The sequence below is a fragment of the Fundulus heteroclitus genome, chromosome 17 (assembly GCF_011125445.2).
Source record: "Fundulus heteroclitus isolate FHET01 chromosome 17, MU-UCD_Fhet_4.1, whole genome shotgun sequence".
NCBI lineage: Eukaryota > Metazoa > Chordata > Actinopteri > Cyprinodontiformes > Fundulidae > Fundulus > Fundulus heteroclitus.
Window position 1 is genome coordinate 20,516,292 of NC_046377.1, and position 144,179 is coordinate 20,660,470.

Consider the following 144,179-nt stretch of genomic DNA (forward strand, 5'->3'; position numbering starts at 1 on the left):
TTATAAACTTTTTGTTTATAACATTATCGTTCACGTTAAGTTCAGAAACTGTTTGCCGACCAGTTAGCATCCACTTTATTGGGTTCTGATACCTGTAAGCACGATACCAACGTTCAAGACATTCATCCGTCATTTACGTCACTGTCCTGGCTCTGTCCTGGGTGTCGCTCTAAATTCGCTTTAATCCCCAAAATGGCACGTTATGCGTCGCTAGAATTGCCTCTGTGGCTTTGTGTAGTGTCGCTTTGTGTCACGTCGCTCCTGTGTGGCACCTGTGCATAGGGGTATCATGTAAATCTGTTGCTTGGCCTGCCACATTCGCGTTCAACGTGAATGCACCTTTACACTTCAAATAGTGTTGTAACCAATTTTTCTGGGTTTTTTACCGGCACTCAATGATGTGGAAGAAGACTGGACTTGAAGATGAGATTTTGGGTAGCTGTGTGGCTCTGCGGGACTCTTTAATTTTTCCACTACTTCTGTACAAAGCACTGGTCAGCTACCCTATTGCAACATTTAACCAGTATGTCAAAGAAAGGAAAACCTCTTTCCGCAGAGCAATGATGAAACAGATTTTTAGTTATGCTTTTCAATTGAAAAATAGTGCACATTAAATATAAAAAGATTGATATTATTAATGTTACAACAATAAGTAACCCAAAAAGTAAAAAAAAAAAATAAAAGAAAAAGGAGCCTGATGACAGAGGGGAAAAGAGACCTCCGGAAATGAGCAGTGCTGCACTGTGTTCCAGGGTTCCAGCAGTGTTGTCATATCTGCCTATTATAAGCGACTTTGGGCTTATTTGTTTTCATACAGCTAGGTACTTGTTTCTCTCACAAGAACTGGCAACACTGGCAGCCCACGCTTACAAACTGGCAGCCCATGCTTACATGCTTTTTTAAGATGCAGCTACCTGGGCACAGAGTGATTGAATATACTTCTCGAAAGCTTTTCACTTTCACATGAGCGTGCGTCCAGCATCTTCTATCTATACATGTGTGACACAGACTGACAGCTGTTGTTCATTGGTTAGCGGCTACTGGTAGCTTCCTTAAATTAGCTTTTTTATCAAGCTAACCTTTTGGTTAGCTCTTCCCACCACTGGTAAACAGACGAGAAATGAAAATGCCAATGCTCTGTTAGTGCCACCAAGTGGTCAGATAGCTAGTAGTCAAAGTAACTAGAAGGTAAGTCATGCCATAAGTTTTACTTTTATTTTCAAGCATCTAGTATGCTGAGGTGAATGGAGGGTACCTTGAGATAAAGTAATGTGTCTATTCATTGCTGCAATATTTCAGTAGTAGTTCAGTCCATTCTCCAGCAGGGGAGAACAATGAACACCGTCTTTTGTTTCTGGCTTTCTTGGAAGGGGTTGGGTAGTATCTTGTTTGGGAAAACCAAACTCCTTATCCAAATGTCAAGCATGGTGGTGATTTGGTCTTATTTTGCAGCTACGTGACTTGGGCACCTCTCTCTTTTTTAATCTTTTTTTACAACCTTCCTTAGGATGTTTTTTTTTCTCTTTTATTACTTTCTCCAATGCACAAGCAAGTCCTGACTAATGAATTGAGTAAATGCAACTAATGTTTGAAGTTTCAGATCAGTTTTGATTGGGAAACAAAAGTTTTAAGCATTTTATTAATAAAATGGCTAGAAGAAGAGAATGCCCTGAGAAGAATAGAAATAAGAATGTGCTTGTGTGTACTTGATGAGCGCTGAACTGGAAAATAACAGGAAGAACCGCTGGCCAGTCATCAGTCCATGCTGGACATGAAACGCACCTCCAGCTTCTACATCCAGCCGTCCCTTCCTTCGTCAGCCATCCTCCCACCCTGACCTCACCCCTGTCTTACCCACACAGCAGTCAAGCTGGGCCTCCTGCTTCTCCTCCTCCTCCTCCTCATTCTCCTCCTCCGACCTCAAAGCGTCTGCATGTGTTCAAAAGCCCTCAGGATCCCAGATCACCAGATACACAAAGAAAATCTCTGCTTGTTCACAGCAGCCTACACAGGATATTAACAACACTGGTGCACACGCACGCATGCATACATGCACGTGCATGACAACTACAATAACTCAACAAGAGCTGCAAGAGTGGGGGAGGGAGAGGGAGGGATTACAGCCTGGGAGAAATAACAACAGCAGCTTCAGCTTGCACTCTGCAGACACGTGCACACACGTTGATGCATGTCAGATGGAGAGAGGGGAGGAAGGAGTCTCTGGTGTGTCAGTAGTGCCATTGAGCAGAGGGATGTATGGAAAGATTTTTAATAGATAACACTCTAAATCCTCCCCGCTTCACTCACTCACGCTCCGAGGTCACCCCCCCCACCTCCACCACACACACACACTCACACACCCCACCCCCTACCCAGTCTAGGGTATTAAGAGTGAAAGGCATTAGAAAGAGTGAGGATTTAAGAGTCTTCTTCTCTGAACGAAAGCCGACACAAAACTCGCATTTAACATCAACTTATCGCTGGGGCATCTATTTACGTTTATAATTTCTCAAACATATTGAGCAGAAGGACTCAGAAAAAGGTGAATTACACATTTAAGGTGATTTTGAATAATTTGGGGAAAATCCATAAATGTTTATTGCTTCCAATAAAAATCTGGACAAGGGCAGAAAACAGGACTTGCACAGGTGCTGGAGATCTTTGAACATTGACTAACCCACAAAACAAATAAAAAAGTTAAGCTCCCAGATGGAGTGGAAAGGAAATGAAATTGTACATGTTGTGACGAGGTCATGTGACGGTACACCAGTGATCAGAATATGAGATCACAAGGAGAACAATGAATGACCACAGAAGGACCTCACCATGATGCAGAACATCTACATCCACAGACAGCTGCATCTCAGTAAATCTGATTATCACTGAATAGTAATTCAAAACTCATTGATTCATTACACACACTGATGTATCTCAAGTGTTTTGTTACTGTTAGTTTTGATAATTACAAATTAGAGTTAATGAAAACATAGCATTTTGTCTTTCAATACTGATAAAATTAGATCTTTTTTCATATACAGAAATATCAGAGTATGCTAAAAAGTGTTATTTTGTATGATACTGCATCAATGCAGCCTGGCATGATGGCAATCAACCCGTGGTTCTGCTGAGGGGTTCAGGAAGCCCAGGTTGCTTTGGTAGCTGCCTTCAGGTCATCTGCATTGTTGGTTTTCTGGTTCTCATCTTAAACTTGACACTCCATAGATTCTCTAGGGGGTTCTGGTCAGGCCAGTTTGCTGGCCGATCAAGCACAGTACCACCATGGTAATTGGACCTGCTTTTGGTACCTTTGGCAGTGTCGGCCAATACCAAGTGCTGCTGGAAAATCTCTATAAAGCTTATCAGCAGTGGGAAGCATGAAGTGTTCTAAAACGTCCTAGTAGACAGCTGTGTTGACAGTGAAGTTTAAAAAAACCCAGTGGACCAGAACCACCAGATGACATGGCACCCCAATCAACTTCGCACTAGACTTCAGGCGATGTGGATTCTTGGCCTCGCCACGTTTCCGCCAGACTCTGGGGCTCTAATGTCCAAATGAAATGCAAACTTTACTTTCGTCTAAGAAGAGGACTTTGGACCGAGCAACAGTCTGGTTAAGTTTCTCCTTTGGTAAGATGCTTCTGACGTTGTCTCTGGTTCAGGAGTGACTCGACACGAGGAATGCAACAGTTGTAGCATGGTTGAAATAGTGACTACAGCTGCAATCCACACCTGATTCCCCATGTGCAAAGAGTGCGTATGCACAACATCCTGTGAATGCCATTTTCCATGCAAACCCCTGGATATGCCAATAATGACTGTGGAGCTGCGGATGTTTCCACGGCAGCTCCACGACTTCCATTCAAAGGACTTGTGCCATGATCATAGCCGAGGAGGTGGCGATGTAGATCGACCCTGGCTTCATCTTTCAGCTCAATGGGCCCTGCAAGGGCCCGTGATTTTGCAATGCATTGTGGGCTCAGGTCGCGGTCCTCAGGAGGTGTTCCTCTCTTCCAGGCATTTCTAAGCCAGTCGAAACACAAACCACATGGAGTAAACCGAGCGGGGATGCGCCAAACTGGACAGGCCAAGTCGATTAGTTGGAAATGAAGCTATAGCGACGCAAAGTGCTTGAAAAATGGGACGTACAGATGACAAAGACGATGGACTGTACCGAGGCAAGCTAGTCCCCGTTCCAACGGTTCGCTATCAGTGGGATTGATCCATATGAGGGTGAAACTGGACCAAGGATTTACATGGACTGCTGCCATTCTCAGAAGCTGAACTTACTTTCTATTTCGTCAATGGAGTTCATTTATAAACTGCTGAAGAATCAAGAAATGTTACGTCGTTCAGGGCTCATGCAAAAAGCAACTTTTTTGGTGGGACCGGGATGGCCTATATTTTTGTTTTAAATAGAAAACAGTCGTCATTTCAGAGGTACATAAACAACAGTGCTCCTCCTCAGCTCCGGAGTCGGCAGGATAATTTTGTTTTAGATCATTTTAGGCTTGGCATCCACCCTGCATTTATGTTGGAAATATTTAGTGACTTTTACTTTATGTACCAACTGCTATCTCGGGATATAAAACGAGGTTTGGTCGTCTCATGGCTGCTATCCAGGGTACTTTCTCTTTGTTAGTTCAGGGATCCCTGCACTGGAAAACTGAATATTCTCCACCCATCATTGTGACAGCTATTGACACAGCACGTTTGCAGCATGTTTTTAACTTCTAAACAAAAGAACAGAAAAGAAAAACAGCATTGTGGAGCCAGGCGGTGTAAACAAACAGAAGCTTGTTTCCAGATGCCCAAGTATCCCACAATGCAGTGTGGTTGTTATGTCATCCTTTGAAGCCCCATCTCTACTTTAACAAGTTGGATTCCAGCAATACCCTCATCACTGGACATGAAACCCTGATGCATCCATCACTCAAGAAACCTGACCTCATCCCACCAACACTCACTTAGCATCTTAGGTCAAACCCATTTTGTAATTTTCATTGTTATCATGTTACTTAAAAAGATCTCTAGATGATTTGGTGCTTTCAACGTCAGAGTCCAATGAAATCGAAAGAAACAGCTCAACCTGATTACTTATGGAGAGGAAACCAAAATGTAGAATGTGTTTGATTTCCTAATGCAGGTAAACTAAAACTTCCCTAGTTATTAACTCAAACCTGCCCTCGGTGCAGCGACTGGCTCTCTGTGTGTTGCTCAGTCAGCTGTTGGTTTTTTTCTGCCGACACGAGGCCTGCAGAGTCTCTCCTGCTCCTCCATTTGGTCGTGTTTTAACTCCGCTGTGGGAGAGAGCTGAATTTGTTTGAGAAGTGCCCAGCAGGAAGAGGCTGTCCTACTTTATCTCCAATTAAACAGGTCACACATCAGGGACGTGACTCAAAAAAGGAGAAATAAAACAACAAGAAAGAGAGGAAAACTGTAATTTAAGTAAAACCGATGAGGTCAGAATCTACCCAGTAGGCTTTTATTGGTTCAGAGATTTATTTGTGTTTAGCGGCAAACACATCCCGAGGGGGAGTTTCATTCTTGCGTCATGTCATATCAGCTATTTGTTACTTTGCGTCTCTTCTCCCTCCATTTTCCACCCTCAGTTTTTGACATCTCCTCCTCTCCTCACAGGTTGCCATGGCGACTACAGGGTAGTACTCACCAGTTGCCAAGGCGAGTCTCTACCCGAGCGCAGCCTCCCTCCCACTGCGATGTGATGGATTGTGTGCTGGAAGTGGGGATTTGTGTTCTGTTTTGTTGCGTTTTAACAGCTAAAAACTAAAGTGCGGTGTTGCTCGGGTGCCACTAGGTGGAGCTGGAGTCCTTCTGGAGGACAAAGAAGGCAATCTGCTGCTGAATGCAAAAGATCTACCTTCTAAAATAAAGCATTTACACACCTTGCAGTATAGCTGTAGTGCTATAACGAGATTTTATTTAAAGTAATGTGCAACATTAATTACAAAGTTGTATATTTCAACCATTTTGTCGAATCCGATGGCCGATAAATAAAACCCAAAATTCAGTTTCTCACTAAATTGTGAATATTACTCCAGATGCATAAAAATATATTATTTGCATGAAGTGCAAAAGAAACCAAGGTTACTATAGGCGTAGCCCTCAGTTTGTCTTCGTGGTGTGTTTTTTTTTTTTATCTTCCATCCTGAAAACAGCCCGACCAATCAGGTACATGGATCTCATAGTCGATTAAAAGATGTATTGGTAGTTTTGGCAGTATTTGTTGTTCCCAAAGGTAGGCTTTTCCCATTGTACTTTTTTGCTACCACACTTTTTCCTTCCACTAAACTTTCCATTAATGTAAACAGCCCTCTGTCAACAGGTAGGTTCTCCAGCCAAGACTTTTAGTGGCTAAACCTTCTATTAGAGGTTATTGACTGATGTCTGAGAAGCAACTGAAAGCAGTTTTTTCCTGGTATAGGCCAATACATTTTTCTTAGAAACTATATTTGAGGCTTTAAATCACTTTGTGTATTCAACAAAAATGTGTTTCTTTTTCTAATCACTGTAATAGCTAACTTTTTGATAATGTAATTTGTTTGGATAAGACTTTATTGGATCAACAGACAGATGTGCTTGGGTTATGGCTTCAGAAAAAACGCTAACGTTGCAGCGATTCACCAAATTTTTATCAGCTTGAGATGAATTTGGAAGCCCTAAACAGACAAAACTTCTGTCTGACGAAGCAAAACGAGAGACTGAAAAAGATAAAGGCTAATGAGCAACAAACATTTCCTGTATGTAAGAATGCCAAACAGGAGGTGGAGAGGACAAACAAAATCTACCTGCCCATGAAGGGAAAAGAAAGACAACTTGAAAACCAGATTCATTGTTTGAATGAGTACAAACAAAGAGCTGATGAGAAATATCTTCCAGAGGCTAACAGAGATATGACAGCTTTAGCCACGCCGAATGATCTGGGGTCTGCTAAAATAGATTTCAAAGAGAGGAAAATAACATTTGACTGAGAGCTAGAAAAAGTGATGGTAATACAATGATAATTTCAGAGGAAAATGTCAGCTATTAAAGAGGAACGTTTAGATCTGGAAAATGAAAGGAAGTTTTTTGAAAGGACTCAAGAAATTTGGATCAGAAGAGGGAGAAAATAGAAAAAGGCAAGATGAAGGAATGCAAAAAAGTTTTAGCCTGGGAAAGGAAGGAACTGGAAGAAACGAAGCAACAGTTGAAGAATGAAATAACTGAATTTGCTGAAGCAAAAAAGGAACTGCAAGAGGAGAGAAAAACACTTCAAAAATAATATTTCTTTCGTAGGAAATTTAGGGAAAAACAAAATAAGACGGAGGAAAATATCAACAAAATGCAGCGTGACATAGAGTAGCTGGTGGCATGTTCTAGTAAAGACAGAAATGTTGCTTATGCATGTGAAAGTAGTATCTAGAGAATAGGAACACTTGAAGAATTGGGAATAAAACTGTTGGCTGCAGAAACTGATCTGAAAAAGTCAAAAGATGGAAGTGGAGAAGGAGAAAAAAGACAATGCGTGAAAAAAATAGCAATCCTTTGGAATACATCCAAAAACCTGAGTTGCAGAAATTGAACAAGAGCGAGGGAAGCAATAATACAACAAATGCAGATTAGGATCCTGAAAGAGAAGAAGAAGATGCAGAGAGACAGACAAAGTGTCCGACTGAAGCACCAATCTGCATCATAGGAGTGGAAGACTGTCCAGGAAAGGAAAAAGAAGTTGGCGATTGAAAAATCAGAGCTGATTGACTCAAAAAAATGGCGTGGAGAGGCAAAATTGGAAGAAAAATCAGTACTCGCTGAGTACTGATACACTGAGAAACAGTTTCAGAGGGAAGCAGAAGTAGACGAAGCAAGAAATAAAGTGTAAAGAGACAACAAATCTACAGCAAGAGTGTAGGTTTGTAGATTTTGAAAGAAAACATTTAGAGGAGTGAAAAGAAAGCACGAAAGTCTTCCAGGAGATAACACACGCATGCCAGAACTAAATGATTGATCTAGAGATGGAAAGGAACCATCTAGGAGAACTGGATCAGAAAAAACTCGACCTCAACGAAGACTTAAACAGGCACATCGAAAAGCTCCCTAAGGTCACAGGTGTGCTGGAAAGGGAGAGAAAACATCTAGAAGATCTGCAGGATGAAGAAAAGATGAAAAAGCTGAACTCAATAAAACCATGACTCAAGTGGTGACATAATGAGGATGTGGAAAGCGCAGAGAGCGAATATGCAGCAGACACTCAGACTTGTGGATTTCAGAATGAATCAACTGGACGAAAAGGAAAAATGCCTCTTGATCTGGTTTGAAAAGGAAAGAGAAAAGGTAGAAGATCTGCTGAAGAAGAACAAGTTAGATCCCAAAAGACACATTGAAGCTACAACTGGACTGGAAAGGGAAACGAAACCTAGAAAAGCAGCAGAAGGAAGACATGCTGAAAAAACTAAATGTAACTAGCAAATAACATGGAAGAGAAGGGGAATCCAAGGCAAAACATGTCAAATGTGAACAAAGAAACCAGCCGGGAACATTCACACTAAGCTACAAAGTCGTGTCTCTGAAGAATGACCTGAATCGAGAGAGAGAGATCCCAGTAGTCAAAGAAAAAGGGTTGTTCCAGATTTATTTAAAAAAATATCTATTTTCTAAGCTTCTCCTCTTTCTTTGGGAATACATGGAGTAAAATAAAAGGTTTGTTTAAAAGAAAAACAGGACAGACAAAAAAGACCCAAAAAAGAGAAGAAGACAAAGCAGAAAGGCTTGTAAGGCTCTGTAATTTGCTTACCAGTGAAAAATCACTTGGAAAAAGGCCACGGTGGAAGCTGAGACGGAGTCTGAGAAAACATCTGCAGAGTTCTTATTGGGAACATCTCTGGAGAAACAAATATAGCTCCAATAGAGGACAAATTGTACAGGAACATCTGAGGAGGTCACAAGAAAAAGGGTTGACCAGACCTCCAGAGCAGCAGACAGATGATGTTTAAACTGACTAGGAAGATACCAGGAGGTGGTGTAATTCATATCTAAATTTTAAAAAGTGCAATTCAGTCCAATTTGAATTGATGCAACTGATTATAAACAATTGGTCTTTAAATTCCAATCATGTGTTGTACTTCAATGCTAAGCCAGTTGGCCCTCTTGTTCTGGATGAGGGATTGCAGCAGACTTGAGATCCGATGCGGTCGTCTGGGTTCTACCATTTTAGAATTGGCTGTATTGTATTAGAGAAGGATTAAATTTCTCTATGTAATGACATTTGAGTAGGACTTTTGTCATCCCAGTTTGTCTTGCAAACTTTATTATGATTGTTGTGATTTTTGTTAGTGAAAAAATATTGCAATTACTCAGGAGAAGAGATTGCACTGCAGTCAAAATGTGATCCAGCTGATGGTTCTTTATTTAGAGGTGTAACTGGAACATTTTTGACTATTTCTCCTGTCTCAGAGCATTTTCCGGGTGCAGACTCGTTGCGGCCACACAGTTTCACCGTTTCTTGCTCATTGTCACATGTGATCTGAACCCTTTTCAATATGTTCATGACACTTTGGAAAACACCCAGATGACCATCCACTAAATGTACAACGTAAACCTTAAGGGGCATCTGTTTTTTTTAGTAGCAAATGTTTCCCTTAATTTCATTAAACTTCTGAGGGTTTTTTTTCAAGCACATTCCTGACTTATAAGTTCAGACACTATCCAGTTTTAATATTCTAAATGTATGCCTTTAATTATAGAAAATGATTTATTTAACTGAGCATTTATTATTACAAAACATACAATAAAAAATTAACAGCAACAATTATAACCATAACAAGGTATGCCCCTTTCAATGTTTTCCACACCTAAAGTCTGTCCCTTTCTGTAATGTACAACTATTTACACATTAGATCATAAAAGACAAAACTAAATTTTTATACTCAATGTCAGTTAATTAACAGCGCTGATCACAATCAAAACCAGAAAACATAAATTCACTCCTAGGGCACCCGCTTTTGTTTTTTATTGTTTTAACTCACTTACTCCTGCTGAAATTCTCTGCCGTGGCTTGCAATTAATTTTTTTAGAGAAAGATCACAGAAATTGCAACCCCCTTTTGAGAATATTAATTTGAAAAAAGTTATATTTTTGCCTAGAATGTAAATAGTGCAGTTTTGAACTTTATTTAATCCCAAACTTTTAAAGGTGCTTCCCGTAAATTCCAGGATTTTTGCAGACGTCTGCCCCCTCTGGTGATTAGTTGAAATGACACCGGTGTTGTGCATGAGCATGAGAGAAGAAGAAAAGCATCTGCCACTGCGACTCCACATGTCTTTTGTTTAGAGGCGTGATGTCTTCTGAGGTAAGAAAGTTATTAATATTGAAGTTAGCCTGTGGTCTCTTGCTAATGCGTCAATGTTGGCGGAGAATCAATAAAGCAGCCAGGTGAATGAGAGCATGCAGTGTGTAACAGCCACTTACACACCCAGAGAATACGACCCAAATCAATCTCTCATGAACTGACTAATGGAGCCTATAGAGACCACTGGGGTACATGGAGGGAAAACTCATTTTACAATTGGGAAACTGTAAGGGCAAGTATGGGAAAGACAAAAAAATAAACCTTTAAACTTGCGCAATGCTCCTTTAATAGAAGTAATTTTAAAAACAGAGAGTTTTTATATTCCCTAGATGCCACATCGTTTATTATTCTAAATGCTTTCTTCTGTAGATACTACAGTAGTTATAAATCGCTTTTGTGGCGTTCTGGGCCGGATTTTAGCAGGGGCTTACCGGGGCTGCAGCCCAGGGCCCCGGCATTTCGGGGGCCCCGAAGGATGTTTTCTATTTTTGTGAATGGATAGTCGGTACGCGCACCCCCGGCCGGCGGGCGGGGTTTGTGCACTGCCGGCCGGCACCGCCGGCCGGCACCGCAGCGGCTCTTGGCTGCGCAAACCCCGCCCGCCGGCCGGCCGGCAGTGCGCGATCCTCGCCGGCCGGCCGGCGGTGCGCAGACCCCGCCCGCCGGCCGGCACCGCAGCGGCGCTTGGCTGCGAGGGCCAATCAACACCGCTTGCGGCTTTAACATCCTTCATATGCGGCCTATCAGTGTACCTCGAGTCGCTGTTGCACGTTCCATAACAACAATGTTTAAAAACCATGGTTAGGAGACATCTTAGACTTACAAAAAGCGGTAGTTTTACTGAGTAAAACCAAGGGTAACATACAGCGAAAGAGTGGAGGAAAACGCATATTTGCCCAACTTGTACCACGTGATATGACGTCACGTTCTAAAAATAACTCGCTCACGGAACGCCATTTGTTCTGGCAAACGTCCATCTTGAATGCTTGCTTGTTATTGGTCCACTTTTGACGCATCTTACGCACTGGGGAGGAGGAGCGTCAAGGGAAACCTCCAGCAAAAAAATCCAGAAAAGTGGGCAACTTTTCAAATTTCATATTAGACTAAGGCTTAAATTTCTGATAACCCTTTCACTCATTACTGAAAGGGCTTGGTGTTACTGGTTAGGGCAGTGGTGTCCAAACCTTTTGACATGAGGGTTAATATTATGTTAAAACAACTTTGGGGCTGTAAAATAATTTTGAAAACAAACTTGGTCTTTTTTAATGTTTATTTGCTAAATGAAAGTAAAAATTTAAATGAGTGTAGATACAAAACAAAGATTGTGCATGTCTGCATTATAAGACAGGCTCAAAGTTTCAAACTTTTTAGGGTTGAGTATTGTTTTCTTATTTGGTTTGCGCTTGAGTAAATGTAGGTCGTGTTTGTGGTTCGAGTTCCTACAAAGAAGTCGAATGCAAAAGTGTCATTAATAAATGGAAATCTGTATTTTGTTCTTCATATTTTTCAAGATGTTCTCTGTAAAAACATTGGTCTAGAAGATGAAAATTGTTCATTGCACCCACCTCTGCTTTTATTGAGAACCGAGGGCTGTAAAAAAATCCTTCAGAGGGCATATTATATATATATATATATATATATATATATATATATATATATATATATATATATATATATATATATATATATATATATATATACTAGCCCAGGGCCCCCCATCCTGACTCCAGCCCAGGGGCCCCCATCCTCCTAAATCCGGCCCTGGTGGCGTTGCTCCCACACAGTAACCAAGATATGCTAACGGCAGTGATGAATACAAACCAAACAGTGATTTATGACCGGCATGTGTCTTGCTTTTTCCACAACTGTGACACTCTTTGATAATTTTGTTTTCATTTGGTTAATTTCTTGTTTCCAGCAGATTTTATGCTCTTAGGTCACATCTAGAAAATTTACCTCACAAGCTCTTTGCTGATCAACTCTGTCACTAGCGATTTTTCATTTCTGTTTCATCTGTCTCTCCAGAGGACAACAGCTAGCTCTAAGTCAACCTGGAGCGGCTTCTGCTCTCCACCCTGGAAACATGAGGCCAACGTTAATCCTCATTTTGCCTCTTTCCTTATCTGACAACTTCTTTGCCAAAGACGACTCTTTTTTGCTGTGGTAATAATGGGTCCTCGTCATCTGTGGGTGAACGCAAGAAAACTGGAAAACAACACAGAGATGTTGTGTGACATCCCATATAACATCTAAAAATATACCTTAAGTTCTTCTTGAAACCAATTTTTTTGTTAATTCTATCTAAAATAAAGAATGCTCCTTTAACTTTTAAAATGTTCTTTTTCATATTATTTCATCTTGTCTTCAGTCTACTTGTTTTTACCAATGTCACACCCAAACTTTCCTGCTGTGGACAATAAAGGTATTTCTCTCATATTTCATTCTCTCATTATTTATCATTTATATGCTAAATTGGGGTAGGACTTGGAAGATGATTAAACAGAGCGGTTGGTAGCACTGCTGACTTGCAGCAATGAGACAAGTTTATTTATAAAGCACTTTTCAGTTACAAGACAATTCAAAGTGCTGTATATGAGCAAAACAAAAAACGGAGGAAAGAAAAAAGCCTTACCGAGACAAAGGGAAAACATTACAGAGGTAAGCACATTGCATTGGAACAGTAGCAGCAGGTCAGATATTTAAGACAATTTGGACTACAAACTTCTACATTAACATTTAAAGGCAGCTCTAAACAAATAGGTTTTTAATATTGATTTAAAAGAACTCAGGCTTTCAGCACATTTACAGTTTTCTGGGTTTGTTCCAGATCAGTGGAGCATAGGAACTAAATGCTGCTTCTCCATGTCTGGTTCTGGTTCTGCAGAGCAGGCTGGAGCCAGAAGACCTTAATGGTCTGGAGGGTTGATACACTGATAACAAGTCTGTGATGTATTTAGGTGCTAAGCCATTCAGTGATTTATAGACTAACAGAAGGATTTTAAAGTCTATTCTCAGATATACAGGGAGCCAGTGGAAGGACTTCAGAACCGGGTCCATGTTCTCTACGTTCTTAGTCTTAGTGAGGACTTCAGAACCGGGTCCATGTTCTCTACGTTCTTAGTCTTAGTGAGGACTTCAGAACCGGGTCCATGTTCTCTACGTTCTTAGTCTTAGTGAGGACTTCAGAACCGGGTCCATGTTCTCTATGTTCTTAGTCTTAGTGAGGACGCGGGAAGCAGCGTTCTGGATCAGCTGCAGCTTTCTGATCCACTTTTTAGGCAGACCTGTGAAAACACCGTTGCAGTGATCAGTTCTACTAAATATAAACGCATGGATTAGTTTTTCCAGATCCTTTTGAGACATCAGTCCTTTAATCCTGGAAATGTTCTCCTGGTTCTAGAAGGTCCACTGTGTAATTGTCTTTAGATGGAGGTTCAGGTCTGAGTCCATCACTACACCCAGGTTTCAGGCCTGATCAGTGGTTTTTAGCTGAAGCAGCTGAAGCTGTGTGCTAACTTTTGATCTCTCCTCTATTGGTCTAAAAATTATTACTTCAGTTTTGTTTTTATTCAGTTGAAGAAAATTTTGGCACATCCATGCATTGACTTCTTCTACGCATTTACTCTGAGCTTGAATGGGTTCTGGGATGGAATCCTGGCCTGAAGTTTTTTTTTTACATGGAGGTTGCACATTCTCCCTGTGCATGCATGTGTTCTCTCCAGGTACTCCGGCTTTCTGCACGACTGGTAGGTCAAGTGGTCTCTCTAAACTGCCCCTAGCTGTTCATGTGTGGGTGCATTGTTGTCTGTCTTGTGCTGCCCTACGATGGACGGATGGCCTTGGATTCCTTCTCTAGCCCAAATGATGGCTTAAAATACTCCATATACACACAGAGGGATCAGTGTTCATACACGATGCATGGACATACTGTATATGTGTGTATACAAGTTAAAGTTTCATGAGCCTGGCCCTGTGAGTCAGGCTTGTGAATTTGATTCTCAAAATTAGGCCTTTCAAAGTCACAAACAAGTTGTAACGTTGACTTTGAGTTTCATTTGAATCGACACCCTAACTTTAATTTTTAGGGAAATTTAGCAGACGACAAATGATAAAGAGGAATTACAATTTCCTGAACCATCTGGAAACATCAGCGGAAAACCTTCTTAACAAAAGACGCAGCATGTTTTCGGAGGAACAAAAGAGGAACTGCCCTCTCCTGGAACTGCATTGGACTTCTGTTCATGCAGGTCCCATAGGATTATTTCAGAACGGATTTGGTCATGAAAGAGGAAAAAGATGCTCCTAAAAAAGTTCATCAGGGTTTAAAGGAAAACAAATGATCTCTATGCTAGTCAGCTGCTCAGCTATCTAGAGTCGGAGTCGCTGCGAGCCTCATCAGCCTCATTTGGATCTCTTTCATCACCTGTTTTTAGGATTCTGCGATAAAAAGCAATTATGAGTTACCCAAAACAATTCTGTCAAGGATATTTTGAATTCTTCAGGGTGAAATGCCAGAACGGAGTTTGTTTAATTTTTTGTTTCTCTTCATGATGACCTTCGAGCAAAGTCTGTATACATCCTCTTAGACCGCCTTTGATCTGACATGAGCCCAATCAGCTCTTTTGTCCTCCAAAGACATGTCTACAAAACGTCCCTTTGTCCTGAAGACGATTGTTTTGACGTATTATTCACAGCTCCTATTTTTAGGGTTTGGTCTCTGGCCTTAAAAGGCAGCCGAGTCCTTACAGTATGTGCACTCACACAAGCAGAGAGCCAGTATCCACTGTCAGTGTGCATTAAAGACACGCCGTCCCGTCCTGTGGTCGGCCTCGCCGTGGGGCAATGAGCCTGAGTGTGACGAAAGCACCAAAAAAAAAAAAAAAAAAAAAAACAGACACAAGGAAAAAAAACAACAAAGGGCAGGCTTATGTAAATGATGTAGAGGCCCAGAGCACGAGATGCACGTTCATCCATTTGAGCACGCTTTAAATACACAATTTTACAACGTGGTCTTTACCAGAGTCACTGCTGCAGCTTCAGGCATCAACAGCACCAGTCTGCTCCTGAATTCCTCTCACAGCGACTTCACCTTTTCTTCATGCCAGTTTGACAGAAATAACTTTTATTAGCAGGGTGTTGAATCACTGTGAGCGTCATCCGAAATGACGCTCCTACATCTCATCACATTATCTGAGGGTCTTTATGGTCACATGTTTGACACAAGTAGTTTTTTTTTTTTTGTCCGTTTTGATTAATTACCTTGTTTATTTTTAGCTAAACTGAGAAATAGTTTTTAATGCCTAATGTTCTTGTGCTGTACAGCACATGTATACGTATTTCTGTTTTCCATCTCTCATAACTGCATAGATCTTTGATGGGCTTATATTGATTAACAACTTTAATCATTAGATATTGCCATTTTTGGGATGGAAAGAGCATTGACATGCAGTTAGGTGACACTGGCAGGCAGGTAAGGGTCTAAACTCTAATTACTAAGGAAACTCTAATTACTATTGAAAAAAACAGCCAAAACTAAAATACTAATGGGGAAAAAGGCCTGGAAAAATATTAACTGGATGACTAGATTAAAACAATGCATGTAGATTTACATATATATATATATATATATATATATATATATATATATATATATATATATATATATATATATATATATATATATATACAATAAATGTAAATATATATATATATATATATATATATATATATATATCTATATATATATCTATATATATATATATATATATATATGTATATATATATATATATATATATATGTATATGTACATTTATTGCGTTAATTTTACGTTTTTAAGCACTTTTGTGGTTTTGCGCGTTTGTTCATATAGCGCTATTCCACATATCAACCACTGGAGGGCGCATGTCGCGCCGGTGGACTACAGTAGGCTCGGGGGAGTTAACCTTCAAGCTAAGATGCTAACGCAAGCTCCACGCGTGTCACCTATTCTGGTCAGTAAAAACATAAAAAGTTTGTGAAATGATGATTTTTCTAAAGATTAAGGTGGTATGTAGTCCGTTGTTGAACAGTGTACGAAATGAAACGGTTTGTGAAGAGAATTGTGCAGGACTGCTCTGTGCTTCCATGCTAATACTCATGCTAATGCTAACACACAGTAGATATTGCATATTAACCCAAACGAGTTTGAGTGAGTAAATTCAATTTGTAACTTTATATAAATTTAATAAAATAGGTTTCACACTATTTAACATTTTTTGGTAATTTATTTTTTTGGCATATGGGCATTTTTTGTGACGTAATGCTAAAATCTTGTCAGTTGGTTAGATGTGGTTCTATTTACTATGAAATTAAAGACAAAGCAAAAAGCCTGTGCCCATTTTTACAAAGAATTTTAAGACTAAAAGTAACTCTTAGTCACCTTTTAATATTTTCCTTAGCATTTTACCTCAATAAGATAAAAGTTGTTTATAAAATATCCTAGGCCTCAAAGATGCATAGTGATGTTGTTTGACTTTTTTTTATTTATACATCAGTAAACTCTGGTTTCATACAAAGTTTTTAGGTAAGATTATCACGTATTAGTTGTTATTTCAGTGTTTTAATGCTTTGTTTCTGCTAAATTTGTTAGTAAATAAAGCCTTTTGTGTTTGTTTACGATTCTAACAGAAGCACGTACTACCCATGTGCAGCACGGGTTAAAACAAGAAAGCAGCTAACAGCTATTAGCATCTCCCAGCAAAACAATGAAAAAAGGTCCAAGATCCAGTGAAAAAAAAATTCCAAGAGGGAAAAGACTGGAATGTCGCTGGGAATCCAGTCTGAACGTTGGTGTTCACTGAAGCGGACGCTAAATCTGCCGAGGCTCAGATGTGACTCAGAGATGACTGATGTGAGTAAATGTTCTGATGTGAGGCTCTTAAAGTTGCTGTAGATTGGTTTATTTAATTGATAACGTTTGGTCTTAGATCATGCCGAGCTGCTGCTTTGCTGCGGGGGGGGTCTGCAGAGGGTCAGGCTCCGTCCGACATTACTTAATTTGGGTTTATTAATTAAGCAATCTGGCATTAAGATAGTTATGCGATACTGTCACTAGATGGCGCCACGTCTGTTTCTATCTGGTCATGGCGTCTGGCAGCTGGGGCTGTTTTTATCCCCAAAAAGGATCATCAAAACATTATCAGGATGGAGGCTTGGTGTATATAACCTTATTTTATCATGATCAAACACTTTTTGGTCTCATTTTAGTATATAATGTGGCTATATACCTTTATGAGAGATCCTAAAGTGAAAAATGGTAGGAGTAGTAAGGACTTTTAGTGAGCCTTAGAGTTTCTGAAGCAGAAAGATGGTGAAAACAGAGAGCTGTTTCGCTGATCCACCACCTAAACACTGATAAAAAAATGAGTATATAAACGTTTTTAATAATCTTACAGTTATTAATGCGTAGATAAGATCAACTTTATCATCCCCATAGAGGGAAATTAACTAGTTTCAGCAGCCTGATGAGTTAAAGTTGCGGCTCTTGTAAGGTTATTTTATTGTGGATTAATAAATAATTGGGGAAAAAAATAATAATCATGAATAAAAATGGAAGGAATGTACAAAAAATAGAGTACAGAGGAATTTTTTATTATCATTTTCTAGCTGCTCTGAGCACCTCTCACTTTCAAGGCTGTTGCGTAAAAGAGAGAAAGATGCATTGATCTGCGGAAATGTGCTTCAAAGTGTTCCAGGGACCAGTTTACCTTTTAACAAGCCTCTATTCTCCCCCCAGACCTGTGCGGACAGAGTCGCTGCTCCTCGTGGTTTTTCAGTTTTCTTCTCCATTGGATGTCAGTCGTTTTGCCAGATGCAACTGCTTTACAGAAGAAGGCAATCCCAGTAAAATGCTGACAGGTGAGTGTGCATTAATATCAAATCTATGAAGTAGCAAATTGACCCGTATGCCGAGTAAACATAAGCAAATCATAACAATGAAGATTCATCATCATGTCGCATTTCCTAATTCTTAAGTCTAATCGCTAAGAGCACATTTTGTGTTTTGCTTTTTGTACCATCAACCAATCAGAGCTCTTGAAAGACAGCTCTCCTACCTAGGAACGGGGTCACCTCCTCACTAGTGTAGACATTTCCATCATCAACTCTAAAGATGAGTCTCTTTTGCAGGAATTTTTATGTTAAGATAGGAGTTCTCTGAGAATCTTTGTGAATACGGGTTATTGCACCAAATGTTTTCCATTGTAAGTCAAGCTAAGTTTATGTGTGCAGCACATTTCAGCAGCAAGGCGGTTCAAAGTGCTTTGCTTCATAAAAACATAAAATACATCAAAACGGTCCCCGGTTGTAAAACCAGTAGCAAACATTTAATTGTATCAAGGGAAAATTGTACAAATCTTTTAAGTTGTCTGTAATAATTTTGCCCTAATTGAAAATAAAATGTCTCCTTCTGCATCAACCACCTGTACTGGGAGGCCACATCTTCATTATTTTTGGCTTTGTAGTGGCAGATCTGCACAGAATCAGTTCAGGGACCCCCGACTTTACACTCCCTTGGTTTCAGCCAAACGTCATTCCATCATTCATCATCACATTGATGCTGCTCTAATGTTACGGCATATAAAATCAGATATAAAACAGAACATTAAAGTTCAGATGACAAACTTGATTGTAAAGGTTGAAACGTTGGACTGAACTGAGACCAAACTGTGTCTTCAGACTAAACTCTGAAGAGACATTCATCTCCCCCAACAAGACGGCTTATATAAAACAGCATTTTCTAGTGGACAGTTTGCACTAACCGCCCCCTGCTGGCCGTTATAATCAAAGCAGAATGTGGTTATTCTGGGATTTGCTTCCTTTTTACCTTTTTCTGATAATGTTTTCCATTTTTGTTATTTCAAGCTCACCTAAAGGTGTATTTTCTCCATATGTGTTAACATGAGATACCTTAGGAAACAGCTAAAAAGAATGAAAATAGGACGTTCCACCTATTGTGAGGTAATTTCAAGGGTAGCGGGTTGTTTTTTTATTTTTTTTATCCGAATCCACTGGAAATCTGGAATGCCGCTGACAGCCGTGCCGCTTCTCCATTCCTGCCTGATGAGCACGCTGCAGACGATGCCAGACAAATGGCCCACCTGTCTCCTTGAGTTTCATTTTCCACTGGAGCCTTCCAGCTCCTACCTGAGCCGGCGTCAGCGCATTCATGCGGAGAGAGGATGAACCGGGCCGAGCCAGACGGCTTCCTCCAACACAAAACACCAGACAGCCGGCTTGGATTTCAGGTCTTCCTGAATCTGCTGACACAGCGCTCCCAGAGCCAAGACGTGCATCCGTATGGACTCCCAGCATGACATCCAGGTGGATCCCGGAAAGACAGGAAGCTTTATTTCTCCTGTTTCTGCTTCATCATCCCTCACGATAACCAAACATTAGTTCATCATCAGCATTGGGTCAAAAAAAAATAACGACATTAAGGCTGCAGCAGGACACAAAGAAGCTCTAAGTATTTAATGCGAAGTCAGGAGCTCCTCCAGACTGACGCTTTGTTCTCCTTACATATCACATGATCTTATGCATTTTTAACATCCTCACTTTCCTGAGCAGACAGTCGGCTGTATAAAGAGTCTGTAAACGGAGACGGAGCACTGTTATCAAAATATCAGCCACCAAAGAGCCTCGGGTAGCTGACGGAGACCAAAGCAGAAACAAGGAGGAGGAATCTCTCCGCCTGGGCGCAGTCCTTTCTCTGACGTGTGATTAGATCGTTAAAACTTTAGGACTACCAAACTGTTGTGCAAGCCGTTTAAACCAGATCAGGTTTTTTTTTTTTTTAATCTGTCTGCCGAGTGGGCGGACCAAAATCACAGCAGCTTAAAAGCTAAATTAAACTTACAAATATGGATAGTATGAAATATGGACCAATCTGTATTGTTTCCTAATCTAAATAAGTGACAAAAAAGTCCTAAAAACAGAAAGTACCACGCAGTGCCCTGAAAACATGTTCCTATTAAAGATTCCTAAAAATAAATCTGTTATTATTAATCTTTCATTACTTGTTTTATTTTTTTACTTTAAATTTGTATTGAAACAGAATCTTAGAAACTAGAGTTTCAAATTTAAACACAACTGTTAAGTAAAGAAACACCATTTTGTGAAAATTATTTTCTTTATTTAAAAAAAAACACACATTATAAAACTTTTGTTTGATTCATGTGTTTATGCTTATTGGCGACAGAAAAAGGACAATGTGGGCACTGTAGCTACAGAGGTCATCTTTGCAAGAAATGCTAGAAGTAGACCAAAAACAGTATTTTTCTTGTGGGGGGGAAACCCTTTTGCTTTAGAATTATGAAATAATTGTAACTTTATTTTGGATTTAAAGGACGCAACAACGGAAAACAAGGACGCTAAACAGTTCCTACCACAGCTACAACAGATCACATAAGCAGGGAGTAAACAACCAGATCACCGTGGCCACAGCACCTTTTTTTCTGTCAGGTAAGAAAACATGTTTTAATCTTTCCCGTGTCCTCCGTCGGTACAAGACCGCTGCTGATGTCCGCAGATCGCAGTCAATCAATATTTTATCTAGGGATGCAAACAAATCAACTTATGATTAATTATTGATTAATGGTTAATTAAATTAACTGATTGGACGGCCGCCTTCCAGAAGAGGGCGGCCGTCCAATGTGAAGCCGTCCCCAGTCCGGTGTGGGATTATTTTACACCGACGATAGAAAAGCGGAGGGCATTTCCCAACATTTGTAGAAAAAGGCATGATGCCAAAAGCACGGTTGATGGCTTTAATGAGGATTACTGGTGTTTTATGTATTTTATTCTGTTCAACTTATTTGTTTCTGTTCAGTAACCCAATAGGTTTCTGTTTAATAATGTGTGAGAAAACCAACATTTTTGGTTATTCAGTCAGTATGTAACACATGTGGCACAATAAACATAAAATATAGTGATGTGCCTATTTTAAAATTCAGCACATTGTAAAAGAACAAAACAAAACTCCATGTAATGGAAAGGCCCTCTTGATACAAGAGAAAACTAGAGCTTTGATCATTACAAATGCTGCCGAACTCTGTTTCTAAAATGCATTCTTGCACAAATCATTTCTGCACATTCATTTAAAATAGTTTTTAAACATATTCACCTGTACACTGTGATCGCACACTGTCTCTTTGTCCTGCATTGTTTACATTTCAATTGTTTACTGTTAAATCACTGCTGCACTTTATCCTGTAATTTACTATAATTTTCAAGCTGTATGCAACCAAATTTCGTTCTGTCGTTTTGTGCATACAAAATGACAAATAAAGTTGTCTAAGTCTGAGTCTAATTAGTCAACTTTAGGCAAGGCAAGGCAAGGCAAGGCAAATTTATTTATATAGCACAATTCAGTACAAAGACAATGCAAAGTGCATACATGATTAAAATATAGCAAAATAAAACAGAATAGGAGCAAGTAGGAATAAAATATAGAAATAAAATAGAACAAAAAAAGTGGTGATTCAGTTAACTAGGACAGTTGAAGGCATGTGTTTTTAATCTTGATTTAAAAGAACTCAGGCTTTCCGCACTTTTACAGTTTTCTGGAAGTTTGTTCCAGATAATTGGAGCATAGGAACTAAATGCTGCTTCTCCGTGTTTAGTTCTGGTTCTAGGTATGCAGAGTAGGCTGGAGCCAGAAGACCTTAATGGTCTGGATGGTTTATACACTGATAACAAGTCTGTGATGTATTTAGGAGCTAAGCCATTTAAGGATTTATAGACTAACAGAAGTATTTTAAAGTCTATTCTCTGAGATATAGGGAGCCAGTGTAAGGACTTTAGAACTGGTGTTATGTGCTCTACTTTCTTAGTCTTAGTGAGGACGCGGGCAGCAGCGTTCTGGATCAGCAGCAGCGTTCTGACCCACTTTTTAGGCAGACCTGTGAAAACACCGTTGCAGTAATCAATTCTACTAAAAATAAACGCATGGATTAGTTTTTCTAGATCCTGCTGAGACATCAGTCCTTTAATCCTAGAAATGTTCTTCAAGTGATAGAAAGCCGACCTTGTAACTGTCTTTAGATGCTTTTGAAGGTTCAGGTCTGAGTCCATCACTACACCCAGGTTGCGGGCCTGATTGGTGGTTTTTAGCTGAAGCGACGGAAGCTGTGTGCTAACTTTTGATCTCTCCTCTATTGGTCCAAATATTATTACTTCAGTTTTGTTTTTATTCAATTGGAGAAAATTTTGGCACATCCACGTATTGATTTCTTCTAGGCATTTACTCAATGCTTGAACTGGTTCATAGTCACCTGGTGACATGGTGATGTAGAGCTGTGTGTCGTCTGCATAGTTATGGTAGCTGATGTTGTTATTTTTTATTATCTGGGCTAGAGGGAGCATGTAGATATTGAAGAGGAGGGGACCCAGAATGGACCCTTGGGGAACCCCAAATGGGATTTTTGTCATCTCTGATGTAAAGTTACCTACTGATACAAAAAAGTCCCTGTCCTTTAAGTAGGATTTAAACCAGTTGAGTGCTGTACCAGAGAGGCCGACCCAGTTCTCCAGGCGTTTAGATTGACTCTTTAATTGGTAATTTGCATCCCTAGTCTTATCCAAATAAAATTAATAATTAGCTTTAACTGTGACCAAGTTTTTTTTTTTTTTCATGCTAATCCAGCACGTAGCCCCATTCAACATTTCATATTTCGTGTCAGTCTGCCTGGGAAAGCTTTTGTGTTCACCTTGTCTATAAAGAGAGTTGCATGTTCTCCACATGTTAGCAGACTTTAAAACTTCCAGCAGCGGCTCATTATTTGGGTCAGGTCAACGGCTGCAGGGAGGAGATGGGCTGAGTGTCTCTGTGCTGCTGGAAGAAACGCGACAATTTAGGCAGATGGGAAATGAGTCTAGTCCTGGCGGTATAGGCTAATAATACGCTGGGGGATCCCTGAGTTTATATCAATATTGATGTGAATCTTATCCTTATAATTCAGTCTTTTGTATTAACTATATCAAGACATCAAATATTTTAACCACCCTACTCTATTTTATGCTCTAATATATATTTGGTCTTATTTAATATAAATGAGCAACGATTAGCCTTTCGGCCCGCCAGGCTTATCATACAGTTGTGGAAACCCTGATTTTGGCACCTTTCATGAATCCTTTCATCACTGAAAACGAATAAAAACGACAACAATAAAACCAGTCGCGGATGACCTTGAATGTAAACCTAAATATTATATTTGGTACATATCCAGCTGTAAATTTAGTTCACAATACTAGTTATATATATATTATACTCGTAGGACAAATCTATCAGTAAAATTCTGTTTATAATAGTATCCATCTCTATATTTATTCAGTAAAAATCCATGTCCTGTACATATGGAACCATTGTTTGTCCTGCACTTGCTGCTATTGCACTTCTGGTTAGACCTAAACTGCATTTCGTTGCCTTGTACCTGTGTAATGACAATAAAATCTAATCTAATCTAAAATAATTGTGAATTTCCTCCTGAATTTGACTGGGAGCCAGTGGAGCTGCTGTCGTTTCCCACAGTAGTGAGTTGCAGGCAGACCGGCTTCCCCACTCAGCACTTATAAATCTTGTAGTATGCTAGTTTGCTAGGTCTCAAAGCTGCTTGCGTCTCTTCCTCGCTGGATAAATCACCAAATAAATCTTCAGTTGATGAAACCAAATTAAAACAGGACACTTTGGATCGCTACTTTCTTCTCAGGGATCTCTAGATCCAAATTAATCTTACAGTTAATGGACGAGTAAAACTGATGTAAGGAGAGCACGGCTCATGTTTGATATCCACCCTCATTAAAGTGTAACACAGAGCTGTTTGTTGGTGGTTTAATCTGTCTATAATTAGCATGTCTGCCAGCAGCCGCTTTTCACTGTCCCTGCATGTGATGTTCACATGTCTGCTGCTCGCACCACGCCTCTCTCTGCATGCACCTGTCCACAGATGGCCATGTTAGGACCGAGCCTCCTCCTCCTCCGCTAAAAAAACATCTTCATCTCAAACGTTTTTAGGCTTTAGCCTCACAGTTTTGAATTTTGCATCCTTTGTATGTGCAACCCAAAGTTTTTTGGTCATGTCTTCACGGATTTTACAAAGTTATCCCTTCAGACTTTTCTGAATCTGCTCCTTGGGTGCTTCTTTATAGCTGAAGTCAGGCTTTAGATGATAAGGGGCTTCCTGTGGTTCTTGGTGATCCATGTTTTCCAGCAAACACGTTCGTAGATGGAAATTAACAGCTAAAACGTGTCCCCGTTTGCTCCATCCTCCTTCGTGATGTTACGTAAGCGGAGTCACCTCCGCTGTCAGTCTTTTGGTTAACAGCCCCCTCCCTCCCCCTCCCTCTTCTCGCAGTAGATTAAGTGCAGCAGAGAGGGGATTTGGGAGGCTACATTTCGTTAAGGCGACCCATCGACAGCCCATCATGCTTATCACCAGCAGTAATGTAAAAATATGTCATGCAGATTTCTATTTTAAGGCCAGAAAATAAACGCATTTATCCCGAAGCAAGAGACGGGCAGAGAGAAAAAGCTGCTTCAAACCCCGAGGTGGGAGAAAGAAAGTGGCTGAAGAGACAAGAGAGAGATGTCAGGAGGAAATATAAAAGTCAAGTGGGACAGAAGAAGAGAGAGATGTGACTCAGATTAAATTAGGGGGATTTTTAGACGAGAATTATAAATCAGTTTAAACAATATTCCGCTCATTAATAACCTGTTTCATTAATGTAGCCAGCCTAACCTCAATGGGGTATTCCCTCCATACAAGAGTCCGTCTGATTTTACCAACAGGTTTTATATAAGTCGGAGTGATATTGGTATTTTGGAGCGACCCAGCCAGAATCCTGACTTCATTCTGATAGAGAATCTATGGAGGGAGCTAAAGATTAGGGTGATGACAAAAAGCTACGTTCACACTGCATCCTGAAGTGACCCAATTCCGATTTTTCTGCCAATGTGCGACCTGTATCTGATCTTTTCATGACAGTCTGAACAACACAGATCGGATTTTTTCAAATGTGACCCAGGCCACTTGGATACGTGGTCCTGAATCCGATACTTATCTGATCTTTTCAAATGCGACCTGTGTCTGTACGGCCGGGTCGCATTTATCCGACCTGTACGTCACTGATACTCGACAAACGTCACTATTCTGCGTCCTGCTATGCAGAAGCGGGAATAAAGACGACATCCATAGCGGACAACAATGAGGAGAGCAGTCAATGGAGGGAAAGCTCCGGTTAGAAAATAAATTAATGGCCGCAAAATGCACGCCACATTATAATCCATGTTTACTTCCGCAAACACTGAGGACGCTTGCTACGTGTGACATCATCGCATCCTCGAGTGCGCATGCGGGACACTTAGGTTGAACGCATTCACACAGGAGATCACATACAAGTCGCATATATTTGGAAATGTGAACGGACACGCAAAAAAATCCGATTTCACAAAAAAAATCGGAATTGAGCATTAAGGCCTGCAGTGTGAACGTAGCCTAAGAGTCTTTCCATCAAAAGACTGTAATTATCAAAAGATCGTGTGGAAACATGTAAAAAGCTGCCCAGAAATCGTAAGAAGGGTTTGAGAGATGCCGGTCTCGTTTTCTATCAGATTGCCGGGGGTCAGAAAAATGTTGGGCTTCATTTATCAATGAATTCAATAATCTGCATTAACATTGTGACCAAATGTCTGGATTTTGCTGCCAAAGAGCCCAAACTTGTCCAAGTGTGGACTCTGCTAGACCGCTGCAGGTGTGTATCTGGCGCCAAGATGTCAGCAGGAGCTCCTCTAAGGTGCTGTAATTTGCTAGGTGGGGACCTCCATGGATGGGACCTGTTTGTCCAGAAGACCACAGATGTTTGCTCAGATGAAGATCAAGCTTGTCATTTTGTCCCTCAGACCATCTCTGAAGCATTTCTACTCTGTAGCAAGCCACATAATCCTGTTGAAGGAGGCTGCAGCCATCAGGGAATACCAATAAAGTAATGCAGATTTGTACATTAATCAGATTTCAGTCACATTTTTCAGATTTAGTGCACACACATAAAATTATCCAGATGAATTTAACTATCTAGTGTCAAAGGAAACTACCTAATCAATCCAGTTGTACCTTTTGGACTTAGTCACACCCTGTTTTACTTAGAACTGCATATTTTAAAGTTGTTTAAAGGTCTTCCAGTCCCGCAGAGAACCTCTCGGCCACTCTTGCCTGCCCAGTTGGCACGAGGACAGCACAGCTAAATGATTGATACCAAACAAAGCTCTCTAAAGCAGACCTTTAAATGATGGATGATCGTGAGCCGCAGCCAGCACAGACAGAAGGATCGGTCCGAACTCTTCGGTTACAAGGTGCAAAGTGCAGAACCAGACAGCTGAATCAGACACCCGACACGCTGCCCGTGAGGATGTCAGGAGCTGAAGGTGGCAGGAATACTACCACAGATATATAATGTCTAGGAAGGACAACAGCTTGGAGTTAAAAGGGCAGTTAGAGCTGAATGGGTTTCTGTGGGCATGATAAGATTATTTGGCACTTTAATGCAGAGCAATTTGATCAGTCTTGGGTCTGGACCCGGCCATTACAACACCTTGATTCTTTGATAGCCTTTCTGTTGTAGATTGTCTGCTCTGCTTACGGTTACTGTTTGGTTTATTATCCAGTTGGCCTTACATTTGACTTGAATACCTTGATATACCAGGGATTGATGGTTGACTGCAAGGTGACACCCTCCTACCAGTTGGTACGAGGTGCTTATGTCATTACTCTACATTTGTTAGTCTCCCAACATGGTGCCGTGCGTCGCGGCCAAATATCTCCTCCCAAATTAAAGAGCAGCAACAGTTGCTTCTCCAAGGTCATTGCTGATGTCTTTCCTTCTTGGTAGGCCTGAACAATTAATCACATTTTCAATATAATCGCGATTTAAAAAAACGCAATTTCCAAATCGCAGAGGTCTGCAATTTTTGGCTATGTAACAATTAGGGAATTAGACACGTCTATTAGGTGTTGGTAAAATGTTTGAAGGGGGTTTGCCTCCACATGGAAGGGAAGACAGTTGCAGCAGTGAGATAATCTAATTTTATTACTTGTTTTAGAGTTTATATAATCATACATAGCATCAAGTTTTGGTCAATCAGTTTAATACATAGACTTGCTTGTTGGTTGCACTTTATGTTCAACAAGGATTGATGTCCAAATCAACTAAAAGCTGTTCTCTTGAACAATATTCTGATTAATAGAAACATTAAAAGTTCATATTTAAAATAGTCCTTGTTTACAAACATCTTTATTTAGAGGCCATTTTTGTTTGTGGTTAATGCGGAGAAAAGTCAAAATTGCAATTTTGGTTGAAATATATTGTAGGCAGAACGCAATCATTACTGCTCTGAGTTTAGATGCTGTGGGTCTTTTAGCAACTAATTTGCACAGCAAGGAAACAAATTGATTTGTTGTTTGTATATGTTTAAAAAGACATGATAAATAAAACTGGAAAAAAAAATCGTATTAAATCGCAATTTTAAGAAAAAAAATCGCAATTAGATTATTTTCCAAAATCGTTCAGCCCTACTTCTTGGCATTGTGTTCTCACACACCTGTACGCTGCAGATTGGCAAGCTGCGAAAACTCGAAATGCTGAAATATTCCAATTTTACTTTCACCACAACTTTTACAAGTAAATCTTCCACAAGCCACCCTCTTTTCCTCCTGTGCTGTATCTCTCTCCTCTTTGCCCATATAGAAAGCCTTCATATGTTTGGTTGTCTACGTCCTCCTCCTCTGCCCTGTGTGCTTCTGTTGTTGTTTTTGTTTTTTTTATCCTCCTGTGGGTCTCCCTGTGCATCCACCCACACTAACCTGGCTTACACTCTGCTCCAGGCTGCCTTTTGTCTCCGCATATACAGGAGCAGGCTCTTCTCGTTTACAGAACACACTCCAACATTTTACTGTATGCTGCAGTGGCCGCAATATGATTCATGCAAAGCAAAACAAGGAACAAACTGCGCCTTCAAAAAGGGCGGTGGTATTAGGGTAAAAGAAATCTGGACTGTCCATCCGTTCTTTCTGCACGTATGACAGTCTGCTTAAAGATTAGATATTTAGAGTTGTGTACTTTTTTTTTTTTTTTAGGTTGCATGTAGTGCAGAACCAGAATATGATGGATTAAAATAAAACCCTTTAAACGGCAAGATTAAACAGTATTTTGTTTTTAAGTCTCTTAAAAATACACTCTTATGTTCACTGGGTTTTGACACAGTGTCAGTTGGTTTGTTATTATTTCTCCCTTATTTTACCATACCAGACCATATTTATTTATGAATCGCTTAAAAACAGCCAACAGCTGAAACAAAGTGCTGTACATTGCTATAAGCTAAAACACATCCATAAAAAAAGAGATAAAAAGATAATGCATGAAAACGCTTAAAAGAAACAATGAAACCAATTTAAAATGAAAAGTCTAAGTAGTACCACTGTGTTTATAGTATATTTTATTCTGCCTTTATTGTTTGTTCGTTTTAACCGTTATATTTCATTAGTATTTTTGTCTTGGTTTGATTTGTTTTAGTTACTATACAGCCCTTAATTTTTTTTATTCTTTTTGAACTAAAATAGATTTGGGTTTTGTATGATATTAAAACAGTGTGATGCTGGAGTCCAAATTTGTCTTAAAAAGAAAGCACACCCACATCAGACTCTTAGACCTTAATATAATTAAATCATGATAGTATCTCTTGCCACAGTGTGATGTAAGGTTAAATATATGCTGATCTATATGATTTCCTCCACATCCTCCACAATCTAATATTTTCTTATGATTTCCCCAGAGATGGATGATTTACAGTATAGGTACGTTAAGTAAAACTGGGACAACGATTGCTAATTTCCATCTTATTGCCATTTCTCTATCTGTTTCTGGAGTGGAAATGCAGGGGGGGGGGGGGGGGGTTGGCCATATGGTAGCAGGGAAGCAATGTTAGTGGTATGGTTGTTTTTCAATGATGTCGAAAGGATAGGGAAATATATATAACATTTGTATTTATCAGGTATCAGCCAAAACAGCAATATTAAAATATTGACTTTGGTTGAAATTTTTGCCTCTGTGCATCCTTAATATTTTTTTTTTATATATATATACGATAAAAGTTTATTTTTTTGTCTACAGTGGCTGTGAATCCCACAGGATAAACCACAACTGTAGAGACATGTAGAGAATAACTGTGCTTGGACCATTTTCTATAACTCTGAAAACCATGATAATTGGCTGCATACACTCGCTAAATTAGCATGCTAATGTTAGCATACACTGTCTGCTCCGGACACAGGGCAAAGATCAGCTTTATTAGACGAACAATCTCTACACGTTTATTGTGTCGTGGGGGTTCCTAGAGAACATTTTAGAGGATATAAAGGTAGAGTGGACGATTTTTCTGGAAATATAGGTAATAAATGCAGCATTTCCCCTAAAAATTCTGTCTTTATGTGCATTAACTGTAAGATTGATCTCCTTTCTTCCACTTAGCTTCCCATTAATATCACATAATACATACATTATTATACGGGCAGCCACCTTTCTGTTGTTAATTCATCTTTCTGTCTCTCATTTTATGTTTCTGTCTCTATCGTGTAAATTTATACATTGTTATATTTTGAAGTCTACCTACCATTCTTCCTTCTTATTTGAAGGAAAATCTCTTTAAAATCTAGATCTGCCAGAGTTTATAATATTTTGGAGCCTAACTTTATTAAATTTTAATTTTATTACATTTGGGATCTGCTTCTTATCTATTCGTGGGGTGTATCTAGCAACAAAAATGCGTTTTCCAAGAATAAAGCAGCCATTTGTTTTCAGGAATGGGCTAAGGAAGGTGGATTTTTGTTTCCAACAGACAGACTTTGGATGATTTGCAACAATCAAAGCAAACAGTATTTTTGTAAACATCTGAAAATGATCTTAAAGCCGTTTACTTGTTGAGAGCGTGCTGCATTGAGCTTTAATGCTTATAATAATCGAGTTTAAACAGACGTGATCATCCTCATATTTGTGTCAGGCAAACAATCTCAGTGTATTGAAGTAATCAGGGCACCAGATGAAACAAACAATGAATACTTTTTCAGTTGTAGCCCAACAGAAAAACACGGACAAAGGACCCATTTATCCCTTTGAATCCTGCGCTCCCAATGTAGCGATACTGTTTCTGTTGGGGATAATTCTTGGTAATTAAAAAAATTATCTGTAATGTTAGCCCCTTGTTCCCCAATCAGAACAGACTCCACTGATGTCTTCAGATGCTCAGACGTATAATAATTTACTGCATATCCTGACCTTCTTGGGGGGCGGGCAATTTTGTTGGCGGGGTGCCCCCCTTGTTGAATGGTAGGGGAAACACTGGAATGGTAAGAAAGTAACACTGAAGCTAACTGGATACATAAACACTAGAAGTGTGCATCCACAGCCAGCAAGTGGAAACTAACAAGGAGCGTGTGCACGCACATTGGTGTTACCTGAGCGCGTCACAATGATTGGCATGTGGGACAACCAATAGATGAGGTGATCCCCCCAGAACTCAAAGCCAAGAACGATAATCCACTGTACCTTTAAATAAAAAGAATACCAAACCTCTGGATGACTTACAATGTGATGCTGCATTTCATCTCTAGTTACAACTTCTGGGTTTCAAATGGGAAAAATAAACCCTTAAAGGCGGTATTTCAAGTCAGAGGTTCTGTATGAACTCTTATACCTGTATAAAACTGCGATAGCTGCAATTGTTTTGACAGTTGTCTCTTAAATCCATTACCTCTTCCACAGTTTCCGAACTGTTTCTTAAAAGTGTTTCTTTAGTGAGTAAATGAATGAAAGTCAGCCCCTAAAGTCTGATTTGCAAAGACTGGGGTTCTCATTAACCTCTAAACGCAATATGACTGCTAGGTGCAAAACGTGTCATTCTCGCAGTTGTCTACTATTAATCTGTATTCCACAACCATATAAGTAAGTGTGTTTAACTTAATAAATAAATAAATATTTCCCCTTATAGTACCACAGGGGAAATTTGTCTCTGCGTTTAACCCATCCCTCAGGGAGCAGTGTGCTCCCCCACTGAGTGGCGCAAAGGGAGCAATCAGGGACCCTGAGTGACAAACTGAGTTTCGAACCTCTCTAAAACGTAAACGCATGGGTCCCTAACTACTCCCAATAGAATACTGTGAAAGTTAAACACTGTCAGCTTGTGAAGTTCGTAAAAATAACCAAAAATATGAAGTACAGTTATTTAGGGCTGGATGATAGAGGACAAAAAATATCGATAAAATAAAAATCATATTGGATCGATATCAATAATTATAAACTAATTCAAAACATATATTTTAAGTGCAGCCCTGACCATTTTATGCTGTTGCTTAGCAACCCTTTTTTAGATACAGAACTCACAAACACTGAATTCAAACTTTTTTTTATCAAAACTGCAAGTTTTTAAAAGAGAAAAGAACGTGCGCTTTCTGGACCCTTTGAAGGGGGCGGAGCTTGGTGACGGCGTCTGCGTTGTGATTGGTTGGGAGGATTTAACTGAGTGTAATATTAACCTACATGGCTAGACCGCATAATGAAGGAAAACTTTTATTACATTTAACTTTTTATTGACCCTTTTTTCTATCATCAATTTACGTGTATTGATCGTCCAACCCTACAGTTATTAGCAAATCCTGTTTTTCCCGACTTACCTCGAGACAGTTAAGTTGATTGTGACATTTTTCCAATATTTCTTCTTCCCAGAATATTTCAGACTCGTCAAACGCATCATATCTTTGTTCGATCATTTCCCCAGAGTCCCAAAACCATCTTAATTGTTTATACGTAGATGTAAGTATGCTAATAGTAGCACGTGTATGCTAACCATAGCATGTGCATGCAAAGTTGCTTCAAGACGTTGTGGATTGTTTTTTTTTATTTTTTCTTGACAGTTTTCATTGCATTTCTGTGGCTAGAATGGTGATAATTGGTCTTCGGCTTACAAAATAGTTAACTGAACACCAATGATGGATATCTGGTGTTAGCGGTTAGCTTGGATTATTTCCTGTTTCTCCAAACTGAAATCATCCCAGCTACATTTATCACCCAACAGCATCATAAAATAATCCAAACTGTGTGTTTTAAGAGGGAAAATTTAAAGGCAGGATACTGAGTTTATCCGGCCTGAGGACAAAGTGTGTGAGTCACTGCGTTTTGCTGCTGCTGGTGACCTTAATGTGAAATTCCTCTCTGGTTCAAGACGCCAGCTGATGTGGAAACCCCATCCTGTCCCCATGATTCCCTCGACTGATCCAACTAACCTCCGACCTGAGAACAACATTTTATCCTATTAACTGCAATATTTGTGCCTGTCTTGCATCTTGTGGCATTTTTTTTTGTATTCCTTTCAGTATTTTGTCTATTTCTAAATTCACTTAATTTGCTCCTTCTATTTTCCCATTTTCCATAATAATCCCTGGTTATTTTTCCACTACATTTATTATCTTTTGATTAGTTTTACTTCTGTTATGTTTTTTTTTAAATTAATTTTAATAAATCTTTTGAAATCTGTATGATCCCACATATTTTTGGAAATGTTTCCCATTTCCTGTGATTTTTTTATTTTGATTGTTTTCTCGTTTTCTTCATTTGCCTCCATCTTGCTTTTCCTATTTCCTATTTATTTTAGTTCTTCCAAGGTTTCTGTATTAATTTCCATCTACCTTTCTCCTTTTCTGTTAAACATCCCAACACTTACCTCTCCTCGTTTTTTTTTGTTTCCGTTTTCCTCCATTATAAAATTCCATTTTATTCCACTGCATTTATTTTCTTCTGGGCATAACACTGAGAATTATGCAGAATAATTCCTGTTCCCAGTGACGGTTTTCTCTGACCTTTTAACCCTGCTTTTCTGGGGGACGTTAGAGTCCAGCAGGATCAACGTGTTCGGACTCTCTGAGCTGCTTCGCATGCCGGATTATTTTAGCCTCGTCACATCAACATGTGCTGCTGCTGTAGCTGTTGTTGTTCTTCACCGTTTGTTCCTGTACTTTGACTTTGCACATGTTGATCCTGTCTAATCACATCATAAAAATCAGTGGCTGATATAGTTAGTTGAGTGCCGTAAGCCAAACACTGGCATGTGCTCCCCCCTTTCTATTGTCCTCATTAGTTTTTAACCTTTTAAACAGTCTTGGGGAAAAAGTAATTTCCCCACATGGTTCAGCAGCTTTTAGTAATTCCACCATCAGCAGAAATAGCTCTCAGCAGTTTTTTTTTTATTTTTTTGTGACACTTTTACTTTCCAACATCACTTGAGTTGATCAAGGTTTGCACAGATTATTTGCGTTTCAATCAAATTGAGGGCTGGACTTTGACTAGACCACTGAAACAGCTTGATTCTTTTGTTTTCCACACAGTCCCTTGTAGATTTGCTGCCATGTTTGTAATCACTGTTCCGCTAATTCAGCTTCAGATCCTGGATCCTCACATTTTGCTCCGGACACTCTGAGATGGAGCTCTAGGTTTTCTGCTATTTCTCTGAGCTTTGCACAGTTGGGCCTTAACTTATTCTTCCTCTTAACAATTGTTTGTGATGTGCGTTGTAGACAGAGTTCTTTGGTTGAGAGCAGACTTTATGGCTCCATCTGTTACTGACTACCCAGATCATCACACGTCCACTGCAGTGTTTGACAGAAGTTTTAATGCTTTTCTAAAAGGCTTCTCAGTTCATAAAAAGACTTTCCTGGTGGAACATAAAATCTTTTTCGGGTAAATATCAGCTGGAACTTTGTGTTCGTTTTGGTCAGCAGTGATTTTTGCCTTTAAACTCCCCTATGAGGGCATTTCTGCCCAGTCTTTCTTATTATTGAATGAACATGACCTTGACTGAGGCAAGTGAGTTCTGCTGGGCTTTAGCTGTTGTTCTGTTTTTTTTTTTTTCTTGGACCTCCTGAAGAATTCCCTGATGAGATCTTGGAGATTAAATGGGACGGAAACTCTTGCTTGCTTCAGAATTGCAAACCACAAGAACCTCCTGCTTTTACAGACGCTAACGCCAATAGGGACCGTTCTATCGATGATTTGATCAGCAACTTCTGGCTCTTACTTTCAATCTTCAGTTCTTTGGCAGCAGCAAGGGTGTAATTAGTTTCACACCCTTTTGGTTTTATCTTTTTTTGATAACCGTGGAAACTGTTGTGTGATTTTGAACAATCGAGGTTAGATATTTGAACAGTGAAGTTTCTCTGTGCTGATAGAAAATCAGGCAGACACTGAAGTTGCTGTTTATTTTCCAGGGTTTATTGAAGATGCTGATATATGGTGAGATCTGAATGGACAGAAATTGCTGACTAACCTTGCATAGGTTACAGACTCTGCCTCAGCGGCCAATGAAAAGCTCTGCAGACGGAAGCAGCAGCCAATCGGAGAGAAACGGTAAAAACAAACTAAAACAACCAACAAGACCAGAATAAAACCCCCACAGACCATCAGAAATAAACAAATATAGCTCTTAGTTTCTTTTACACAAAGCATCCAACTCTGAGACTTTCAGTTTGGACGACATTTTGGTTTCTGGCTGACAGGAAACATAAAATCTAACCAGCTGAAGGCAGCTGTCACCCTGGCAGTAAAACTCATGTTTAGACTGTGAATCCTGCAGCCATCCCTGCATGTTGGGATATTTTAATCGTCTTCACATCTCTCAGAAACTCTGCTAAGGTCTCACCATCATCATCTGAGAAATAAACCTTATTTATCAGTAGTTCAGCATTAAGCTGAAAAACAAATGAAGTCAGATAAATTAATGTCAAACACGTTTACAATAAATAAAGACTTAAAAAAATACATTTTCACAGAATAAAAAAAAAATGATTGGACTTGTTCCGCCTGAGACTTTAGCATTTGAGCAGAAATGACAAAAATGTGTCGTTTTGAAAGGATTCAGAAAAAACTGAACCCCCATACTACCTAAAGTTTTAATAATTAAAATATCTGAGATCAATTCCCTGCAATTTGCTTTATTTTTGCATGTACTTAATCTTCATTTATTTTCCTTTGTTGCTTTTTACATTTTTTTTTAGCTAGAAATGCATGTAAAGATGAGCAGAGCAGCTTCCTTATTTCTGCTTGTTTAAGAACAAAGTTTCCAGCAGCTTAATGATGCAAAGCAACTTAAAGTTGGCAGCAAATCCTGATTCCCTTCGTTTTAACGACTGATATATTGAAGACAGCGTGAAAGATGTGAGGATGAGACACTTCGGAGCTGATTTTAGTTCATTGGTGAGACCAAACAACTTTTCAGGCCGTTCGGAGGCCTCAAAGCAGCAACAAATCAAATTATTTCGATCAATAAATCCTAAAAATCTTTGAATACGTCGGCAGTTGCAGAGTGTTTCAGTTAGAAACTAATTTTACGGCTTATATAATCGACTGGAAATCAATCCTGTTCTGGCAGTTGGAAGCTTGTATTTAAATTTACTAAAGAGATAAAAACTGGACATTAATTTGGAAAAGTGACAAAGTTTTCATGTGTTTACTGCAGATCGAGCAGTAAAAATGTGGAGAGGAAACTCCTGCAAAACACGATTTGGTCCCTTCAGTGGCGTCTGCTGCAGAAAACTCCAACTCTGGCCTCCGAATATGAACATAAACCAGTTTAAAGACAATCAACTACCCTGACGGTGCTTTTAATCAATAATCTTAAATAAACTACCATTAATGTGATTCTGTCTTATATAACTAAAAAAAAAAAACAAAACAAGTAACATATCTGAATTTTCTCTCAATCCTTCGGCATTTTTACCACATAGCACCTTCGTAGCTTTTACGTAGTTTTTCCAGACTAATTAAAGGGATTTAAACCTGGCAGTTAGGAAACTTGTCGATGACACAAAGCTGCAGCACAGCTTACTTAGAGAAAGCATGGTTGTTATTCTGGCACCTAGTGGAGATATTGTGATGTTTGTGAGAAACATAGGGACATCTAAATTAATCTCAATCCTATTGTAAAGTAAATTTTCAAAATGTGAAACCTGTATATAGCGTCATCAAACACAGAGTGATATATTTTCAGTGTTTCCTCTTTGTATCAATCCTCTCAGCTGATAAAAACCCAGAATAAAGTTAATCAGAAAATTATAATTTTACATCAGGGGTGGAAAAGGTATTGCCCCCATATGCACTCGATAATGATATATATTTCAATTTGTGCACCTTTCCTCCACATTTTTTCCATCCACTAAACTTTCTGTTCATATGCTTGGATGCAGCACTATGTAAACAGCTAGTTTCTTTGGCAGTGAGCTTTTTATGTGGTGGCTGCGCATAACTATAAATAGATAATAAATGTGAGGTCTGCAGTCATACCCAACTTTGTGCATTATAGCCATAACATTTCATTTCTGTAACAATTGTCAATATTTAATGTTTTCACCTGATAGTGTAATCTTCTGAATAACTGAACTTTAGGTTTTTAATTATGTGTGAGTCGTAATCAACAATACCAGCAGAAATAATTCCCGAAATATAACACTGTTTGTATAATTAATCAATACGAGTTTAACTTTTTTAATTGAATTTCTGAACTTATTAAAAATTAACAAGATACCGCTGTAATTACAGACGTGACATAAAATGGTTTGGGTCTGACTCAACCGACTGATTAGGATGCTGAATATTTTATTTACTAGGACCCGGAATGTCTGGAGTGTCTAGAATGGCCACCAGAGGGCAGTAGGTGGTTGACGGCTGAGGTGTACAGATGCCTCTGAGGTACATGTGACCACCCAGGCGTCATAACCATCTGGTTTTTAAAACTTCGACTGATGGTCAGAAGAGCTGATAGCAATGTCTCTCCAGACGATGATGCAACTAGACTTGAAAGGTTGTTCAAGCAATGGAGCACTTTTTTCTGGATTAGTCTGGGAAATACAAAACAAATGTATGTTTTTTTTCTTCCTGTTCCTGTTTATGTAAAATTTTTGCCTTATTTTCATATACCTGTCCTGGCTGCACAGGTGTATAAAAATGAGATTCATATCATTTAAACTCTAGAGTCGAGAAAATTACCTTCTTAAGGGGTCTTACGTTTACGGTTTAAATGTAAATTGGATGTTTGTATAAAAATACAGACTGAAAATCTCAAAGTTTGATTATGGTAAAGTAATTGTTTAAACTTAATGCAGTTTTTTTCCCTTTAAACATGAAATTCTCCATCTTTGATTAAATAAAAACTCTTCCGTTTTCCTGTTTTCACAGTTTATGCAATACTTTTAAATCAATTTGTTAAATAAAGTTTAATTTGTTGGTTTTCTTGATGCTGCATCACATCTGAAGCGATACTTAAGTGTGACTAGATTCACGTTACAACCACAAGCTTCAGTCTATTTTATTGGTATTTAATGTGATAGATCAACACTAAGCAGCACATTATTTTAAAGTGGAAGGAAAATTATTGCTTTAACATTTTTTGCTGAAAAAAATCCAGACAATGTAGCACACATTTGTATTCAGCCCCTCTCTTTTTGACACCCCTAAAAAAAATCCAATTCAGCCAATTAAATTATGACCTCATTAGTAAATAGGGTCCACATTAATATAATTTAGTCTCAATGTAAATCCACCTGTTCTGTTTCTGGCTTCAGAGGTTTGTTGGAGAACATTAGAGAACAAAACTTGAAGACCAATGCACCCAGTAGACATGTCAGAGAGAAAGTTGTGATCCGGTTTAAAGCAGGGTCGGGTCCTACAACAACATCCCACCCTTTAAACATCTACCATATGTTTCTGTTAGATGCATGTTTCTGCATCTGTTCAATCCTGCATCTGGACGTCCACCTAGATGACAAGCTGGACAAGGAGAGCATTAAGAAGCAGCCAAGAGGACCCTGGTAACTCTGGAGGAGTTGCAGAGAGCCACAGCTCAGGTGGAAGAATATGAACGGTAAACTTCAGATTCACAAATCTGGTCTTTATGGATGAGCGGCAAAAATAACGCCACTCTAACCATATGGGAGACATAGCGATCAAGTGGAAGAAGTTGCTCTGGTCAGATTAGACAGATATTAAACTTTTTGGCCTACAGGAAAAAAAAAAAATTCTGTGTGACAGAAAAGTGACATCCCACATCGTCGTAAACACACCATCCCTATAATGAAGCAAGGTGGTGGCAGCATCATTCTGTGGGAAAGCCGCTCCTTAGCAGGCTAAAGAAGATGAAATACTAGAGAGTAGGATCCCCTTCCAACAGGACAACCAGCCTGAACATAGAGCCAGAGCTACAATGGGATGGCTGAGATCAAATCAATGACGCGTTAGAATGGTCTAGTCAAAGTCCACATTTAATTCCAGTTGACCATTGATGCTATTTTGTAAAGATGTGTATAAGATTTCAGTCTGTAGTAGTGAAAAACTGTTGGAGACATACCCTAAAAGACTTCCAGCTGTAATTTAGTAAAAGATGGTTCTGCAAATTGTTCACTCAGGGGGGCTGAAAACTTATGCATGCCACACACTTTCCAGATTTTTATCTGTTACAACTTAAAAAAATATATGATTTTCCTTACACTTCATAAAAATCCCATTAGAACCTATAAAATACATAGAATGTTTTGAGCTGTACATTACAAGATGTTGACAAGTTCAAGGTTGTACTGCAAAGCCGCAGAGATATACTGGAGCATTTGCTCGTCCAAACATCAGGTGGCGCTGTAGCAAACCCACCTGATCCTGTCTTGTAAGTTTGGACTTAAAAAAAAAAACGCGTCTTTAGAACATAATGTCGGCCCATTAGGAGCAGTCACGTCCATCGGTTCTTTCTGTCCTGCAGAAAAACCCGTCGCTCTCACAGCTCTGCTTCCCTGTCCTGATGCAGCAGCAGCAGCAGCAGCGCCATTTTACTGGCATGCAGAATGACTAATGCTGCTCTGCAGAGGAAACACTGAGTGCCTCTGCAGATCCATCAGCCCTCCCTGAACCGAAACGTCCCACAGCTCCAAGGCACATGAAGCAGGATCCTCTCCCTGCTCCTTCCTCTTCACTGAAAACATCAGAGCGAGCAAACGAAGGGGCCTGATGAGGGACGGATAGCCAAAATAAAACAGGCTCGCTTTCATTTCTCTCTGGTTTTAGTCTGGAAAGAATCTATTTTTGGTCCTGGCGGAAAGTGGCAGTGTTTGTGCTTTCATTAGATTTTTTTTTTTTACTCAATTTGTAAGCCTTTAATTAGAATTCATATAACATCTATATGATAATAACTCAGATGCTGATAAAAACTGATTTAAGTTTATCAGCCTGAAAACCGACTTGTTTTGAAGTGTAATTCCTGATTTATCTGGAAATGGGTCACTTGTCTAAGTAACCAATAAGCCCACAGAAGAAAAGCAGATAAATTCAAGCGACGCCTGTTGGTCTTCAGTAATCTGGACTCCTGTTGTTGTCCTGCACATAAAGTTAAACTCAGATGTTTCCCAGATGAAAACCAGCCTTACCATATTTTTACTAACATTAAATTGGATAAACTTGTCCTGCTTTAGCTCTGTGAGGATTACCAACATCATTTTTTTTTTTTAGCTCAGAAGTTTTCATTCATTTACTTGGTATTTGGTAGAATCGCCTTTTAAACTCTATGATTTTTGGTCAAATGTTTTGGATTTCCTTCTTCAAGCGTCTCTTGGTGCTTTTGCTTAAATTCTGGCCCAATTCGGACATAACTGCTGGAACTGGGTGAGAACTCTTAGCACATTTTCAGCTCTGCCCATAAATCGTCCATTTGAAGGAAAGCAGAGCTTTGTGATGGGCGCTCCAAAAACATTGACCTGAAGCCACTTTGTATCTAATGTGGTGGTGGAGACCCATGTCTGCCCAAGCATGCAGTCGAAAAGGAAAGCTGTCGATGTACCGCTCCGTCTGCACTCCGACCCTCACCTAAGAGCTCTGGATCATGAGCAAATGAGCAAGATCCTGGATATAAGTGGCTGAATGAGCTCACCCCGGAGACTAGCTCAGCCTTAGAGTAGGAGGAGGAGCTCTGCTATGCAGGGAGGTAGAGACACTGCTTCTTTTCATCAACAAGAGCCAGTTGAGGTGGTTTGGACATCTGATCAGGATTCTCCCTGGGCGCCTCCCTTTGGGGGTTTTCGGGGTGCGTCCCACTGGGAGGAGACCCTCGGGAAGACCCAGAACTTGATAGAAAGAGATGTCCGAGTTTCTCTCCCTGACCTGTTTGTCTCTTATTGCATTTGCAAACTGTAATCTGGATTTTTGTTGCCTTTTCTTCCCCATTAAGCGGCCTTTTGGCCTCTATAAGGTGAAAGACTCAGTTCTCTGTAGAGACATGGTTGCTAAAGTCAGTCAGGATCTTCACAAGAACATCTGCTTTTGCTGTTGGGTTGATGCTCTTATTTAGCACATGTCTGGGACACAGACTGTCCGTCCTGAGCAATATGACAGCTGGCCATTTTCATGGTGTTCATACTGGCATATGATTGAATAAATGAAAGAGGTACCTTCAGACATTTAAAAATCAGACACAAGGATGAACCGCACTTTTTGAAGGTACACTGTTCACCTCCCGGCATCTTGGTTGGTTCATTTTCATCTTTCTATGATGTCTTACAAGAAAGCAGCGTGTTTGAGGCGTTGCCTTTAAATACATCCCCAATTATACCTCTTTTAAGATTAGAAAGTCTTGATACCATCATCTGGGCTTTCCCTTTAAAGGCATAGTAATCCCAGTTTATGTAAACATCTGAATTTGAGGAGGGAAATAAAATCAATCCCCCAAAAAATACTTTTTTATCACTGCTTTAGCATAAAGAAATAATGTTGGTAATCCTCACTGACCTAAAATAAGTCAAGTTTAGTCAAATGCACTGTCAGACAGGGTTTCCTTTTATACAGTGTATATAAACATTTAGTATCAGCTGGATTTGACCAAATGAAAATTTGATTATTTGCTAGCAATTCTGATTATAGGCTGCAGCTTTGTGTCATCGATTAAGTTAGGTGAAGGGTTTTTTTTTAACCCGAAAATATGCAGTAAACTGTTCCCTCAGTGGCAGAAATGTGGGATCAGTGCATCATTATAACAGGAGAGGTTAAGCTGCACGACGTAAGCTCTTATAACAGGAGGCACTTTAGTCAATTTCATAACGAGACGGGCTTCAAGGCACTGGAAACTGATTTTTAGATATATGCTCTACGAACTTTGTTCAATATTATACTCCTTTTCTGTTTCAAACTAACAGAAAAAAAATGGGCTCACAAATCAAATTAAATGTTCCCATGCACTCAGTTGCCAAAGCTTTAAGGAAATACAAACAGGAGGAAAAAAAATCTTCAGAAAGTAATTATTTTTTAAGATTTCTTCTGTTTTAAGCACATTAGTTCCTTCTAACAGTTTCCTCCGTCATGCATTTTTTTCATGGAATAACGTCATCGCTCCTCCGTTTTCCCGCGCTCCGTCGAAAACTGCAAGCAATTTAATACTGACGTCATGCATTGAGTATACGTAGCTATATCATAGCTGTTTAGGCCATAATGCTGAAGTATTTTGACATGCCGTGATCTCCGAAGAAATAAATGTTGCTGTTCTCCTTAAACATTCAAGACGGAAATGCTCTGAAACAACTTTGACGATAAACAGCCAGAGCACTTCTGGTGAAAACAAAACGTAATCCGAGAGAGGAGGATGAGGGCCGAAGAAGACGACAACAAAAAGAAAAAAAGAAAATGAGGTAACGTTGTGTGCATGCTGATATAAAAGAGAAGAGTCTCCACATGCGTTTATATAAAGGAGCGTTGCATGGCATCAAACCTTCAGCTGACCTGCAGCGGCATTGGTGCAGATCGTCCCTCCACAAGTCTTCACGAGTTTCCTGTTTGCTTCTCATAAAGTGCCTGAAATTTTGCCATGTAATTTTTTTTTTTTTCCACAATTTTCTTGCATGTGCTGCAGAAAGCACATACGTTTGTGACTGTAATCCATCCGCAGCGTGGTTGTTCAAGGAGAAAGTTGTTCTCGTGAATCTTCGATGGGCTTTCGTCCACATGGTTGAGTCTATTGCTCCAAACCAGGCAACTGTCCTTTTCATCAAAAATGTATCGTCCAGTTTTATCATCTGTCCTCCAATTTAGTCCTCAACTTTTAAATTGAATACATAGAATAGGAAGCTAAAACACTTTTTATTGTTAATATTTATTATGATTTTCCTAAATGATTAATGTGTTTTCAAGTCAATATAAAGTGCTTCAATAATCTAAATAAACCAGATTTCTTTTCACAAATGTTGGATTTGTGCTACTCAGCTCTTAAAAGCTGGAGCATTTAAAACATTATAAACCAATAAATGTCTTAATAAAAAAGAGATGGCAGTGAATTGTTGCAGTAAATAGGTTTAAAGTTATGGTCCAAATACAGCAGATCTTTGCATGTTTTAAAAGAGGCACTCCATCAATTTAGTATTGCACGATCAGGGATAAAAAGTGATTGATTAGCAATCAATCACTTATAATACCACTAAGTCAACATAGACTGAAATACCCCTGTTTTTCATTAATGGGAATGTCACAAGAACGTTATATTTCCCAGCGAGCAACTGAATCATGCTCCTCTATCTTTAAAACATGCACCTATTTGTAATATATATATTTTTTTTATCATATTAAAACATGTTTTTAAGCCATGGCAGAGAGCAGTATGGCTTTTGATTGGCAGATGGGCTCTCAGGATGTGGATTATAAGTAATGCCTGCAAAGTGGTGGGTATTTGTTCATAATTTTGTTCATAATGTTTCCATTTTGCATTTCCCAAGTTTGAGATATGTTTTTATATTTCTAAAGCAAATTTGAAGCTCTTCAGATGGGGTTTTAACATCATTGGGGTCTTTTCTACAATTCTCCTTGTACTTTAAACATGCCTCTGCACCAAAACTAAATAGCTGGATGTCTAAGACTGATAGTGTAAAAACATTTGACATATTAAAGGTAAAATGTAAATCAATAAGTAACAACATTTTCAGACTGCTGTCTGACAATGCATGGGTTACACTTAGAAAACTCAGTAAATGTCAAACACTCCTGGAACTGGGTTATAAAGTTGTTGGCAGTTTGTTCGGTATACAAAAATAGGACCTCTAGGATGTGAAACATGCCTTGAGACAAAAAGGAATAAAGCTTGATGTCAAACATTGACATTGCAAACTTGCTTAATTGTATGAAGTGCATGTGATGTTTAAATTCAATATTAAATACATTTTTTTACAGTATTGAGGTCAGCTTAAAATTATTTGGGCCTTGTCCACCGTTCAAATTCAAAGCCTTTTTAAACCTAATGCACATCTCTGAGGTTGTTAAAAATTTTAACCAACCTCTTTAAGAAAATCAATCTGTCAGTTCATGACTATACTGCAGTGCCTTGTAAATGATTGAGGCTCGTCAAGGATACAAAATGACGACAAAGTAAGACATTTAGCAATTACAAGATGTCCTAATGGCTAAAAGGAATACAATTTGGAGTCTGAAGTAAGCAGTGGCACCTCCTTAATTGTATAAGATATACCAGAGTTCATATGGTAGAATATTAAAACAATAACTTTCCAAAATATTGACATTATAGTATCTATTTGTAGTTTTCTCCAAGATGCCAAATCTTGTCTCTGTCTTATTTTATCCTGGAATAACCCCTGTAATTCTGACAATTCATTATAACAATGTGTTGGAATATGAAAACTACAGTAGGGTTTTGTAGAGGGCCCAGGACATGACATCATTAGGGGCTGGTTTGAAGGGGAGAAAAATACAACAACATTCCTCTGGACCAGGATAGTTGAGCTTAACATCTAAAATGAGTAGTGTAACCCCTTTTATTTTATGGTGCTGATTGGAGAACATTAATTATTGATTTTCAAAAACATGATTGGGTATTGTCTGGTATACTTAACAATAATGAGTCAAACAGATCAAAAATGTTAAATTGATGGAGTAACCCCTTATATTTTGTAACATACATCTGACATTTGTTTAAAGTAGAAAACTGAGTTTTAAACTCTTGAAGCCAGGTAATACTATTGGGGGCTTGTCCGGGATAAAGACACCTGGTCCAAAGTGATTAAATATGATAAGTAAAACTGGCAGTGAAACTTATAAAAAAATTTTTGGAATGGATACAAATATTTAACCTAACTTTGTGCCACGATCTGCTTGGTATCGCTTCACTATGAGTGTATTAAAGTCTGTTTTGAAAGAATAATGTTTAAAAAAAGAGAGTAAAATGCACCTATAGAGTTAAAGCATCCAGATATTTCTACAATATGTACAGCAGTGTGTCAGGTGCTGCCTCACACATCGGTGAGCAGCTTCCCCCTGTTCACACAGTTCTGGCTGGGGGCAGTGCAGTTGGCAGTTCTAAGGTTTGCTTCCCTAAAGTTATCAATGCTGTTGTTCAAGTCCTCATCTATCTCCATGTACTCTGACTTGCTGACCACAGAAGAAGTGCGGCGGCTTGAGTTGGTTTCTGATGCCAAGTTCTGGTTGCTGATGTTGAGCAGCTGAGCTTGCTCCTCACCCTCTGTCTCCCGGTGGTAGAAGTAGTTGAAGTTGGACACGATGACTGGTACGGGCAGTGCGATGGTCAACACCCCAGCTATGGCGCAAAGCGATCCAACAATTTTCCCTCCGATGGTCACAGGATACATGTCCCCATAGCCAACGGTGGTCATAGACACCACAGCCCACCAGAAAGCATCCGGGATGCTGGTGAAGAATGACTCCTTTTCCTCAGCTTCAGCAAAGTAAACAGCACTGGAAAATAAAATCACACCAATGAAGAGGAAGAAAATGAGCAACCCCAGCTCCCTCATGCTTGCCTTGAGAGTTTGCCCCAGAATCTGGAGCCCTTTGGAGTGTCGGGATAGTTTAAATATCCTGAATACCCTCACCAGACGGATCACCCTGAGAATGGCTAAAGATGTGGCCTGTTCACCTCCTCCCCTTCCCTCCCTGTTGCCTTGGTCGTCAGCTAGCTCTGTGCCAAGAGTGATGAAGTACGGGATTATAGCCACAATATCAATAGTGTTCATCATGTTCTTAAAGAATGCTGCTTTGCTTGGGCAAGCAAAGAAGCGGACTATTAGTTCAAAGGAAAACCAGATGATGCAGAGTGTCTCCACCAAAAAGAAGGGATCTGTCAGGATGTTTGCTTTGTAAAACATGGTGGTGTTGCCCACCTGGTGTATGCGGTCATTGGGGTCCTCCTTTAGCTCCGGTAAAGTCTCCAAACAAAATATGACTATTGAAATAAGAATGACCATCACTGAGACAATGGCAATCCCCCGGGCTGGCCCCGAGCTCTCTGGATGCTCAAAGAGGAGCCAAATCTGCCGCTGGAACTCCTTCTCTGGCAAAGGCCGCTCCTCTTCTCGAATAAATCCCTCGTCCTCCCTAAACTTCTCCATAGCCTCTGCACCAAGTTCGTAAAACTTTATCTCCTCTGAGAACATGTCCAGTGGGACATTTACTGGCCTCCGCAACCGTCCTCCGGACTGGTAATAATACAAGATGGCATCAAAACTTGGGCGGTTCCGATCAAAGAAATACTCGTTTCTTAAAGGGTCAAAGTAGCGCATCCTCTTCTTCGGGTTCCCGAGCAGCGTGTCAGGGAACTGGGCGAGGGTCTTCAGCTGGGTCTCAAAGCGCAGCCCAGAGATGTTGATGACCACCCGCTCACAGCAGTCGTGATCATTGTGGTCGTCGTCGAGCGGGTAGGGGTCCTGTGGGTGGCCCGGCAGGGTGGAGGTATCGTCCATGTTTTCTGTGGACACCACAGTCATCCTTCCTGGTGGGTGGTGGGCAGGAAGGGGAAGCGGTGCGTAGGTGGTGGGAGCAGGTTGGAGTGGAGAGGCTCCTACAGATGCCAGGAGATGTGCAGAGCCTCCCTCCCTATCACCATCATCATCTTCACTGTCTCCATCGTCTCTGAACTGAACGTTCCCTCAGCAGTGCCTCTCCTGACACCTGGAACAGAGTGGAAAATAACACCCAGTGTCCTCAGAAAAGGCAAAAACTCGCTCACAGATATTTCTCAACATGAGCCTCTCTCCAGAAGGAAGCAGCACCTCCACAAGCGTGTGTATCATCTTCTGGATTTTACCGCATACACCAGTGTTGAAGTTTGCAGCCCTGCTGCACTGCCTCTCTCTGCACCTACAGTTCTCACTCATCCAACAGCTTCCCACTCAAGCAAGCGTTTACACATACATCAAACGGAGCAATAAAATCTCCTCTGAGTGATGGACATCAGAGATGAAACGTACCTGAGTTGGAGAGCAGCAGATGGAACTGGTCGTCCTCTCCAGCCGCCCACCTCAACTCTGGCTTTAATACCAGCAGATATCTCTTTACAGTGTCTCTGAAATATTAATAGACTATGTTGTCTTGGTCAACATCCGTATCCTCTTGGTGTTGGTTTTCAGCGTCAGTCGGTAAAGCCCGCAGGAGGAGGAGGAGGAGGAGGAAGAGGAGGAGGTTTCTGATGGCTCTGAATGCAGCAGCAAAAATCTCGACTGGCTATTTCTTAAAATCATACTGGAAAACAAGGAGGAGGAGGAGGGAGAGGAGGAATAATGAGCTGGATGAAGCTCACATTCTGACGGGAAGGACCGGACTTTGCTGCATCAAGAGAAAAGGGCTTAAAAAAAATCAGATGAAGGAAAGGAGGAGAGGAGGGAAAACGAGGCAGAGGATCCCGCTGCAGAGACTCGATATGTGTCCGTTAATTTGGGAGCATATTGCAGGATTTCATGAGGAGAGGAAAGAGAAGTGAGTGGAGCAGGGAAGGAGGGAGCGAGAGAAAACAGGAGGAGGAGGGGGTGAGGATTCGACGCAATGCAGACACACTGTACAGCACACAGAGAGAGAGCTACAGTAGCGGCTAGATGTCAGCAGAAACAGCCGCACGACTCCTGTCGGGGAAAGTTCTCCTGCTGGGAGCCCGGTGAGGAAAACACCGAGGGGCGCTCGGTGCACAACGTGACTCTCCTGCAGCTGTCAAACAGTCCAGATCTGACATGGAGAACCTGCCAACTGGGCTTCAGTTCTGACCCAGGAGTGTGTCAGAACAAGCTCTGCAGGTCTGCCAGAAATCATATATATATATATATATATATATATATATATATATATATATATATATATATATATATATATATATATATATATATATATATATATATATATATATATATATAATATGCAACCCTCTGTGTGTGTGTTATTACGATTAAATCATTAAGATCAGGTATGGAGTCTGCTGCAGTGGTCTGAAACAGAGGGGTTGTTATGCCGGGGGCTCAGTCCGGCCAAGAGATAAACAATTTAAATTTTTCTTTAACTTATATATTAAAATAATATATACCAGGTCTCTGCCTAGGCAGATTTTTTTCCTGTTCTGAGAATTAAAGAAAATAAATGAAATCTCTTCATTTACTTAGATTAAATTTTTCATTGTTTAAAAAACATCTGTGAAAAAATAAGCATTGAAATATTGAAAGTGTGACTATAAAGATTGATATACAGTGGTGTAAAAAAGTGTTGGCCTCTCTTCCTGATTTACTTATTTTTTGGCATATTTGTCACACTTAAGTTTTTCAGAACATTAAACAATTTTACATATTAGTCAAAGATAACACAAGTAAACACAAAATCCAGTTTATAAATGAAGATGTTTATTATTAACAGAGAGAAAATCCAAACATACACGGACCTGTGTGACAAAGTGATCACCCACTAAACCTAATAACTGGTTGGGCCTTCCTTAGCAGCAACAACTGCATTCAAGCGTCTGCGACAACTTGTAGTGAGTTGTTTCCAGCACTGTGGAGGAACTTTAGCCTGACTCATCTTTGCAGAATTGTTGTAATTCAGCCACATTGGAAGGATTTTAAGCACGAACAACCTTTTTAAGGTCACCTCATAGCACCGCGATAGGATTCAGTTCAGGACTTTGACTAGGCCACTCCAAAGTCTTAATTTTGTTTTTCTTCAGCCATTCAGATGTGGACTTGCTGTTGTGTTTTGGATCATTGTCCTGCTACAGAACCCAACTTGGTTTTAGCTTGAGGTCACAAACAGATGACCGAACTTTCTCCTTTTTCTTTTTTTCGTTTGGTACAGAGTAAAATTAATGGTTTCAGCAAGTCTTCCAGGTCCTGGGGCAGCAAAACAAACCCTGACTATCACACTACCACCACTAGGGGGGTCGTGATACAACTTTTTTCACCTTCGATACGATACCGATATTGTAGCTTTCAGTATTGGCTGATACCGATATTGACCCTATAACGATATCAGCAGGAATTATATATACTTTTATTACTTATTTTGTAGCGTTTAATGTTAGAAAAAGGCTTGATCAAGTGAATTATTCAAACAGAAAACAATGTTCAATATGAGAACAACTGACCTATTTATTATTAACCAATGGGTTACATAAACTACAAACTTAAATATAAGAATATTCTACAATTGAATTGTGTGTGTGTGTGTGTGTGTGTGTGTGTGTGTGTGTGTGTGTGTGTGTGTGTGTGTGTGTGTGTGTGTGTGTGTGTGTGTGTGTGTGTGTGTGTGTGTTACAACTTCTTTCTGGTAGGCACTACAGAGCACAGTATGCCAAACCAACATCTAGTGAGAAAAGCTTCTTCAATTCAATTCAATTCAATTTTATTTATATAGCGCCAAATCATGAAACATGTCATCTCAAGGCACTTTACAAAGTCAAGTTCAATCATATTATACAGATTGGGTCAGATTATCTTCCCACAAGCAATTTCTCTACTAAACAGCTGACTGACTCAGTGTAAAAAAATAAAATAAAAAATACTCCTTTGCAATAACCCAGTAATTGTGCCTCTAATCAATGGACTGTACATACATGTACATAACACCGCATGTTGTACTCATTTATTCCAGCATTCCCATTTTCTGCACTCATCACACTGTGGACATGTATGTTTGTATGTGTATGCTCCCCTGTACATTGCTCCCATCTTCGACATGTACATAATAACAATGGAAATAATATTTACTCCTGCATCGTTTGTATCGTTGCGCTCATTGTACCATTGCAATATTGTCTTAGGCTGTCTGCCTTGTTCATAGGGTGTCGATATATGTTCTCTTTACTGCAGACTGTTGATTTTTATGCTGTTTGATTTTTTTTTTTTTAACTGCATTATTGTGCTACTGTGTTATTGTATAAGTAAGCACATCGTGAGCATTGTACAATCCAGAGTAAAATTCCTTGTATGTGTACACATACCTGGTAAATAAAGCTAATTCTGAATCTGTTCACCATCTCAAATCTGCTAAGTTAATTAATTAGTTAATTAATATAAATCTGAAATTTGAAGATGTATAATTTTTAATTGAACAACTGTCTGATAAAGGGTGCACTCGCTGACTAGATGAGGATCAGTTAGGACTTGTAAGTAGCCAGGAGAGCTCAGGACTATAAAACATTAATTTTGTTATTTTTCATATTTAATAAGTAATGTGTTGATTGTTTAAAAGTAAAATCCATTTTTAAGCAGGTTCTTGGAAACTGTTTTTTCAATGTGAACATGTAAAATAATACTACTAATGCATCAAAACTATGGTTGTTGTCAATCATCAGAGCCTGATGATAATCAAACACTCCTTTTAATGTAATTATGGAAATTATTTAAGTAGTTTTATGCAGCTTATTAAATATACTAGCCTTTAAAGTGTTACGACGACCAGGATACAATGTTTGATTTAAATATTTCAGGCAGAAGGGGTGTTTAAAAGACTGACATGTCTAAAGTGATAAAAATAATAATATATAATTTTAATAAGATTTCAGAAAATTGACATCTTAGGATTTTAAAATCCCCTTTAATGGACATAATTTCCTTCCTGATTGTTCTTTACTGCCGAGTCATAATTTAGTGTCATTTGTAATATAATTGAACACTCGTGTATGGACATATCTGCGAGCTTTGGGGTCTGATGATGAACCTGTGCTGATAAATGGGAGATAAAGCATTCGGAAGAAGAGGTGGCTGCAGGATGGGGCAAGAATGGGGATGTTACTCTGGTCTGTTGTGATGAAGAAAGGACTAAGTTTGAAGTTAAAGCTTTGGATTTACTGCTCCATCTACATACCAACCCTCAGCTATGGTTAGGACATACGGATCATGGTTAAATGAGCTTCTTGCGTTGGATGGATGGATTCACTTTAGGGGCTCCATCATTTCGGGAGAGCTCCCAGTAAAGCTGCTGCTCCTCCTCACCGAAACCTGAGGTGGTTGATCTTATCTGGATGGATCCTCCTCCATTTGGAAGTTTGTCTCATTTCTAGGAGGACACTCTGGGGCAGACCCAGAACGCTCTACTAGAGGGAGGTGTATACCTTGTTGCTTGGGAACACCTCCTCCAGGGGGTGCTGGAGAGTGTCACTCCACAAATGCCCCTCGGATATAATGAACTAAGACAGACGGAATGGATGGCGGGGAAAACTTTTTATCAAAAATAGGTTAAAAAAAAAGCAAAGAAATGACCAGTAAGCTTAAATCCATTTTAAAAATAGCACTGTTGTTGTCAGATGTAGGGATAAAACAAGAATTTTATGATGTGATTATAAACAAAGTTGATACTGTTTCCAGAGATCTTGTTATTTTTGGTCTAATTTCCTTTTTACATTTTTAGTATACATTCTTGTGCTCTTTACAGTGAAATTAAAGCAATAAGCAAAATAAACGTGGAAAACTATTTTGTTATCAGGGCTGTGCCAGAGCTCCACCTCTCCATTGACCAAAGGTTTTAAAAGGACTTTTGTGATGCAGACTGGTTGATTTTATTCACGTTTATCAGTGAAACTAAAAAGGTTTTGCCCTGAGAGAACAGAGTGTAATAAAATATCAGCTGTGCGGCTGATCGAGGGGAATGTTCAGCATGTCCTTGTCCAAGGATAAAAGGTGACCGCTCTATATTCAGACTTCCAGCGTTCGTCACTCCCGAGTGTCCGACAGCTGGCTGAGCTTCTGCCGCGCGGCTGCTCCCACAGCATTCCTGAAAACTAAATTTGCAGAGTGCCGGTGGGACAAACGTCTGCCCAGGAGAAATTACAGCATCCTGGAAGACTATTCAAGCAGGGGCAGCATGAGGAGGGATATGTTGCGCTCAGACGTCCAACTGTTCCTACTTCTGTGTCAGTGTGGAGTGATATGTAGAATATGTGACAAAGTTATTGTCCCACTCTTGGCGACAACAGCAGCCACCGATTGTTTCCAGGAACTGGAAACAAGTCTTTTACATGCCTCTAAAGAAATGTTGGCCCACTCCACTTCGCAGAATTGTTGAATTCAGCCACGCTGAAGGATTTACAGGCGTGAATTACGTATTTAGGGTCACATCACAATGTTTAAATTGGAATTAAGTCAGTTTAAACATTTATTTAGACTTTATTTTTCAATCAATAATTGAAAAATAACTGAGGCCTGCAGAGCTTCAGGGTTCATCTGTGACCTCCTTAATGAGTTACAGATGGGCTCCTTCAGTACTTTAGTTTGGTTGGTCATGCCTGGAAAAAGTGTGTTTTGCCTTAGAAATGGCTCAATAATCCTTTTTTGGCTTCTTGAATTTTTTGAGCACTTAATGCTTCCTTCTGTTGTGACAAGCTTAATGAATTGAGATGCTGACTTGGCAAATGTCCACACTGCCAAAAGTACCAATATGGGGTTTAATCTTGACCTCAACCACACAGATATTTATGGAGGATCGTCAAGAGAACAACGAGAGACACCATAGTAGGTCTGCACAAAATATCGCCGATATGTTATTTTATTACATGCATTATGCATATCGCAAAGGACTGTTTAGACTTGGAATGTAAACGTGCACAAAAATAACAGTTTGGCAGGTATTCAGGTTTTAAGGTCCTGGTTTGGGATTTTTTCCGGGATGCTTCAATCTATCAAAGCAAAAATAATGATGATGATGATTAGCCATTTGGACAGAGACGTGCAGCCGTAGATGTTCACACCTGAGACTAATGACATCTTCCAAAATGTTCTCAGAGTGATAAAAGCACAAATGAGAAAGGGAGGAAAGAAGAAAATGGGGAGATATTACCGCTGATATCATCATCCCAATATTTACCAATATTGTCACCATTGCAAAACGTTCTGATATTGTGCAGCCCTATACCAGAACCAACAATGCAGACAAACTGAACGGCGCTATCAAAGCAAAATAGAAAGCAAGTTTTGGTTAGAATTACTGAAATAATAATTCATGTGGGGGTTGGATGGCCTAGTGGTTAGAGCAGGGTGCAAGTTTGCTGGTTCACATCCCACAGACTGCCACTCTGGGTCCCAGAGCAAGACCCTGAGCCCCAGAATGCTCCCCGGGCGCCACACAGTGGCAGCCTGCTGCTCCCTCAGAGTGGGTTAAATGCAGATGACACATTTCTTTGGAATGTATGTTGCATTGACAAATAAAGATCATTAATATTATTATTGGATAAATTAACTTCAGTCATTTTCTAATTAATTGAGGTACATTTTTACTTGTTCATTGGGTCTTGGTTCCTGCTTTGCATCCTTATTATGTATGCATTCATTTGAATTATTTTTGCATGATTTTGTTTTCCTCCAAGTGTCTGTCTGTGTCATAATTGGTGTTTTTGCTGAGGTGTTTATCTCGTTTATGTCCTGGTTTTCTCAACAAGACGTACTAAAATGTATGAAGTCTACGCCGAGCTTGTAGTTGGAGGGGAGTCACAGCTGATGCCGATAATTTCTCAACACCAGGGATTAGAGCAGCTGTACAGCACCTGCCCACACGCAGCTGTGAAGGGAAGCATGAAAACGTGAAAACTCGACAAGGTGGTGGAGGAGAACCTGACAAATTGTTGGACACACATGTTCACGGGTCGCACAGATGAACACCATGACTTCATCCGGACCGTTTCATCTCCTGTCAGATGATCCGGTCAGGTCGCTGCTCTACAAAAGAGAGGCTTCTGCTGCTTTAACCCGCCAAGTGTCGGGTTACAGCTGCTTCTTTACCAGCGCTGAAACGTAAGATGGATGCCTAAAATCCCTCCTCAAAGCAAACGGAAACTTTAATGTAAGCACTGGAGAGCATCGTCTCCTGACTGCCCCGGCAAAGGTTCAGCTAACCTTTGAGCTCCTCCAGGCCACAGATTGCTCTCCTGGAAGGCACTGATTGGAAGATATCAAAAATAGCACATTAGCCATTTACATTTACACAAGCTATACTTTCAAGGTAACCTTTTTAGTGAACCAGCAAGTGAGTAGAAAGAAGATCATTTGATTTGGGTGTACAGAAGCTGTAATTACAGTGCCCTTTATTCATACACCCTTAAACATTTTCACATTTTGTCATGTTTCAGCCATGATCTATATAGATCTATATATTTAGTTGGGATTTTATGATAGACCAACACAAAGTAGTGTGTAATTAGAAAGTAGTGAGAAAATATTTTTTTTACCTCCAAAAGTGTGGTGTGCATGTGTATTCAGCTCTCCTGGGGTAATACATTGTATAAACACCTGTTGCTGCAGCTGCAGCTCCAGGTCTTTTCTGGTCTATCTCTACCAGCTTTGCAGACGTAGACACCGAAGCTTTTTGCTCGTTCTTCTATGCATTATACCGGCGCTTCCTTCAGCTGGAGATCATCTGTGGGCATTAACTTTCAAGCCCTACCCTTTAAATATAGTTGGATTTTTCTATCAGATGAATATGCTTTGGATTAAATCCATCCATTATAGCTCTGGTTGTATGTTTGGGGCTATTGCCCTGCTTGAGGTTTATCCTCAATTTAGATCCATGCATGTTTCCATCAAGTCTGCCCAGTTTCTCTGTTCCAGCTGAAGAAGACCATCCCCACATCATGATGTCGCAATCACCATGTTCCAACATAAGGGATTGTATTCTCAGGTTGATGTGAAGTGCCACACACAGTCATATGCCCCCTTTTGCAGCAACAACTTCCATCAAGCGTTTTGGATAACTGTCACTGAGTTTCGCCGTGGATGAATTTTGGCAGGATTGAGCTGCTTAAGGTCATGCCGCTCCAAAACGTTTTGTTTTATGAGTGCTCTTGGTTTGAAGGTAACAAACTGCCAGATTTTGTTGGGGACTTTCTGGTAAAGAGCAGTATTCATTTCTCCATCAATTTGGCAATCCAGGTCCTGAAGCAGCAAAGCAATTACCATGTTTGTCATTTTGTAATTTTTATAGGATGTTGTCTTTGTTTTACAGCAGATTTAGTCCTTAGAAAATGCTTTGGAACCCTTTACAGACTGATAGATGATATTGATTTTGCTTCCACAGTTTTCCAAAATTTTGGAGAAATTATTTGGGTAGATTAGATACATTGTTTAATAAACATAAAGTGCTTTCTGAAAGTCAATATGGATTCAGATCACAAAGATCGACAGCAATGGCAGTCATTGAATTGATAGAGGAAGTCACCAGCGCCTTAGATAATAAGAAATCTGCAGTTGATGTATTTATTGATCTCAAAAAAGCTTTTGACACAATAAATCATGAAATATCAATTAAGAGATTGAAGCGCTATGGCATCTGGGGAGTAGTCCTGCACTGGATGAAAAGTTATCTAAGTAACAGGCAACAATTTGTGCAAATGGGTGACTTCAGTCATCGTGCTTGGCCATGATCTCTACTACACATGGTAATAATAGCTACGCCAATATAGACTCTCGTTTTCTCCCAATTATTTTTTTTTTCTTGGTTGCTCTCTCTTCCCTCTCGCTGGGCAGAGGTATGGGTGGTCCTCAGATAGAGAAAACACGTATGGCTGACAGTTTGTCCCCTTTCGGCCTCAGAAAACCCACCTCCTAGTGGGTGCACCATCACCTATGTATTTATAAACTACTAATTCTAAGTTATGGGAACGCTTTCCTTTTTTTTATGTGATGTTATTAAACTTTGCCAGAATATGTATTTATAAATGCAATACTTGATTTTTGCTAATTTAAAGGCAAATTAGTTACACACTGTCCCTTTAAGCTCAGTCGTAAATGTATCGCTTGATACAATTTGATGAACTATAGAACTTTTTAATGTAAATAAAACATAAAACTTTAGGACATTTAATAATTAGGGGTATCCATTCATAATAGGCGACATTGGCAAAGCGGCTAGGGTGTTTCTCCTGTAACAGGCGGGTTGCCTGCTGGCAGTGGTCAGAGGGCCCAGTGGCGCTTATTGTCTGGCAGCTTCTTTTCTGTCAGTCTGCCCAAGGGCACCCTTGGTTACAATGTAACTCACCACCATCAGTCATTGAGTGAGTCGGTGAATGACTGAATATAGTGTGAAGCGCCTTGGGGTCCTCAACAATTGATTAGGCCATTTACCATAAATGTTTAAATGTGTCAAAATATTCACAAGAATCCTTGGTTGAATAATTATACTGGTGCCATTGGACTGGAGTGCAGGCTAGGGTAGAAAAAAGATGGGTCGCAGGTTTCTCTGACAAATAGTTGCCATAATCAAAAACCCTCGAAAGCTTCCATATCTAAATCTTTTTCTGATACCTCTGCCTCTTATAGCCCCAGTAAGAGGTATGAAAGGCCACACAAGGTTTTAAAACCTTGTGTGGCTTTGGTTGACCATTTTGAGCCAGTTTTCCTTTCCTATGGAGGAAAGCTTGTATCTATCATGAAGCTATCAGGCTCTTCTTTTGTTGTTCCTCCTCAGTTCCTCAAAAAACATCTCCCTTTACATGGTCCTTACATTTTGAACTCATAAATAGTAGTTTACCTTCTGATATTGTTCAAGGCGGTTTCGAACATGCAGCTGTGCAACCATGGCTATAAAAATCTGGCTTTGATTACTCTGTCCTGACACATTTCAGGCTGTTTTCTAGGGTACATTTTATCGGAGCAGTTTTGGAAATACATAACTTTAGCTCCTTTCTTGTGGAAAATTATATCTTTAAATTTTTCAAACAGGGTTTAAATTTTGCCAAAGCACAGCATCAAGTTTTTTTTTTAATTTGTGTTAAAGTTGTAAGTCTTCTTCTGCTGATCTTCCTTGGGGGTGGCGGGGTACCCAAAGGCTTTATTCTTGGACCTCTTCTATTCTCTTTGTACCTGCTTCCACTTGGTGCCATTTTAACATTAAGTTAGTTGGCTTGTCCGGAAATGTATTTTGTGGGTTATTATACGTGACTAAATAATTTTATTTAATACTCTTCAGATTTCAGGGTAAAACTTGTCACCTGTCATTTAATAAAAGCCAAATGAATTATAGAATTACAGGCTGATTTCAGAATAAACAATATATGTTGACTTGAAATGTTATTGCTAACAAATTAGTATATTTATTATTTTTGGTTTGGATTTATTATGTAATAGTTGCTTTTTGATTTCTTGCTTTGCTGTATTAAACGTTCAGTCTGAGTAATTACTCTGATAAGCCCCAGACTAATTAACAGAAAACTACATGATTGTTAGGTCTTTGATTCCAGTGTTTCCAGTGTTGTCTTGTGATGGTTTGGGCTGTTCTCCTTCACATGAGCAGAGGAGTGGAGGAGGAGGAGGAGGAGGAGGAGGAGGAGGTGGGGGCTGCTTCTGCTACATGCAAACCGGCGAGGCATCCCTCGTGGCAACACGCAGCCCTGTCATCTCCTGCCTCGTGCCTGAATCATTGAATCAGGGGGAACACAGTCATTAAGCTGTTATTTTTTTCCTCTTCCTCACCCCCCTCCTCCTCGTCTCCGCTGCCATCATCTTGTCCTCCTCACTCCGTCATCTCCTCGCTCTTTGGCTCTACTCAGGAAAGCCCCAGGAGGCCGAGCGGGAAAGCGTGCAGAAGGTGATGGGAGAAAAATCTGATGGTGGGATGTGAAATATTAACCTGATAAAAGATGCGGAAGGAGAACAAGGAGCCGATGTTGCTTCAGGAGAGAGAAAACGGCTCACAGTCGAAGGTCGGCGGCGGATATTTAAACACCATACAGGTGTCACTAAAGACAGGTGACAATAAACCAGATCATCTGGATACTATGGCCTTTGGCAGGGGTCGGTTGGTTGCTTTGGGACCTGGATGATTTGCCGTAATCCATTGAAACAAGTTGTGCTCTTCACCAAAAAACCCTGAAGGACAGAGCCTGGCCATTATTTTGTTACCTTGAGCTCAAGGTTATTCAGAAAGAAAATTAGCTCAAGCACACCTGGAAGTTCAGCTGTGAGTGGCTGAGAGTAGCCTAGTCAAAGTTTGGACTTTGACTATGTAAGTTTTGACCCAAGTTTTAGCATAATTGGAGCTATAATAAATTATTTTTCAGGTCACTATACAGCACTTGCCACATACCAATGCTCAGTGCAGGCTGCGTTTTTTCAAAAACTTGGGTCGTATTAGGCTCTGAATGAGTCATGTGACCTAGAGCGTCACTTCACAGCAGTCTTAGCTCCCTTTAAAAATTAGTGCTAACTTTACGTGCTTCTACTGCTCTCATCCTCGATTCAAAGTTTGTTCTTGGTCATGGTTATCATTACAAAATACAGTAAATAAAGTTCACAAAGCTGCCTGTCAGCTCTTCTTCTCTGTTAAAGTTCCTGCAGCCTTTCATAATCAGATGATTGAGCCTGTTGTCTGCCCCGTCTCCCACAGGGCTCCTCCTCCCTCTTCCCCTGGCTCTGCCTCATCCTCTCCCTTTCAATGGGAGACTCTGAGGGTAGTCTAGAGGGGTAAATGTGGCCTCGTCTTTACGAGTAATGTAATGACTTCTCAATCTATTGGTCCACAGTGGTCTGCTATCAGATTCCTAAACAAGGAGGGAGACTGTTTAATCTTTTGACAGAGCAGTGTTGCTGGTGGCCTTTAGAGGCGCTAAACCTGGAAGTCACCAGTCTAGCACCCCTAGTGGCTAAAGGTTACATGGTGCTGCTTTAAATTAGGCCTGCACGTCGCTTTATGTAAAATCTTCATCCCAAGGAACGGTTTCTGCATTCTTCAGGCTTTCTATCACCGCAGTATGTAGATGACCTCAAAATGCTATAGAAGGTAAAGAGTTGGTAAGTCTGTTTCAAAGATAAACATCAGCCAGAAGCAACCTTGTCATTATTACCTGGTTGTTGAGATGCAAATAATCAATTTTACTCATATTTCCCCGAGCTGAACAGAAGACTGTCTCTGTGAGGAATGTCTGAAATTATCTCAAAGCAAAAAAACACAACTATGCTCAAAAATCATGTCTTTATTGGGGCATTCACTAGCATTATGGCATATCTCACAGTTTATTTCTAATATATGCTCTCCTAACCTGAATCTGATTGGTCATTAGTGCTTGAAAATCCTTCAATGTGGCTGAATTTAAGCAATTTGTTAAAGAAGAGTGGATTGTGTAAAAGATTCAGGAAAAATGTACAATGAAACAAAAGATAAACATCTTTTTAATCTAGAATTTTCTTTTAGTTTCACCTGCATATAACTTCTGAAGTTGTAAGAAATAGAAAATGGATGTTTATAAATAAAATGTTTCACTAGCCTTGTAGGGTTTCTTTAGGCAATATGTGACCTTTAAATAAAACCTGACAATTGGTCAAACTCTTATTCATGCAAAGTTTTATTCGCTTCACACACGGGTGAGTGAATAAAGCAGCAGCTGCAGCAAAGACTTATGAATGTACCAAGCAACCTCCTGTCCTCATTCATAAACACACAGGATGCTTATATAATACCTATGCAGAGTCGCCGTCTCTGCACTATTTATAGGCCCCATAGCATTCAGCGGGAAAAGAGCGATGCCAATTCGCGCAGTGCCCTTCAAGACCAACACACGGCCCTTGGAGGGACTGCCGGGGCCCGACTTCAGGGAGCTATAATTAGAGTCACGTCATGGAAGAGCCAGCGAAGAGGGAGAGACAAGCGAAGTGACAGATGGGGGGGATGGGAACATTAACGGACAGAGCTGAACTGCTGATGATGGAGGTTTGTCTCTCTGAGGTTTTACTTCAGATGTATCTGCAGGGGTCAGGATGTTTCATTATAAATGCAACATATTTCAGAGTTCTTAAAACTCCTGAACCTGTGGGACCCCACAGACAGTAAATACTTTTAACCTGTCATTATATGTCAAACGTCGTTTCCCCAGAGAGCCACCATGGTTGTTAGCTTAAAAATAATGTACAATCAGTCAGCAGGACATAAATTAACACCCTCACAGCTTGGAGTAAATAAAGAAACCATAAAATGGCCACATCGATGGCCAAATGACTCATTCATCGCCATAACATTGACCTGAATGGAGCTCAGTGTCAGCGAGTGGATCGATGCAGGCAGTTTAGATGTCAGGGTGACATAACGATGCCCCAGGAGACTGTGCAGGAGCCGAGCAGGATGAAGGAGAAACGTCCTGGCAGGTTTGACAGTTGATCAGTGCTTTTAAAATAAAAATAAAATTAAAAAATAAATGCCAAAGCCATCCATGGGGAAGACAGGCTGTGAAATGGTACATCCATAACAGCAGATGATTGCCAGATCCTTGATTAGCTTTTTTCAGTGTCCTTAATGAGCAGCGACCAAATAAGCATGACTTTTTATTTAGACGCAGACAACTGCTGTAATGTACGCCATTAATTTGAATGATCTCAAGATCATTTGTTTTGTTGAGACACTCAAACTGATTTTTTTCTCAGCAAACCTGGTTATTTTCACAAGATAATTACAGTAAGTAAACAAAATTACAGGGTCTTCCAAATGGTCATTGTCCATTTGGAAGACCCTGTTGCTCCCAAGCTTTTCACTACCTTGCGGGTGTCTTGAGATGTTGCTTAAATATTTTCTCATGTTTTTTTCTTCTGATGCAATCTATTTTGTGAAGTGCACCATAACACCCACACAAGTTGATGCTGCCGCTCCCTTGCTTTGCATTTGGGGTGGCGTTTTCAGGTTTCCCCCTTTTCCTCCAAACGTAACAATGGTCACACAGCCGAAACATTTACTTCATCTAACCACAGGACATTTCTCCAAAGATTTTTGTACTGGTACTTTTGCACCCAAGGCGGAACAAGACTTGTGGAGACTTGCTAACTTTTCTGGATTTTCCCCAAAAAATTACACAAGAAATCAATGTGTTGGCTTGACCCTCCGAGGATCCCGAGACTTAGCTCTGTCCTTTTATCCACTTCTTAAATCTTATTAGTGAATATTTTGTTCCAATTGTTAATGCTGATTGCATGTGATGTCCCCAATGTTAATTCCCTGTGTCAAAATTTAAACCTGCTACATCACTTCTCTTCACCGTTTCACAATTTAAATGTGACATCTTCACGGCATACCCCAAAGACTCACCATTTTATTTTATTTGTAAATATTCACATATTTATCCTACACAGTGCTACAGGCTGGTCGCCTCTTTGCCACGGTGCATGAATGCAGAAATCAAAGCTATGGTTGGTAGTGTTACCGATACCCGATACCTGGCTGTGCAGTATTGGCCGATACCTATACCATTTGTTTGAAATTGATGTGTGTGTGTATATATGAAGAACTGCATACTACTTAGGGTGGTAGAACTTTTTATTGCCTACCTGGAATGGGTGACAATAGTTGAATAAACCTTTGGCTCTCAAAGGCCAAAATAGTACAACATTTGTTAAATTATAACATGTATAATTGTAGTGCAACAGTAAGACAGTAAAATTACATTGATAATTGAATAATTTCTTTTAAACCCTGAGTTTTGGCTCTCAAATGCCAATATAGTGCAACTTTCATGAACTTATATAACATGTATAATACTAGTCGGGAGAGAGAAGGCTGTGACATACAAACCCCGTCCTATACCAGTACCGGACAGGGATCGGGGCCCCGTCTGATACTGGTATCAGTGCAACACTAATAGTTGGTAATCCTGTTCCGAGACACTTTTTGTAATACTGGGTAAAGTCGTCCTTCCATCCTGAAAGTAGTTATTACATTATGTATTCAAAAAAGGAGGCTTAAAAAGTTGTTTTCTGTGGGAGCTGCAGGCTTGTAAAAACTCTAACCAATTCATGCCCCTCAGCAGAGTTTTGTTCCTGCTTTCGTTCCCCTCTTCATGAAGTTCCGGAGTATCGTTTTATCTATTGGTTGTCCAATCCTTCTGACACGCTCATGTAACGCCAGTGTCTGTCTACGTTTTGAGCCAGCAATTGAACACTCTTTTGAGTGTTCAATTGCTGGCTGCGCATGCGAATGTCTAGTGTTTATATATCCGGTTAGGTTAGCGGCTAGCCATTCATTGCAGCTTCACTGCTCTCACCGTAGACTTTGAACATGGCCAAGAATCGCAAGAAGCAAACCACGTTCATGTTTATGAAAACAAGAAGAAGGCCTCAGTAGAAAGAAATAAGACCAGAGTGGATTTGGGAGATTTTTTTTTTTCACACAATCCTCCTGAGGAGAGGAAGAGCAAGGCGAGACACTGACCTTTTATACCTCTAAGCCATGATCATCAATTTTACCAGAAACAAAAGCTTGAAATCTTTTATTCTATGTGTAATGAATCTCTATAAAATAACCAATTCACGTTATGAAATGACTGTCAAAAAATACTACACTTTAACACAATATATATATATATATATATTTAGATGTATCTGTATAGCAAACAGCCTGACATGTTTGAAGAGTAAGTATACATATGTTTTAGTGTCAGTATTTTTATTTGGTACAGCCCGGTTGTATATTTTCTGCAGAAACGTGCAGAGAGACAGAAGAGCAGCAGGAGTGCAGATTGTGATGTTGTTGCATGAATAAAACATGTGAGGTACACAAAGTCGTGCAGCAGGGGATGAAGCTTTTTCCGGTTTAACAAAGTCAGCCTCTGTTTTCTTAAGCATGGGGAGACTAACAGTCAGCTCTGATCATAGCCACAGAAAGACCAGAAGGAAAGAAAAGTAATGAATTAAACAGGAGGGTAGGAGAGAGAATGAAATCCTCCTGCGGGCTTATACACAGCAAAAACTGCTTATTAAAACGTCATTAAGAACTCAGAAATTAAATTAAACGTTTCTGAATGTAATTTTAAAACATAAAGTCACACGTTTCCGTTTGCCTCCTATTAAAAAGCAGAAAAATATCAGTACAGATCCTGGTAATTGATTAAGATTTATTATTTTTTGCTGTAATTATTACATTTTTGGCTTTTAGAGGAAAATACTCTTTTACATCTGGCAAATAGTTATCTTAAGAAATTCTCTTAGGAAAAAAATAGTTTCATTGTTTTTGTTATTATAATGGAAGAATTGTGGAAAAGGTGCATGCAACTAAATGGAAAACCTGAACATCCAACTGAAAGCATTTTTATTACAAGTACTAGTTTAGAATATGGGCTGTATATGTTTGGTGGGGACACCTCAGTATTTAAAGACATCAATCTGTATTTGGTCAGCAGTCTCGGTTCTGTTTCAGCCTCAGCTGTGCAGCTTTTTTTCCTTTCACTTGCCATCTTCGCAGAGTCCCTTGGCGGCCGTTTATTGCGTAATGGATCTGTTTCCCTGCAGCGAATTCATTATTTTTGAATGAGGACAGGGATGACAGCGGTTTCAGGAAAGCAGGTTACCAGCTCAATCTGCTTGACTCTGAAAACAGGAGTCAAGCAGTTAGAATACAAGACAACTTCATTGATCTCATGGCTCACAAGGCTGCAGAGCTGTCAAAAAACCCTCACCACAGTTAATAAACAGATACATTTAGGTAGATTTATGCAGCTAGTTTTGGCTGCTCTCTTATTCATGGGTCACCACACCAAACATTACGACTTGCACAAAGACTTGGCAGAGGTTTTACGCTGGATGTCTTTTCTGATGCAACTTCAAGTCCATATAAAAGACACTTAGCCCACTACCCCTCAGAGGAAGTCCTATTTAGGCAGGTTTATAAATAAAATATGGTCTTGTAGGGTATTTATAGATGTGGCGATATAATTCCACAAATTTACATATTTCCCAACTCTTTTGTTCAAAACGCATCCTCAGGAAATATTTAGAATATTTTTTTTTCCATTTTAGAGATTTTTTGTTCCCTTCAGACCAATGAGATAGTTGAGGACCACTGAAAACTAAAAATGTCTTATCATTCTTAAAGTTATCGTTGGGATTATGGACTTGAATGAGATTAAATTTTTTATTTTAATGATGCCAGGACATCACTGTATAAACCATTTCAAGTAGTTGATATTGCTGCAACCCCGCCTCTCGCCCAGTGAACGCTGGAGATAGGCACCAGCAACCCCCACAACCCCATGAGGGATTAAGCGGGTCAGAAAATGGATGGATGGATGGATGGATGGATATTGCTGCATGTAAATTTGTCAGGCCAAATGTCCCTCCTCAATAAAAGGGTTGTGTACGGTGATCATATGCAGCTCTACCTAATTGACTTCACTCTGATTGGCTAAAACCATATTTGGAAAACCGGCCATACCAGATGCCAGAGTGCAAATGTAGACCAAATTATGAGTGCTTAGGCTATTGAACATTTCATACTTCATTGATGTATCCTAGCTACATGGTATTGCCATTGAAGCACACATCTAGTTAGGTTAGAAATGTGTCAGTAGCTTACATAAAGCTGTCATTACCAACAAGATAAGAATTTCTTATTTTCCAATTAATAAGCACAGCGGGTTACTAGCTTTTAATTTGAAAACCTATTGCTTGTCTGTAAGCTTGACTGTAGTAGTACGTTCAGCTTGTTCCCAGCCTGTTTAAAACAATAAAACTGATTACAGTGTTATTGTTAGACTTAGAACTCCTTGCTTCAAGATATACGAAAGTAACAGAGACTAATCTGATAATGTAGTATTTATGACAACCAGAACTTCTTTTTCTTAGAAATTCTTCTGTTTGCTTGTCCTGATTGGTGATTGTGACCACTAAATGGTAAAAATGTTTTATTGCATCTCTAAAGGTACATTCACAGCAAACGCAAACAAGATGTATTTTTGGCATTGGTCGCCTGCCGTTGGTTGCTAGACACTTTCTCTCTCTCTCAGCGAGAATCTGGACTGACAATGCGGCCAATTCTCCTCCCGCTTGCTTCACCGTGACATCAAATAGGAAGAACGTCTATCCACTTACCGGTTTCTTGTGTGTGTTTAACTCACCATGCCAGAGATTGATTTTATTGAGCATGTCACGGTAAAGTGGAAAGCCAAACAATGGTGTCAACGCCCCTGGGTCCACCAGATCCTCCAGAGACGCACCCGGTTCAGTGAGTACCACCGCCTGTAGCTGCATCTGGATGATGGTCGCTTTCAGCGATACTTTGGTCTTTTTAGGACCCACTATGAGGAGCTGCTGCCATGTGTTGGGGGATGGATCTCCCTCTAGAACATGAACTGCAGTAGCCTTGTGAGACCATCCTGATCTCGCGAGCTTTCAAGGTTTCACTCGCAGATCAGTCTGGCTACTTTCCGTTAAAGAAAATTTGGAGCCGTTCACCAAACGAACGTCCAATCAGCGTTGGCTTTGAGGCGGGTTGAGGTGTGACGCAACTAGAAGCGCCACAGTTCAGTCTAAAAAACATGGCGGCTTCAGCCGATGAAACTAGCGTTAGCCTGGCTATCGAGCAAGTTTTATCGGAATTACAGAGTATTTCTTTGCTGAGCTAACAAGCCTTTACCTGCAGCAGCAAGAGTAGCTTGGCTTGTGGTTGTGTTTTCGTCGTCGCTCGTAACAGAGCGACGACGAAGCATGTTGACGAGTACGTCATATGCTTCGTTGATCTGATTGGTTTATTTGGCCCGTCTATCACCAACATAGGCCAATCAGCTAACCAGTATTTTCGCCCCTTCCCAAAATTACTTCAACGGAAGGTTTCCAGATGGATATGCGGAGCAAATCCATCTGGCGGCGTCAGGTAAGAACTGCAGGCCCTCTTTGTTCAGTAAATCCATTATGGCTCAATAGAAATGTAGCCTAATTGTACTGTTTACCTATTTAACACATACATTTTTTTCCCTAAATAAATGGCTGAGGAACACCGTTAAGGGTAGAGTAGGCGATTTTTTCCGGAAATGTAAATAAGAAATGGCCAAGTCCCTTTTTGAATAACTGCACATGTGCAAGACCATCTTACCTGCTTCTCCGCTCCTCAGGTGGATTGTGTGAAAAAATCTGCAGAATACAATCTGGTGTTATCTATTTCTCTTGAGGTCTTCCTCTTATAAACTTGTACGTGTTTTGCTTGATGTGTACTCTCACCATTTTCAAAGTATACGGTGAGAGCAGTGGAGCTACAATGCACAGCTAACGCCTAAGAGAAACTAAAAAGATAAACACTAAAAGTGTGCATGAGCAACCAGCACACGGAAACTAGCTAGGCACATGCACACAGATTGGCGTTAAGTGAGCTTGTCACAATGATTGCCATGTAGGACAGCCATTAGATAAGGTGATAACCTTATCTATTGAACTAGAGGTACAGAGGGGGACGTGGGCAGGACCCTCTGACCAACCACTTTCATTTGGATTGGTCAGTTTTTACAGTCCTGCAGTTCTAACAGAAAAGGTTTTTGTTTATTCCTATCTCTGAATACATAATGTGTTGACTACTCACAGGATGGAAGGAACATTTCACCTAGTATAACAAAAAGTGTTTCTCAACAGGGTTATCAACTACCGTGTTAGGTACACGTCCAACTCCTCGTTAACTCACATTTCTAATCAGCCAATCACATGGCAGCAACTCAATGCATTTAGGCAATACATGCTAATTGGCTATAATTGATAAAATGACAATGGATGCTAACCTGTCTTGCATGGCATCAATAGCTAATAATCTGTATGTTTATAGGTGTGACGTGGCACTAAAAGCTAACCATCTAGCAGATACTAACAGTTGCTAAGTAGAACCTAAAGCTAATAAGCTAATGAGTGGTAACAGCTGCAATGTTACTCTTTATAGTTATTTAGGTAGAATATGCTAACAGGTGCTAAGTGGAATCAGTAGCTAATGAGCTAATAAGTGTTACCGGGTGCAATATGGTACTTATAGCTAACAAGCTAGTAGATGCTAACAAGTTTTAATTGGCCCCTATAGCTGATAATCTAATGGGTGTTAACAGTTGTTACATGTCACTAAAAGCTAACAAGCTAATAGTTGCTAAGTGGCACTAATAGTTAGCAATGGAGCACATAGTAAAAGGTGCTATGTAGCACCAATAGCTTATACGCTTATGGATATTAACGTGTGCGATGTTGCAAAAATTTTATTTATCTGATTACATTCCTACACAATATGGTTTTAATCATACTTTTTAAACTAAGTTTTACATTTTACATAATTTACAGACAATGTTACATTAATAGAAAAACACTGCAGGCACTAAGCTTCTCCTTTTTTAGTAAGAGGATTGTTGTGTGTCTCATTAAACAAAGTTCAGTCTTTATAGATTAACACAGTTCTTTTATTTATTAAACATATCTTTTAAAAACATAAAGCCTCGATAACTTTGATAAACATCATATTTTACAAATAATTTACAACATTGCATTACATGAAAGAGAAAGTAAAGGCCACATTGAACGTCACAACAAGGATCCAGAATGACTCTGTTGTGCATATACAGTTTGTTTGAAGCCATTTACATATACATTTTTAAAAGGCTCATCTTTTCTTTTATAGCTGTCATACAGCAACATACACAGACACTCAAGTTGACAAAATACACTGGTGACAGGTTGAGGTGTGTATATATATATATATATATATATATATACACACACACACCTTGTGTTGTATTAATGGGACTTGGTGCCAAAGCCTGAAAACATCAATATAAGGACAGATTGAGACTTGTTTACATGAAAATACACTGAAGTTGTTACACTCATGCCTGCATGGGTCCAACGTTGTTTTTGTTTGAAACAATAGAACGGAGTTGTTAAAAAATTAAGATATGGGATGTTTTTAAGATCCATGTAGGCAGTTCTATCTTATCGTTGACTTTCTTCCTTTCAAATTAAATAACAAATGAAACATTTCATGATAAGAATAATCAGATATCCTGAAGATTATCCTGAACTTTATTTTTTCATGTGAAGTTCTGAAGTATTTGAGGTTTAATTTTCTTTACTCTATCACACAGGAAGACTGAGTACTGTACATTCAAGACATTTATCAACAATACATTATTTCTATGTACTACCAGTCAGTTGCATCACTGTAGTGCTAACATGAATGCACTTTTTTTCTTCATTGTACTTAAGATGAATTCAAACAATGATAACAGATTCTGATTAAGGCACTATAAAGGTTTTATGGACAGATAAAAACAACAATATGAATTTAATGATGCTATTTTAATTTTATGGATTATTGCATATATATGGAGCATAAATGCTGGTTTCTTTTCAGTGACGCATTTTACATAACGCCACAATAAACTGACAAAATGACTTACCTTATGCATTTATATTCTGACAGCATTTACTTTGAAGAACAGCTAAATATAAATAAAAAGTTCAAAAGCTGTGCATTTTGCTTTCGGAATCCCAAATTCCCAACACACAAGATCCTTAATGTCAAATAAATTTGATTTGATATTTTGGCTTCCACACACATCAAATATAAATATTATTTATTACTAGAAATAAATGATGACATGCATTCTTGAATATGTTTTTATTTCTTATTATTGGCTGGATATTTTTAGGTTTGATACTGAACATGTCTTCTTTTTTTTCAAATGCTTCTATGCATGTGTAGAGGGGACACATATCTGGAGCTAAATTTTAGTTTAAATAAAAGGCCTAAAAATCTGGTAACTACTATTTAGAGGGATAATTTTTACTCTCTTCATTTTATGTTTCTTTTTGTTTTTAATGAAGCCTCAGTGAGTCAGTGAAACCCAATTTTAATAACCAAGAGGTGTCTCAGATCATACTGGGACAGACAGCAGTTTAATACACTGCTCTGAAAACAAGCCCACCCCCTTCCACAGATTTCTTCTGTTTTTGCTTTGTTGTCACGCCTGAATCCTTTCAGATCATCAAACAAATGTTAATATCTGACGAAATTACCAGGGTTTTACAAAATACTGTTATGATTTAATTTATTGAGAGAAAAAGCCATCCAACTTGGTCCCTGGTGAAAAAGAAATAGCCCCCATTTTAAATTAGGAATTGATATTACCACCAGGGCTGTGGAATATATAGCAAATTTATCATCGTGGCAATATCATGGATCGCAATATGCATAACACAAAGAATCGTCAGGAGTGCAAATTAGCTATTTATTTAAGCACCCTGCATTGAGGCTCTCAGTGCCCCTAATATGTTTGGTAAAATTTGTTCTTTAATGCAACATAAAAGTTTGAGAAGATAAAGAGGTGGTAAAGTTGATGAAAAAGTTACAGTTGTTTCATTGCCATAACATCTCAAGTCAGACAGGGGCAAGTTTTTTATTAAAGCCTTGTGTTTGATGAATGAATGTTTTTGAGTAGCTGAATAGTCTATTGATTTTCTGGGGTCTGTTTGCAATGATCCTAAAGCAGAGAGCTATTAATGCTTAACTTTGTTCTGGATTTATCACAAGTTATATCGTTATCGCAACATTTACTATTATTGTATATGGCAACTGTTCCTAATATCAAGCAGCCCTAATTTCCACAATGTTTTTTGTATAATTAGTCTTGTCATCTCCCACCCTGATTATTGCTAGGCCTGCATAATCATTAAATCTCTTAAGAAGTAGGTTAAATTATTTTAACAAGCAACACAATAACCCCAGATCTGAAGAAATGTAAAGAAAATAAGAAAAATGATTGATATCTATTGGTCTGAGAAGGGTTACACAGCCATTTGTAACCCTTTTGGAGTCCTGCAAACTACAGTGAGAGCCATTATCGACACATGGAGACAACATGGAGCTATGGTGAACTTTCTCAGGAGGGAACTTTTTGCTAAAAACTACTCCAGGAGTGCATCAATGATAAAATAAGCAAGAAAATAACATTGAAAACTCTCCAGGTCTCCAAACTTCAGTTATGATCAGTGTACATTGCTCATGAATAAGAAAGATAATGGAAAAATGGCATCTGTGGCAGAGTCTAAAGGTGAAAACAACTGTAGACTAAAAAGAAAGGACGGTGCTGTTTGACATTTACCAAAAAGAAATTTTGGTCCCCAACTATTTGGTAGAAATATTCTGTGGACTAACTAGACACAATTGGAGATTTCTGGAGGATGTTTCACATTATAGACAGTGGTCTAGTCAAAGTCCAGATTTGATTATCAATTTAAATGCTGTGGCACAATCTTAAACACCCTGTTTATGTTTTAAAACCCTCTGATGTGGCTGAATTGACATAACTTTGCAAAAAGGAGTTGGTCAATATTTTCCCTACAGAGATGTGAAAAAAAATCGTGTCCAGTTATTGCAAACTCTTGATGGCAGCTTAGTGGGGGCAAAACATTTTATCAGGCTGAGGTGGCAGTTTCTTTTTCACACAGGGCCAGATGGCTTTGGACCGCCTTTTTCCCTTTTGCAAAAGCATTTTTGATGCACTTGAGCAGATAATTTAAAAGTTAAATCGGATGAGTAAAAATGTGACTGGTATGGTCAATGTGTCATTTCTGTATAAAAAGGCTTTTACCTCCTTATGTGATAAAAGAAGCGATAGTAATTTATTGAAAATCCTTAACATTGGTTAATATAATCTCTTGCACTGCTTTGATTATGTAATCCTTTTCTTTCAAAATTATAAAATTGTAAATTATCTTTTTTACTGCTAATATCTTAAAACTGATATTTTTCTTTATTGGGATATGTGAATTTTTAATTGATGCTGGAAGAACTTATCACTTTTAAGGAAATTAATGATTTTCTAGAAGGTTAACCATTACATTTTACATTTCATTTTCTTTTAATCCCAGCTATCTTTGTTCAAGGCAGATTTTAAACTTTTCTTTTCTTTTCTTTTCTTACCACAGGATGAGTGAAGCTAACTGAGATAAAAATGAGAGTTTTTGATTCAGTCTTACACGCTCAAGAAAATGTCAATGCCATATTAAAATGCAATCAAGAAACAGAAAGGGATGTGCCATGACGGCACACGCAGACGCAAATTCTCAAAATTAATGATTTATTTTATCAAAAATAGATCACAATAGAAGTTCTTCAAAAATAAATATCAACAGATGGAATTAAAAAAACTGGAAAAAAAAAATCATAATAATGCAATTTGCATACACTCCTTCCATTTCAAAGTATCCACATTAGAGGAATCTCTATTGCTTTTTTTTTTTTGTTAGATGATGAGAATGACTTGACCTGAACAGAAATTTGCAGCTGAAAAATCAAGAATGAAGATGTAACATCAGTTGTTATATTGGGTGAACATGTGAAAGTCTGAAAACAGTTACTGCTGTCTGTCTCACAGAGGAAACGTCACATCATTATTGCACTTAGAGTAAGCAGAACACGTTAATCATCAGTGCTTCAGTCTAACTGAACTCCTCCTTGGCTGCTTTTGTGCCTTTAAAAACAGCAGTTCTGGTCGGACAGAAGCTGCAGAGTGGATGAACGTCTGTATTCATGCAGGTTCCAGTAACGCATGTTTGGCAATACACTAAACATTAATGAGAACAAGGGCTTGAATCCAATCACACAAATAGAAATTTACATTCTTATCCCTTATCAACTGGCTTTCAGTCTAAATACTGACTTACTTGAATTTGTTAGACATTAGCTATTCCAAAAATTGAGCTCATAAGCTGCAGGTGGCACTATCATTACACCCAGGACTGAAGAAGTCTATGCAAAAAGCCAAAGTAAATTAATATTTACCATTAAAACTTTGGGATAAAACTTCTGCAGAATCTTGCAGCTGTTGCGTGATAAATGTTGCATATGACATGTCAAATTTTGCCATACCCAGACTAACCACTACTGCAGTCTGCAGTAACTATTTTAAGTTACTGATATATATTTAAGTTGGGTAAGTCAGGTATTTAAACTTGGGCTTTAATGTTGATTTGTTCATGGTTACCCTGAAATAACTTCACTGACATGATTTACAACTCGTTTGTAAAAGAAAATTCCCCATCTACTTTGCTTTAATGATGGTAGATAAGGCAAAATCGCTTCTGTTAATGCTGTGAGCTTCAGTTTTACTGGCATTACAACGTCTTTGTTGTCTGAGGTTAGAGAGGGCTGTGGTACACTTCTGCGTGTGCAGAGCAATTTTATAGTTTGCCTCGTGTCAATTATGCAGTCTTTCTATTCGGTAGTAAGGCAACCAGGAAGCTGCACAGCAAAAAGAAAATGCTTTTCCATGCTATTTTTTTTAACTAAAACTAGAGTCCAACATGTTCACCAGTCTAGGCATCAGCACAACCCTTCCACAATGCCATTCATGATTGCTCTATTTCTTGTACTGTAACCTTGCTCAATTGTCCCAGATTAAAATTCTGACTTCTCCAGCACCATGGTATTGCTGTAATTTGGGTGGTAGTCTAGTATGAAGCCATTGTGGCAAGTTCCATTTCACTTATCATTGACCAAGCTTTGCTTTGACTTCAAGGGTGCACTGGCATCACAACAACAAACAATCACAACTTCGCAATAAAAGTTTGTGATTGTTAAAAACTCTTGGTTAATTGTCACACACCAACATAGGTAATGCTGTTAGTACTGTACCCCCGAAAACATCACCAAGACCAGCTAAAGATCATCCACATTCTGATGTTGACCATTGTTTCACTGCTTTCATTTAGTGTGAAGGTGATCATGCAGCTGGTACACTATTAGTGCTTATGTAATTTGGGTTTCCTGCTATTTTTAACATCTAAAACTAATTCCCTGAACTTTTACCAAATCTAAACATCGGAAGCATCACTCTATATTGCTTTATACCCATAATTCTGCCGTATATGCTTAAAATGGCACCCCACCCTGGACCTCAACCTAACACAACTGTCTTGGACTACATCAAAAATTTGCTTCATGCCAGAAGGTCATACTGCTGCACTGTGGTACTGCCGTGGTTGGGTCATGGTCCATCCTGGCTTGTCCTGGATCATGGTGCATCTGATGGACGCCACATCAGAAACATGGTGCCAATATAGCAAATCATCATGGCCTCCTTTTAAAAGTTTAATGGATGCCCAAAACATGAATGTGAATCTTAATAAATCCCAAAAGACCCCTGCAAGGACCATTCATGCAGATTTTTTATGTTAAAACATGATCTTCAAAAAAACGCTTCCCAAATGTTAAAAAAATAAAATAAATAATTTTAGTATTGTAAACTTTTCCCCAGAGGGATAGTCAAAGCAGTAGAATTTTATTTTTATATTTTGTTAAAATCTGTTGCTAATACCAAATATTTTGAAATGCACGTTCAGAAACTAAAACAAGTATAATGTGTGATCATAATTTGCTTGAGAGTTTGTTTCCACCTGCAGCTCATCTTGCTCCACAAAATATTCGTATATTTTAAATGATAAATCTGGAGCAAATTTGTGCACATATTTGATAATCAAGAAGTGCTGCAATTTCCCAGCTAGTTTTACCACATTCAAGGCATTGAAATGTCATAGCAAACGTGTGCTGGACTTATTTCTTAAATTTTAGGATAGACAAAGCCACTCTGCAGAACCATATCACCTTTTAAACTTACAAAAATGCAAAAACTAGCAAAACTATGTGCAAAACAGCTGCTTTTCTCACTCAGGCTAAAGATTTGAGGCTCATTTCTATTCTCTACATGTAAATTTCTACCTTATACTGGGGCGAAATAGCTTTATAGTCTATTTCTTTGTGTGTTTTTGGGATTAAATTGACAGTTTAGAGAACATTTCAGATAATGTGAGCAGTGTTGATGATAGTAATTAGTCCTTAAGGTGTTAAAGCTTCTGTTTTCAGTGAGTTGACACTGAGGTAGATGTCAGTGATAAAACAGATATACAGCATTCTGATCAGAAATCCAAACAGGAACATTCAGATATAATCGGACGTCTGGATTTAATGCATTTTCACACTTTTACCCCGATATTTCCTCCCATTGGTGCAGACATTTTTCGTCAGAGCTGCCTGCTGGAGCTGCTTTGTTTTCACCAAGCAAAAAAAATAAGAACAAAAACATGTTAAAAAAATCTACAAAATAATTCACCAGGTTAGCCTCTCTGTAGAAAACATATACAGTATGATAGTTTAAAAAACTAAAGTCATCTATCTGACAGAATAACTTCACCTTATCTGCGAGCTGTTGCTGTTGTTCCCATATTTCTTCTGTTTCCATGCTCTACTGTCCAAGCATGCAGTAACATGATTTGGTTTTTTATATGATATGCAATATACAGACAGCACTTAACGAGTTGTTTTTCTCTACAGCAACAGGAGATACCTCCCAAACAACATCTAAGTATATGCAGGACGTAGCTGATGATTCAAGTAAGGTTTGAGTCGTACCTCAGAGTCTCTGCTCTGTAATAATCAGTCAGGGAGTCCTTGTGTAAGCCGGGTTTCCCATTAAGTTTTTTTTTTCTTTTCATCCAACCTTTGTTGTTTTTCTTCACTAGAGGAGAGAAGCAGGACAGGAAGAGGAGGGTGATGGCAGTAATGGTGGTTTAGTGAGGTTCATCAATCTTCCCCTGAAAAACAGGAATGGTGGTCATTTAAAGAAAACATGGTAAATATGTAAAACCTAACAGAACTTCAGCGAAGATGGGGATTTCAAGGTCATCAAGTGGCTTTGACAGCTTTCTACACACCAGCCTGACATGCCAAAAGAACAAATATAGTAAATAATATTCTTATCAGTAGGACTTGCACCCTTCTCCGGGTCATCTTTGGTTCATCGTCCACATCAAGCTTTGGTTTAAGTGACTTTGGTTTGATTGAGAACCTTCAGGCTTTAATACTTGAGCTCTATTTCTCACCTGCAATCTGATCCATTTCTGCACCTTGCCCACAAAACAAATAGCTCCAATGATATTCTGGTGCAAACGCATGTTTTTTTCTGTTTTTTTTCTGTATCCACTCAGCCGGACTAGGACCATGCATGGTACTAGTGATTAACAATGTTAATAAAACTAAATGAGATGGGATATCTGGTATTTTGAGTTTGGAAAAGTCTGGAATTTGGAAAATATGTAGAAGCCCTGACTTCAGAAGAGATTTCTGGCTTTTCCTCACCACGTGCAGTTGCAGGCTGAGGAATAGCGAAGATTCGCCTCCTGTCCTCGTATCTAGATAAACTCTCTGACTCTAAGAGTGAAACAACTCCTGTCAGGATGGATATTAAACTGTCGTCTCAAACTGTTTAATTATTGAATTTGTTCACTCTGAGTATAAATGTACCCCTGAACATTACTCATGAACTGGAGGCACACAGCTTCGGGAATTATAGAATATTGTTCCTGAGAGATTTTCTTCCAAAATCCAAACGATCTGACCTGAAGCTGATAAATGAATGCTCCTGATTACATCAAATTACATATTGAGCTCCCTGAGGAAACTGTGAACCGACTCACCGATGCATCAGAGCCCCAGCGATACTTCATAATTTTTCTCTTCATACTGGGGATATTTTGGATGTCTTTGTAGCATTACCAATAAAGTCAAATCCCTCCGACCTCCAGACCAATTGGACTATAGATCCAGCTGTTTGCTTAATGAATATATATATATATATAAACTCTCAAATATATTAAAGATAACGGCGAGTGGAAGCCTTTATTCACAGCATCTTAGCTTAGATCAAATACTTGTTGGAGAGCATCAGTGAACAAACAGCATCATGGAGACCAGTGACTAAGGAATAGTGGAAAGAAGAAAACCATTGTTGAAAGAATGTTTATAGCTTACTTGTAGGGGGCTCGGGAAACACCTGAAAGAATGTGCTCTGGTCAGATGAGACGGCAAATAAACGTTTTATAGCCACGGTGCAAATATCCATATGCATAATACTGCATTTAACCCTGAATACACCATCTTCATGTGACAAACATGGTGATGGCTGCATCATGCTGTGGGGCATGTTTCTTCAGCAGCGATATGGAAACTGGTCAGAGTTGAGAGATGGATGGAACTAAATTTAGGACAATCATGGTAAAAAAAAAACAGAGGCTGCAGAAGACCTGAGACTGAGGTGGAGGTTCACCTTCCAACCGGACAACCACCCTAATCATGCAGCCAGAGCCACAACAGTACAACTTATATCAGTGTTTTTGAGCCCTGGTCCTCAGGACTCCCTACTCTGTTGTTGCACTTGATCGCAGGCCGAGGATATAAAGCAATCATCTAAATCAGGTGTTAGAGCAGAGAGTAATCTAAAACAACAGGGTTGAGAACCACTGGTTTAGATCAAACTACATTAATGTGCTGCAATGGTTTGGTCAAAATCCAGACCTATATAAGAACAGGACACAATATTAAATACAAGACACAGTAAAATCCATTGAAGTTGGTTGTTGTAATGTGAGAAAGTGTGAACATTTTTAAGGGCTGTGAGCACTTTAAGTCAGCGTAGCAATGTGTTTACAACCAAACATGGAAAACTGTCGACTACTCGCAGAGATAGATTTGCCTTGTTCATGAAAACGGACATCGGTTTTCTCACTTTTCAAACTATTTCTTCCCCTGCGATGAAAACAAACACAACTTTCGACTTTTCCTGTAGGAGGGTATAAACGCTAATGTCAGTCCCTGCTGGTCATGTGGCCCTAAGCTGCAGCTTTGTTTGCTTGTGCTTCAGGCCGGCTCTGAATCACTCTTTTTGCTTGTTTTAAGTCTTGCGTAGTTGTTGTATGAGAAATCCTTGGTGTTTGTGCGTTTTGTGGTTTCGTGGGTGATTTGTGCGATTTTGTTTCTCTTTGTTGCATTTTAGTTGTCTTTCTATTACTTGTGTAAATATTGCTCAGTCTGTTTTGATAGTAGTTCCATTGCTCTTCCAAATAATTACCAAACTGTGTTTGTCTTTTTTAATGCTTTTGTTATATTCTAAAACTTGTTTCATGTCTCTAAGGGTAATTTAATTTAATTTGTGTTGTCTTACAATTATTTTTATGAGAACTTTTTGTCTTCATGTATCTGGTTATAATTGATTCACAGCTTTTACACGTTTTTATTTCTCCTATTTTATCCTGTTGCACTCGTTTTGTGTTCTGTTTAAATTAATTCCATGTTGTTTGCATCTTTTACAGGCCTTTTGTACATTTTTCAATACGATTTTCAGATTTATTAATGTTTTTCTGGCTTTTATTTGGATTTATGGCAACAAAAGCACCATAGATAACAGGACGGTGTTGTTTAGCTATAAGAGCTGAAATCAGAGGCTGATCCAGATGTTTTCTGTAACACGCAGCATCAGTTCAGGAAGGGTTTTTGGACACTCGTCGATGCTGGATGTTGCCGTCCAGTCAGAGACTCGGACTGATCTCAGGTCAGAGGTGCTAAAGACACGAGACGATCCGGCAGTCTGAAGCGATGAGCTGCAACAGGACGAGCTCACGGCCAGTGATCCGAGCTGTAAACAGCAGCAGCGTAACCAGCTGTCTGCTGCGTGTCGGTCATAAAGCCGCTCGCTGCGTTTTGTCGAGCTTGGCTTCACTGCAGCACATTCTGCAAGGTATTATCAGCTGGCATCTTTAAGCATGGCTGCACAGTTTGTGTAGTAAAGCTCTAAAAATAGACCTTTCCCCTGGGAAGGGAGCGCAGGCAGAAGTGGAGTGGGTTAAAACTGATTGATGGAGATGATTTCACAGACAGAAATTAGATGCATTTTCTTCTCACAACCAATGATTTTCTTTAAAGAGCAGAGTTAAAGAAAGGTGCTTCCCGGGGAGAAAGATGCCTGTTTTAATGTGATGCATTTTACATTTGAAATTCTGAACATCTGGCTGCTTAACCAGCTTGCTTTTGTTCTGACTGGTTTTGAACAGAATAAAGGAGCAACAGTTTTACAGTTTTCTGGCTGCTTTTGGTCGATCACTCACTGGAAGCAACTTTACGGTCATGCTAAGAAGAAAGTACACCTTTCCTGTATAATTTCATGTGTCATGACACAATAAAAACAGGGTTTTTGGTTCCTTCTTGTATACTCTTCTTCATGTGTTGACTTTAGGCTTTTATTTTGGAGTACTCTTTAGCTTTGATCCAATTTGACCCAGTTCCCATGTCAGCGATCACCTCCACAGCAGTTTTAAGCCTGTTGCTTTCTTTCATTCCTTGTCAGATCCTTCTGTTATCTGCCCTCCTTGCTTCACTGCCCTGCTGTTGTCTCACCTCGTTATCGTCATTCATCCAGTTTATTGCTCCTCTCAGTGCCTCTCATGTCTCCATTTGCATCAAAAGCATCATCATTTGTGTGAATCTATTCATAAAACCAGGAATTTTGGCATCAAAGACATCAGCAATAACCTTAGAGACCCAACTGTTGCCCTCAAAATCAATACAGGAATATAATAAATACATAATTTAAACACACAGCATCTCTATAACTTGACTTAGAAATAAACCTTCAACAAACTGCAATGGAAAAGTCAGCCTGGAGCTGACATTTCCATAACATTATGCTAAAAATGGCACATGTTAGGCAGGACTTTACTTGGGCAGCTTATGTTACAAAAGCAGAAATTATGTTATTTGTTCCCTGTTATGAGAAGTCATATAAATGTACGAGATATAGTGGATACCATGGGTATTAATTGGAGTTTGGAGTAGATACAGGATGCATGTATCATTCTCAAAACTTTTTTTTCTGAAAAGAAGCTCCTTGGTTTAATTTTTCTCACTTCTAGATTTGCAAAATAAACTTAATAGCGTTAAAATCTTGTTTTTGTCCAAACCTCCTGTTTTAGACCTCCTCCACAGTTGATGGGATCCAAAACATTGGTGTTTGAGAGCATCAATAACCATAAAAATGTCCTGCAGCCTCGAGGTCCACCTGAAAACTCAAACTCCAACCTGCCAATCAGGTTGGAGTTCCTGCTGTTGCCACGGTGACAAATAGCTAAGAGCCAATAGGTGGAATTCAGTCCGTCTTTAACCAAGAAATGGACACCTTCCTCTGATATATGTTCGATTTTACTTTAATATAAGTTGTAAAAATAGCTGATTAATAGAAAGAGCCTGGGAGGGATCGTAAACCTTCAGAGGTTTCACCCAGCAGGGGGCGCTGCACAAAGCCTGTCACCTACAGGAGCTGTGTAAACAACATGTTATTGTAATCCTGTTGCTAAGCAGCTGCTCAGGCAGTTTAAGGCTGCGTGTTTGTAATTCATCGCGCCTCCTTGAATAACAGCGACCGAATGAAACACAGACTGAAAAACGCTCTGCAGAGACTCCTCATTCACCGGTCTGCTGCTGATTTTACTCAGACTGATTTTTTTTTACAGAGAGAATAACCTGCAGATCAGCGAGGGTAAAAACTTAAATGTTGCCTAAACTGAAGGCTAAAACTTAAAACCAAAGCATCTTATTATAAGGAGTTCAACACTTTTTTTTTTATCCAGAGAGCCAAGCTTCTAAACGTCTCCAAAAACTGAGCAAACCTTGGAAAGGGGATTAATGGAAGGATGCCACATCATTTGTTGAAAATGATCAATTCACAGAGGGGATTAATCCGAAGTCATCAAGGAAGTGAAACTGGAAAACTGACACTGCAGTCAAATTTGTTGAAATGGTCCCCAGTAGTTTGGGTGGACCCCAGGAGCCTGATTTGCATGCCTGGCGACATTATGAGATGACAGAGGGTGTCCTGAGGTATCTACTCTCAGCTCCTGATCAGGACATCACTCCGCTCCAGGACAGCCTAAAATACCACTAGCTGGCATTGGATGGACCTAAACCTGTTGCCCCAGAGATTTTCTGCTGGGTTTGGGTCAGGGGAGCATGGAGGCCAGTGAATTATAGCAATCCCTTCCTTCTCCATGAACTGCTTGCATACTCTCACTCTCTATCCACCGGGAGGAACCCAGGACCCACTGGACCAACGAAGGGTCTGAGAAGGTGTCTGAGGATTTCATCCAGATACCTAATGGCAGCCAGGGTGTCATCGTTTATCCTGTACAGGTCTGTGTGTCCCGCCATAGAAATGCCTCCCCAGACCAGCACTGATCCACCACGAAGACCATCATGCTGAACAATGTTGGAGGCAGCATATCATTCTCCAAACCCTTTCACATCAGTCACTTGAGCTCAGACTGAACCTGCTTTGACCTGTGAAAAAAACTGATCGCCAGTTCCTAACCTCACAATACCGGTGATCTCTGGCAAAGGCCAGTCGAGCTCCATGGTGCCAATGTAGGTACCAGATCGGCTCAGGTGGTCAGATCGACTCGGGTCCTGCGCCTTCTGATGACGTCACTATACATGATTGGTTTAGCGTTTGCACATTTACGCAAAACATTGTGATTGGTCTGGACAACTTACTAAAGTAATTATAGCGGGGTGTAGGTTTTATTCCAGAGCGGGATTGCGGTTTGTAAACGGACAATTTTACAAAGAAATTCTCCATGGTCCCTGCGCCTCCCGATGACGTCACATTATGGCAACGCCACTCAAACAAACTACATTGAGCCCGCGGTCTGCATTTGTAACGAATCAGTTTTATTAGGTTAATTTAGCGGTTTCTTTTTTCTCAAAAGCTTCAGGCTTAAAGATGAACGTAGAAAAATGTGAAATCTTAGCAATTCAAAATAATCAACCCACTTTAATTGATAAAAATTAGGTAAAATATTTAGGTATAACGATTAGCAAGGACCACACTGAAAATGAAATATTCAAATATTCAAGCCATTTTACAAAAAAATCAACAAATATTTGACAGTGGCTCAATTTTTGGAAGAATATTGTCACAATTTCATCTGGAATAATAAAAAACATGTGATCAGAAAAAACGACATATCAGTAGAAAAAGGAGGAATAAATGTTATTGATTTTAAAGTGATGAATGCCGTGATAAAATTAAAATGGCTGCAGACTTTTATTAAAAATCAAGAGAGTTTATGGTTTAGTTTCCCTTCACAACTTTTTTTTTTTTAATTGGAAGAAGGAAATTTCTCTTAAGATGTAACTTTGATCCTGCAAAATTACTGATTAAATTGTCAGACTACCCCAGAAGCGTTCCAAAAAGATGTTAAAAGTTTTCATGCCTCGATTAAGTTACTGGAAAATAACCGTAAATTAACAAAATAAAATTGATCTGTAACAAATGGAGACCGCGGGCGTAATGTAGTTTGTTTGAGTGGGGTTGCCATATAATTGACGTCATTGGGAAGCGCAGGCCCCCCGAGCCGATCGGGTACCTACACCGGACAGTGAGCACAGGGCCCACCAAAGGGACATTGGGGTCTAAGGCCTCCCTCGTGAAGCCTATTTCTAATGTTTTGTCAGAGAAATTCACAGCAGTGACCCGCTGGAGGTCACTTTGTAGGCTTCTGGCAGAACTCCTCCTTTTCCTCCTTGCACAAAGAAGCAGATCCCCGTCCTGCTGATGGGATAGGAGAGCTAGACAACGGCCCTAGCTGCCTGTCTCCTGGAATCTCCTCCATGCTCTTCAGACTGTGCTGGGAGACAGCAAACCTCCTGGCAAAGACAGATGTGCCATCCTGGTGATATGGACTGCCTGAGTAACCTCTTTAGAGTCTAGGTATCTCCTCGTGCTACCCCTGGTGTGTCTAAAATGAGGTGAAAAAAAATGTCTGTGGCCTCTATCTGCAAAACCATTCTGCTTTTGGGTCGTCTCATTTACCCCTTTAGTGCAATTTAATTAACTCCAGAACAGCCGACGCTGATTAACAACCCCGTGTACGGCTGAACTGACCACAATACTCCAGAAGGACTGACTTGATATTATCCTGGATAAAAAGATGGCCCTTTGATTTTTTTTGAGCAGTGTATATAGATTGATAGATGGATAATCTATCAATATATATATATATATATATATATATATATATATATATATATATATCAAAAAGTTTCAGTGTTAAAGATGAGGGGGGAATTATTTTATTTTAAATTTGGGTAAAATAATATGAAATGACTGCAAATGCATTTTGTTTCATCATTAATCTTTAAATTTAGCTATTTTCAAATACAATATTTAAATCACAGAAACAATTGCTGTTTTTTTTTTGCAAGGTCTTCTCGATTTATAAAGTAAGGTTTTCCAGTTTCAGCTGAGATCCTTTTTATTTTTGAGTTTCATTAATTAAAGTAAATAAATTGATAAGAATCAATAATGAAAAAATAAAGATTTGGTACAGTAAAAAATTACCAATTGCTTCAATTTGATAAATATTAGATATTGCTAGTTTACCATCATGTTTTCTGCAGCATCAAAAAGCTGATGTTGCTGTTTGGATCAGAACGTGTAGCTGGATGTCCTTGTACTTTATATTTGAGCCGAACCTTCAGTAACTATCTCAGTATTCGGGATTTATGAAGAAAGCTGCTCTGATCACAGCTGATGGTTAATTTTAGCCGCTGAAGATAAAAACGCGTTTGCCTCTCCGGCTGGACGCTGGCTGTCCATCGTCTCCTCTGGGGACCATGAGGTGGGACAGCTGCAGACAGACTCTAACAACCTCTGTCAGAGAGGAGCCCAATCCTGCCACGTGTTCCGGTTCTGGATGAGGAGGAAGTTTGGAGTAAAATCCTTCCGGGTTGATGTTTGTTAGTTTAATATTTCTAGCAGCTGTCAGGATGGAGAGGCTGCGTTATGTAAGATGACCGACAAACATCCTCCTTTTCTTTCTTTTACAATTTGTCACATTTAGTTCTTTTCCTCGTTTCCACTCTGAAACTGGCACCATCACCCCCTGAGCAACTGTTTGCCTGAGATCTTTCCACCTGATCAGCTCCTGTTTCCTCCATCACTCAACAGAACTTCCAGCTCTGAGACCTTCCAAGATCAAACTTCTGAAACTGCTCAGCACCTCTCTTTCCTAATGCATACAAAATGCAGGGATAGGACTGTACAGGTGAAGGAAAAGAAGCAAAGGTGAGGATAGATTTCACAGCTAAGCAGATGTCTCGCCTCCTTTTTGGCATCCAGACAGAAGAATCTGATCTCTGACATAGCACAACCAGAAGCTCTCAGCTCAGCAAGTATTACCGTGCAAACCTCTGTTGGTTTCCTGCAACGACTGGCCAGTGTTTATCTGCTTCATAAACTCTTTGAATTACACTTTATATATTTTCTATGAACCTTCAAAGAGCTTCTGCTGCCACCTGCAGGCCGACAGCAGTACAGCAAGATTCTGCAGGACCTGAAGGTCTCTCTTTGCCCAGGTTTTAAATCCGAGTCTGTTCCCAGCAGAACGTTTTGGTCCGAGGACCTTCATATAGGACGAAAAAACTAAATTTTTATTTATATGGAGATATAACGATATATAACGAGGAGCTTTGTACCAACTGTGAGGCTTCAGGGCTTCTGAACGCTCCGTCCCCTGTTGTTTTTTAGATAAATACTCAATATCATCCTGCTATGAATATACTTGCTTCTTTACAGGCTTTTCCCCCCTTTTACTTGTGGTTTTGTTGTTTTGTGTTAATCTTGTGGCAAATTGTGCTTTTTTGGACAGTTCTGGTAATTCTAAGGATTCTGAGGCTGAAAGTTTAGGAGTTTTGGGGGACCCACAGATTTTTTTGCTGTGTTTGTTTTGTTGTTTTTTAGTTTTGTAAATATATTTTTTGCAAACTTTGTACTTTATATAAAACGCATATGCCTATATGAGGCGAGGTTTTAAATAGTAACAATACTATTGTTACTAGTGTATTGAAAATGATGAAGTAATTATACATCTATTTAGGGAACAACATGGAGCCGCATGCAGGGGACCTTTTAAACCCACCATACTTTGTGTAGGCCTACCTATCAATATACAATAATTTTTATGAGTAAAATAACATTTTTGTGGATGGAGCACCGAAGCGGCTCTGGCCCACTCGTAAATCAAGCCCTGGTCGGGTTGCATGAATTTCCTCAGCATAGCTTTAGAATTATTAAAATTTAAATTTTTCCTCAAAATCAAATTGCAATTTTAGGCAAGGTAAGGCAAATTTATTTGTATAAGACATTTCAGTACACGGACAACACAATTTTAGTTTGGTTTTAACTGGACTCAGCAGTTTAAACTAGAGCTTTAAATTAATTTAACTAGAGTAGGGTATTTGTCTTTATGGTCATTATCATCTGATTGGAGTCATTTTTGTTTCATGATCTGTCCAATTTAGCAAAGGTCTTCCAACAGAACATCTGAACTAAAATAATGAATACGCAAAAACAGTATAACTTTTCATTGAATAATACTTGTTATGCAGATTTATCTATATAATTTATTAAGAAAATATTTAAAAACAACCAAAAAAAACTATGTGCCATGGTTTAAGTACATAGTTCTGGAGTGGTTAGTTCATCTGTACAAGAAGGATGAATGGAAGAACAAAAAAAGTATGTGTAAGTTCGAAAAAGTTCCACAGGGTTCTGAACTTGGATCTGTTCTGTTCTCTCTTTATCGCAGTCCTCTAGTTCATGATAAAGATCTCTAGCTTTATTATTTTATGAGAGTTGAGGAAGCTGATCATCAGCCTCAACCTCTTTTGACATTACATGTTTCTCTTGAAGACATTATTTCCATTACTGAAATACGCTTTCTACATCTGAATCCAGGGAAAACTGAGTTTAGCCTATCTGGCAGTAAATCCTGTGAGAGTCCCTTTTTTAATTTGGGTTTGGTGGCTAGATTACGGTGCACTGTGATAACAAACATGTATTTATACATGTACGAATGTTGGCAATTGCACCTGAAGATCTGGTTTATCTGCAGCTGAGTAGCAAACTGTTTATGTAGTTGAACAATACTACTACTGATAATGATAATGTATACATGAATGCAAAAGGAAAAATTGATCTAAACTCTAATATAATACCAGTATTACTTTAAACATTAATAATAGTCAGGCCCTTGTTAAGTCATGGATTAACTGTTTTATATACTACATGTTTGGGAAGCTGATTTAAATGTCACAAACCACACACAGTCCTGATTACTGCCCGATCTGTAGGATCAGAAATCACTTAAATAGAACCTCTCTGACAACACGAAGTAGGATATGAAATCTCAAAAAGCAAAACATAAACCCTGATCCAAAGACATTCAAGAACAGATAAGAAACAAAGTAATTTCCATGTACTAGTCTGGAAAGGATTACAAAGTAATTTATAAGGTTTGAGAACTCCAGTGAATCACAGTGAGAAATATTATCCACAAATGGGAAAAACCTGGAACTGTGGGAACCTGGCCAAAGGTAGTCGGTCTACCAAAATTACTCCAAGAATGCATCAATGACTCATCCAGGAGATCAACGAAAACCCAGAACAACGTCTAAAGCACTGAAGCCACGACTTCCCCTGGTTAAGGTCAGGGTGCATGATCCAGCAGTAAGAGACCGGGCTGAAAAGGTCCCAAGGCCAAAACCTCTTCTGACCCAAAAGAACACAAAGGCCCGTCCCACATTAGTTACAAAATGTTCTGATCACCAGAAAATATTCTGTGGACTGAGGAGACAAACGTAGACCTACTGTATCTCAGCATTCCAGAAAAACATCAGGCCAAAGTCAAACATGGTGGTGGCAGTGTGATGGTCTGGCTCTTTTTCCGTTTTTTTTTTTTTTTTTTTTTTTTTAATATGTCTCTAAAGCAGGGATGTGTAATCTACCTAACAACCAAAACTATGAAGATCTTCTCCTAAACATAACCTGACTGAAGTAACTTACGGATTTGTCATATCCAGGATAATTTGAACAACTTGCTCCAAAATCCTGCAGCAAGAGTGAACATATTCTTATAATGCTTGTTTCGAGGAATTTGACTCTGGGTTGTACAATTTTCACGCCGGATCGATTAAAATTGTTTGAAGTCCACTTGACCTACTACAACATTAAAGGACCTGCAAGAACTTTGTTTCTTTGTATGTTTTGCAAACCAGTTTTTATAGAGAAAGACGGCAAAGTCCTGATACTATTTGCAAAAACATATTTAAAGTCACCATGAAACAACGCTGTTAAAAAAACTGCCAAACTCACAATGAAGCACGGTAGTGGCAGCATTGTGAGTTTGTGCCCGTTTCTCATCTGCTGGGGGAGGAGAAATCTGAACAGTTACTGATCAATGTTGGCACAAAACCTGTAGGATCCTGCCAGAAATCTGAAGATCAGGAGGGACTTCATCTTCCAGAACGACAAAAACACAAAGCGCACGTCCGAATATGAGGTTTCAGTGTCCGAACATTGAAGCTTAGGAATGACCCGGCCAGAATCCAGACCCGAATCCAAGAAGAGGACCTAGCACAGGAGACGTACCCACGTAGAAGGAGAGGACAAATATTCCCGCCTTAACATTATCCATGCTGATAGATCACTAAAAAGTCTGCGTGATGCTTTAATGGAGTATAGATTAATTTTTGTTTTCTCCCTAAATGATTATCTAAAATGATTTATTGTGCTTTCATGTTTTTACATGAGAAAAATCTGCTATTTAACAGGTGTGTAGACTTTTGTGTTCCCTCATCACAACCAATGACTGTCCTGCTTATACCTTGCTCTACTGCCACCATGTGGCCAAATGAAGGAACTGATTCTTGATTCCTAAACCAGACCCCTTAATAAATCTGTCTATGAACATTTTTTACATATCAGAATAATTCGTTTAACCATTACAGACTATAGCATGTTGAATGGTCAGACAGGATACCACACCACAAAGGGTTATTGCTCACCTGTTGGGACCAGAACCTTTAAGCGTCCATCTGTCTGATGAAACTCCAGTTGATGCAGTGAGGGGTTTTTAGTCCATCAGCCAGTTAAACATCCTCTCTTTTTGTTTCCAGCAGCTCTGCTTCGTCGTCCGTCCAGGTGAGTCCAGGTGCTGAAGGATCAGGGAGCTCCAGCAGTGAGGGACCTTCAGGGAGGAGGAGTCCTTTAGGTCTGGATCTGGATGAACGGCTTGGGATCTCATTAAAAGTGGAAGAACTGATCTTTTGATTTCATACCCTCTAAATATTATCAGAGTTTGTGTGGTTTGGTTGAAATGTTTTTTATTATTATTATAAACTGAATTGTTTTTTCTTTACTTTTCTTTTGGTTTTCTGCTCTGCAGGTATTGCTCCTGATTTATTTTTATTTTTCTAACCTTAAACCTAAATAATTTTTCAATTTTGGGACCAAAAATATACTGTTGGGGAATTATTTAGAGTTACTGGCAATGATTTGTGGGAAAAATGGGCAACATCTCTCAAACTGTTACTCGGATTTTAACATTTTTTACATTTCTAGTGTAAAGTCAAACTTTTTTTAGTATTAGATTGGTGTTTTATCTTATATCCTCTAAAAGTAATAACATTTGATCCTAGCATATTAAAATGTATGGTTTAAAACTATTTTTGTGTCCAAGACACTGTCTTTTTTGTTTCTATTATAGCTGTTTTGTGCTACTGTACAACTACAAAGAATGGATATAATTTAGTACTTTTCTCCTCATATCTGAAGTTTCAATTAGTTCATTTTGCTAAATTAAAGCAAAACAAAAACTTTTATTTCTTACTCTAGATTTTTCTCTTTAGGCTTTTTTTTTTTTTTTTTTTTTAAAGAAAAATATCATTTATTTCAGCGCTGGGCCTGCTGAAGCTCTAAAACATCTAAAAATGTACCACTGATATAATGAGAAGTGTACAGTCTTTGTATTTTTCTTTCATTAAAAACGTTTTCCTGGTTGGAAAATGAAAGTCACCAGATTCACAATTAGCTGCTAAGCCGCCGGGACTCGTGTTGGGGCTTTTAACAACATGGAGGCTGCCACAACATGGTGGTTTGGAGCCTCCTGCATCAGACGGTGCAGAAAAGTCTGGAAGGTTGCCGTGGAAACTGCATCTGCCGCGGAGACGCGCAGTGAGCCGCACCGACCAGCAGATGGCGCCGTTGTGTAGGAAATATTCCAAGTCAGAATCATTTTATTTAAGAATGGTTCTGTGGCCAATTTGGGGGAGAGAGGGGGGCTGCGCTTTGACTCGCAGGTTATTAAGTTTGGGATCAGCAGGGATGACGTGCATCCCGTTTGAAACTGAGTTTTTGTTTTGGTCCCGTGTCAGAAGAATGTAAACTTTTAAAAGCTGCTCTCTAACGCCAACAAAGTGCTACAGAGGCTGGTCAGTTTTCCTGCAGAGTGGAAGACTGCAAGTCGTGTTTTCTGTCCCCTGGCTCCGACCGGAGACATCCGCGCTGCTGGCAGAAACACGGCGGCGCTCAGACGTCCGTCAGCTTCCCGCCGCAGGCTTTGCGCGGGCTGCAGTTCGTGTGCTTGACGGAGTCCGCGTCCTCGCTGTGCGCGTAGTCCGACTTGGACAGGGACGGCCGGCTGTCGCTCCGCTTGAACTCGCCGAACGCCGGCTGCTGCTGCTGGCCGCAGGTCACGTGCGTGTACTGGAACTGCTCCTCGTGCTCGGTCTCGCGGTGGTAGAAGTAGTTGAAGTTGGACACGATGACCGGCACCGGCAGCGCGATGGTCAGCACGCCGGCGATGGCGCACAGGGAGCCCACGATCTTGCCCCCTATGGTCACCGGACACATGTCCCCGTAGCCCACCGTGGTCATGGACACCACCGCCCACCAGAAGGCGTCCGGGATGCTGCTGAAGCCCGAATGCGGGTCGTCCGTCTCCGCGAAGTACACGGCGCTGGAGAAGAGGATGACCCCGATGAAGAGGAAGAAGATGAGCAGGCCCAGCTCCCGCATGCTGGCCTGCAGCGTCTTCCCCAGGATCTGCAGCCCCTTGGAGTGCCTGGAGAGCTTGAAGATCCGGAAGACCCGGACCAGACGGATGACCCTGAGGATGGCCAGGGACATGGCCTGCTGGCCGTTGCCCTGGTGCTCCGCCAGCTCCAGCCCCAGCGTGATGAAGTAGGGCATGATGGCCACGATGTCGATGGTGTTCATGATGTTCTTGAAGAAGGCGGGCTTGCTCGGGCAGGCGAGGAACCGCACCAGCAGCTCAAAGGAGAACCAGATGATGCAGAGCGTCTCCACGATGAAGAACGGGTCCGTGAACGGGTTCGGCGGGTCGGCGCGCGCGGTTCCGTTCCCGACGGTCAGCTCCTCGAAGACGCGCGCCTCCTCTCTGAACTCGGGTAAGGTCTCCAGGCAGAAGATGACGATGGAGATGAGGATGACCAGCACGGAGACGATGGCGATGCCCCTGGCGGGTCCGGAACTTTCCGGGTACTCGAACAGGAGCCAGACCTGCCGCTGGAACTCGCTCTCGGGCAGCGGCCGCTCCTCCTCCTTTATGAAGCCCTCGTCCTCCTTAAAGTTCTCGATCACCTCCTCGCCGAGCTCGTAGAATTTGATCTCCTCCATGAAGATGTCCACCGGCACGTTGACGGGTCTCCGCAGCCGGCCCCCGGACTGGTAGTAGTACAGGATGGCATCGAAGCTGGGTCGGTTCCGGTCAAAGAAGTACTCGTTCCTGAGCGGGTCGAAGAAGCGCATCCTCTTGCGCGGGTCCCCCAGCAGGGTGGCGGGGAACTGGGCCAGGGTCTTCAGCTGCGTCTCGAAGCGCAGCCCGGAAATGTTGACGACCACCCGCTCGCAGCACTCCTGGTTCTCGGCTCTCTCCGGGTCGTACACATCCTGCGCTGACAGCGCGGCCAGTGCCACAGTCTCATCCAGGTTCTCCCCGGGAACCACTGTCATGGTTCCCCCCCGAGGAAAAGGGCGACGCTTCCCGCACCTCAGTCCTCTCGGTCCCTCCTCCTCCGCCTTCGTGCGTCTCTGGGCACCAGCTGAGCGGCTCCGCGGGTCTCCTCCTCGTCACGTCTGCGGGTGGGCTGCTCCGGCTGGCATGCTGCTGGTGCCCCCCGCCCCCTCCCCGCTTCACCTTTACCGTCCAGGCGCTGCTGTAGTCTGGACTGTGGGCTCGGCTGTCACGTTCGCTGCATTTTAAGCAGGCTTTGCCCTCCCCGAGCTGACGTGTGTGCGCGCTTTCTCACTGAGGGGGGGAAATAAAAACACACATGCAAGCACATATGCTCAGGATTAATCTGAAGCGGCTATTTTATGAGCATAGATTGAGGAAATACTGTATTCTCCGACAGAAAGGGTCGTGCGTAATGAACCTGTTGTCTCAGCGTGGCACAGGCTCAAGGTTATCATATGGGTTGGTGTTTGCGCTCCAGAAACGAGGTGATGTTTGCATCAACAACAACAACAAAAAACGGGCATGCACCTTAGAGATGAAGCCAATTTAAAACAAAAAATAAAAAAATAAATGAAAGGTGGGGAAAAAAACCTGCTGATATCCTCAACTATTTCCTCTTAACTGAATACCTGTGGCTGAGTGCGTCATCTGCCCTCATGCGTCCATTCTTGGATCCATCCGTGGCAGCTTCGCTGGGAGGGAAACGGGCACTGCAATGTCACGCTGCAACCCGCTCCGAGACGAAACCTGCTGACGTTTCCTCAAGCTGCCGGTTCATGTGTGCGTCGCTGCAGGCGTGCGGCGCCGTGCGTGAGAACAAGGAACAACACAGCTGTGCAACAAGTTCATAGAGAGAGAGGGAGGTGGAGAGAGAGAGAGGGAGAGAGAGAAGAAAGGGAGCTGGACGATGAAGAAAAGCAAATAAGTTTCTGGGCTGCAACTCAAACCGGTGACGTGTTGTCCGAAAATAACTGGATTTCTCTCAGGACTGCAGGAAAACTTTCTCTTCCCATGGAATGACCCCTGAGAGCATGCAGGGGTGGGTGGGGTGGGTTGTGTGGGGTGGCACATCTCCACTCAGCGTGGAAGGGGGGGTCATTCAGAAAATAAATTAAAAACTAACAAACTGAAGGAAAGTTTCATTTCAAACAAGCAAGGATGAACAGAATCACTTTGATTAAGACCCAAATTACCCCTAATGATCTTTTATAATGACTGCAAAAGTATTTACACCCCTTCAACCTTTCCACGTCACCTTCTGACCACAGAGCTAAACCTGTTTAATTTATTGGTCAGGATTTATTGTGACAGACCAACACAGGCTGATGTGTTATTATTGCCTTTAGTCCACCTGCATGTAACCTCAGGCTTCCTAAGTCTGGAAATATATGGAGATGGATTTGAGGATTTTTCCAGGGAAGGATTAGTATGGGAGGGAAGAAAGTGGAGAAATATTTGTGTTTCCAGGATTGATTTAGTGTCACACTGGAAATGGTGGCATTACATCCATCCTTCCATCCTTGTGTTTACTTCTTTCTGTTTTTGTCCTTCCCACTTCTCTCCTTTCCTTCCTTCCTCTGCTATGCCCTTGTTTTCTTGCTTTCCCATTTTATTCATTCCTTGTGCCCTGCTCCCTCCCTCATATCTTTACTACTTTATCTCTCATCCATCTTTCCTTTCCTTTGTCCTTCCCTCTGTTGTTCCTTCCTTCTCTCCTCCCTTGTGCCCTTCCTTCTATACACCTTTCTGTCTTTAATTCCTTCCGTGGCTCTTTTCTCTTTAACCTCTTTCCTGTCATTCATTGTGTCATCCCATCTTTTTTCATTCCTTCCTTCCTTTCTTCCTTCCTTGTGCCCCTCTCTCCTTCCTTTCTTGTGTCCTTTTTTTCTTTCTCTGGTTTCTAAATTGTTTTTTTTTTTTTTTTTTAAAACATACTCACTTGTTTTTGAACCCTGAGTAAAAATGACGCTGCTCTGTTTCTGCTCTCAGAGGATTGTTGGAAAACACCAGAGAACAAACAGCATCATGAAGATGAAGGAACTCAGTAGAAAAGTCAAGTGGGGGGGGGGGTGTTCTGGTCCAGTTTAAAGCAGAATTAGGCTCTATAACAAAACTCCAAGCTTTGGTAGCTCTGGAGGAGTTGCAGAGATCCACAGCTCAGGTGGAACAGCCTGTTTACTGGAGGACTATTAATCATCCAGTCCACAACCTTCTCTGACAGAGTGCCAAGAAAAAAAGACACCATCATGTTTCACTGCGCTGAAACATGATGGTGTCAGCATCATGCTTTGAAGATGCTTTTCTTCATCAGGAACAGGGAAGCTTGACAGAGTTGATGGGATAATGGATAGAGCTGAATGCAGGTCAATCCTGGAAGAAAACCTGTGGGAGGCTTCAGAAGACTTGATATTGGAGTGGAGGTTCAACTTCCATTAGGAGAACCACCCTGAACATGCAGCCATAGATACTATGGGGTGGTTTAAATGCACGTGCATGTGTCAGAATGTACGGAGCCCGGGAGAGCTCACTTTAAGTGATATTTTTTTTTCCGGTCGTGATAATTTATGAGCACGTTTTCCTTAAATTGAGCCCTCGGTAGATCGAGATCTCGAATATACTATAACGTGCTCATGTTTACATATGTCAAGACAATATTGAGTGCAGGTTTTACATATTGTGGCCACGTTTAAGTAGATCGTGCACACAATGTTCTATAACGACGTTCACTAAATTGTGCCCTCGTTTGAGTAAATCGTGCACTCGTTTAATAAATTGTGCCCTCGTTTTACTATGCTTAAAATGAGAGCTCAATTTAGTAAAATTAGCTCACACTATAGTAAAACGAGAGCACAATATAGTTAAACGAGCGCACAATTTAGTAACACGAGAGCACAATATAGTAAATTGTGCACACAATTTAGTAAAACGAGTGCACAATATAGTTAAACGAGCGCACATTCTCTCAACATGCAAAACATTTTGCGATGACCCCTCTAGGGCTCCATAAGAATGGCCTAGTCAAAGTCTAACTGAGAATCCGTGAATGCTTATTTACCCTTCTACTTTATAATTACGCTCCACGTTGTGTTGCTATACCACCTAAACTCCTGAGGAGCTACATTGTGGTTGGTGGCTGCAACGGTGCAACATGTGAACTACACTGAAACACAAGAAGAGTCGGATAAAGTCAGAAAAACACCAACGCTGAGAGCTATTGCTGCTAGACGTGGTCCCACAGGCTGCTCCTTCATAACTTTTTGGAAACTTAAAGGTAATCTGGTACTTGCGCCAGTCTCCCTGCTTCCAGATCCACTTAAAAACGTGTGTCTGACTCATCCCCCCTCTGTCTCATTACTCCGACCCAAATCGTTTGACTCATGCCGAAATCCCGACCCCAGCCGCCTGCAGGCCCTGCAGCCCTTCGCCAGCTCGTTCCCAGCATCCTGTGAGCTCATCGCCGGCCACGCTCGCATTAACACACACTCACACAGACCAGCTGATAGTCTGAAACATCTCCACATGCTGGTTGAATGTCACTGTGGTCCATCCCTCCTGATGGGAGGAGCACGTCACCGTGGAGATGAAGGATGAAAGAGATCTGCAGCTAAAAGTCCAAATTAAACAATAAATGGGCAGCTTTATTCAAATCCTAACACCTGAAGGAAGTGTATTTTTATTAGTAATCATTTTGTCAGCCTTTTTCTGGTATTATACAATAAAATATCAACATATGGGCCTGAGGACAACCCTAAACTTCTGATAAAGCTCAACCAGAGCTACAAATCGCCCCGTTTTCAGGTTGCTCCCGAGCCATTTCAGCTACCTCTGGAATTGACCCCTGTCCCTTTAAATATCTGCACGGAGCAAAGAGGACTTTCCCAGCCTGAAAAAAAGTTCTCCCTGTCACCATAATGGATGTCAGAGAGCCCGAGGTTTGAACTGTGCGGTCCTGGGTCACTTAGAGGAGTTGGATATGAAAAATGGACAGGAGCAGTGAATGCTGGGTCAGGCGGAGCTGAAGCATTGTGTGTTTATTCTGCAGAACCGCAGTTTACGTAGCATGAATGATGAACTGTGGTTAAATTCTTGTTTAAAAACACAGAAACCCAACCAGCATCCGAGTCCTGCAGCTTATTCATAAGAAGACACATTTTATCAATATTTAGACATAAATCAGCACAATCTGAGGATTTAATCATGATTTATTAGGGTAATGCCAGTGAGATCTTGTGTGTATTTTTATAACAGGTGCGGCTTTCTTGATATTTCATAAAAAAGCTGGTGTAATTGAAACAGACTTACAGATTCATTATATAAAGCATTGTCTTTTTATCATATTGCCTTTTTTCTGTGTTGTCCTTCAACAGATATGTCGGGCTGTGATTCAGGTTGATGAACAGGAAGGAAAAGCTCAGGAAGTGTGAGGAGAAGATGGTTACTGGTATTGTTCCTGCTGTGAAAACACGTCATACATGAGACTGAATTAGCGTGAAAGTGAATTAGAACATGAACGGAATGAACACAGGACAGAAAGTGGGACACCTCCCCACTGGTGAAATCCCACACTCCCGACATAAATGAGCCACTTCAGCAGAGAGGCTTCCCCTCGGTTTGATTTCATATTAGGCGAAACTGATCTAGGACCAGCCACTTGGTTATTAAATCTACACAATCAGGTAAAACGAGAGAAACTGACAGGATAAGAGTTTGAGCTCTATCAGAATTTTTGAGAATAAATATCTTAATCACCCTGCAATATGTTTCATGCAGGGTCAAAATATGTGAATCTTGTAATTACCAAAATGGTCTGAAACTGAACTTAAGGTTTCAAATTGTACAAAAACCTTTTTTTTTTTTTTTTACAATTTTTGGAAACCCCACTTCCTCAGATGTAAACAGATAATGTGGCTGTTTTGACATCTTTAGTGTTTTGCTGCTCAGTTTGTGAAGAGTCTGCTCCTCTAAGTCTGAGGTCATGGTCCTCATCTGGAAAAAGGTGGAAAGATCCCTTAAGGCGTATAGTGGGTTTTTGTCTCAAGTGGAGGAGTTAAAGAATTTAGGAGTTTTGACCCTGAGTGATGACAAGAAGCAGCGGCAGACGACTTAAATCATAAGACAACTAATAACTTTATTTGCTTTGGCTTCTTGTTTGTCGTTAGTTCTTCCACTAACAGCTCTTCCATTTTTATTTGCTTGAATTCATGAAGTCATTATACCAACAGAATTTGCAAAGATTTAATTTACATTAAGCTGGTTCAGGTCAGGCTTTCCCAAAAAAGCTAAGACATTGATATTTTCACTGTGTCTTTATGAAGCTAAAGAGGCTGAATACACACCCCTGTATCACTGCAGCATTAATAGTAAAAAAGGTGTTTTTTTGTTTACAAACTAAATGTTAGCATGAAATTAGTCACCCTTGGGAATCACAACTTCCTTCATGAACAAATGATTACTCCAAATGGTCTGCTTGTATGTATCAAAATCAGTGAATCAGGATAAATACACTACATTTTACTCCAGAGTCCTACTCACCTAACTGATTCAGATAAAGTTCATTTTTTATGTTTACGTTTTTATGCACAGTGTATAGTCCTTGGGGTCTATAATACCACAATTTTTTTACTATCATATAATTATTCATCAAATTGTCTACACATGAAACCAAACCAAACACAGATAATTCTGTTACTGAAAAAGGATATTCTTTCCTTTCATTATATGTCCTAACTTAGATCAATATCTGCAGTGCTATAAAGTTTAAAGTTTCTCTGTTCGGCATAAGTAGTTCAGTCCTTCAGGAGGATTAAGTGCTATCGCAGCTGTGTAGAAAAGCTCCTGCTCCTCTGCTGTTAATGTTTAATTGAAGTCACTGACACATTTGAATTTGTTAAGCACATTTATCGACCTTTTAACAATTACTAATTGTGCAGCTTTAATGGCATGTCCACAGTCAGGCCGGGAGAGAAAAACTGTTTCAGTTTATCAGGCACTGGAAAGTACGTTAATGAAAAACAGGTTGTTTTATTAATGAATCATTTGAATGTTGCAGTACAGTTTTAGAGCTGGCAGTAGGTTTTACTGTATATATTTGTGTTTCTCACCAAAAAGTATATAGGCTATAATGAGAAGCAGCAAAGCCGCACTGAAAACAATTTTAATTTTCTTCGTTCAACTACAAAGTCAGAAGTCTCCAGATGACGTGGTTATGTAGCAGGGCAGTCATCTAAAGCAGGGGTCACCAACATGGTGCCTGTGGCAGCAGCGTTCTGGATCAGCTGCAGTTGTCTCATCGACTTTTTAGGCAGACCTGTGAAAACACCGTTGCTGTAATCAATTCAACCAAAGATAAATGCATGGATTAGTTTTTCCAGATCCTGCTGAGACATCAGTCCTTTAATCCTGGAAATGTTCCTCAGGTGGTAGAAAGCCGACCTTGTAATTGTCTTTAGATGCTTTTGGAGGTTCAGGTCTGAGTCCATCACTTCACCCAGATTTCGGGCCTGATCAGTGGTTTTTAGCTGAAGCAGCTGAACCTGTGAGCTAACTCTTGATCTCTCCTCTATTGATACAAAAATTATTACTTCAGTTTTGTTTTTATTCAATTGGAGAAAAATGTGGCACATCCATGCATTGATTTCTTCTAAGCGTTTACTCAGCACTTGGATGGGTTTAATGTCACCTGATGGCATGGTGATGTAGAGCTGTGTGTCGTCTGCACAGTGATGGTAGCTGATGTTGTTGTTCTTTTATGATCTGAGCTAGAGGAGCATGTAGATATTGAATAGGAGGGGACCCAGGATGGACCCTTGGGGAACCCCACATGTAATTTTTGTCATCTCTCATGTAAAGTTACCTACTGACACAAAAAGTCCCTGTCCTTTAAGTAGGATTGAAACCAATCGAGTGCTGTACCAGAAAGGCCGACCCAGTTTTACTGTAAAACTGGGTCCATTTAATGGAGTGATCAGCCCTGGAGTTTCATCCCTCCGACCGGCCCACTTAAGATAACGACCTACAGCACTTTGAATCGTCTTGTTACTGAAAAGTGCTATATAAATAAACTTGCCTTGCCTATTTGTATCAAAAATCTGGAGATTTATTTCATACTTCATCTTATTTCCTTTCACTGCTGGAATTTGTGTATTTACTATCTTAATTTTAATGATAAAAAAATGTATAGCAAGTCACTGATATTGTTTGGGTATAGAAAATATTTAACAGAGCTAATGCTTGCCTGTTCACACTGTTTTAACAGCTCACTTGTTTCTTCCAGACTAACAGGAGCAATTCTCTCATCACTACTGGCTCTGCTTCTGACAATAAATCACATTTAAATATCTGGGCATCTTGATTGATGACTCCCTCACTTTAAACCCCATCTGGAAAGATCTTGCAAAAAAGGCTTCGATTAAAGCTGGGTTTTATTTTCAAAACAAGTTGTGTTTTTCATATACTGTTCAGTGGGTTGTCACTGCAACTTTTATGTCTGTGTTGGACTATAGGGATCTTTTTTACATGATTGCCTTGTCACAACATCTTAGGATGCTCGACTCTATCTCTCTTCTCTGAGGTTCATCAGAAACTGCTAAATGTCAACACACCATTTTGATTTCTATTCACGGGTGGGATGGCCAGGTTTAGCTATTCGAAGGAATTCCCATTGGTTAACTTTTATTTACAAGGCCTCAGTTGGACTTCTTCCCACCTGTAGAGTATCTGTACTGCAATCGCACTGAGAAATGTCGACTTGTATAACTTTCATTCACAGTTTGATGCTTCTTTCTGTCCCTTTTGCTCAGACTGAGTTGGGCAAGAAGAGCCCTCCTCCTAGAACTTGCTTTATAAAACGTTAAAATAACCAAACTTATCTACAAACTAAAAGTTCCTCGGGCTGATTCTATAATGTCTATTTTTCATAGTTTGTTGTTTTATTTTAACCATGTAACTTTTTGTGTGTCTATTTGTTGCTGCCTCTTGGCCAGGACTCCTTTGAAAAAGAGGTTTTTAATTTCAATGGGACTATATCCTAGTTAAATTAAGGTTAAATAAATAATTATGCCTCAGAGCATCACAAAATTCAATGACTTGATGATTAACTTGTTCATTGGTAAGCAAGCTCATTTTACTGAAAAAGCTGCCAATTTTTTGCACATTTAGCAGCATCCGTTTTCAGAGCTCTCCTCTTTTTAATCTTTCTCCGCACAGTCCTGCTTTCTTCTACTTTCTTCTCCATTGACCGAGTGCATTAAGCTGTTGCGTCAGGGTGCATCCAAACACACAAAAAGTGTCAGTGGAAGCGGAGGCAGTCCAGGGATAGTGGTAACAGCGTAGCGTACGTAAGACACTACATTGTCATGGCTGAACAGCGACCCAGAAAAAAAAAAAAGAAGAACAATGACACTTGCAGTGCAAATATCTAACCGGCCCACCAGGAATTATCCTGGTCCTCCTGATTAGCCACGCCGGGCCTGATCTGATCGAAAATATCGAACTAAGCTCCAATAGAACCAGCACGGTGGTTCTTCCACAGTCTGTATTTATATGGATGTCATTAAACACCTTGATTAAGGGCGGTCTCTTTACGATGGTGAGCACGGAGGCCTGACTTAAAAACATCAAAGCAGCTGGTCATTGTTAAGAAGGTTTTTAATTGTTGAAACAGAGCTTTTTCAATAATCTTACTGATAAAGGGGAGGTTTGAGATGGGCCTGTAGTTCTGCAGAGGTAGTTTGTCTAAAATGTTCTTTTTCACCAGTGGTTTGGTAATTGCTGTTTTTAGGGACTGGGGGAAAACACCTGACAGAAGGGATGTTTATTATCTGAGTCAAATCAGATGCTATGACAGGCAGAACGTTCTTAAAGAAAACTGTGGGTAGAACATCAAGGCAGCAGGAGGATCAGTTCTAGTTAAAGAAAACTTACTACTGAGTTTGATATGGATGTACAAACTGATCCTCTAATCGTATTGATTTTCTCAGTAAAGAAGTTAGCAAATTCATTACAGGCTCACTATCTCCACATCAGTTCCCTGGATGTTCACTTGTGTCAGTGAGGTGGGTTTGTGCCTCCAAACGTCCACCACTAACTCTTTAGTTTTTGCTGAAAGTTTAGTTTATTAAAGCTAGGATTGGCAATTTTTCCCCAAGTTTCCCCAAGTCCCTTTTTGAATAACTGCACATGCGCAAGACCGTCTTACCTGCTCATCTGCTCCTTAGGGGGATCGCATGAAAAATCTCCCAAATCCACTCTGATCTTATTTCTTTCTACTGAGTCCTTCCTCTTCTTGTCATAAACATGAATGCAGTTCGTTTCTTGCGACTCTCAGCTATATTCAAAGTATATGGTGAGTGCAGCGGAGCTACAATGAATGCCTAACTGCTAAGCTAGCTGCTAATCTAACTGGAAACATAAACACTAGAAGTGTGCATACTCAGTCAGCAAGCGGAAACTAGGAAGTAACGAGTATGCACACTGGCGTTATGTGAACGCCATGCCGTGTTTAACACAGATCCTGAATAATTGTCCTAGGGTCCAAAAAAAATTTACATGCATAAAATAAAAATACAGTTTTTGCAAACTCCAAGAATACAATGAAATAAATAGCTAAAATAAATAAATAAAACAAATTAGTACAAACAAAAATAGCTTAAGCCGGAAAAGGGTAGAGTGCCTTTGCTGGGTCGGGGAAGATCTCCTGCCCAAGTTGAAGAGTCTACGTATCTTGGGGTCTTGTTCACGAATGAGGGGAAGATGGAGCGGGAGATCAACAGGCGGATTGGTGCAGCGTCTGCTGTGAAGCGGGTGCTGTACCGGTCTGTCGTGGTGAAAAGAGACCTGAGTCAAAAGGCAAACCTCTCGATTTACCGGTCGATCTACGTTCCTACCCTCATCTATGGTCATGAGCTTTGGGTCGTGACCGAAAGAACGAGATCCCGGATACAAGCGGCCGAAATAAGTATTCTCCGTAGTGTGTCTGGGCTCTCCCTTAGAGATAGGGTGAGGAGCTCATTCGAGAGAGGGACTCCGAGTAGAGCCTATGTTTTCTGTATATTTGTTAATATATGATTGGAAACAATTAAGCTTTGAATGTTAGTGATGGAGCTTGTCCGAGTGAAGCTAAAGAAGTCTAGTCAAGGATATACTTAGCTTATTCCTTTGTTAATGTAATGTTTTTATTTTGCTATGTAATATTTCCCTCTGTAATGTTTTTCTGTTCATATACAACACTTTGCATCATCTTGTTACGGAAAAGTGCTGTTGAAATAAACATGCCTTGCCTTATTTGTTTTCTGGACACATCTGCAGGTGAAGGTGACCTCTACGAGGACTGGACCGTCTGCAGTGTTGACCGAGGAATCTCTCCCCTCCACTGAGGCGCATTAGGAAATTGCCTAGGTCACTGAACGATCCTCAGCGTGCCGTCCAGAGAAATGCTGCTGCATCAGGTAAAACAGCAGGTAAAACTGTTTGAAATGTTACATGAGGTCCAGTTGTGCAGATTTTTCTAAGCGAAGAATTGCTGAACAACCAGTCTGTCAGAGAGAGGGGGGTATTACATGGATCAGCTCCTGCAACTTTAGAGAGATTGTGAAATTAAAGTCCGTTTTATCAATCGGTCACCAGAAAATGAATCTGTCCAGATCGATCTGTTCACAGTCATTAACAATGAGAAAGATCACGTTTTCTGTCCGGCTGTCCTCTCCTCAGAACGCCACCATCAGCCCTGCTGTTTCTGCAAACCCTGAAATAAATCAGTGTGTGCTGCTGTTATAAAAAGCCTCTTCACACATGCATCTGTGACCTCTCTCCAGACGCTCTTAGCACGGCTGATGAAAGTGTCTGACCATCCCACATGCGGCTCATATAAAAACAAAACTAATGGAAACAACGCTACGGCGTAACGGCGGGCTCGTCAGAATGCGTGCCGAGGACTGTAATCACACGCTCGATGCGCTCATGATTCACTGTCAGGGTGTCATTACGGTGTTTTCAAAGGGAAGCAGCACAAACAATGACTGCGCTTCTGTTTCCTGCCTTAATGGAGGCAATTATTCATGTGAGGGTCTGCAGGTTTGAGACAAAATAAGATGAGGTGAACCTTAGGAACTGAATGTTTTCCGCACATACAGACATTTAGATCACGCTGCGTTGAAGTCTTGAAGGAGTATAATTGTTGCTTAACTTATTTAGGCTTCAAGCTGTTTTGCTGAGGAAAGTGGATTAGATTCTATGGCTGAAAAACCTTCAGCTGTAACATAAAAGATGAAATATACAGTATGAGGAAGTGGGAGTGGTGGCCTAGTGGTTAAAGTTGATCACTTGTGTTCTGAGAGCGCTGCAAATACCCAGTTTGAACCATGCGGACCGCCACTATGCCCCTTTTCTATTGCCATGAGCTATGTTTACATGCACAAAATGTCACAATTGATTGGGTTTAAATGTATTCAGATTAAAAAACAAAAAACAGGTTTTTACCGTTTATATGGGCACACAATCAATTAATCTGATCATGATGTGCGTGTATATGCACCTGGCTTTATTCAGAATAGAACCACTCTGATATGCGCAGTTATCAAATTTCCCTTAAAACAAACAGAAGAAGTACTTCCGTTTTTGCTAAACAAAAATAGTAAACAAAGCAGTATTAAATGAGTTTGTTTGTCATCCAAGCGCTCAGGCTGGACTTGTACCAAGTTCTAGTTACGGTTGAAACATTACTGAATAAATAACCATTTTGAGCTCTTTTAACATTTCTAGGTTACTCCAGAGAGAGTTTAGCTCTGCAGAGCTGTGGCATGAACCATCGAGGTGGGATGAATGGAGGTGGAAATGTGTCAAAAATAAAACATTAAAAAGCATCGTCATAAAACAGAAGCACTTGTACAACTAAAGGTTTGATTTAGGATGATAACACAAATAAGAAATAGGAAAGGGTTAAGGTGTTTCGTGTTGTACCAGGACTTATTTTATTCTCCACAAACCTTCAGTTTGTTCCTCATGGGAGAAAAATCCCCGTATCAAACCTCCAGAATCCCCCGGTTTTGTTTTACTTTGGATCTCTCTCTCTGCTGACTGGACCTCTGCTTGGTTCCGATTTGTTGTTTGGAAACTGAGCCTGGCCCTCCTGCTTCCCTCCCTCCATCGTCACATTGAGCCAAACATCAATAACCTTCATCCACAGCTGCACGTGGCCGACTCTAATGTGACTAATGTGGGAGGGGTCGTGGGACGGAGGAGGGGGGTGGGTTGTCGGGGGCTTCAGATTCCTGCTGCTGCTGCACTAAAACAAACAATGAACGTCCTGGAAAGCCAGCTCTTATTTTTAGGGTCTGACTGGGTTTTACGTAACGGGTCACCGCAGCAAGAATAGCTCCATCAATCACTGGTGCAGCAGTGTCCGAACGCTCTGGGAACGCTGGGATCAGAAAGAGACTCGCTGAGCCGAGCCAGTGGGACCCGAGCAGCCGAGACCACGTCTCCACTTGCAGCTTTCAGAGCGCCTCAGAGGAGACAGACGTGGAGCCGAGTTAGCTGCATTTACACACCAGGGTGTTTAAATCTAGACGTTCAAGGGGTCGGGATTCATTATGGAGTAGATCCGATCCGCTCCAGGAGATCAGGATGCCTAAGTGAAACAGATTTGCAGATTTTGTTTTACAAAAATCGAAATGCAGAACAAAAATCAAACGTTTTATTATTTCATTTTACGGAGCAGAAAAGGTCTTTGCCCCTGAAAATGTTCTTCTGTTTCGATTTTTTTCGTCACATTTTATGACAACTAAATGTTTCAGATTTAAAAGCTGTGATAAATGTCATTAGTCATATTTTTGAAAAGCTGTGTTCAATTTCACCAGCTAAACAAATGAATAAGAAATAATTTGAATAGAACCTGTCCGACAACATGAAGTAGACGGAAATATCTCAAAAAACAAGGATCCTATCCCAATCTAAATATATTCTACAGTCATTGACACCTGTCAGTCAGGACAGTATAACGGATGCATTTCGGCTCTGCTCTGTCTTCTGTAACCCCCAGTGGGTCGAGGCAGATGAGCGTTCATACTGAGCCTGGTTCTGCTGGAGGTTTTTCCTTCCCGCTAATGGGGAGTTTTTCTTTCCACTGTTGCTTCATGCATGCTCAGTATGAGGGATTGCTGCAAAGCCATGTGCAATGCAGACGACTCTCCCTGTGGCTCTACACTTCTCTAGAAGTGAATGCTGCTTGTCGGGACTTTGATGCAATCAACTGGTTTCCTTATATAGGACATTTATGACCAATCTGTATAATATTATTGAATTTGACTTTGTAAAGTGCCTCAAGATGACATGTTTGATGAATTGGCGCTATATAAATAAAATTGAATTGAATTTCTAAGGCTTTGGGGCTACAGACAACCACTAGTGGAGAAAACACAGAACAGGTGGGAACCTTACCAGAAATGGTAAATGGCTTGTACTTGTATAACGCTTTAACGAGTCCGACGACCCCAAAGAGCTTTACACTACAGTTACCCATCCACACCCTGACGGTGGTGAGCTATGTTAGTAGCCACAGCTGCCCTGGGGCAGACTGACAGAGGCGATGCTGCCATACATCAGCGCCACCAGACCCTCTGACCACCGCCAGCAGGCAATCTGGGCGAAGTGTCTTGGCCTACGACACGACTGAGACAGTCGGAGCGTGGGATCGAACTGGTAACCTGCCAATTGCAGGACGAACCCCTTCTGTGCCGCTGCCGCAGAAGTCTAAATTACTAGCTTACTCCAGGAGCACACCAGCAAAAGAACACAGAACATCAAAAAAACATCTTGATGGCATGCCGTTATATTTGACATAAGCATATAAACAGCGTTTTAGAAACAGAACATCATGCTGGCACTCAAACATGGTGGTGGTAGTGTCATGGTTTGGGGCTGTTTCGTTGACTGAGCAACTTGTTGTAATGGTGGAACCATGACAGCTGCTCTTGACCAGAAAGTACGTTTGTGACCTCAAGCTTTGTGCACTGGGTTACAAAGCAGAACAATGATCCAAACCACACCAGCAAGTCCACCAAAAATTATTTAAAAAGCATAAAGCAAAGGTTATATAGTGGCCGAGTTAAAGTCTGCAATTAGATTAAATCCTGCAGGTTTCTGATGTGTTCCTGGGCCATTGCTGCAGATTCAAATGACGTCCTCAGTTGGTCATCAGGTCCTGCAGAGGCCTGATAATTAAGCACACAGGAATCATTTGACTGTTTGCTGAACCAGGAACACATCTAAAACATGCGGGCCCTCCAGGGCACTAACTGTGGACTTTACTGCATTAAAGGATTTTGCAACTCAGAATGTTGCTAATAGTATTTACTGGGCTCAACAATGAACCATTCTCACTGGTTTTCAGCCCGGGAGCTCCGAACACCAAACCGAAATGTCCCTGAGAGAAATCCAGAGATCATAACTTGAGTAACTGACAGATTAACTGAGGTGGAGGAGCATCCGGTGACTGCAGGATGGGTTTTCTTATCAGGGTGTGTCCTTGTTCGACTCGGTTCAGGTGTTTTATCTGTGTGCTTCAGGCAGGTGCAGCAGGACACTGCAAGGTGAGCTGAAATAAAGCTCTGATGATGTCCTGAGTGGTTATTGTTCACCCCCCATGGGGGTAAATGTGCTGTCTGATGCTGCTGCTCCCTTTCCTCATCATCACCTTCGCATACATCATTTCGCTTTAACATTAATGGCGCTGTTAAAGGTGATGCCAGCAGCAAGCCGCTGCAGCAGCTAGCCGAGGCCGTCCTATCGCCTCCATCTCCCCCCGCCGAGCAGCAAGAAGAAATAAGGTCTGAAGGAGAATTAATTCACAGTCTCGGCCCCTCGGGGGGTGAAGAGGAGGTGGATGTGGTGTTTCCCTGCCGTGCCAGACTGTCGGTATCCGTGGCAACCCAGGAAACGGACCTCCCTGTCTTCAGGAATGGTGGCGGGATGCACCAGCAGCAAAGATTGACCTGTCACATCCCATCACAGCGAGGATGCTTCTGCTTTCAGGTCAGGTCGACGGCACGCAGGAAGCACAGCGGATGGGGCTCTGCAGCTGTAAGGACCTGGCCATACAAACCATCCTGCTCTGATATAAACAACTCATTTAACATATAAAACTTTACACTTGCCTGTTTTCTCTGAACACTTACTCTCCTCTCTACGCTCCCCTCCCACTTATGGCCAGATTCACTAAAGGATTTAGCAGGTTTTGCTGCACAAAACAACGCAAACAAGAGTTTGTGCATCCATCTAATTCGTAAACCGCCTGCCGAGCAAACAATCAAATGAGACAATAAGCATGAATTTAGAGTAACTTCTGCCCACAGTAATGTGTATTTAACACATTAGAATTTAAATTCTTCACGTCACCAAAAATGTTTTTGCCCAAAGGGGAACTTCTTGAGTAGGAGGGTGAGTAAAACTGAGAAATTTTAGAAAAATGAAAGCCCCAAACAGAAAACAACTGAAAACTTTGTCAGACTTGAACATTGAAGTTGGGAAAACCGTAAATATTGTCATACAAGATATTTTCACCACTAAAAATAGCACAAGGTAAGCTACAGTTCCAAATCTCAACATGTATTCATTATGTCCACTTAAAGCCAGAGAAGTTAGACCTTTCTTGACCTTTCTTATTTGGTGAATGGCGCTGTACAAAAAAATGTCACCCACTGAGCTGAAGAAAAGATCTAAAACTAATTTAGTGCTGCTACTTAACTCAAACCTCCCGGCTATTAAAGTCGAGAAGAAGATATTCATATTTTTTCTTTATTTCTGCTAAAAGTCGGTGCACAATGAATGAGGAAGAACACAATTACTGCAATTTACCACCGGGAGATGACCCCAATCAGGGTATTCAAGAGGCAATTATAATGAGGTACCAGACAAGTAAAACTCGGATTATGATGGCAGCAAATTTTTCCTCTGAGAGCGTTAATGCAGAGGACGCAGAGACAGGTCCTTTAATGTCCGCTTTGAGCAGAGTTTTCCTCATTAACTGTGTTTTTATTTCATTGGGATTTTACATCACTCCGTATACGCTGCATTCATGTTAAAGGAAAAACTGTTGATTTGATCTCGTTTGTTGTGTCCCTTTAATTACAGAGTGTCAGTTGGAAAAAGGATTGTAATGTATGTTCCCTTAAGACACGAGATGGAACTAAAATCCACCCACCCAGCCATCCATCCAGCCAATCACCAACCTTCCTTCCATTCATCCATCCATCCATCTATCCATCCATCAACTGTCCACCCATCCAATCATCAACCATCCATTCATCTATTATTCATACATCCTTCCACCCATCAAACATCCATCCATCCATCCATCCATCATTCCACCCATCAAACATCAGTCCATCCATCCATTTATCCATCCATCCATCCATCCGTCAACAGTCCATCCATCCATCCATCCAACCATCCAACAGTCCACCATCCATCCATCCATCCATCTATCCAACTGTCAACAGTCCATCAACCATCCAGCCATCATAGCCACCTGATTCATAATTTAAAAAAAAATCCAAAAAGTATGCTGGTGTTAAAGGGGCCTAGTCATTTATTTTGAACATAAAAAGAAAACACAAAAGACCACACAGTCATCTTCAAATAAAACAACATACGGCAAGCGTTCATCCTATTAGTGTTTACTTATTCCCTTTTGAGCCCAAAAAGAGCTTTGAACTGGGTGCCATCAGCAGACATCTGCCTACAGTACCAGGGAACTATCAGAAGGCAAGATGGTGACAATTGACACAGTTACTGTAAGAGTCAGTAGACCATCCTGCCCTAAAATGCCTCGCAGTAAAGTTCCAACTTGGCATGGTTAGGGTTACTTAACCTCTTTCTTTTTTCCCCTTGGCTGGACATTGCTGACTTGCTTAGCTCCATTGCTATATATATATATAATTTTTATTTTTTTGTTTTTTTTTGTTTTGATAAGTATTTATAAAAGTGCTTTGTTAAATCAAAGTGTAAAACCCAGAAATAAAATATAATAAGCCAACAGGGCAGGATGATGTAATCGGAAATCTTTTGCATGCAACCTGAGAGAGCTACTGGCATAGAAATATGTAAAGTCATAGACTTGGCCCCTTTAACCAAGCAGTTATTTGAAGTGCAACATAAATTTCTACATTTATAGTTCAATAAATAGATAAATCTTCCATATAAGCTGAATTACACACATCTTTGAGTCTGATAGAGTTTTCCTTGGAAGAAAGCAGAAGCATTTCAGTGTTTTGACACCAACATGGCTCCATGATCGATGACGGCTGGAGAACCATTTTGTCAGATTTTTCTTTTCACCTCTTCAACCTCCTCATCGTCGTCCTCCTCCTTTTACACAGACGCTTTGCTGTGTCATTTATATCCCACCTGACAAACACAGCTGGGGCACTTTATCAGCTAAAAGGTCACAAAGATGTGAAAATAAGGAATCCAAATCTCAAGGTGACTTTGAATATTTCCTAGTAGGGAAAACTGTATAAAAGGCAGAAAATCTGAACAGCTGTGTAGTACAAATCAGATTAAACTAAAGTAAAAAATCATAACCTGTGAAGTCGGTATAAATAAGGAGCCGTCTATAATTTTCACGACCCTAAAATCAGCAGAGCGGGTACAATCTTCTCTTCCCTGAATGGATGGCTGTAATGAAACTGTTCAGTACTGGAACAGCTTCAAATTAGATTACAATTCCAGGTTTTCTGCTAAAACTTGTGATATAAGATTTTTTTACAAATGTTAAAAATGCAATGCTAAGGATAAACTTCAAGGACCTAAAACATTTAAGTCAGTAAGTCAGACACGCTCAGTATTACTGCCACAGTTGGCTGAAGGTCAGACTTCCTGTCATTGGCTAGACCAGGGATGGGCAACTTCCACGATAAAGAGGGCCACATTTTTTTCAGCACGACCATTGGAGGGCCACATGACCACGCACTTCAAATAATTGGATATGAAAGACGCTACAAATGATTCTCAATAAGAACAAATTTTAGATGAATTTATATCTGTATGTTTACTGCACCAACATATAACTATTTTCTGCATATAAATGCATTTTAATATGTCCTTAAGCAAAACACAAACCGTTTGCTTCAAAAACAATTGCAAAAAAGGAATTTAAACTCCATATCAATGCATTCAGGAGCATGGGTCATTTCAAATTTACAAGGAAAGAGGCATAAAACGGCACAGAACTTAACTCAAACAATAATGTGTCTATCCAGAAACTGTGTGGGCTTTCTTACAATACTGAATGCTCTATAATTGTATTCCTGTTACTTTTTGATTATGCACATCTGTTAGCTTTTTATTCTGAAAAATCTAATGTCCAATGCTCCTGAATGCACCATAGCTTTCTGACGCTCACGAATGCATCACACTGGTCTGTGAACGCGGTGTTGATCTTCTGCTTAAGACAAAGCTTTGCAGTTTCAAAACTCATGTCGGCTCTCACGGTTTATGTTGTGTGTGAATGACAAGAGACCAAAAAAAAAAATTCCACATGTCCATACTTCTTCCCATTTTGTCTGAAAAAAAAATGTTTTCCCTTTATTCCACTGCTAGTGGCCATGGCTCTTGACTTTCTTCCTCGCTGTTGCAAAGCGGCCCATGCCCGCTATTGTTTGGGTACGGCCCACTATCGGTCAAAAGTATAATTACGTTTTTTTTTTTTTTTTTTTTTTTTTTTTTTTTTTTTTTTTTATCATTACTGAGTATGACGAGGGCCGTGTGCGGCCCCCGGGCCGCCAGTTGCCCATCCCTGGGCTAGACCAAAGCAGACCAGCCACATTCAGTCAAACCTTGGTGAACCTTCTTTGACCATCTTCAGGTGGATCAGATCCTCACCAAAATCTTAAAGGACCTCATCAACTGTTTTATTTATTCTAAAAGAACAATTTCTGTTTCAGCTGTCAATCAGAACAAAGAATAACACAGGCTTCTTCTGTGTTGCGTCTTGAAACTGATATCAGCCAAAACATGAGCAGTATTAATTAAAGACTCTGCTCTTTCTGGTGTTTATATGGAAAATGCACCTGCAGGATGGAGCGGAGAATTTACCAAAAACCTGTGAACGTTGAAGAACTTCAAAATAAATCATAATGAAGATTTCCCTGAACAGTTTTTCCTACAAGTTGGCCAAGAGACAAGTCTTTTTTTTTCCTTTATTCTTGACCAGAGGACTTCAACATGGGGTCATGATCCTAGGGGGTCACAGAGATACTGCAGAGGACTGCTAGATTTAGTCCCTAAATCCAGTTTTTAACCTATTTGGGGGTATTCTTGGGTTCAATGTTGGGATTAACCACTAAAGATTGGAACTAGCACACCTGCATGTCTTGTTAAAAAAAAAATCGTAACAAAATCTCTAAACTTCGGTCTTACTCAGGTAGATTATCTCTCTCCACTACAGAACAGAGGATGAGCTACTAACTGCACTAATTGCCTCATAAACTGGCTCCATGCTGAAGCTGGATAGAAGGTCACACACTGACAGGCGGAGCTGGATGAGTTATGACCCAAACGGACCAGGTTAATTACGAGTAATTTGTTCTGATAAAGAAAAGCATTAGACAATCCGCAGAGAAGTTTTGGCTTTTTAAAGAAGCAGTTTACGGAAGACCCCTAATTTACTTTTCAAGCAGAAAACTTCCAAAGTGTCTGCGGCTCAGTTGGAGTTGGGTGAAGATTCAGATGGAGACTGTAATTCTACTCCAAGCTGGTGCTCTAGCTTTGATAACCCTTCAAACTTGAACAGATCTCTGAAGGACACGTTTTCTGACTAAACTAACTATTACTGTGTTTTAATTGTATTTTTAACATTTAAGGTCATTAACAGCCTCCAAATGGAAAGACTAACAGGTTTAACCTTTAACGTAAAAATAGATAAGTCTTAAGACATTTCTTATCAGAGTATTCCTTCCACAAATGGTGCGGCCATCGCAGTAATATATAACATCCGTTATAGCAAAGAAAGAGCTGAGTCAAATGTCAAAGCTCTTGATTTACCAATCGGTCCTCTGCAAAAAAAATGCCTAAAAGTAAGTAAAGTTTTATTTAAATGTGTGTATTTGTCTCTGATTTGAGCAGGCAAGTTTAAATGGTCTGCCAACTCATCTCTATCATCTTATTTCAAGTGCAGTATATCTAATTATCTTATTTTAGGGGTCAAAATATTCATTCCGTTGGCAGATAATCTTGTTTACCTGTTCAAATTAAAGACAAATAACAAATTTTAAGAAAAAAATTACTAATTTTATTTCAGTTTTTGCCTTGTCTGTGTTCCTACCCTTGCCTCTGGCTATGAAGTTTGCAGACACTACAGACTGAAAGGAGCTTCCGCGGCAGGGTGGCCGGACACAAAATTGGTTGAGGAGCTCCGCCATTAAGGAGGGACTCGGAGTAGAGTCGCTGCTCCTCCACATGGAGAGGAGTCAATTAAGGTGGCTCAAACATTTCTTCAGAATGTCCCTTGGAGTTCAACTCCTCGCATAGGGAGACGTTCCAGGCATGTCCCATCGGAGGAGAACCTGTGGGTGGCCTGGACATGTCTCAGGCTTCCCCCAGGGGAGCTGGAGGAGGTGTCCAGGGAGAGGGAAGTCTGGGCATCTCTGCTGAGTCCGTCAGGGACCCGGTCCCAGATAGGGCAAGGCAAGTTTATTTGTATAACACATTTCAGTAACAAGACAATTCAAAGTGAATTTGACTTTGTAAAGTGCCTTTAGATGATGTGTATCGTGAATTGGTGCTATATAAATACAATTTTATTGAATTGAAAGAGCTGTACATGAACATAGCATAAGAAAAAAAAAACACAACAGAGGAAAGCACATTGCAGTGGAATAGTAGCGGCATATTAAGACATGAGACAAGTTGAACTACACCAAAAAGGTAATGGCATGCATTAATGAAGGTATCTTTCAGACGGATGTGGTGGATTTGCAGTTGTCTTTAGTTTAAAAACAGCCCTTCCAGTCAGGTTTTTACCGAGGACTTTTGGGCTAAACATGTTAGCTGGTAACAGTACCTCATGGCAAGAAAAATAATAATACACTAGCTTTGGATCTATTCATACCAGGGAATCCAGCTTTTTTCATATGAATGACATTAAAACACGTTTGGTATCTGGTTACTTAGAGATGCGCTCATAATACATAGAGGTGTAAAACATGCACCATTTTATCAGAAATGAGTTCTGTTTTGAAATTAGTCTTTTTTTCTTTCTTCCTGAAAGCACAAAGTGTCTCAACCGTTCCGGCTTTGGTCAACTCCTGCCCACACACTTCCAGGTTCAATGTGTTCATGTGTCAAAAAATGTCACTCATAAAGTGCACTTCTGCCATAAACTGTTTATCCAGCATGCTGTCCAAAACAGTGCTCTCTTATATTTACATTTTTGTAGAAATTTCACTGTCTCCTGACTGATTTTACAGAACAGTCCTCTTGCTGAGCCATGTGTTCCTGTTTTTAGACGGTCAGGCCGTACACAGAGGACTTATCAGAGGTGACCTAAGTGCTCTGCAGGGATGCAGCACGTTGTGGAGGAGGCGTGCATTAAACATGTAGTCCAAGGTCTTTAAGAGAGAAATCACTAGAAGCAGAACAACTGCTGACTGCTCCACCAATATCCAACGTATGTAAATGACAGTTTATCGAGCGGATCAAAGAGAAACGTTTTCAATGGTCCCCTCAGGTTAACGTTCTTTGTCCTTTGGAGTAGCTCTCAGACGTTCAGGACTACCTGCGGTCTTCTGCAGCTCAGTTTGTCCTCTCTTCTGCAGCTTTGGGTTCACCATATGATGAATTTGTATACCTGAAAAGGTGTTTTTTTTTTTTCAATTATACAATAATAATTTTTTAATTATGCTTCATGTTTGCTCAGTATAAGGGGTTGCTGCAAAGCCATGGACAATGCAGACGACTGTCCCTGTGGCTCTATGCTTCTCCAGGAGGGAATGCTGCTTGTCTTTGATGCAATCAACTGGGTTCCCTTATATAGGAAAGTCTTTCAACAATCTGTATAATCTGATTGAATTTGACTTTGGAAAGTGCCTTGAGATGACATGTTTCATGAATTGGCACTATATAAATAAAATTGAATTGAATTGAATTAGTAAAATGACCTTGAAGGTTTTTCTTGTCTCTCATAGAATATGCAGTGTAAAGCATTTATAGTGCTTTTTGCATCCATCATTCAAATATTTGTAGTTTTACCTGTGCAAAGCAGAATTACAGCTAAGTCTATGTCAGATGAATTAAAATGATACTCTTTTAATAGGATACAGGCATAATTTAACACAAAAAAGCCTTAACCACCTGACTTTAATATTTGATACACAGTGCCTTTTATTCACCATTATCCTTCAGAATTTAGGTTGAACCAATCATTGTGGAGCTGGCTGTGACCAGCACAACTGCCTCAAAAGTCCGGAAAATACACCTGGTCAAAACTATACAACTGCATTCCTCCATAACTACTGTCCTGCAACTTTTAGGCACATTCCTGTTCCAATACACTGGAATCAAATGAATAACCTATTAGCCGACCTTGGTAGAATTTCAAAACATGCTGATGTAGTAATTTAACTATTTGATTCAGGTGTGTTGAAGCAAAAAGGGTTGAAAGACAGTGGCTCTTGAAGATTATAGGTGCAGACCCCTGACCTTGGTCTTTATTTCTCTTCAGAGCTGCATCCAATTGAAATTTAGTCTGCCTGGCCTTCTTTTCCACCAAATCTTTCCTGGATGTTTGAAAGTAGCAGTGATGAAGAGGGCGCTGAAGGTTAATTTTAAAACAGGATAATTATCTGAGACTTAGAGGTTTTAACTACTTTTATTTGGGGGAAAAAAGGTAATTTCAGTGTCTTAGAGTGGATGTTAAGCAAACTTTTAAAAGTTTTGGAGCCAACCTTAGTTTGAGGCTAATATTACCAGCACTAAGGAAAATAAATCTGCTTTTCTTTCCTTTGTATATACCATGAATACTTTGTATGTACCATGAATATTTTGAATGTACCATGAATTAACAAGGATTATAACCCCCCAAATGATTAATCTTAAATTATCTTTAGACAGGACTACTAACATTATGGGCATGCTAATTGGCCCCAGCAAACCAGTACTGTTTTTTTCTGAAACATTTGTGAACTGGTGCTAGAAATTGTTACAAGGTAAGTCAAGGCTAAGCAGTTTTTTAACACTAACCGAGGAGAGAACGCTAATCTAAAAACCTTTTGCCTTGAGCTTCCTTCTGTTTGAAGCAAAAATGGCTAGCTAACTTTGGGCTGCTACTTTTAGAGTGACCAGACTTACCTGATTTCCGGAGACAGTCCACAGCAAAAGGTTCCCCCCGTAATGTCCCCAATTCCAGCGTTTTTTGAATGAGAAAACAGCTGCGTGCAACAAAGGCTACTATGGTAGCTGGTCACACTGCTATTAGCATTACAAGGGGTGAATTATATCTGATATCAACAACACTAACTTTTGAAATCATTTACAAGCTAATGCCATGACTCTTTTTTTTTAAGTTTTAGAGCTTGGCTAGCAGTTGAACACTGATCAGAGCAGCTGATTGGCCAATCATGACAAAATAAATTATAGCTATTGTCAGCAAGCAGTATTGATTTAGTTGTGATAAAAAGAAGTCATCATGCTGCCCATGTATCGCAAACCGCATAAAAAATTCAGTACCAATCAGAATGTATTGCTTTTTCATTGGCTGTGGTCCCTGGGCATGATAAATGTGGCTGAAATAAATGATATAATTAAAAGTTGGCTACAAAATATTAATTTTTATTTTGTTTTGTCGTTCAAGCACACACACCCCAGAAACTTACTCCAGCTCTAAATATTCCTAAGTGTCCTCATCAGTCATTATGTTGGATCACGTCCCTGGCCTTCCTCAAAACATCCCTTTGTGCTTTAAGTCTTAAAGTTTTACTGTTAGTGAAACACCATAAAAGTATGGATTTTTTGGCATGATGCCAGCGAAAGTTGAAGCAACAGCAGCTGCTGTGTCTTCATCTGATGCTGACCGTGAACCCCCTGGGGAAGCTTAAAGTAGCGATAAGTGATTTTTTTTACTACTAGGTGGAGCTTGAGCACTGACTGTAGACCAAAATAAGATGTGTATCAAGCCACACCTCTCTCTACCTCGCTCCAGCACACGGCTCCCATTTCCCCTTCCTACCCCATCAGCTCGTATGAGCATATTTGCAAAGGATAAAAACACAGTAGAACAGCAGCACCTTTCAGAGGAACATGCCTAGTGAAGAAGTAAGTAACTCATAACTTTATAATGCTGTTAGAAAGACAACAGTTTTATCCGATGGGTGTGCTCTCCGCCATTTTGTGCCTGGCGGTGGCATTTTATGGACAAGGAGGGGGCAGCTGTTCACGTGCACGTACGTTCACGCACATGCGCATATGTGCATGCATGGCCAGCCCGGCTACATAAACAAGAGATTGGAGAACACAGAGAGATAGTGTGTGATACCTTTTACTTTTTCACAAAATAATTTTTTAGTTATTTCTATGTAATGATTTTTTTACTTATTATTCCTTTAAGATGAAAGGTGTGCTGCTCCACCTGACCTTTGTCTGAAGCTTCCCCAGCCAGGGGGGTTCATCCTGCTGGTATGCCACTGTGCCAGACACCGACAGCCCTGGACATATAGTTGCTGCCTCGGGTAACGAAGTAGCGGTCATAAGCAGTGCTAGGGTTCTAGCGTGTGTGTGGTAAAAGTTTTGTTTACGTCACATGACACAATCAGCCAGTACATTTTTTGATAGAATAATCTATCTGTCTCTCATTGGAGAATGATGCTGCTGAGCAAAAGTAGGCAGTCCTTCATGCTGCCTCCCACTAGCATTCTGGGTAATGTAGGAGGATTGCTGCAGAGAGAGAGACAGGATTGAGAGACAGAATGTTTGACTGATGAGCCCTAGCTGAGTCTGGTGATGAGCAGCATTTATCTTTCTTTGAAATTAGCTGCTGGTGATTGACATGTGGCCATGCCCCTCTGCAGCAGTGGGACAGATGTGATGAAGGGTGGAAATTGTGGCCGAACAGAATGATTCAGAGTCAGCAGGAGAAGGAGACTGCTGATCTGTGGAGGCTTTTATTGTCATGCAGTCAAATCGTTTTTACACTGGAGAGGACGGAGAGTCTTCAGATGGGGGACTCCGCGACCTTGTCAAGGACCTAATTACGTGCAGCTGAAGGGGATGGGTGGGTGGATGGGTGGGTGGGTGGGTGGGGGGGTTTGTAACACTGAGGCCTCGTTTTATTTTCAGCATCGATCCTGAGGGACAAGTCAGCATTTTCCTTTCAAAACCATTGTCATTGCTATAGAATTAAAAGTGAACAATTATTTTCTGATTGCTGAACCGTAGATCAATGTTAATAAAACAATAATGGTTCCCTTTAAATGCTTTGAAAAGGATTAACCCACTTGTCCCTACATGTCCCTTTTTGTCGCAAGGACGTTTCATACAACTTTAAACTAATTTTAATATCAGACAAAAGACATTTTAACCATCCAAAAGTTACATGTTGACAAAGAAATGAGAAACAAAGTAATACACATCTATCAGTCCAGAACAGATTACAAAGACATGCCTAAGGCTCGAGGACTCCAGAGAACCGCAGTTAGAACCATTATTCGAAAATGGAGAAACTATGGAACAGTGGTGAACCTTCCCAGGAGGTTACGGCCTACCAAAATTACTCCAAAAGTGCATTGACAACTCAACTAGGAGGACATAGAAGAACTCAGACCAGAACCACTGCTGACCCATAACAAAACAAAAGCCCACCTCCTATTTGCCTAAAACATCTTAATGATTCCCAAGACTTTGGAAAAACCTAATTTGTGGACAATGTAACTAGATGCTGATGTTGAAAGATGTGCATATCCATCTGATACAGCATTTCTGAAAAAGAACATCATAGCTTCTGTACAATTAAACATGGTTGACGTAGTGTGATGGTCTCTGGCTGCTTTCCTGCTTCAGAACAAAAGAACCATGAATTTTCCTCGGAAGCAAAACCTACTGAAGGAGAATATCCGACTCTCTGTCTGTGACTGTTAAGTTATGTTATGCAGCTCCTAAATAAACCGTTCAGTGTGGCTGAATTAAAACAGTTGTGCAAAGCGTATATAGTTTCTATATTCCCTCACAGACTGATTTCAAGTCATCACTAATAATTCTTGATGCTAGTTGTTGCTGGTAAGGGTGAAACAACCAGGGCATTTTTTTTTCACCAGGTTGGTTTGGATAACTGTTTTCCCTTGAAAAAAATAATCCAATCTTTCATTGCACTATAACTTGCCTCAGTTAATTTTAAACTGTAACTTTAAATTCGTTTTTTATTATTACTAATCTAGTGTGTAACTCTGTCTTCCCCAAATTTCCTTACTGTGGGACAATAAAGTAATTTCGTATCTTAACCAAACCAAACAGCTTTAAATAATCCTCTACCTCCATATTGATTATCATCCCTGACCTGAGACCAGTCCTTGGTCACTCCTCCTATAACTAGGAGCCTGTTTCTGCTCTAATGACCGCTTTTCCATGGATTCCTGATGACGGACATTGCTCCAGCGTCTGCTCGCTCAGCCTCCCGTAGAAGATGTTGTATTTCCCAGCTGGATGTCCCGCTCCCTTCCGAGGCTGCAGCTCAGGTGTGCAGGCAGGTGTTTGCTGCCTTCACAGTTGAAGCGGTGCATTAATTTACAGTGACATGCTGTCACACGTACGAGCAGAGGGAGGTTAAATAACAGCAGATGTATGACGCCACTAATGGGGAGTCTTTAGCACAACAATTATCCTCTAATTTTTTCTTTGCTCTGAGCCTCTGGCTGCCAGTTATTATTACTGACGGCTCTCATGACTCATCCCTGCATTCTCTGTAAAAAGTAACATCACTGACCTGCCTAAATGGTTCTGTCTTCAAACTTATTGCCAACATTTACAATGTTTGGCCCAATATGTAGAGTAAATTAGAACTTCGATTAGCTTAATATGAGTGACAAAGCAGCTTTATTCTCCAAAAAATTATATATGCACACCTGCCAGAAAAAACAATAGTAACTAGTCCTCCATTGGGTCAAGCAGTGAGATGAGCTGGTGCTATATTAATATTTGGGATTAAAGTCAAACTCATGTTTAAAAAAAAATCTTTTAAAGGGGAAATGGCAGGCAGAATCCACTGTTTTTAAACATGTTTTGTTGTGTGCGCAGAGTCTCTAGGCGTGCAGAAAATGTGAATGTAGTCTCTCTAGGAGCTGCGTAGATATCTTTATGTTCTTTTTGGGACATATTTTTTAAGCCGTTCAGTTTTCTCTGTTTTCTATTATGTTTTTTGAATAATTACATCACAGTATTTGCTGCAAACTTCTATCTTACCAGTATCGCAAATCTGCCATTTTTATTTCTCTGAGAGATTTTTTTTTTTGTCCAAGCTGAAGGATGTAGAAGCTACAGGTGGATAAGTCATCAGTTGTACTACAAAAACAGCCAAACGTGATGAAGTGGATCGTGCTGCAACCTGGAGGGGAGCAGAGTGTTAAATGCGTCCTGAAGATTTAAAGAGACAGCACCAAAACGAGTTGCCTTCAGATGCACCTCAGAACAGGAGTAAAAAGTGGCAACGTGGGGGTAAATTAATGAGGAATTCCAACCAAAGCGTTGCATTTCCACTTTGTGTAACCCATAACTGAATGATCTCAATGTGAAACGGAAGAATTGAAAAGCATGATATGTCCCCTGTAAAGAGTCAGTGCACAATGATTGAATTGTAAATGAGGCAGGTTTAACCAAACCAGCTCATTTTCATCTGTATCCCTTGCAAGATTAAAAATTTAAAGAATAACTATAAAAGTTGAACTAAACACATGATTGATGGTATAAAGGATATGTGATATATTTCAAGAGTTTTTTTTTTACATTTTATTTTTACATTTACAATATTTAGCTTCTCAAAGATTTACAACACTAGCCAATCAAAATTTTGCAAATACCTGCTTGTCCAAATTCTCAGTTATCCAGGTCATCAAAACAGCAACAGGCTTAGATCTGAGGCGACTGGACCTTCACTCAGTTTTTTCTGAAATGTTTCAACACCTTTGCAGAAGCCTTTGTCAGTTCTGGTTGCTAACAGTGAAGCAACCTGCAGTTGGAGCACTGCTAGTTTTAAGAACATGGAGGCCCATCTTCTTCGGCGCATTCTAAGTCAGATGCAAATCAAAGACCGACCCGTCACTCTCCTGCATTGTTAGAAGATGCTGCTTGGTGTGAGTGGAGTGGTTGGTCGCCTGAATCATGACGAGACTGCTGGTGTAATCTCTCTGGAGCGTGCTGAAGGACCGAGCTGTAAACACTGGAGAGTTGGAAGCTCAATCCTCCCCCTTTAATAATGGGTTTTCTCTTTTGACCAAGATGGCTTCTTTCACCCCTCTTTCAAACCATCTGTTCTCCCTGTCCGTAAATCTGGACATCATTGTTGTCAAAAGAGTGCCCTTTGTTCTTGATGTGGAAGCGAACTTCTGAATCTTGCCCTGAGCTGCTGGTCCTCCTGTGCTTTGACATGAGTTAATGTCGCTGTTATTTAGTTTCTCTTGCAATCCCCGCAGCACTGGACCTCATACACTACGCCGCTTAACTGTGGTTTGGGTGTTCTTTGTTGTGCTACTTCACACTGTTTTAAGTTATTTAATGTTAAAAAATAACTCTCCGTATGTTGGGTATTGTCTGGTAAATATCAGCCCAAGAGCTTATATCAGGGCAATAGTTGAAAGGGATGATAGAGCACTGGCGTTTTCTTCACAGCAAACTCTGCACACATATAGAATAAAGGAGTGACAACTTCTCTTTAAGTTCAAGAATTTATTAACAGAAATAAAATGAACATCGAGAAGACATCACTATATAGTGTTGTTTATCTGAATTTACACTATATTTCAAATCCTTTCTATTAGGCTAGTGAAACTTAACTAAAACTATTAAGCAAAATTAAGATAAAAAAGAAGCTAAGGAACTATGTACACACAAAAGAAACAAAAGACAAAATAAAGTGGTTGAACATCATCACCATCAGCCTCTTCAGAATGATTCAATGAATCTGGTTCACTACAGATCTAATTTAAACAAACCAAAGTTTATCTTAATGAATGTGGAATGAGTTTAATTAGCTTAACTAATTCAGAACAACATTTGGCATGTGTTTCAACCCATTCACAATGCCAATCCTGAGTTAAACAAACATTATTTGATAAAATAACTTTTTAAAAATGATTTGCTCAGTCTCCTTAGGACGCTTGATTTATTGATGCGATTATTCCTCCGGGAAGCCACAGGTTGCTGTAGCGATTGGTCGCTAAAATCGTTCAATCCTAAAGTTATGCAAAAACACCATTAAATCGACATTAATGTTCCATATTAATGCAGTAATAATGCTCATAACACTATCGAATGATGATGATGGAGCAAAACGAAACAAACCTTATGTTTTGAAATGAACTGTAGTAGCGTGTCAGGGAAGAACGGATGTTATTCGGAACCTAATAGCATTAGCCTAGCCTACTTCAAAGTCTCCACCATCATCCCGGTCCCCAAGAAACACACCATCAATTGGTAAAAATGACTACAGGCAGTTTCTACCCTCAAGCTATCTCTCTGATGAACATCTCAACACCAACAAAATATGCATATTTGTGCCATCCTGAACACCTTAGCAGAACCACAGGCTGATATATTCCATAGGACACAGGTTTGATATATGAATTCATGAAAAAGGAGCCCCAACTTAGGTCTAGTGAGAGCAGATACGTACCTTTCAGTAGTCACACATTTCTGTAATCCTGTTATTATTGATGTAAAATAAAAAAAAATTTAACAAAGTGATTTGGATTTTTATCATCCTTAAGCCACAAGCATAAATTTTAACAAGTTTAAGTGACTGAAATATATCACCTAAATATGTCCTAAATATTTATATTATGAATTTCACTTTTCAAATATAACTACTGCAATAAACTGCCTTTTTGTTGATATTCTAAATTGCTGAGATGATGTAGCCTTTTAGAATATGTGTAAATAAGTAAAAAAACTAAAAAAACATGGCATGCATTTGTATTCACCCTGCTATACTCTGGCACCTCTAAATAAAATGCTGTGTATGACCCAGTAGAAATCCAGGTGTTCTGTGAAGGCCTCAGACGTTCATGAAGCCAAGGGACACAGCAGACAGGTAAGGGAGAAAGTTACAGTGTGTCATCATGACCTTAGAGTTGTGGATTGGTTTGTGGTGCAAATTGTCTTTGCAATGATTAGAATATATCTCAATTACTTTAAAACAGTAAAACTAGAAAAATCTCCCTGGATCAGCGATTGTGGCTCTCTGTCATCTGTGGTGAACCTCCGTCATCATGTTTTAGTTTTTTCTACTGTATTTGGAGGTGTGACCAGGGTGCTGATAGGTGGGGGACAGGTGCAGCATGCGCTCAGTCCTCTAAGTATAGACAACCCCCCCCCCCCACCCCCCCCCACCACAACTCCCAACTTCCAGTAGCACCAGCCAAGCATTCCCATCACATCTTTCGCTGCAGGAACAACAATGTGCTGGCTCAGATGACAGATCCTGGAAAGCTTCTGCACTTCGACCCTTGGCCATGTGACACCTCCCGGCCCCTGCTTATTGCAAAACAAAAGTTCCTAAATAGCATCGTACATTGAATGCAAACATTTATCGTCACTTTTGTGCAAAATCAGAGCTGTTTTCCAACTTTAATAGATTTTGTAGTAAATTCTCAGATAAATAATCTAAGGATTCTAGCAAGAAAACGTATTAGATTAAGGCTCCTATGTGAAGAAATACTCAGATTTCACTTTATAAATCTGTCTTATGACTGAAGAAAACACAAAAGTAAAATCTGGCACACTGACACTGCTTTAGAGCCTCCAGCGCCGCCAGCAGGGCAAAATTGGGGTGGTTGCTAAATGTACTACATGCTGTTTAATTCTAAACATAGTCCTCTATAGATGTGTTTCAACCACAAGAATAACTTTAAAATGTTATAGCAATGTAGAAATGTTGGTGTCTAGGTCAAGTGTCCTTATTTAATCAAATTAAAACAGCAGCAATTAATGAGTTGGAGATGGGTCTTTTTATAGCTTTTTATAAAACTTTGGATCCTTTAGTTATGGAGGGTACCTGAATGCACCACAATGTGCTTCTACATGTGTAGATCCTGGAAGCTCTGTAGAAGCACAAATACCAAGGAACGAGGCTGAAGCACAGAGGTGCTGAACAGCTTAATTGGATGCAAGACAAGAACCACTGATTTTTGCACCAAAGTCACCTGGAACTCAAAAAGACTAAATGTCACAGAAATCTGTTTATCTCTGTTGTCATTTTGAAAAGGACGCAAATAAATGCTCAAGCTGTTGCAACTGTCAATAAAGTATCCAATGACAAATTGTCACAACATCACTCTCTACAGCTGATGTTATTCCCCAGGTAAAGGTGTGAAAAAAGCCTTTGAAGAAAAATAATGTTTAGTTCAGCAACACGGTCTAATTCTGGGAAAAAAAACGACCCGACCTTTAACTAGAGACCATGATACTGAGAATTTAGTTTATTTCTGAAATATTATTAACTTTCTGGTTCTTGGTTTTGCCCTTGAACTTTACTTTTTAAAGTTTAGTCCATTTTGATGGAGACGCCATAAATGATTCATCTTCTCAGGTGTCGAGCCTTTCCGGATCGATGGCCGCTGTTTCTAACCTTTTTCTAGTGTTAAAGAGACAAAGTACTCAATATTTTCATCCCAGAGTAAGGTTAGCTGCTCAATGTTAGGTTTGTTAAGAGGGCTTCTTAGAGGGGTTTGGAAAAACCTTGAATAATCTGGGATTTCATTGATGTATTTTTAAGGTCTGGGTGAGTCTGGAAAGCACAACTCCAGACTTTATTCTGGATTTCATTGTCTAAATGTTTTGGATCCATCCATACAACCAGGTAGCCCTCGTCTGTCTGTCCATTCACCAGTCAATCCCTTGTGATTTGTGCAGTTTCCATATTTAAAGGTATGTAGAGAGCAACACAGAGAGATAGTGTGTGACATTTAACCATAGTCTATCTGAAAAGATCCCTTTAGTTCTTCACAAAACAGTTTTTTTAGTTCTTTCAATCTAAAATAATGAAATTTCGCTCATTGTTCCTTTAAACTTGAATAAATGAAGACGTGTTCTTTAACAGTACTTCACGTCCCTCCCTTTTCATTTAATAGCAAATTATGAGTGCCTGGACACATCTTAGTGGAATCCTCCCTTTAATCCCAGCTCTATAGGGACCATAAATATTAAACCGAAGCGATAACAAGCCCATCTCTGGCTGTCTGTTCCAGCATGAGCCCAATATAAAGCAGGATGTGATGGAGACGCTGGGATTGGACATGTTGTCCCCGCTGTGGACGTGTAGGACAAACCTGCTTCGTCCTCGGCTCTCAGATGTGATTTTATCTAAAGAGCTCAGTGAGTCACGTCCATCTGAGGTGCTTGTCACATCTTTTTAGGAGTCTCGCTGACTTAAACAGACAGAGCAGAGTGTGCACTTGCATACCAAGCAGGGATCAGGATTTATCCTCCATCGCCTCTTTCAGACATACAGCCGGCGACAGGATTCCTGACTCTGCTGGAAAATCATCCTTAAAACCCCAGAAACTGCTTTCTTCAAGCAGCTTTCATCATGTTTACGTTAAACTTGTATTTATTCATTTCCTTCTTGGTTTTTAAACAAGAACCAAACTTTAACCTTCTGCGCTTTTCTAAAACACTAAAGTTCAGTAGTTTTAGGTGCAGCATGAGATGCATGACAATATCCGTCAGTGTAATAAATGTTATTCCCATGTTAAAGTTCCTCATACAGGTACTGCTGATGGTAAACCATGCTTTTCTCCAGAATGCTGATAATTAAACAGTGGTCAATAATGTAGCGGTCAAAAGCACTTTAAAATAAAACGCGTGTGTTGGTCTGATGGATGCTCAGAGTCACCTCCTCACAGGACGGTTGCAGAGTGAAACATGACACACATTGATTTACAGCCTGATGGAGCTGCTTATAGATGTCCGTCCCTTCGGTCAGGCTGGCTGACTGTCAGCAGGGATGCCTGCTGAAGGTCTCACCTTGTTAGCCAGGAAAACTGTCCAATGTGGTTTCCTCACAGCAGCCCTGCTGAGTTAATTAAATGCCTACTTAAAGCTTTGATTGTCCCTGAGGGAGCGATTCACAATAACACTAGAAATGTTTTAGAACTAACTGGAGCTTACAACCAAGTCAGTGTTTATGTTTTTGCAGACCAATTAAAAAAAAGGTTCAAACCTGGCTTATGTACTAATAAAATGCAGAAACAAGTAATTCGTCTGACCTGCTTTTAAACTACAATACAGAAATGTAAAGAAACCAGCGATGGCCTTGGCCAAGCAATAAGGGTTTATCACCATGAAGATAAGGTGTTTGATTAAGCAGTTTCTTTTTCAACGACAAGGACAGCTGTCTTCAAAGTCATCCAGGTTTTTATCTTATCTAGAGATGCCTGTAGTCTACGTAACTGATTAGATTTATCAGGATTTATGTATAAATATAGTTGAATATCATCAGCAAAACAGTGGAATTGAATCCCATGCTGTCTAGTAATTTTAACAATTGGAAGCATAACGCTTAAATACCACTGTTGTCTAGACTGATTGGAAAGCACTGGCAAGCAGCCTCAGGTATAGCGAATAGCCACTTTCGTTTTAAATTAACTTTCATTGCCTTCACAAGGAGTTTCATCTTCTTCCATCTGGAAGAAGATTTGTGGTCCCAAAATGTAGGACCAGATGTTCTCTGAACTGAAGAAACTGAAATGGTCCACTCCCAGTGGATTTAACTCATTTTTATTGAGTCTAGTTTTGTTTTGTGTTTTTTTACCCACTGGATTTGAACAAAAAAGATTTTATTTCTCACATATTTTTCCTATTATCAAGTCTTGCTCTCCTCTTGTGTACTGTTCTGATTTGATTTCTGAATCCTGGAGTACTTTGAGCACTGTTATATTTATCTAGGAGGCCCGGTCATCTTAGGATTTTTGTATGAATGTGTGAATGTTGTGAAGCACTGTAAAACAAATCTGCCTTTACCGATTACCCTTAGGACGCAGATACGGGATAGTGAGGTGTAGGAGGGCTCGGTTCGGGAAAAGTCTGATGCCTGCGGGTATTGCCGTCCTTAACATAAGCTCTGCTGAGGATGCCATGTACTATTATGTTGTGCTCCATGCTATAATGTCATGCTATATTATTTGTATTATTGATATCTGCGGCATTGTTGATATATTTCTGTAGCCTCAAAATCTTGGGCTGGTCTGTGGAAAAGAATTTCCCTTTGGGGACAACAATGTTTAAAGTTTACCTACGGGTATTTATAGGGAACCTTTGAGCCCTGAAACTGGACTCTCACCAGCCTTTACAGAAAATGCTGATTGTCCAGTTACGGTACAGCAGAATGGAATGGTACAATCTATCGGTGATGATAGTCTTGTAGATTGAATTGTCTCTATGCGACGAATATACACAGAATCAGAGAGCGGGGGTCAAACAATTTACGACACAAGATACAAATTAATTTAAAATGATCTAAAATTAAGAGCTCTGAAACCCGACTGAAACTCAACGCCGTGGAAAGGCTCACACACTTGATTAACGACTTTTTTATTTGATTAATTTTGGATAAGAAAGGTTGATTCTCTAAAAGAATGCTCTGAAGTCTGTCTTGTGACAAAATAGTGTTTTTAATTCAATTAAATCATATATATATATATATATATATATATATATATATATATATATATATATATATATATATATATATATATATATATATATATAGCGCCAATTCACAACACGTCATCAAGGCTCTTTACAAAGTCAAATTCATCATCCAGACAGATTGGTCAGAAAGTTTCCTCTCTAAGGAAACCCAGCAGGTTGCATCAAGTCTCTCCAAGCAGCATTCACTCCTCCTGAAAGAGCGTAGAGCCACAGTGGACAGTCGTCTGCATTGTTGATGGCTTTGCAGCAATCCCTCATACTGAGCATGCATGAAGCGACAGTGGAGAGGAAAACTCCCCTTTAACAGGGAGGAGAACCTCCAGCAGAACCAGAACCAGGCTCAGTGTGAACGCTCATCTGCCTCCACCCACTGGGGCTTAGAGAAGACAGAGCAGAGACACAGAAAGCACAAAAGCTCACATTGACCCAGGAGTACTTTCTACGTTAGATGGTGATAGTGGATGATCTGCCTCCCCTGATGATGTCACAGCTAACAGAACATCAGACCGGGTGTACCTTCTATGAAGAGAAAATGACAGAGAACCAAAAGTTAAAAGATGAAATAACAACAAACAATGCAAAACTGGAGGACAGTAGAATTCAGCAGAGTGAGAGAAATAGGCCCTGATGTCCTCCAGCAGCCTAAGCCTATAGCAGCATAACTACAGAGATAGCTCAGAGTAACATGAGCCACTCTGACTGTAAGCTTTGTCAAAAAGGTAAGTTTTAAGATTAGTCTTAAAAGTAGACGGGGTGTCTGCTTCACGGACCAAAATTGGGAGTTGGTTCCACAGGAGAGAAGCCTGATAGCTAAAGGATCTGCCTCCCATTCTATTTTAGAGACTCTAGGAACCACCAGCAGACCTGCAGTCTGAGAGCGAAGTGCTCTGTTAGGAACCTATGGGGCAAATTTTTTGTACATTGATATTTAGTTTAATCTTTGATTTCTGCATACTCAAGTCTATCTTTATTTTCTTGCATTATAATAATGTAATGTTACAGCCAAATATCCATTTTATTTTTTTATTTTTTGTTAACTTAGACCTTTTTTAAATTTTCCCTGAATAAGTAGTTGTTTATTCAGTCCAAAACCTTTTGTATCATTAGTATTTATTACAGAAAGGAAACTTGCACAAAGAACCCAAACATTGTCCTGTTATTGTTTCTTCGTTTGAGTAACAATCCGTTGTGACAGTTGTTACTACATCAGCTCTTTTGAACCACTCGGCTCATATGTGACAGGAGGATATTATGAAACTGACATATTGTATGGGTCAGGATAGTCCTGATGTAATTTTTACCTCGGGGCATCGAAGTTCGGTCATGCTCAGTTATGTATACGGTCAATAGTGCGAGGGTAACAGAAGGTCAGTCTCTGAACATGATGCTACAATTACTTCATTACTTGTTGGATGCTGAGCAGATTTATTCCTTGGTGTATAAATAAAGTACTCATCTCTGTTTAATTAAATCTTTTGAAGTGCATCTTTGTCTATGGCTCTGATCATCTTATTATTCTCAAGTGCAACAGAACACTGTTAAATCGTATTTCATATTTCCTTGTGTTAACATACATTTCTTAGTCGACTGTCCTCACAAAATCAGCTCCTTTATTTTGTTTTGATTTTCACATCTTAAAAGTTTTCATTAGTTGGAACTGGAAAATTCTGATGACTGACATAAATCAAGGCTTGAAAACATCAATCTGTGGGTAATTATTCTATATAATGTCTTTCACTGGGTGAACTGAGTCACTAAAATAAGTCCTGCATCCATCCATTGCCTATACCCTCTTATCCGTGCAGGGTTGCGGGGGCTGGTGTCTATCTCCAGCGATCATTGGGTGAGAGGCAGGTAACCTGGAGAGGTCGCCAGTCCATTACAAGGCAACAGAGACATGCACACATTCACAGGTAAGGGCAATTTGGATAAACCGATTAAACCAACGGTCATGTTTTTGGACTGTGGGATGAAGCTGGCATACCCAGAAAAGCAGTAAGACACCAGACTGGGATTTGAACCTAAGACCTTCTTGCTGCAAGGCAACAGTACTACTGTGAAGCTGGAAATAAATCAAGTTTTCAATAATATTCAAATTTATTGAATATTGAGTATAACCTTAAACAAAGCTTCCGTACAAAGGTACTTGTACGTACCATAGTGTGTGTCGAGCTCAGGAACAATGGCTTAACTACACACAAAGAACAAGATAGACTGGGTAAAAAAAACTGACTTCGAATCCCAGAATGCTTGCACAGTATTAATACATTTTCACGATAACTCCCCGATAGCAGGAGTTTGATATCTGAAATCCCTGTGAGGTCACACAGCTACAAAACTTTGCTGGTGACAGCATTTCTTCCTCTTTGCCCGCAGCTCTCAACAACGTGTAATCTTAGATGTAGTATGCACTGACGCATCAGCGCTGCCAGCGCAGCCGTGGTCTTGGAGGGTCTTTCACGCACCCCGAATGCATTTACCCAATTGTACCCAATTTTCACACAGTTTGGTGTCAAATGGTATGCCATTTTAATAAATGTGTAAATAAATATGTATTTTTGTGCTGAAATACTTTGTTTAAGGCTCTTAAACGAAGAGATATATGATATTACATATTAATGTATAAATGAATATTTTTTACATTTTATTTCAGGTTTTTAAATGTTCATTTAATTTTTTTTTACTCTCACACACAATCTTGAGACTTCTGCAATCATTTATTCATATTTTTTGCATGCTGTGTATATGCACATGTAAACACACACAGTTTTGTAAAAAGGCCTGGAAAAGGGTTTAAGGGACAGGAGCTTAAGACCCTTGAAAGGGAATTGTTTTGCACAGCTTCTTGCATGTACTGGCACTCTGTAACTCCAGGGTACTTCATTTGGCAGTGTGATCCAGCCTCAGTTTGTCAAACACAGAGAGAACAAATTAATAAGCATTAAATTATGGTTTACGGTTTGGGTTTCTGCATCATTCTCATCACGTAAAAACTCATCTTCAGAACCAATCTCAGCACCGTTTGAACTACGTTCAGCAGCCAATTTGGTGTGGTATATTTTGTGCATGGGTAGATTTGTGTGCAGCGAGGTAGAGGGATGTTTCATCCAGTTATACTCGCGGTGTCTGTAGCATGGCAGCACAAGGGGGTCTCTATATAACCCGTGTTTAAATAAGCAAATTCTCTTTCAGAAAAACGAAAAAGCGACTTTAGAAAAAAAGAAGCCCAAAGTCGCTTACAATAAGCGGACTTGGCAACAGTGGACTCCTCTTATTAAATCCGTTTGGGGAAAGGAGCAGAACTATTGAGCTGATTGGGTGAAGCAACACATACTGCCCACCTACCAAAGGTTTGTTTTAGCCAATCACGATATCAAATTAAAACGTAAGCAGCATTGTCATGTGAAACCACAAGAAGGTAAACTCGTCACGGCGCTTACAAAACAGATGTGATCCTGCTACGCTGCCATGTTTGTGTTGGTTCGGCTGTAGTTCTCAGCTGCTCTTGATTTTGTCGCACCAGTATGTCCCGCCTTAAACCTCAATACTGCAACGTGATTGGCCCGAACCGCTTTTGGTTCGGACGCAAACGGTTGAAGCCGGAGCAATACAAGTTGAATCCTCGTGTGTTTGTGAACACAAATACTGCAAGAAATCATCTTGCAGGAAAGGTTATAAAGCAACAGTAACGGGGGTGAATGGGGAACAGGATTGCTCTTTTTTTGTGCAGAAAAATAAACTGCATTTACAATGTAGACATCACACATGTGCAAGCAGGCACAGGTCAGTTAGTTATGTGTCTTTTGGGTGTATTGCACTGGGATGGTTCTGAAGAGCCACGGCTCTGCTGAAAAAATGAATTTCCTTCCTGTGTGCGTGTGTGCGTGTGTGTGTGTGTGTGTGTGTGTGTGTGTGTGTGTGTGTGTGTGTGGGACTTTGCACCTCCTCCCCGATGGCAGCAGTTCAAATAAGCTGTGGCATGGATGAGTAGGTTGCCTTCAGATGCTTTTTATCTTCCCTGAGGCATTGTGTGTTATAGATATCCTCCAGCTTTTGAGAGTCGAGTTCCTACAACTCTGTGCTGGAGATGATGCGCTGAAGGGCCCTTCTGTCAGCTGCTGAGCAACCACACAGACATGCAGCATGTTAAAATGCTCTCAACAAAGCAGCGGTAAAAAGTTACCAGGAGCTTCTGTGGCAGTCTGGTCTCTCTTCACCTGAGCAGCAGTGTTAATGGGCCATGTGAAGTACTTAGAGATGCACACTTCCAGGTTCCTGATGTTGGATGACCGGCTCCTTCATCTTCTCTATGTTGAGTGACTGGTTCTCCAGGTTCTGTATCTCCGCTTTATACACTGGTTTCTTGTTGTCGCTGATTGGCCCGATGATGCTGATGTTGTTCAGACACTTCGCTATGATGCTGGAGTTTAAGGTGGTGATGGGAGTCACGGCTGAAGAGGGAATGCAGTTAACACCCCTCTGGTGTGGCGGTACCGAGGCTTGTGTTTGAGGAAGTGTGTTGGTCAACTTCATTAAAAATCTTAGTAGAGATATTCAGATTTCAAATGTTCTTCTTCTGACCCAAGGGCAAGTGTAAGGGGAAAGGCTGTTGTTGTGACATTAGGATAGTTGATTATATAATAACAATCTTCATTAATAATAATCAACAATAAAATCAGTATTGATGTCACGGTTAACCAAAACAGGGGTGATACGAGCAAAAAATAAGCTTAAACTGGGCCACTGGACAGGCCCGTATTAAGACAATCTGGTGCCCCTGGGCACTATACCTCAAAGCCCCCCCCCCCCTTACCCGTGCTGTCCTCCGGTCAAAAACATCAGACATAATCAAGGGGATTTCTGTAATGTAATTTACTATATACTAACTTACACAACTACATGTAGGCATATCAGCAGTGAGCAATATTCAAATATCTCATTTTAAAATGTTGAAATAAAAAAAATCTTGATTTATTTATCATTTTTTATTATTGTGACATCAGTGTTCACAAAACGAATAATGCATGGTCATTCAACAATTTCAAGTAAATAATATAACAATTTATGAAAAATATATTTTTAAAGCATGTGTCATGTGGTGCCCCCCCATGGTTGGTGCCCCTGGGCACTGGCCCACTGGCCCTTATGGATAATCCGGCCCTGCCACTGGAGGTGCATCCATGAGTCTGAGAGGGATTTATCAGCTTTAGAACATAAAGGGTAGGAGAAATAAACATTTAGAATTTAGTCCTTTAGATCTGTTGAAGTTTAAAGATGCTTACAGTCTTATCTAGCTGCTGTTTCTCTGACAAACCACCTTCTTAAGAAAACACTGAAGCCTTCTTGCATACACCCACATACACTTTTCTTAAGTAAACACTGCCCAGGCATGTTTATCTTATTTATAGAACCATTTTCGATTTGACTTCACATAAACGGAAGATTTTACGGCCTCGGAATAACAGAAGCCATTGTTGGCATAAAAGAGGCGTGATGAGTAATGCTACAAGTTTATGGGGGGTTTTCAAAGACATTTGACTAGTCATATATTAGGTAAATATCAAGAATAAGGATGCTGTTCATTTTATTGAACCCGACGTTCCGGTTGCAAACTTTATCTGATAAATTAGGTAAACTTCAACTAGTATTGATCATAAAAATAAAGTTACAAAGCAGGTGTGTTAGTGCAATAAACCATAATAAAAACGGTTTGGCTTTTCTTACGTCCTGAAATTAGCTCTAATGTTAAAATACTACCAGTAAACCTCCTGTTATGAAATAATCTAAATGAAGTAAAATAATAACTTGGATTCATTGAAGTTTCAGCATTTTTATCGTGTTATGTCTCTTTTTTGGACAAATTGCTTCCTCAAGACAAGACAGAACCACACCATTCTTTTAAATGAATAACTTATTCATATGATGGTTATAAAGTCATTTGAAAAGACAAACATGAGTCAGGTTTTGGAAACAAGGATGAGGAGGCTGTTAATTTTTATAACAGCCGAACATCTGTGGCTCAAGTTCAAATCTTTTTTTTTTAACATAATTTTTTTATTATTTTCTTATAGTAGCACATAACATGACCAGTTATACATTTTCTTTTCCCTTTTTTCTCCCCCTCTTTTCCCTTTTTCCCTCCTTTCCCCTCCCTTCTCTAAAGTATCATCCTGTCTCCGACCTTCTAACCCTCTAACCCTTCTTTTGAATCACATATTTGTGAGGATAGACATATTTGTGTCTCTATACATATACTTAAATACTTCCATCCTTAAACATTAAACACAATATACACATATATAAAAATTAACAACACAAAAGAAAGAGAAAAAAAATGTATCCTTGGTGGCGCTTGATAGCGAAGCCGGTGAGGCCGCAGCGAGCTTGGCCTTCCCTGGGATTGCGCAATCCCATGTTAACTGCGCTGGCTTCCATTCTGTGAATGCATCTTCCTGTCTCTAGATCATACATTCAATTGTTCAAACTATTATGAACTGATTTTCCACAATTTAATATATGTGGATTACGAATTGTGTTTTGGTCATCAAACTGTGTGCAGGTAACATGTTTTCGTGCTGCTGGGCGATCATAAACGGTAGTGCTGGTGGCGCAGCGGGTAGAGCGACCCATGTACAGAGGACTTAGTCCTCGACGCGGTCGACCTGGGTTCAATTCCAACCCGCAGTCCTTTGCCGCATGTCTCTCCCCTTCTTCCACCCCTTTTAGCCTACTGTGCTAAAAAGCGAGACACTAGAGCTGCAAAAAATCTAAAAAAAAATAAATTAGTCGACTGTTGGAGAGAAGAGCCCAACACTTGATTGCTGATGATCTGCAGGTGAGAGTAGCTGAGGAAGGAAGCAGGAGAAAACAGAAAACCAAAACAATCATACCAGGTGAACGACACAATAAGGTGCATTGTTAAGTATTTCACCACAGTCTTTCTGTGCCCTTGTGTGTGCACACCATGATTCCTGCCTTGTGCTTTTATTTTGAAGACCACTAACCTTTACTCGTTTCAGGTCAACTTGCCTAACAAAAACGAATCCCACTTCATGACTCAGTCTAAGTGTATGATTCATCTTAGTGAGAAGATGCTATCCTGGACCTTTAGAGATCCCAATTCAGTTGAATAACAACAAAATGTAGCTTTTCAGTGTTTAATAATAATTGCTGGAGAAACAGAAAAGCAAAAGGTCTCCAAGCTGAAGATTGTCCAAAAATGAAAACAAGGATTGTATATTCTCAATCAAACAAACAGATGCTTTTTTATTTTATTCTAAACAGACTATTATAGTCTAAGGGTCCACTGAAAGCTCTTTACCCTGACTGAACAGCTTCTGGCTAAAAGACATAAACCTACTTTTATTGTCACAAGTCCAGTGTCCTGGTCCTCTGAGTCATCCATCGGTCAAACTGATTTCCATCTGCTAGTTAACAACATATCTGACACCGCATCAAAGGGCTAGGCTGATATTTCCAACCGTAACATCCAGACGATGTGCATCTAAAAATAGACCAAACCTTCTAATTCCTCCATAAATCCCAGTAAAGCCACTTTATACAAACAGGAATGCAATGAGGACCAACACATGACCCGGGTAGTTTTATGGAGTGACAAGGACAGAGGGTTTCCCTTTCCAGGTTGCTTTCATTTAGAAAAGGGTTTTTATTTTCACTTTCACAGAGTTTTCTTTCTTTTGTTAATCAAACTAATGATAATATAATATATGTAATATATTTACACATGTGTACTGATTGTAAATACACACAAAAAACAAGAACAATTATTATTATTTTTTTCATTTAAGGCATGGAATTTAAGGCTTGCCATGTGGAAAAGCTGGTTGTCCAGCAGCACCTCCCAGGCCGAAGGGGCCCAGGGAAAGATGCAAGACCAAGTCCGCAGACGCAGGCTAAGCCCATAACCTATGCTGCTTTTTAATTGAAAATGTTAGCACTGCACCAAGCGGCCAAGCAAGCCAAGTCCACTCCCCCCACCCACCTTCAATCGGCCTTCTTAGATTGCAAATAACATCAAGATTCAAACATTTTGTTCTCCTCCTCATCTCTTCCTGGTGTATCTGCCATTGTGGCATTGTCTGTCAAATTTTCACAATCTTAGCGAGGGTGTGACGTGGGTTACAGTGGGAGGTGCTTTCCTGAAGTTGAACATCTCACGCAGTATGAATAGGCCGAACCAAAACTAACGTCTTTTCACACAGAGAACAAGAACAAATGTCTCGGTTCTCACAAAGTATGTAGCAAGCTTTATAAAGTGTTACTTTTTTGCTTCAAAAATTAAGATCTTTGCTTTAAACATTGAAGTAATACCAGCATGGTGCTGAACATTTGCTAATGAGCAGCTCACCTCAGACAGCTAGACGGGGAGCAGCATTGACCAAAATAAGCTCGCCGTTACTGCTCTTTTCACTGTGAACCTCTGAATTTGGATTAAATGTATGACATTTAGATTGCTGGAAATCATATATTTGGTCAAATACACAAATGACACAAATGTAGTATTAAACATTTAATTTTAGTGGCTATGTTTACATGCACAACATTTCACAATCGGATTGAAATGTATTTGGATTAAAACCCACAAAAAATTGTTTTGTTCTATTTATATGGGCACACAATAAATTAGTCTGATCATAATGTGCATGTATATACACCTGGCTTTGTTCAGAGTACAACCACCAGTCGTCTTGCACCAGCTTCTAATTATGGTTGAAATGTTACTGAATAAATAACGATTTTGAGCTCTTTTAAAGTTTCAAATAGAAAGGTTGTATCGGGAGCCCCGACGTATTTCGTTCTGTCGACAAAATACGTCGGGAAACTTCTCATTCTTATTACAATAAGCTTTCCTCTCCTTTAAAACCACCGCTGAGGGAATTACTGGACTCCCAGGAGCTCAGATTCAAACATGAGGGCCGAGCAAGTGATCAGGACTTGGCAGCTCTTGGCAAAAACGTTGACTTTATTGGTCAGCATGATTTATTTTTATCCATGAGCCAGGTCCCACCCACGAAGACAAAGTATGGACAGAAAAAAATTCAGCAATCCCAGTTTGATTGAGCTGAGGAACACAGACTCTATATATTTATTAAAAAAAGGAGTCTTGAAAATAAATTCAAACCTCTGGAACTTTGTGACACGTGTTATTATTAAAATAAACTCTTGGGAGTTTTACAACTTTATGTGTTTGGATCAACACAAGGTAGAGCAGAAGTAGACCAGAATTCCTCCACATGATGTGACAGTAAGATAAAATCAGACCAAAAACTTCCCCAGAGAGTTTCTGTCAGCTGAAACGGGTTCTGCGAGCTCATTTGGACCTTTGCTTTTTAGAACTAAACTGTATTTTTTCAGTGTAGTTTTTAGTTTCCATTGACGTGTTTTATCCTCCTGGAAATTTAAACTGAACAGCTTAGAAAACAGTTACTGTCAAAGTGAACCTAGAAGGAAAAAAGAGGTTAAAAAGCAGAGTTGTTGGGGTAAAAATGAAAGGTGTTTTTGGAGCTGCTGCAGGACATTATGTAATAACTTAACGAGCCCTCACAGAGGTTGTGCCCTTTATAATTACCAGGTGGAGCGTTGGGATAAATATAGTTTAGCCAGAGGCAGACAGAAAACAGGGAGATACTTTCACAGTTTTTCCAAAAAGCATTCAGGAGGAGATGATTCAACTAAGACGTGACGATTAGTGAGTTTACCGAGAGTCTTATAAACACAGACACATTTGTTCACTTTGCTCATTCATTTATGATGAAAACAAACATTTTCAGGCACATAGAAACCCCACAAAACCTCCCTATGAAATATCTGGGTTGTAGTGTGGACATGTCTATCCCTTCTGGGGTTGTGAGGGTTGCTGGTGCCAATCTCCAGCTGTCAATGGGCGAGAGGCGGGGTACACCTGGACAGGTCGCCAGGTCTGTCGCAGCATGGCGATGTCCGTGTGACAATATTTTATTTAAATTTATAAAAACTAATCAGCTTACAGTATTTTTATTATATTGTTTTTACCTCTATAAATAGACATTGCTCAAATGAAGTCCATTGTTACAACTAATCGTGGTTCCCTTTAATGCTACACTGCCAGACAGAACATGTAAAAAAGAAAAAGAAAAAAAGAAACAGGAAATGCACCACATTTAGCATTTCCAAAACCATTGTTCTTTTTGGTCTTGGACTTTTACAGTTCGACAAAAATACACTCTAAGATATTTGATAACCATTTGTGACTCATGTTTCTGCTTTTCGTAGATGTTTACATCTTCCATCAGCAGTTGTTTAGTTCTACAACTGTTTGTTGTGATAATACCTTTTCATGTGTTTTTTTATGAGCGCTAGGTGAGATATATGTTTTTCTATCTGTAAACAGAACAGCTCCAGCAACAATTTATAGGTTTCTGTCTGCAACATTTTATTCTTTTAATATAATAACATCTATAGATTTAGCTGCTTTTCAATAGATAACGGAGTATGGCTTTAAAATAAATTAAGATCATTATAGAATAAGAAGTTCTGTTTATTTTAGGTTATTGCACCCATTCTTGACAAATATCACCCAGGGATAGTTACATCAGAAACATATTCAGTGCTTAATTTTAGACAGAATCCTAATTGGTTCAAACGCAGGAATCAAAAATTACCTGAAGCCCAGATGATCTATCGATTAACTAATCGATAACTTTTTCTGTTGCTGAGACGAGGTGGAGTGGTGGACTAGTGCTCTGAGAAGGCTACACACTGCAAAAACAGAACTACACATAAGTCAAATCTTCTTGAAATTAGTGTATTTGTCCTTGATTTGAGCCAGTAAATAAGATGATTTGCCAATGGAATAAGATTTTTCCACTTAAAATAGGAACAACTCATCTCCATCATCTTATTTCAAGTGCAGGATGTCTAATTATCTTATTTTAGGGGTCAAAATACTCATTTCATTGGCAGATAATCTTATTTACCTGCCCAAGTCAAGGATAAATACACTAACTTTAAGAACATTTTACTTGTTTTTAGATCCGCTTTTGCAGTGCAAGTACCTTGTTTGACTCCAACAGATTGCCACTCTGGCTCCCGAAGCGAGACTCTTAGCCCCAGAATGCTCCCCGGGCGCCGCGCAGTGGCAGCTCTCTGCTCTCTGAGGGATGGGTTAAATGGAGAGCACAAATTTCATTGCAATGTATGTTGCAATGAAAATGAAGATGATTATGATGTTCAAATTCTCCCTCTGTTTTAATAAAGTGCTAGTACTTTTAGTAGAAACGGTATCTGATCGAATCAAATAATTCAGTATCAGGAGGGGTCAGTTTTCCATTAAAAAAAGCTCTAAAAGCTTTTTTTTTTAATTAACTGATTCATTAAAAGACCAGGGTAGGGGTCATTAAAGCTTCAGGTGATGAACACACATGGAGAGCTGCGCTTATATTCCTCTGTGAGGTTTGGTTTAATTAGCATTGCGTCATTTTCAGGAGATTGGCGTGTTTGTCAGGTTTAAAACCCAGTCTGAAAGCATCCTGTCGACTTCTCCAACATACGAAGCAGCTTTTATCACTCCAACTGTGAACTGCAGGGGGAAATGATGCTACTTTGGCATGATGAGTGGTTCCTGGTGGGAGATCAGTGTGGATATTTTTAGCCGTGTTTTCCAAGTGAAGGGGGATTTTTCCAAAGAGCTGCAGACAAGGATTTTGGCTTTGGACCAGTAACATGTTGTAGTTGAAAAGGCCAATTAAATCAAGTCTGAGCTATAATTGTGCTTCAGCACTGTATGCAAACAGATTTTAGCTATGTTTCTAAGAAAATTGAAATTCACAAACAGGCTTCACAAATCTAATCTGTGCATTCATAAAAATCTGCTATTGGTGTTAAATAAATTATATACATTCACCTTATATAATATAGAGTGCTGTGAAAAGCTATCCCCCCCCCCCCCACACCCCACAGATTCCTTCTGTTTCTGCCTTGTTCTTTCATCAAACTAATGTTTAAAAGTTCAAAGATAACTTGAGTAAAAATAAACAGCAGTTCTTAAATCATGATTTACCTTTATAAAGGGAAAAGTATGTCCGAACCAACCCGACCCTATGTGAAAAAATAATTATGCCCTAAACCTAATAAGTGGCTGTTGCACATTTAGCAGCAACAGCTGCCATCAAGTGTTTGTGGAAGCTGCTAATGAGTCTTTGGCTCATTACCGAGGGGAGGAATTTGTGTGGAGGAAGTTTGAAATGTTTTTACTCAGAAATAACAAAGGGTTTTCCAGCATTAACAGTCTATTTAAGATCAGGCCACCACGCCTTAATCTGAATTAAGTCTGAACTTTGACTAGGCCACTCAATAGCCTCTTTCTGTTTGAATCATTCAGAATTAGACTTACTTGTGTGCTTTGGATCAGTGTCTGGTTGCAGAACCTAAGTCTACTTGATGTGAAGATCACACACGGATAATCTGGCATTCTCCTTCACAATATCCTTTTAGAGAGCAGAACTCACGGATTCATCAAAATGTTGTCCAGCTCCTAAAGCAACAGAGCAGTCCCACACCAACAGACTGCCCCAACCATGTTTTGTTAGTTGTGCATGTGATGCAACATGACCCACACCTTTCAAAAAGGTCCACTTTCTTTTCATCAGTCCACTAACTATTCTCTCAAAGCTCTGGGAGAATAGTTTAATTTTGTCTCTTGTAGTTGAAGTGCACCTATGATGTATGCCTGTATGCCATAGGAAAATATGCTAACTGTACAGTGCAGAAATTGGCCAGAGTTTCTCTAGTCAGAACTGAATTGAGCTTTAAGTCAACCATCCACTTTTCCACAGGCTTTCAAAAAGCTATAAATGCAACTCAGATAGTTAGACCATGTATGTACACATGATGTCCACTGTCCACCTCAACTATATGTCGGCTATTGAACATACATTACTGTAAATAATTAAAAAGGGGAGCTCATTTTGGGTTTCTGAGCTGATAAGAAAACTTTTTAAACACTTGTTAATGTAACAAATGAAATTCCATGTCAGTGAATACAAAGTATTTTTTTTTGTTATGTGAAGTATTGTGCAACATTTAAGTGTTTTTTGTGTAAACTATAGAAGAAATGTTGATTAGTAGTACATACATCACTATATTGAACTCAGGTTATGTGGAAATTCAACCAATTACAGACATTTATTCTAAAAGATAATGTGCAATTTATGTAACGTGTTGATCATGTGCCGAATTACTGCAAAACAATTTTTCCAACAATAATGAAATGAAAAGTATTTTATGAAATACTTAAAAAAGCTCAAAAATATTTGTCAAAAATACTAATGTTGGCAATAATCTCACACTCATACATCACATGGTTTTTGTATTCTTAAGCATTTTCTTGTAATCGTATCATCAGTTTGGTTGTAGTTTGTGTAAATCTTACATTTGTGACACCAGAAGTATTTTCTATGTTTCTTGCAGTGGTTTCGTTTTACTGATGATTCACCAGTCATACAAGTTCGATATGATATTTTCCAACCAAGGTTATTGTATGTGAAATTACTGCCATAAATGTTTTGATGAGAACTCAAATCATGTAAGTTTCCTTTTGTACCAATTTTCTAAGAATTGTGTATCTGTTGTCACTGGCTCATGCACCAAAGTAGATACAAACTTTATAAGATATATATATCTTTTCCATATGGATCAGATTATGCTTGTCTGATATTATCATTTGTTTGATGAATTGAAACAATGTGAAAAAATAGAAGCTGCTGTGATGTACAGGAATAGAGGATTCAAATACAAGATCCAACACAGCGGCATAAAATCTGTTATCATTTAATACAATCCAATGTCGTTAAACAAAAGTCTAATTCAAGAAAATGTATCCAAAACAGTGGAGAGTCCAAAATACAAGCAGGGTCAAAACCACTGGAAAAGAGAGTTAGAATTAAAGCTATAGTTGATAATCCTGTTGAGGAAAACACTTTTTGTTATACTGAGTGAAATGGTCCTTCTACCCTTACAGTATTGAACATATTATGTATTCAGAAAAAGGAGGTTAAAAAACTACATTTCTTTGAGAGCTCCAGGCCGTTAAGAATACTGACCAATCCTGTCGTTCGGTCCAAATGAAAAGAACCAATCAGATGTCCTTATGTCTCCTTAGCTTTGATGTTAGCTGTTCATTATAGCACAGCTGCTCTCACCGTATACTTTGAAAGTGGCTGAGAGTCGCAAGAAGCAAACCGCATACACGCTTATGAGAAGAAGAGGAAGGCCTCAGTGGAAAGAAATAAGACCAGAGTGGATTTGGGAAATTCTTTTTCAGGCAATCCACCTGAGGATCAGATATTCAAAAAGGGAATTAGATTTCTTACTTGCATTTCCACAAAAATTGACGACTCTACCTTTAAGGCTGGAACTTTTGACACAAATGATAAACGGAAGGCTCTACAGGGTGAAATAGAAATAGACAAACAAAGTAAGGACCAGGAGACATGCAGTATGTGGATTACACACAATCAAAATTTGGTTGGTGAACAACTGTCAAAGTGCCCAGAAGCTTTTCAAAACCAGTTTTACTCATACAATGTCACCACTTCTGATAAAACTACCCCCTGCTGAAATCGAGTAGTGTAAATTGGTTTGAAGACAGCACCCAGCAGCTTTTTGAACCTCTTCAATTCAAAAGTGTCTGTGTTTGAGATAAAATTACACACAAATTGGGGGTCTGTCTAGCAGTCTGTTCTATCTTTTTACTCTTCATCACAATATGTCCAGTGTGTAATAAATGTATCTGAATTGACTAAATTGAATGTCAATCAATCAATCAATCAATCAATCAATTTTATTAGTCAACTGCAATTTGCATTACAATCGAAAATTCAGTTCCAGTACAACCGTCCATCACATACACTTAACAAACATTTGTGATACTCATATTGGGTGCCCCCCTTCAGTCAGAACAGAAAATGAAGGTCAGAAGATGCATTGTAGACTTATCGGCTAGAATTTATGGTTTTTGACGGTGTAATGCCAGAGAAAACACAGAAAACACGATATTCGTGCCTGACACGGTGTTGCGTTGTAAAGGGTTCATTTATTTTTTTTAAAAGCAAGCCCTGTAGCTGGGAAAACCGTGACAGTTCTGGGCAGGAGCACACAGGCAATTTGAGGCCGACGTTCTGAGGTAGATCTGGGCAGGATCCGTGGCGTAATGGCTGACGGATGCTTATGGCTTGACAAGGTTTATAGCGGTGATACAGACCAGGTCATGTCCAAAACACAGAAAGCCAACAACCTGTCCCACAAAGGCAAGGCAAAATGAAGAAATCCAAAAAACAAGAACCAGGTTGGAAACTTGGAAGGGCGAGGATGACCAATGGACATCTATTCATTGAGAGCCCAGTATTTAAAGGCAGATGGCCAGGTGAACTGAATGAGGCTGAAATCATAATTACTGGGTGCATTGGCAGATACACAGACAGCCAGGCCAGAATCACAACAGATGGACTTCCATAGGGGTTTAAAATCTCTTCTAATCCTAACCCCAAATGAACATGTGTGGGACCTGCTTAGATCTTCCAGATGTTCCAACTGCTATGGGCCAGCTTGTTACCGAAGAAGATGCAAGAACTATTGATTTGACGAAGACTAAGATCACTGACATTAGAATAACATTTTACATTTTTCGTCTAACACCAGTTCAGAATGCAAAGAATGTTAAACATTTCACAAAAACTGTATTTTCTTACTAAAATGCCCCCATCATGTGCTTCCAATGATAAACTGTGCTTATTAGGTAATAGTCTAATAAGCAAAATTGAGTTGGTTACCAGCTCTATCTTTGGTCAGAGTGTTTTAAGAAATCATCAAAAGAAACATTGTGTGTTTTTGCAGATCTTTCGCTACTGATTTCTGTATTTACTTATCTTTGCCACTTTATGTTCTGATATCTAAGTCCTTTGATGCATCCTAAGTTCTGGTGCAGCCTCCTCTCAGGGCCAGTGCTGGGTTGTTTTCCTCTTCGGCAGAAACAAGGCAGCACAGTCCAGTTGGAGCTGACAGGTGCTCCGTGTATGTTGGACCGCAGCCTTCAGAGGAGCTGCCAACAGCGACCCTGGTGAACATTTGGCAGGAAGATGGCAGCACTCTGGCCACTCAGGCCGCGCGGGATGGAAAAACAGAATGAGAGCGCGCTCAGTGTGTAAGCTCAACTCTGCAGTTATTTTCTTAGAAAAGTGGCTGCTATCAGGAGCGTCCTTTTCCTGAATAAACAACATTATTCCAGACACACCCTGCGGTTTATTCCCTTCAGCAATTACTCAGTCCTGGAAATTAAGCTTTCAGTGGTTTGTTTTCAGCAGCTAAGGCTCCAGTGAGGATGCTGAGGTCATGAATTCATTTAAAGGTTGAAATAGGTATTTCTTTGTTTAGAGGGGTAGTCATGTTGTTCTGCAGGTTTGCTGTTCCTCTGACTTTAGTTGCTCACTCAATTTGCATGTTTGTTTTTCAGCTTGATTACCTTCTTTCATTTTGTAGTTCCTTGTCCTTTATTTTTGGCGTCCTGACCAATCACACTTGAATGGTTGAAAAGTTTACTCAGTCATTCACTGTATTGAATTCATCATATTGAGAATGTTGTTTAAAAAGTTACTAAGTGGCTGATCTGGTGCGCCCCATGTTGCATGAGAGATCATCTGCTTTATACCCGGTGCTGTTTCTATACAAATTGGACAGAGGACAGTAGATCTTAGGAGCACTGAGATATTTTAATGTGTCTGCAGGTCAAGTCTTGTTTATAGTAGTCAGAAAAGGTTGTGTGGCAGAGGTTTTGGGTTAAATAGGAGGGATAGTTGACATGCAAGACTCTATCTTAACACAATTTTTTTTCACAAGTCTCCTGGTTAGGCCCTAGCCTTAGCATTAGCACCATGTTAGTTTATTTATTACCAGAGTCTAGACTCTAACTCCCGTCCTCGAGAGCTACAATCCTGCAACTTTCAGATGAATCCCTGCTCTAACACACTTGAGTCAAATGATTGAATTATTTCCTTAGTTTTCATCAAGTTTTGCAGAGGCCTTGAAAGTACTTTGAACGCTAAACTGTTCAAAATTAAATGAATAAATAAAACATTTTGAAATAATTATTTACTAGACTAAATAAGAGATAAATATGCAACGTGACAATGGAATTGTGAAATAACTGAACGCATATAAAATTAAATTATGAAATATCATTATGAAATAGTTTTCAATCTTTAAAAATATGTATAGCGGTATAAAAATTTATTTCACAGAATGTTTTTTCACAATCAGATACATTATTATTGAGTTATTTGATTTCATCAGTTTTTGTTTTCTAAATGTTATTTTTTAAAAGTCCTCTTCTATTTCATAATGGTGATTTTTCCCAATGGCCTTTTTATTTCATAATGACACTTTTCAGCAGAATCACTGTCTGTGTCGGACCCGCCCCACGAAGACCGGGTCCTTTAAAGGATGTAGCCCTGAATTAGGACCTTCTGGCCTGACTTGAAACTCTGTGTTGGATTGCTTTTGTCTGCGTAAAGAAGTAGCCAATCACTCTGCTCGCCCTGCCCTGTTTCTCTTGATTGGCAGGCGAAGTGATCCTGCTGAAATGAAATAAAAATTATGAAATAAAAAAGGCCATTGGGAAAATCACCATTATGAAATAAAAGATGACTTTAAAAATAAATAAATAAACCTCAACAATAATTTCCTAGTATTGTGTAAAATATAATTTGGAATAAAAAAATAGATTATTATACACATTTTTGAAGACTGAAAAATATTTTATAATAATGAGATGATAATTATATAAGCATTCAGTTATTTTACATTTTTTTTTTGTCAATTTAAATGTTTATATCTTATTTATTTAAGTAGATAATTATTTCATAATGTTTATTTTTTTTTCATTTTGATCACTTTTGTGTTCCATAGCTAGGTAGCAGTTAATTTGATTCAGCTGCGTTGGAGGTCTAGATGATGTCTTTCTCCTAGTGGAATCTCGCTTTGCTTGTGAAACAAAAAAAAACGGTTAACTTCTCTTGTTCAATGTGTCTGGTCAGTCTTTTTGACGACAAAGAAGGAGCTCTATGCGTCTTATGTGTAAGGAATTAACCTCAGAGTAAACTCTGTTCTCCATTGTTGTCCAACTCCGCTCGTAGTTGTCCGGGTATCAAGGGACTGTAATCCAGGCTAGCGCTGCTGATAAAACATGAAACCGATAGATCGCTGCACTTCTGCAGGCAAACCTTGGTTACTCGTTGGACAGGTGGAACTAGGGATCAAGCAGCAGAGCACCGCTTTCCAATTTAAACAATGTAGTATACAGTTTCTGCACTGTACAATCAATGCACCATGCAACTCATTTCTTGTGGACTTTTTGTGGATGAAAAATAACTGTTGAAATTTGTGACACTTACCATTGACTATATAGCACCGTATTTTTTCAGACTATAAGGCGCGCTCAAAACCTTTATTTTCTCAAACATTTATGGTGCGCCTTATATGTGATTACAGTTGTGCTTACTGACTGATTTTATGTGGTACATTGCACTCAAAAATCTGATAAAATGTGAAAGTACGACTTTGGTAAGCAAAAACGAAGCCGAGCCGCTCAGTGGATATTCTGAGCATTACGGTACACTGTGTCACTAACTGAGGACCCCTTAGCTGTCTACCAGACTGCCTGACTGTAATGTCGAAACTAGAAGTGCATTCATGTAAAGGCCCCAACATACTCGGGCTTACTTCACTCCATGGAGGACTGTGCATATGTAAGTGAACAATGACTACATGGATTTTGTTTTTGTTAACTATGGATGTCTCTTTCACTATTCTGCCTGTTTGTTTTTTATTTAGCTGCAGATTTATTAACAACATTCTTGCTGTCTTTGTCTGTTTGGATATATCCCTTTCCTATTTTGTGCACCCTTTATGCCTAATGCCGTGCTCTCGAAGTAGATTGTTTACATTTTGTCTGCCTTCACTTTTTAAAATGACATTTGTTGTGAGGTGTATTCAACCATTTGGGCCTTGAAAACAGCAAGAAACACTGAAGACAAATGACAGACATCCCTGTGGACATATCATCTGGCACTGTAAGGAAATCAATATTTATATTCTTAGACAAAAATAATAACTGGATGGTTGTGCTGAATCATTTCATAGGGGTTTCACTTTCAGCGGCTGTATCCACTTTCACTATGCATGAAAACACATCCATGCTGCTCTCTTCAAAACAAAACACAAAATAGACAAATGATCCTCTGGTTTTCATTTGAGCGCTGAAAAAGGAGTTGAGATTGGAAATTGTAGACAGAGTTAACTAACATCAGAAGTGAGTGAGGTGGCCTGAGCGTTCCGGATCCCTTCATGAGGTTTCTCTTTCAGGGACGAACTCCAAAGAGAAAAATACAAATGATCATTGAACCAATCTGTGCCGTCAGAACTGCCTTCATTCTGAGATTCAGCAACGTTTCTAAAAGATTTTAGTCCATTTTGACATGATGGCATCAGCAGCTGCACATCCATGATGTGAATGTCTCATTCTACAACACCCCAAAGCTGTTCAATTGGTGGAGATCTGGTGGCTGTGGACGCCATTAGAGTAAAGTGAACTGCTTGTTGTGTTTTAGACGCTGGCTTGAGACGATCTGAGCTTTCTGACATGTCGTATCGTACCGCATCAGAAAGTGGGAAGAGTGTGGTGATAAAGGGATGGAGATGATCAGCAACAATGTTGAGGTAGGCTGCAAGGGTCAAACGAAGCTCAGTGCGTACTAAGGAGTCTGTCAAGAAAATATTACCATTATGCTTTGGTCGGATTCTGACTCAGCTCCCCCTTGTTAACAATTTGTAGAACCAGCTTTGGCTGCAAGTTTTGAGGGCACCTCTCTGCTAGATTTGCACATTTAGAGACGAAATTGAGACTTGTCGGACAACGTTTTCCAATCATTTTTGTGAGAACTTGAGCCACAGTTCCTTGTTCCTAATTAACAGTAGTGGCACCTGCTGTGGTTCTTATGCTGATGTAGCCCATCTGCTTCAAGATTCAACGTGTTGCGTGTTCATAGATGCTTCCTGGCATATCTCTTGCAATATTTTACTT

The 144,179-nt window shown here is 39.9% G+C and overlaps 2 protein-coding genes and 1 long non-coding RNA gene across 3 annotated transcripts; 1 reads left to right on the top strand and 2 right to left on the bottom strand.

Moving 5' to 3' along the window:
- The first annotated feature begins 20,733 nt into the window (after window positions 1–20,733).
- On the top strand, window positions 20,734–87,031 carry LOC110366728. The gene is made up of 2 exons (XR_004933126.1): window positions 20,734–20,843; window positions 86,292–87,031. It is a non-coding gene; the product is annotated as an uncharacterized LOC110366728 (long non-coding RNA).
- Window positions 42,939–47,496, bottom strand: kcna1b (potassium voltage-gated channel, shaker-related subfamily, member 1b). Its single transcript, XM_012850559.3, has 2 exons — window positions 46,697–47,496; window positions 42,939–46,397 (listed from the first exon to the last, which is right to left on the bottom strand). Exon 2 carries the CDS (start codon window positions 46,211–46,213, stop codon window positions 44,723–44,725), a length of 1,491 nt encoding a protein of 496 aa, XP_012706013.1. The 5' UTR covers window positions 46,214–46,397; window positions 46,697–47,496; the 3' UTR covers window positions 42,939–44,722.
- Window positions 87,032–87,601: 570 nt separating the features above from the next.
- LOC105916191 (shaker-related potassium channel tsha2) lies at window positions 87,602–89,891 on the bottom strand. Its single transcript, XM_021309533.2, has 2 exons — window positions 89,779–89,891; window positions 87,602–89,440 (listed from the first exon to the last, which is right to left on the bottom strand). Exon 2 carries the CDS (start codon window positions 89,143–89,145, stop codon window positions 87,700–87,702), a length of 1,446 nt encoding a protein of 481 aa, XP_021165208.2. The 5' UTR covers window positions 89,146–89,440; window positions 89,779–89,891; the 3' UTR covers window positions 87,602–87,699.
- Between the last annotated feature and the right edge of the window lie 54,288 nt (window positions 89,892–144,179).

Excerpts from the sequence above, each read along its gene's own strand:
- kcna1b (XM_012850559.3), bottom strand. The coding sequence starts at position 46,213 with ATGACTGTGGTGTCCACAGAAAACATGGACGATACCTCCACCCTGCCG.
- LOC105916191 (XM_021309533.2), bottom strand. The coding sequence starts at position 89,145 with ATGACAGTGGTTCCCGGGGAGAACCTGGATGAGACTGTGGCACTGGCC.